This window comes from Pan troglodytes, chromosome 13 (assembly GCF_028858775.2).
Source record: "Pan troglodytes isolate AG18354 chromosome 13, NHGRI_mPanTro3-v2.0_pri, whole genome shotgun sequence".
Classification (NCBI taxonomy): Eukaryota; Metazoa; Chordata; class Mammalia; order Primates; family Hominidae; genus Pan; species Pan troglodytes.
In genome coordinates, this window is record NC_072411.2 from 130,695,333 (window position 1) to 130,839,511 (window position 144,179).

Below are 144,179 nucleotides of genomic sequence, written 5' to 3' on the forward strand. Positions count from 1 at the left end.
TTTTGATGTGTTGCTGGATTCAGTTTACCAGTATTTTGTTAAGGATTTTTTTCATCTAAGTTCATCAAGGATATTGGTCTGAAGTTTTCTTTTTTTGTTGTGTTTCTGCCAGGTTTTGGTAGCAGGATGATGCTGGGATCATAGAATGAGTTAGTGAGGAGTCCCTCCTCCTCATTTTTTTTTTTTTTTTTTTTTGGAATCATTTCAGTAGGAGTAGTACCAGCTCTTCCATACATCTGATAGAATTCAGTTGTGAAATCATCTGGTCCTGGGCTTTTTCTGATTAGTAGACCTTTTATTACTGATTCAATTTTGGAATTCATTACTGGTGTGTTCAGAAATTTAATTTTTTCCTGGTTCAGTCTGAGGTAACTGTATGTTTCCAGGAATTTATCAATTTCTTCTAGGTTTTCTAGCTTGCATGCATAGAGTGTTCACAGTAGTCTCGGAGAGCTTTTTTTGTTTTGTTTTTCGGGGTCAGTTGTCACATCTCCTTTGTCTCTTTCTCTCTTTCTCTCTCTCTCTCTTTTAGTCTAGCTATTGGTCTATGTATCTTTTAATCTTTTTTATTTTTTCGAAAAACCAACCCCTAGATTCATTGATCTTTTGTATGGTTTTTTTTGCGTGTGTGTCTCAATTTCCTTCAGTTTATCTCTAATTTTTGTTATTTCCTGTCCTCTGTTTGTTTTGTTATTGGTTTGCTCTTGTCTCTCTAGTTCTTCTAGCTTTGATGTCAGGATGTTATTTTGAGACCTGTCTCATTTTTATACTTTTGGCATTTAGTGTTATGAACTTCTCTCTTAACACTGATTTAGCTGTGTCCCAGAGATTCTGGCATGTTATATCTTTGTTCTCATTAATTTCAAAGAATTTTTTGATTTCTCCCTTAATTTCATTATTTACCCAATTGTCATTCAGGAACAGATTAATTTATATGTAATTGTATAATTTTAAGCTATTTTCTATGTATTGATTTGTATTTTTATTGCACTGTGATCCAAGAGTGCAATACCAGTGATTTTGGTTTTTTGGAATTTGCTGAGGATTGTTTTATGTCTGAATGTGTGGTTGATTTTAGAGTATGTGCCATGTGCAGATGAGAATGTATATTCTGTTGTTTTGGGTGGAGAGTTCTGTAGATATCTATTACATTCATTTGCTCAAGTGTCAAGTTTGGGTCCTGAATATCTTTTGTTAGTTTTCTGCCTCAATACTCTGTCTAATACTGTCAGTGGGGTGTTGAAGTCTCCCAATATTATTGCATGGTTATACGAGGCACTTTGTAAGTGTCTAATAATTTGCTTTATGAGTCTGGGCACTCCTGTTTCTTCAGCATTTATATTTAGGATAGTTAGGCCTTATTGTTGAATGAAGCCTTTTACCATTATGTAATGCCCTTCTTTGTCTTTTTGACTTTTGTTGTTTTGAAGTCTGTTTTGTCTGAAATTAGAATAGCTGCTTCTACTTTTATTCTGTTTTCTACTTTCTTGGTAGATTTTCCTCCAACCCTTTACATTGAGTCTATGGGTGTCACTGCATGTGAAATGGGTCTCTTGTAGACAGCATAACATTGGGTCTTGCTTCTTTATCCATTTGTCAATATGTGCCTTTTAATTGGAGCATTTAACCCATTTACATTTAAGGTTAGTGTTAATATGTGTGGATATGATCCTGTCATTGTGTTGTTACCTTGTTATTATGCAAATTTGTGTGGTGGCTTTATAGTGTCACTGGTCTATGTACTTAAGTGTGTTTTTGTAGTGGCCAGTAATGGTCTTTCTTTTCCATATTTAGGACTCCTTTTAGGACCTTTTGTGAGGCAGGTCAGGTGCTAGCAAATTTGCTTAGCATTTGCTTGTCTTAAAAAGATCGTGTTTCTCCCTTGCTTATAAAGCTTAATGTTGCTGGATATAAAATTCTTGGTTGGAAATTCCTTTCTTTAAGAATGATGAATATGGGCCCCTGATCTCTTCTGGCTTGTAGTGTTTCTCCTGAATGGTTCACTGCTAGCCTGTTGAGGTTCCCTTTGTAGGTAACCTGATCTTTCTCTCTAGTTACCTTTAATATTTTTTTCTTGCAGAATCTAATGACTATGTGTCTTGGAGATGGTCTTCTCATGTAGCATTTCACAGGAGTTCTTTGCATCTCCTGAATTTAAACATTGGCCTTTCTATAGAGGTTGGGGTAATTTTCATAGACAATCTCCTGAGATATGTTTTCCAAGTTGCTTTTTTTTCACTCCTTCTCTTTCAGGGACACCAGTAAGTCATAGATTTGGTGTCTTTACATAATCCCAAATTTCTCAGAGGTTTTGCTATTTTAAACATTTGTTAGTTTAAACATTCTACTTTATTTGGTCTGACTGAGTTATTTCAGAGAACCAGTCTTGAGCTATGTGATTCTTTCCTCAGCTTGATCCATTCTGGTATTAATTCTTGCAGTTATATTCTGAAATTTCTGAAGTGAGTTTTTCAACTCTATCAGATGAGTTTAGTTCATTCTAAAAATGATCAGTTCATCTTTCATCTCCTGTATTATATTATTGTATTCCTTAAGATACATTAATTTGGTTTCAACTTTCTCCTGAATCTTGATGATCTTCATTCCTATTCATATTCTGAATTCTATTTCTGCTATTTCAGACTGGTTAAGGATCATGTCTGGGCAACTAGTGCAGTTGTTTACTGGTAAGAAGACACTCTGGCTTTTTGAGTTGCCAGAGTTCTTGCTTTGTTATTCCTCATCTTTGTGATCTCATGCTCCTTCACTCTTTGATGTTGCTATCCTCTGAATGAGATTTTTTGGCTTTAATCTTCAATGCCCTTGGAAGTTTCATTGTGGTATAAGGTGTGTTTAGTCAACTGGCTTCATTTATGGAGGATTTTAGGAGGCCAAGGCACAGGTTGGCACCCCTAAGTTGCATGCTGTAACTCTGGGGGACTGGTATTGGACGTCAAGCTTTGTTCTCTGGTCCCTCAAGGTTAGGAAACTGTGCATTGGATGGGCTGATGTGTTCCAGGACTGCTGGCCACAACACTGTAATGAGTAGGGCCAGCCAAAGCATTGCATCAGGCAGTGGCACTAGGATCTGTGCTTGTTTGTTTGTGCCAGTAGCAGCAGCATGGTGGGGTGCTTGCTCATAGGCTGGGGTGGGGCACTGGTGGGCACAGGGTTGCTGGCCTCTATGCAGGCATTCACAGCAGTGGCAGCACAGAGGGTGAGAAGGGCTGCTGACCTCTATATGCATGCATTCACATTGGCAATGGTGGTATGGCTAGGAGTGGGGTGTACTCACACTGGCAACAGAAGCATGTTGGCGTGCATGCACACACACATGCTGGCAGGTAAGGGGAGGTGAGGTCCACCTGCATGCTCATGCTTCAGCAAAGCAATGGGGTAGGTGGGCATGGGCAAGTGTGTGCTAGCAAAGTGTCATGGGTGAGGTTGCCATAGGATTAGGGTGTGGATGGGCTTGTGTGTGTCAGTGGGAACCACTCTGCTGGAGCTCTCAAATGGTCAGGTGCAGTCTGCTAGTGTAGGAGCTATGATGCAGGTCCCCAGGAGGCACCCTACTTGGGCACCTGAGGCTGTACCACAAACAGGCACAGTCAGGCTGGGGATCCAGGAGAAGCCAGCATACAGGGGAGTGCTCAGGTCAAACTGGCCCCATCTCGCATTCAAGATTTTCCTTCTCTGTTCAGGTATGACAGTTTCCCTAAGACTAGAGTCTTCTAAGGGAGCACGGGGAGCCTTGGAGGGTGAACATCCCTGACTGTGCTCCACTGCAAATATTCCAACACCAAACCCTGTGGGCTCTACACAGGCTGAAGTACTGCCGCTACCACCTCTCTAAGCAGCTTTCCCTGCCAGCTCAAGTGTCCGTGAGAGTCATGAGTTCCCCTGCTGCCAGGATTCTAGATGTCTGAGGCAAGAGCAGGTCACTCTTTGCCTGCTCAACTCACCCCTTTCCCCAGAATTGTTGGGGGTCAGGAATGAGTCTCGGTGCGTAGTCACCCCATGCAGGGTTCCCAGCTTCCTCCCCTTTCAGCCCAGTGTCTGTAACTTCCATCTGTCCACTCTCAATGCCTTCACTCTGAATATCTCCTGGGAGATGCACCAGTCTTCCTGAAGTCCTTGTCCCTTGGTGGCAGATGTTTTTCGTGGCTCTGTCTAGTAGGCCATTTTGCCTTGGCTCTCCCTTCACCACTTTTGAAATGTTTTTTTTTTTAAAAATCATTTGTAACTTTGGTCTTCAATCTCTTCTCCACCAGTAACTATTTAATAATCTGATATAGAAAATACTCTTTATAAGTATTACTTTTTATAGTGAAAATAACATAAAAATAATACACAGTTTGTGACCATTTGATAAAACATTAATAGTAGTACAGATAGAATCACAAAAGCTTGGCAACCAATAAGCTCAATGACTATTTTGTGCCTTCAGTTCCCACTTGCACCTCATGCCCTGTAGACAGTCAGCTAAGGTTTCCTACTGTCTCATGCTGATTGAGTAACGTACAGTATGATGTTGTCACCATTGAACAACTCAAAACAGTCTTGCTGGAATAGTTTTTTTTTTGTTGTTTTTTTTTTTTTTTTTTTTTTTTTTGAGACAGAGTCTGGCTCTGTCACCCAGGCTGGAGTGCAGTGGCATGATCTCGGCTCACTGCTACCTCTGCCTCCAGGGTTAAAGTGATTCTCCTGCCTCAGCCTCCTGAGTGGCTGGGATTACAGGCACATTCCACCACACCTGGCTAATTTTTGTATTTTTAGTAGAGACGGGGTTTCATCATGTTGATCAGGCTGGTCTTGAACTCATGTCCTCGTGATTCACCCACCTCAGCCTCCCAAAGTGCTGGGATTACAGGCGTGAGCCACCGCACCTGGCTGGAATAGTTTTTAATTAGTTGTTACATCTCTGTTTTTCCTACTTCATCACATGAGATTTGAATTACTGATATTTCAAAAGGTTGCATTATTTTCCTCAGGCAGATGTAATCGAATTATCCAAATAAATCTTCAATATCAAAATTTGTTGTTAATTATCTGGTTCTAGATTTTATTTTTGTTATTATGCTTATTATATATTTTTGCAAAGGGACTTTACAAACACAGTGCTGATTCCTTATATTGTGACCAGAGCATCTCAACATGTAGAAACAGCCAAAACAATGACAGAAGTTAACGTTATTATTACTATGATGATGATGATTATTACTTATACTCATATATCTCCTTTCTTCTCACACTCATTTCAAGTTCCTTTGACTCCCCTCATACTCATTATTCATGCTGATGTCATCTACAGTTGACTGGGGGTAGGGAGACAACGTCTCCTTTCTCCCTTGCTTCTGCTTGTTGCCTAGGACCCCATTGTATACCTTGCAGAAAGCTGATGAGTGAAGGACACAGAGTAGATTCCCAAATATTAGAGCACCCTAAGAACAATAGTGTAAAACAGGTATCCCCATATTCTAATGAGACATTTTAGACCACAGTGTCCACCTGAGACATCCTATAAGACTATCAGATCTCGAGAACAGGTGCTTGTTTGACTGTGGATAACTGCCATCTCTTGTTCTCAGTTCAGAGCCTCATATAAAAAGAGAAGAGGCAAAGAATCACTAAACTTGCTGTCATTAATGTAAACCAAATACTCATCCAAACAACATATATGGTAAGGGTATAAAAACCTAAATTGTAATCTTACATAGTAAAGAGTTGAGTCAATATTTAAATCTAAAATAATAGTAACTCTAAAGGCAGATTATTTAAAAACAGAGAGTTACATTCCATAGCAAACAGCTGGAATTTAAGTTTGAAGTTATTGACTGTTGCAGAGTATATCTCTGGGGCTATGAAGAGTAAGGCAGATAATGATTTTTTCATTAAAAGCCTTATTCAACTACTTGAATTTTTAAGCTATGTTCATGTTTAATTTGCTAAAAATAAAAATTAAGAATGAAGTCAAGTGGCCAGGTGTGGTGGCTCACAGTTGTAATTCCAGCACTTTGGGAGGCTGAGGTGGGTGGGTCACCTGAGGTTCAGCCTGGCCAACATGGTGAGACCCCATCTCTACTGAAAAAAAAAATTAGCCGGGCATAGTGGAGCATGCCTGCAGTCCCAGCTACTTCGGAGACTGAGGCATGAGTAAGCACCTCAGCAGGCAGTGTTTTTGTTTTTTGTTTTTGTCTGGTGGAGTAACTGGAACCTTTATTCCTGAAGGGTCTGGGCCATTTGTAGTCCACCTGGATTGGGCTGTTGTAGTTTCCCTTTGACCTTAATCACAGGACATGGTAATACTAAGAGATGTCCTAAGGGATCTCCTATATTCCACGCATACTCTTCCTTACCTCCATTGTGGATTAGTAGACCTACTTCATCTTGATAGTCCATGCCAGTCATTCCAGCCAACACTGTAACTCCCTTCTTAGCCTGTTCACTTGAAGGTAGGAGGAGCCCAAAGTGTCCAGGTGGCAATCTTAACTTCCAGTTTAATGGAATTGTTGTGTCTTCTCATCGCAGCATTCCTCCCTCTGGGAATAAGACCTCTAGGCCAGCAGAATGTAATGTTGCAGGAACAGGAAGCAAAAATGTCGCTAGTGGATCACGAGGGGTGATGGTGAGTGGTGCCACTTCCACTTCCACCCCTTGATTCCTGGGCCCTCATGTTGCATTGGCATCACAAGGATTCTAAATTGGCAACATCCAGAGGTAGTAGCCTTGGTACACACATAAGCCTTTTGAAACTGTGCAGTGGTTAGTTTGGCTTCTCCATGTGAGCTTTTGAGCAGGAGTTGGTAAGTGAGAAAGCTGGATGAAAGATAAGTGGGAATTAAGTTGGGGGGTGGGGAGCAGCAAATAGAAGCTGCCTCTGGTTCTGTGGTTTTTTTTTTTTTTAGGCCCAGTGAAAAAGATCTAGATGAAAATTTCAGGATGTTGAATTACTACTGTTAGGTAAGTTAGAGCAATCAAAATCATAAACATCTGGACTCCAATATTGGGACTGCCAAAGTTAGTCATGCATTCACAGTAGGTCCCTTTGATGTAATCCAAAATCCCTACATTCCACTGATGTCTGCCATCAGATGACTCTGATCCACAAGGTATTACCAGAGGCCCCAAATTTTGGAAATTCCAATGCTAGCTTTTCTTCCTAACTGGTCAATACTGTTCCAGGCCCGTAACCAACAAAAGTATTACTAACTACCAATTAATAACCATACTCTTACTCATCTTTCTAGTTTCCATCAGCCCCTTTAAAAATCATTTCTTACAATAGCAATGGTGTTCATCATACACACACACACACAAACAAAATCTCCTGTTCAAAAAATCTCTGGTTGGCTTTACTGTGTTGAACAATAAACAGTAGGCTTCTTACACTGCAATCCCAGGTCATACATGATAGAAGTCTGGTATACTCTCTCCCTTTCCTTCCTACTGTCCCCAGTTCCCCTTTCCCACTTGAAGACTTTCTAATGGGATTACAATTCTCCAGATAAAAGAGTATGTGTGTGTGTGTGTGTGTGTGTGTGCAGCGAGATAGAGAGAAAGAAAGAGTGACTGATTTACTTTAAGGAATTGGCTTATGTGATTGTCAAGGCTGACAAGTCAAAAATCTGCAAGGTAGAATGGCAGGTTGAAGACCCAGGGGAAGAATTGATGTTGAAGCTCTAAGTCTAAAAGAGTCTGTTCGCAGAATCGCTTCTTCCTCAGGGAAACTTCATTTTTTTTCTCCTAAGATTTTCAACTGGTTGGATGAGGCCCACCCACAATACTGGGGGTCATCAGCTTTCCTCCAAGTCTACTGATTTAAAGGTTCATCTGAACTAAAAAATTCCTTCATAGCAATATTTAAACTGGTGTCTGACCAAATATTTCAGTACTGTGGCCCAGCTAAGTTGATACGTAAAATTAACCCTCACACCAACTGACACACGTCATTTCCTAACACTAGATGTGCTTTTAACAGCTCTGAATGTTGGTTATCACTTATCTTAGGTTAGGAATGCCTTCTTTCTAGTCTTTTGAATCTTATGAGTCTGTCTATTTAAAAAAGGTTCAAACTTGCTGCCTCTTGCTTCATGAAATATTTTCTGGCCTTCCCAGATTTAAGTCATCAAAACTTCTTCATCCTCTTAGAGTGTTACACTTTACCTTAGCAATTCTCAGATCATGGCTTGGATTCCAGTCATTGGTGTGCATGTGTGTTTCCTCCAGTGGGGTTTATCCTGCTGGAGGGGAGCACATTTTGTTTTGTTTATCTTAGGGAACAAGTGCAGAGTCAGATGCTCACTAAATTGTGTAGAGTCAGGAGTCAATAAATACAAGATAAAGGCATAAGCCCAATATGAATTAGATTATCATGAAAAGTTATTTGTTATTGTCTTGCATTTTGAATGGCAGGCAAAGGTCTTGAGGTTGTGCCAAATTCCTTGCCTGAGCTTTGGGGTGGAAGGCTTTCTTTTGACTTGGTAAGCATGAGCTGGTAAATTCTTATCCTTAAGGTTTCACACAGGTGCTAAAAGAGGAAAATGGATATTAGAATATATCTCTTTCTTCTGCAAGTGAGTAAAGCTGGTGAGTATGCTCCACTCTCTGTGAGTGATGTGTGTTCAGATATTTCAGCACAAGAGCAGGCATTACAGAGAGACTCATTGGTCTCACATCTGTCATTCTACATCTGTCTCCGCTGCTGAAGGAGTGTTCAGCATTGGGAGGAAAAAAAAAAACCATCCCCACACACCAAACAACCAGCCTTTCCGTGTTGCTCTTGTTTTGCTTGTTTATCTCTTCCCAAAGAAGTTATGAGCTCATCTCAATGCACTCTAAGTAAAATCCCCATGGGATAACCTGCACGATGTTTGTATATGTTATATAACCTGCTTCCTTTTGTCCCCCAGATTTATTGAGGTATATTTACAAATAAAAATTGCATGAGTTTGCAGTGTACCATGCAACGTCTTGATCTATGTATACATTGTGAAATTAGTACCACAATGAAGTTAATTAGCATATTAGTCAGCTAAAATAGTTATCCTTTGTGTGTGTGTGTGTGGAAAGAATATTAAAGATCGACTCTCTTAGCAATTTTTGAGTATGCAATATGTTATTATTAACTGTAGTCATCCTGCACAATACAACTCCAGACTTTGTTCATTGTCTAACTGAAACTCTGTAACCTCTGAGCAACATTTCCCCCAATTCCCCAGTCCCCATTTCCTGGAAACCACCATTCTACTGTCTGCTTCTATGAGCTCCAGTTTCTTAGATTCCACATAAAGTGAGATCATAGAGTATTTGTCTTTTTTATGCCTGGCTATTTCTCACAGAGTAATTAGATTAGCTTGTTTTTATTGACTTGTATAAATAGCGAAGCAAAAGAAAAACAGAGAGAACTGGAAATAGACAAATCTTTGTGTGCATGTGTGTGTGTGTGTGTGTGAGAGAGAGAGAGAGAGAGAGAGATTTTATTTTAATCTGGGAAAACAAGATTTTCCCTGAGCTTAGATTGTGAATCAATAGTATATGAATGATTGCAAACCTTTATCATGGAGTGGGGGTAGGGAGAGAACTCCAGCTAATAATTACATATTCTACTGAATGCTAATGATGAAGAATAGCATACCTGTCTTCCACCCATTTAAAAATAAACCCATGTATTTAAGAAATGAAAATACAATAAGAACACATGCTGGTCCACCATTAACAAGTGTTAACATTATGTTTACCCCTGGAATTCTCTTGCCTCTTATAAAATCTGGATACTGCTAAAATTTCTAGAGGGATTGTTTGGCTTCTAAAGAAACATGGAAGGAGAGGCAGTGTTGATGTCAACATCCAGAAATGGGGCAGTTGTCGTTAGGTATTATTTCCGTTTTTCGGTGCAGACTCTCCCCTTAATTCTTTGGAATGATCTGAGGCTTTAATATAATTTCGCATTAGTACTTGGGATTTAATAGAGACGGGATAAATGTTTGCTCAAATGAGCTGACAGTTGCTTTTATCAGACTTTGGTACTTGTCTTCATTTCAAAAAGATTTTGAAGGACTGGGGTGAAGGGGTGTAGGAAAGTTCTTTGGGATTTCTAACTCTGTTGTCAACAGCCCATCATGTCAAAAGATGACTGCACAGTTAGAACTGACAAAACTGTGACACTCTGCCAACCTTTACATTTCAGAGAGTCAGCAAAGACACCCCAGACATTCACTGTTAAAGCAATATGCCTTCAGAACCTCAAGACGTTTCACCTCTTTGGAACCCACCCCTCCACTTTCCTCTCCTCTTTACTGTAAATTAAATTACGCCTAATATTTGCAGCATTAACAACACAAAACTACACAACCAATCTAAATCAGATTAATCAATCTGTTCTCATGACTTAATTGGGCCCCCTTCTGTATAACTGTTATTGGTAAGATGAGTGATTTTAAGGAACTTAACAAAATAAAATTCTTACAAAATAAATTATATAGACAAATCAACCTTACTGAGGCTGTAGGCAGTGAAGTAGGGTCTCCATTTGTTCTTAACCTGTTTGCCCTTTGAGATAGGATAATGGATTTACTCACACATTTTTCATTTACTTGTCAGCCTTGTGAGAGGCTTATGGTACTACTTGGATACAAAAGGATAACAGTTGAGGGTCAAATGGAGAATAGGATGAACTAAGAATAGCCACTTCAGGAAATGTGCTTTAATTCCAGACTCAAACCAGGGCCCTCACAACTGAGCAAGTCAGAACAAAATTTCTTTTTTTGCTTACTCCTCCCCAAGTAGCTCTTTGCTCTTTAAAATTTGCTTCTTTTAGATTTATCTGTAGTCCAAGTATGACCCCACAGACCAATAATTCCATTCTGAATCCACTAATCTTTATCTTTGAGACTCTTATATGTAATTGCTGTTTGCAGAATAAGCCTTCTAGGTGCCTGTTGGATATCTGAAGAGCCAAATTCCTTTGGAGTACATAGTATTTTCTAGTCTTAGTTATTCTGCAAATGAATAAACTCTATGTTGTAGACTTTAAGCGTAAAAAAAAGGAAGATTGTAGAGAGGGAGAATTTTGTTTCTGCTATTACTGATGAAATAATAGCAAAGAGAGATGAGAGGCAAGAATGGCCAACACATTGATTTCATCGTGTTCAGACTAATGATCTGAAAGTAACCTGGAATTTCTGATGCTTATTTAAATTTTCCCAATTTTTAGACTACCAGTCTCATTAAGACATCAAAATAACATCCATCAGCATGTATCTTTTTTTTTTCTTTTCTTTTCTTTTTTTTTTTTTCTTTTTTTTTAAGATAGAGTCTTGCTCTGTCACCCAGGCTGGAGTGCAGTGGCATGATCTCGGCTCCCTGCAAGCTCCACCTTCCAGGTTCATGCCATTCTCCTGCCTCAGCCTCCCAAGTGGCTGAGACTACAGGTGCCCGCCACCACACCCAGCTAATTTTTTTTTTGTATTTTTAGTAGAGACGGGGTTTCATCATGTTAGCCAGGATGGTCTCGATCTCCTGACCTCATGATCTACCCACCTCGGCCTCCCAAAGTGCTGGGATTACAGGCGTGAGCCACCGCACCCAGCCCATCAGCATGTATCTTTAGCATGTATGTGCCAAAAGAAGATCTGTTTAACTTGTTTCCTGCTGTATCTCTAGTGCTCAAAATATAATGAGCTCAATATGTACTTGTTAAATAAATAAATGAACATTATTATAGCAGCTGTACTAATTTGGGGTTGAGCTGTCAGCTACTGGGATTAAAACTCATCTGTGTAAGACTAATGAACTGGTGTGTCAGCTCAAAAAAAGATTCTTTAAGATTGAGGAACTGGGTAAGTAGCATTCTAAAGATTTCTCCCTGAGATTTACATCCTCTAGTTATGCAATTAAACATGAATCTAGTCCCCTTGAAAGGATTATGCAGATTATGCAGTAATTCAGGTTACTTTATAAGTAATTCAGGTTACTTTCTTAAAATAGGAAGAGTGGCTTGGATTATCCAGGTGCACCTAATCTAATCACATGCTACCTTAAAAGCAGAGAATGCACTCTAGCTGGTTGAAGATCAAGAAGTCAGCAGAGACAAGCAGAGGAAAGATAAAGCCAAAGGAGATATCAGAGATATCAGAACAGGAAAAGGCCTCATTATATTAGCAGCAGTGAATCTGTAATGGTCTGCAGCAACCTCAATTTTTGCCTCTTCAAAAAGAGACGAAAATTCAACCAAGGGCCATAACGCAGAAGGAGAGACCAAGGCAAGTTTTAGAGCAGAAGTGAAAGTTTATTTAAAAGTTTTAGAGCAGAAATGAAAGGAAGTAAGTTACACTTGAAAGAGGGCCGAGAGGGAGACTTGAGAGAGTCAAGTGCCCGGTTTGACCTTTGACTTGATGTCTCTCATATGTTGGCATGCTCCTGGGGGTCTGCCTCTCTTCTCCCCTGATTCTTCCCTTAGGGTGGGCTGTCTGCATGTGCGGTAGCCTGCCAGCACTTGGGAGAGGCCGCATGCACAGTGTGTTTACTGGAGTTGTGCTTATGCTCACTTGAGGTGTTTTTCCTTTCCTAGAGGAAGGTCATACACCAGTTAAACTCCACCATTTTTCCTCTTAGTGCGCATGCTCAAGCCCACTTGCCCAACTCCTGACATCTTATTGGGAGGTTACTGATCACCAGTTTCAGGTTTTGTCTGTCTATTGGGAGACTGCCTTTCCCTGATACCGGCTGTGACCAGTTATTATTTTAGAGGGACAGTTTACCAACCACTTGCCCATCACCTAATGGTTGCCTGACATTCCTGTTGGCAGGGGCCTTCTCCTGCCCTGCTCATGTCTGCCTGACTGCTTACTATAACAATTACTGGCTTTGAAGATGGAGAAAGGGAGCCACAAGCTGAGAAATGTGAACTACCTCTAGAAGCTGAGAATGCCTCTAAGCTGACAGCCAGCAAGGAGACTGACCTCAGTCCTACAACCCCATAGGGCTGAATTCTGCCAGCAACTTGAGTGATTCAAATTCTTGGAAACAAAGTCATCCCCAGAACTTCCATAAAGAATCACAGTCCTGCCCACATCTTGCTTTCTGCCCTGTGATCTCCAAGACAGAGATCAAGCTGAGCCAGGCTGTGGCTGGTGTAAAAACCAATGGGAAAGAAGTAAAAAAAAGATGGTAACACAAGTTTGATCCTGGCAGAAGCTCAGTGATCAGGAGGGGTGAAACTGAACTTGGCTTATATGTTGTAATCAAGATTTACAGATACAGTGAGACACATAAAAACACTGCTTTGGAACCTGATAATTAAAAGGTAAGAGCAAAAATGTAAAAATTTTCACTACCCACTAGGCAATGGAATATCCTGTCACCCTGGTACCTAGAGTGCCCAGGTGCCCAACAGAGTTAGCAATGTTCAGTGGGGCTATTAAGCCACAGCTGACACGGAACAGGAAATGCAGATGCACACTCCCCGATAGCTCCAGACTCTTTGCCACTGAATATTGCTGCTTGAATGCCCAATAGGACAGCCATGATTCTTCTCTTCTCCCAAATCTACTTTACAAGTCTATACCATCTTAATAGATGGCACCACTACCATCTTCCTAAGACCAGAAATTTTGAAATCATGCTTAATTCCATTCTTACCCTCATATTGCACATGATGCAGGATGCATCCCATTCCTTAATGACTTTTCTTTTATTCTAATTATATTGCAAACCTATTACTCTGCTCAGCACCTCTACTACCGCAACCCTAGTCCTAGCAAACTAAGCTATTGTTTGGAATCTCAAACCTGCTTCTTAACTTGTTTCTCTACCTCCACACTTTGCCCAATATGCTTCCACAATGATCGTCACCATTTTTAAATAGTTCATCTGCCACACAGAAGCCGAACGTCTTTCTAAATGATAAATTAGATTATGTTCTTTCACTGCTTGAAATACTTCCATGCAACCAGAATAAAATATAAACTCCATTCTCTAGCCTACAAAGTCTTAACAATCTTGCCCCAGTCTTCCTCTTCACCTCCATCTTTCTCTATTCTCCCCAGATTTTATTGTACCCCAGTCATTCCTGCCTATTTATGTCTGTTGAACAACTCAGTCGTGATCCTCTTTCGAGGCCTTGGTACTCACTCCTTTCTCTGCTTGGAATTTTCACATTGTCTTCTCACATCTCAAGTCAAACATCACTTTCTTAGACAGTGTACACTTCATGTTCTACCTAAAGTACTCCCTGAATGCATTAACTTATTTTATGTTCCTTATAGAACATTCTGTTTTGAGTTTTGTTATAAAATATGTTTATTTCTTTATTTATTCATTTCTTATCCACTTGTTGATGGTCTGTGTCCTTTTAAAGATAAGATACAAATTTAAGATAAAAGGCTTAGTTTGATTTCTTGAAAATGAGGAAAGATACTTCTCCTCTCTTTTCTTGAAGCATTTACTTTAAAACACTTGCAATTGGAAGCTCTTTCTCTGCCTCCTAAAATGTATATAAATCTCTTTAAAAGCTTAATAAGGACCTTGCCAATTATACCACGAGAATGTTTCCTAAGGCTCTGAGAGCCATCTCTTTGAAATATAATCATCAAGGAAGATGGTGTGTCTGTCTCCCAGTTTTCTGGGAAGATAGGATTCTAACTTCAGCTGGGGTTTGGCTCCAAGTTGCAAACCTACCACAGGTTGTAGAAACATGAGAAAATAATTATTTTATTTTAAAGACAATTGACAACCACAGGTGGCTACCCCAATTGCCAAGTAAATTTAGGTTAGACTATATACAACAAATGTTGCTGTCAAGTCCTCTTACTTGAGAAATAGTTATTGTTTACCTTGATATCACGCATGTAAGTGATTGTATCTGCTTAACTCCCTAAAAGAATGCGATTTCTTTCTGTCTTTGCAGTCTCTTAACAGATTGGCTGTGATGTGCATCACATTTTGATTTAATGCTTCTCCAATAATAAAGGTTTTGTTTCTCTTTTACTTTTGTAGAGAGATTTTCTAGGGGGAGGTAATGGGTTTTTTTATAATTATATTTCCCCATCGTTGTTTCACTAAAATGTAAGCTCCACTAGGGTGAGGGCATTTGCTATCATCTCCAATCTGTACACCAGTCCTGGACACTCGGTAGATACTCCATAAAAATAGTTGCAAACTAACAGATCAGCAAAAGTGGCAATACTTCAAGCAGAGGTAAGGCTGCTGAATGACTGGGAAGCTCCTGAAGGCCACAGTGGTACTCTACAGAGATAATCAAGCTGGAAAACATGGAGGAAGGCCAGAGGAACAAGGAATGGGGAGCACAGAGCTTACTGGTCTCACTTCAGAGCACACATGAGAGACTTCCAGGATATTCCAGACGTTGTTTTGGAACATCTCTGCAGGTACTTTAGCAGGTGATTACAAGATACTGCAGAAGTTAAGTTAGAAACAAAGTTGACATTTTTTTCTGACAAAATCTGACAAGAAAATATCTTGGATCAAACCGTTTCTGCCCAAGTGAAAGAAAGTTTAATTTGTTTCCCATTTAGTGACTAAATGTTATAGAAAATATAAAAGTAAACAAAACACCACTTTGGAGGCCGAGATTTGGGAGGCGGATCACCTGAGGTCAGGAGTTCGAGACCAGCCTGACCAATATGATGACACCATCTCTACTAAAAATACAAAAATTAGCTGGGTGTGGTGGTGTGCACCTGTAGTCCCAGCTACTCAGGAGGCTGAGTCAGGAGAATTGCTTGATCCTGGGCCATGGTGGTTGCAGTGAGCTGAGATCGCACCACTACACTCCAGTCTGGATGAAAGAGCGAGGCTCTGTCAAAAAAAAAAAAAAAGTAAACAAAACAGAAGCAGTAAAAAATATTGTAAAGTGCTCCTTGGTCTTCATAACTGAAGAAAAGAAATACAGGGGCATTGAAACGTCAAGATTATTGTGTTTGACATGTGCTTTGGAAGTTTAAATACGGAATTAACTAAACTATAAAAATTACTGATTCTCTCTTTGTTTTGAAGCTGCATCTTTGTCTGGGGTAGATACTCGAGGTTTGTCATCTCGCGCCAAGAAAATGAAGTACATGGACACACAAGAAGTGGGTTTAGGAGCAGAGGTTTAATAGGCAAAAGAGGCAGGGTGCAATGGCTCATGCCTGTAATCCCAACACTTTGGGAGGCCGAGGTGGGTGGATCATGAGTCAAGAGATCGAGACCATCCTGGCCAACATGGTGGGACCCCGTCTCTACCAAAAAAAACCCAAAAAACAAAAAACAAAAACAAAAATTAGCTGAGCATGGTGGCGTGTGCCTGTAGTTCCAGCTAGTCAGGAGGCTGAGGCAGGAGACTCGCTTGAACCTGGGAGGCAGAGGTTGCAGTGAGCGGAGATTGCACTGCTGCTCTCTAACCTGGTGACAGAGCGAGACTCAGTCTAAAAAAAAAAAAAAAGCAAAAGAAAGAGAAAGAAGAATAGCTCTCTATCCTGTGAGAGAGGGGGGTGCCTGAGTTGGACTCCTGGCCCACAGTAAAGTGCACTGGATTTTATAGGCTGCTTTGAGGAGGCAGTGTCTGATTTACACAGGGCCCAAGGATTGGTTGGATTAGGTGTGATGTTTGCATAATGCATGAGGAAGCTGGCTGCCCCATCCTAATCTTCTATTATGCAAATATAGTCTTTACTTGGCCAGTGCAATGTTGTCTTCTCCTTACTGTACATGTGGTTTGGTAAAGAGAAGGGAAGATGGAGCCACCATGTTGAACATGCCTAGCTTCCAGGTAGCCCCTTTCCTACTTGGCACAGCTGTCAGCATTCACCTGTGCAAGCTTCCTGTTCACTTATCTATGTCTGCAGCTCGATTTTACAGGCTGCTCTTCGTTAGAAAAGAAGATGATTTGTGTGCTGCTCTTCATTAAAAGGAAAACCTTACTGAGGACTTCCTGACCCTCACTATCTGCCTAAATAATTTCTTTTTAACTCCCATATCAGTTACATACAATTACAAGCACTTGCATTTGTTTATAATATTAGCTTATTTATGCATAGAAAAAATCTTTACGTCTCCTACATTAAAAATAGATAAGATGGACAATGAATAAGCAACCTTCAGCTGTAGACTTAGTACTGAGACATCCGGACTACATTAAAGTGAACAATAAAACCGAGCTTTGAAATACTTCTGGCATATGACTTCTGCAGTTTAAAGAACATTCTTACAGCCTCTAGAATCCTGCTAGAGTCTAGGACACTATGCTGAAGATGTGGTTGGAGTGCAGGGAGGTGAATAAAAGTGGGAAGGTAAAGTATTCTAAATTCTCACAGAAGATAAATGGCTCATCAAGATGAAAGCCAAGAGTGGCCCACAATCAATTTTAGACACATGTCGAACTCCATGAAGTTCAGTGTTTGCTTTTATAGTAGAAAATAACAATTATTTCTCTTTCCCTGAACTATCCTTTTATGGTTTTTCCACTAGTACTTAAAATTTTCCTTCAGGCACTTTTCTAGAATTTTTTGGAAGCTTTTGGCAGTGTAAGGTGCCCTTGGGTATGAATTAAGCCAATGCTGAATGCCCCTACACAGGTACTTATTCAGTAGAGTCTTATCAGCAGAGAACAGAGAATGCTAGGACTAATTGAAAATAGGCTTTCTCTCCTCTAGGTTTCATGGAAGAGGAGATTTTGAAGAGATGAGTCATGTAGCTTCTGGGAGGGAATTTAAAAGGATAATATCAAGAAGGTCCTGGAGATACAGGATTGAAAATATTTTAATTATTTCTGTCAACAACAAAAAATGTTAATAGTAAAGCAAGCACTGAATTGTTGAGAGGTCAAGGAAGGTCTGTGTATTGTTTGCTAAGGATAATTAGTTGGATCATTGTAAGATTTTAAAATAATGTTTAAGACAATGGGTTTAAATGAGTCATGAAAATCTGGTTGTAATTTAACTTTACCACTTGCAAAATGTATGACTTTGGGAAAGTTACTTATAGTTCCCAAGCCTTAGTTTGTCATTGAAAAACTGAAGATAATAATACCCACATCCCATCCAATTGATGAGTACTCAATATGATTTTATATGTAGAGGATAAAACAAAGTAGCTAGTAGATAATAAGCATTCAGAAATAATTGCTGTTAGTAATGATCATAATAATAGCTATGAATGTCCCAAGCCACATACTCAGGGGTGCAAAAAAAAAAAAAAAAAGAAAACTTCTTACAGTTTTTCACATCGTACATGATGACAGACTGATCTTCTCATTTCCAAATAAACCCAGACACTTCTGAATTTCTTATTTATTTCCAGTTTAAAGTCAAAGCATGATTTCTATTCTTTTTTCCTCCCTGTAGTGGTATTCGAGGTTTTGGGTGTCAGAAAGTAGAGAAAAGGCATTTCCCATGCTCTTGTCCAATTATACTCATATTACCTCAAACTTTAGGTATTTTTATATAATAATGGGTTGAAAGTTACCTTTCCCTATACTTTCCAAATTACCCATTCTTTTAAGGCATTTTGGTGCTTTCTAGTGAGAAGTGTGAACTCATTCTTCTGTGGGTGACAGCACTTTTTCCTCTTTGGAAACTTTTTAAAATTTTCATTCATGAAGCTGTGAAAATTCATCATATTTTGGTGTGCGTCATGATCTTTGTTGATCATCCTTTTCAGCATTCCTTTCAATTTGACCATTTGAGATTACTTTCAGCTTTTGAAAATTCTCTTGTATTATTTCTTTAATAACTTCTTCCCATCCATTTTTCTCTATGCGTTAACAAACCTGTACATAAAACTTAGTTAAAAAGTCTGATTATTTTCTCAGGATTATCCCTGGAAGTGAAAATACTTGGGTAAAGGTAATGCCTATTTTATGACATTTTATAAGTAATATTTAATTATTCTCTTGAATGGCTGGACCAATTTACATTTCCTACTTAAGAATGAGTATGAAAAGACTTAGGTATTAAATAAGTCTTTAAACATAAATGGTATTTGAAGGGTATATTTCAAGAAATATACATAACCTTAATATCAAATGACTCATTTGCCCTTTTCTTAGTTCAATAACACATTAAATTAATTGTATACATTTTTTAAAATATTACACTGTTAATTTTATGTCAAATTTTATACATATAAGATGAAGGTCATGTTAAGTATGTTTAAGTTCAGTTCTCGAGTAAGTTTTGGCTTAGATTATGAATAAATTAGATAAAATGGAGTGATCTTAGCAAGATCTGGCTGCAGCTGTGTTTACTATTACTAAATATTTCTCCCAAGGTCAAATAAGTAAAATTAATACTTAATTCCTAGCTTACCAAAATATGATGAGTTGTAAATAAGCTAAAGGCAATAACATGGTCTGGTTTTAGTTATAATAGCTTTGGGAGAGAAGGGCCACTTGAATCTTGCTTTCCATTCTCTGACAGGGTTACTTCCTTCTGTGCCTTGTGTGCACTTTACCAAATAAGTAGGATTTTTTTTTTAAAGTGGCCATTGTTAAGAGTGTTTGCTTAATCAGACAGTCTTTATGTTTTTTTTTAGATCATTTGGTAAATATATTTCAAAAAGAACATTTTTAGAAGTATAGTGAGGCCTCATTGCTGATCTATCTATCCTCAAAATGTCATTGACAAATAAAAAGATATGAAAGGATTTTTAGGGACAAAAATTCTTGTAATTTAAAAATATTTATGCAATATATATTTTTGAACTCTCAGATACATACTTGAATTTTGGCCACCTGCTGACTTTTATAGTCTGTATCAACAGGCTCTCTTTTAACTTTTTAGTATGTTCAGCTAATCAGAGGTATTGGTGGGAGTTTGCAGGATATGAGAAGAGAAAGGCTGAGGTATCGATTTCCAGTGCTCTCTTCCTGTGGGTTGGCTGTGTTTCTCTAAAGAAGGACATACCTCCTGTTGGGTGGTAATCTCAACATCTCCTACAACTGCAACTGGTACCTACTCTCCCCTCTTGCCCATTCAGGCGTGGTATTATCACCTTTTGGATTCACCATCCCTTGTTGGTTCTCTTGGCTCTATATCCATTTCAGTAAATACTGTGGTTTGTTAATTAAGTTCGTGTCATTGAACCCATTTAAATGTGACATTTTTCTCTTGCTGGGATCCTGACCATTATACTCTAATGTGATGTCTAGTAGGCATGTTTTTCTTTTTTGTCATTCTATAGGGATAGCAACAAAACCTGAAAATGAAAATCAGTACTCACTAAAAAGAAGTTTTCGTTATAAAAATGATCCACCTTGAAACCTATTGTGACAGTTGTGTCCTATTAAAAAAAAGAAAGAAAATATATTATTAGGTAGATTCACCTTGAAGGAGTTTCTTTTGCATAGGCTCCAAAACCAGATACATTGATGAGTTTGAGGCTTCCTGGTAGAACTCCCCAGTACATGTATTACTATGTATACAAAATCCATCAGTATATCTTCCAGGTTTGCTGAATCCAGTTACATAAAAAGGAAAATAGCTTTTGGAACTAAGAGGTAGTGGTAGATTTTGATTGGTTCCATTTTAATCAAGAATTAATGGGCTATCTTGGAACAGAAGATAGCATTAGCAGAAGATTTTATATCTAGGAAAAAGGGAAACTACCATTGTTTATTTTTGAGTATTATTATATTTGGTTTAGTTGTTGAGCTTTAATTCAAGTTTCATCTGCTTTAATAACACATGTGTTCTTCATGGATTTTAATAACTTGTAATTATCTTTATCTTGCATTCTTCATATTCACTAGATCATTTTTAGCATCATAAATTTGTCAGACCTACAGATGATTAAAATCTCTTAACAAAAGGCAAGATAAAGTGAAATGATTCAAGTTAAAGCTTACTTTTTCATAAAAGAGTGTTTCGGTAGAGTTATGTCTCAAAGGGATTCATGACTTATTTTATTGAAAAGGCCACAAAATAATCACAAAATATTACATCCATTAAGAAACCAACATGATTCTAATAAGCAGAGCAACAATATAATGCATTAAACAACACTAGTCTTTTCTCTGATACACTTATCGCATCTTCAGTGAATGGTATTTGGTCATATATTTCTATTTTTATCTCTGGTTTGTTTTGAGGAATCATTTTCTATAGAGTAAGACCCTGGCACTAATGTTGCCTTTCCCCATACTTATAAAAAGTATCCTAGGTATATTTAGAAGCAATTCTTAGGGAGCAAGTTAATTACATTTTTTTTGAGACAGATTTTCACTCTTGTTGTCCAGACTGGAGTGCGATGCCACGATCTCGGCTCACCACAACCTCTGCCTCCCGGGTTCAAGCGATTCTCCTGCCTCAGCCTCCCGAGTAGCTGAGATTATGGACATGTGCCAACCATGCCCAGTTAATTTTTTTTTTTTTTAGATGGAGTCTTGCCTTGTAGCCCAGGCTAGAGTGCAGTGGTGCAATCTCTGCTCACTGCAAGCTCTGCCTCCCGGGTTCACACCATTCTCCTGCCTCAGCCTCCCGAGTAGCTGGGACTACAGGCACCTGCCACCACATCCAGCTAATTTTTTGTATTTTTAGTAGAGATAGGGTTTCACCCTGTTAGCCAGGATGGTCTTGATCTCCTGACCTCGTGATCCACCTGCCTCAGCCTCCCAAAGTGCTGGGATTCTAGGCATAAGCCACCATGCCAGGCCAATTACATTTTTAAAAATACAAAAGTCAATTTAAAAACTACACTCAGGAACACCATATATATTATTTTAAAAAATGTTAAAATGGTTTTGACTTGTCTTGATGCATCTTCAATAAAATTTCAGAGCACTTGGTCTCTTGTGATTCAAGTTAAATTTGAAACTATAACTTTCTACATGAGAAGGAAACATTATGAGAAGAAACTGCTACCGCTATTAGTGGTTCCAGCTCTTCAATGCATAATGAGCACAAAAGGGATGTAATGCATAAGGCAAAGTAAAATAATTTCCATTGGCTTGAGATAGGAGAGAAAATCTGTTTGTATAAGGACTATATTAAGAAGAGGATGATCTATCACTTGACTAGGGCACTAAACCATAAAGAATGCTAATAGAAAGCAGAGGAATAACTGAGCAATGAGGTGTGGGTCCATTCATGCTTCCACATATGCCTCCTTTCCATCAGCAGCACCATCTCCTTTCCATCACCATCACCATCTCCTTTCCATCACCAGCACCATCTCCTTTCCATCATCATCAGCACCATCTCCTTTCCATCACCAGCATCATCTCCTTTCCATCATCACCAGCATCATCTTTCCATAATCACCAACATCAACTCCTTTCCATCATCACCAGCATCATCTGCTTTCCATCATCACCAGTGTCATCTCCTTTCCATCATCACCAGCACCATCTCCTTTCCATCATCTCCAGCACCATCTCCTTTCCATCAGCAGCACCATCTTCTTTTGATCAGCAGCACCATCTCCTTTCCATCACCAGCATCATTTCCTTTCCATTTCCAGCATCATTTACTTCAAGTCCTTCAGCAGTGTATGTGACAAATTGCCTTATTTTTAATGTGCATATGTGACAAAAATAATTTTCATTACCTATAACCAATCCCATCCTGTTTTTTGACTGAACAATCTTTTATTTATAAGACAAACACATTTTTTCCTCAGTTTATCACTTTTGATTTATCAGTTGTGGTAAATGGTGGCTAGGTGAGTAGACTTGGTAACAAGAGACAAGGAAGGAGCACAGTTGATCTCTATAAGTAGGACAGGGAAATTGAGAGGCAAGATCTAAGGAGAATGCTTTCACTGGAGGACAATTAGATAAAGAGGAGAGCCGACTGTGAGGGTGAGAAGAGAGAGTGAGGACAATAAATGGATCTCATTTTCAGTGAAATGCTGTACTGTGTGCAGGGGTAATTCCCGTGTTCAATCTTTCCCATAAAACTCTCTCGGCAAGTTTTAAATACCTCATTGATGTTTTTATTTTGTTTGGCTGTTTTTGCTTTTCTAAAAAAGCCAGAAGTTTATGGAAATTATAATTATCAGGCTGTTTTATAAAAAATTAAATAATAAACTCACCTGAAGTTAAAACGATTCTGAACATTATGCATATTTCATCTGCTAATGTTATTCGCACTTTAAAGTAGCTCACTGACAAACACAGGCCTTTACATGTATTCTTTCTCTTTCTTATTTATTTATATATTATTAATGATATGCAAGAAAGGCAAAAATACACACTTCAGACAAAGGATTAAAACAACCATATTCCAGGCACTGGGCCTATTTCTACTTATTGCTGATGGGTCTGGGAGGAGAAATACAATCAAGCTTACATATATATATATGTGTGTGTATATATATATTTTTTGTGATATATATAAATAAATATATATATATATTTGGTTACTGTAGCCTTGTATATATATATCTATAAATCACAAAAATATATATATATATACACACACATATATATATGTAAGCTTGTGTTTCTCCTCCCAGCATTATATATATATATATATGCCAGGGTCTGGCTCTACACCCAGGATAGAGTGTAGTGGCATGATCACAGCTCACTGCAGCCTTGACCTCCCTGGCTTAGGCGAACCTCCTGCCTCAGCCTCCTGAGTAGGTGTGACCACAGGAGCACACCACCGTACCTAGCTAATTTAAAATATACATATATATATATATACACACATACATATATATATTTGTGTATATATGTGTATATGTATGTATATATATTTAGAAATGGGAGTCTTTCCATGTTATCCATGCTGATCTTGAATTCCTGGGCTCAAGCAATCCTCCCACCTCAGCCTCCCAAAATACTGGGATTACAGGTGTGAGCCATCACCCCCAGCCTCAAGCTTATATTTGAGATTTTCATTCCTTTGGAAGAGAATTCAACAACCTGACAAGAAAGAATGAAAATGTATTCATTTATTTTATCATCATCCTCACTTAGAGTTGCAAGATCTGAAACACCAAGCAAATTGAGGATTTATTTTTTGTTATAAAAAAGTTGCTTTTTGAGGTGTGTAGCATTAACACTGTAACCCTAATCACCACTCCACCCCCATCAGTACATTTCAATCAGTAAATAGGGCAAAATGGAACAGAGCTTAGAACAGTGGTTCCCAAAGTGTGGTCCACCATTGGGGCTCCCTGAAACACTTCCAGGATCTATGAAGTCAAAACCATTTTAATAATAATATCACTTTGTTGAAATTTAAATCTTAGTCAAGGCGATGTTTAGTGGCAACTGTACTAGTTGCGATTAGTTCTTCAACATGAAACTTCAGGCACTTTTTTATTTTATTTTTTTATTTTATTTTATTTTATTATTATTATACTTTAAGTTTTAGGGTACATGTGCATACTGTGCAGGTTAGTTACATATGTATACATGTGCCATGCTGGTATGCTGCACCCATTAACTCGTCATTTAGCATTAGGTATATCCTCTAATGCTATCCCTCCCCCCTCCCCCCACCCCACAACAGTCCCCAGAGTGTGATGTTCCCCTTCCTGTGTCCATGTGTTCTCATTGTTCAATTCCCATCTATGAGTGAGAACATGCAGTGTTTGGTTTTTTGTCCTTGCGATAGTTTACTGAGAATGATGATTTCCAATTTCATCCATGTCCCTACAAAGCACATGAACTCATCATTTTTTATGGCTGCATAGTATTCCATGGTGTATATGTGCCACACTCTCTTAATCCAGTCTATCATTGTTGGACATTTGGGTTGGTTCCAAGTCTTTGCTATAGTGAATAGTGCTGCAATAAACATACGTGTGCATGTGTCTTTATAGCAGCATGATTTATAATCCTTTAGGTATATACCCAGTAATGGGATGACTGGGTCAAATGGTATTTCTAGTTCTAGATCCCTGAGGAATCACCACACTGACTTCCACAATGGTTGAACTAGTTTACAGTCCCACCAACAGTGTAAAAGTGTTCCTATTTCTCCACATCCCCTCCAGCACCTGTTGTTTCCTGACTTTTTAATAATTGCCATTCTAACTGGTGTGAGATGGTCTCATTGTAGTTTTGATTTGCATTTCTCTGATGGCCTGTGATGGTGAGCATTTTTTCATGTGTTTTTTGGCTGCATAAATGTCTTCTTTTGAGAAGTGTCTGTTCATGTCTTTTGCCCACTTTTTGATGGGGTTGTTTGTTTTTTTCTTGTAAATTTGTTTGAGTTCATTGTAGATTCTGGATATTAGCCCTTTGTCAGATGAGTAGGTTGTGAAAATTTTCTCCCATTTTGTGGGTTGCCTGTTCACTCTGATGGTAGTTTCTTTTGCTGTGCAGAAGCTCTTTAGTTTAATTAGATCCCATTTGTCAATTTTGGCTTTTGTTGCCATTGCTTTTGGTGTTTTAGACATGAAGTCCTTGCCCATGCCTATGTCCTGAATGGTAATGCCTAGGTTTTCTTCTAGGGTTTTTATGGTTTTAGGTCTAACATTTAAGTCTTTAATCCATCTTGAATTAATTTTTGTATAAGGTGTAAGGAAGGGATGCAGTTTCAGCTTTCTACATATGGCCAGCCAGTTTTCCCAGCACCATTTATTAAATAGGGAATCCTTGCCCCATTGCTTGTTTTTCTCAGGTTTGTCAAAGATCAGATAGTTGTAGATATGCGGCGTTATTTCTGAGGGCTCTGTTCTGTTCCATTGATCTATATCTCTGTTTTGGTACCAGTACCATGCTGTTTTGGTTACTGTAGCCTTGTAGTATAGTTTGAAGTCAGGTAGTGTGATGCCTCCAGCTCTGTTCTTTTGGCTTAGGAGTGAGTTGGCAATGCGGGCTCTTTTTTGGTTCCATATGAACTTTAAAGTAGTTTTTTCCAATTCTGTGAAGAAAGTCAGTGGTAGCTTGATGGGGATGGCATTGAATCTATAAATTACCTTGGGCAGTATGGCCATTTTCACGATATTGATTCTTCCTACCCATGAGCATGGAATGTTCTTCCATTTGTTTGTATCCTCTTTTATTTCATTGAGCAGTGGTTTGTAGTTCTCCTTGAAGAGGTCCTTCACATCCCTTGTAAGTTGGATTCCTAGGTATTTTATTCTCTTGGAAGCAATTGTGAATGGGAGTTCACTCATAATTTGGCTCTCTGTCTGTTGTTGGTGTATAAGAATGCTTGTGATTTTTGTACATTGATTTTATATCCTGAGACTTTGCTGAAGTTGCTTATCAGCTTAAGGAGATTTTGGGCTGAGACAATGGGGTTTTCTAGATATACAATCATGTCATCTGCAAACGGACAATTTGACTTCCTCTTTTCCTAATTGAATACCCTTTATTTCTTTCTCCTGTCTAATTGCCCTGGCCAGAACTTCCAACACTATGTTGAGTAGGAGTGGTGAGAGAGGGCTTTTTTAAAAATGCCAATTTTATTTAAGAATTACCTTACTGAAACATTAAAACACAGTGTTAAGTTTCAAGCCTTAAACATACATATTTTTAATATGCCAAGGATGAAATGAGAAGTTTGCCTAAAGCATTTTTATTACAATCCAAGTATGATGGTCATTCCATGGAAGAATATCTGTACTTGTTTGAGTTGCAGGCTGAACTAACCCTTCTTTCATGGAACATGATATTCACCTGAAAAAAATAAGACAGAGACAAACTAGGTTTTCTCAGGCTTGCATATCCAGCAGAAATTTTCTAGAAAACAAACAAAAGGTAGCTGTCAAGGGTAAAAATGATAGTATTTATTGCCAATGGAAAATTTGAACTTTCCAGTAAAACTTAGAACCTTGTAAAATGTTTATTGGCAACTATGAAACCGATGGCTTCTCATACATGAACAGTTTTCTGAAGAGACTGATGGAGATGTTAACAATAGTGATTTTTTCTTGATGTTCTATGATGAAATATGCCAACTTTTAGGAGATCTGAATATCTCACTGAATATTTCCAAATGACTGATGCATCATTATTTTAGGGACTCACAGATCTCAAAGGCAGACCGTAGCTTATAATAGCAATCGGGAACGACAAAAAAAAAAAAAACATCAGGTGGAGTTTGGAGTAATCCAAAGACAGGCTTCAGAAGTTCTCATTCTTCTAGGAGAGTTCACAGAGAAATCACTTCTTTCTCTGGCACTGAAATGCAGCAAAATATGTGCAGTGTTTCTGCCCTGGGAAGCCTAGTTGAGACTCAGAGTTCAGAGTTTTCACTGGAAGCTGGACACGTAGGCACAATGACCAGCTACTGCTACTAAAATTCCAGACTCCCTAAAGGAAAGCAGTTGTTCAGTGCCCCAGGTGGGCAAAACAGTTTTATTAATTAATGTCGGGAACATTCCAAAAGCCGAGTTCCCAGATGCAAACCACGGCCAACCCCGAAAGTAAGCCTTTTTAATCGGAGCAAATCAGGTCTGCTGTATTAACTCCTTACCGCATAATAGTGCTACACAAGCAGCGCACGGTGGCGCACGCCTGTAATCCCAGCACTTCGGGAGGCGAGGCAGGTGGATCACGAGGTCAGGAAATCGAGACCATCCTGGCCAAAACGGTGAAACCCCGTCTTTACTAAAAATACAAAAAAAATTAGCTGGGCGTGGTGGTGGGAGCCTGTAGTCCCAGCTACGTGGGAGGCTGAGGCAGGAGAATAGTGTGAACCCGGGAGGCAGAGCTTGCAATAAGCCAAGATCGCGCCATTACACTCCAGCCTGGGCAACAAGGCAAGATTCTGTCTCAAAAAAAAAAAAAAAAAAAAAAAAAAAAATGCTACACAGTAATAAATAGGTGAAAAATACATTCTGAGCACAAGATAAGAATAGATTTTAATGTAACACACGATGTACAATTTATGATAGAGATTCGGACTCCATTTTGAAGTTAACCTTTAAGAAACCATGCTTGTTGAGTTTTGACGTACTTTCAAAGAAGAATATCTACAATTATTTGCAAAAACTATTAAAAGACTTCATCTTTTTCCAATTAGACATCTTTGTGAGGGCAGATTTCCTTCATACACTTCAATGAAAACAACATAGCATAGCGAATTGAATTCAGAAGCAGATATGAGAATGTAACTCTCTTCCATTAAGACAGACATTAAAGACATTTGCAAAGGAGAAAACCAGGCTTCTCATTAAATCTTGTTTTGGAAAACATAATTATTTTATCTATAAAAGTATATTACTCATGTTAGCATATAATTGATTTATCTTTCCTATTTAAGAATGAATTGATACATACATATTTTTTAAAATTTCTGCTTTAATTTCCAATATCATAATACAATACAGATATCAAAGAAAGAAACTACATAAATAAAAACTATTTGGGGTCTTCAGTAAATTTTAGAGTGTAAACATGTCTTCAGGCCAACAGATTCGAGAAATGCTGGCTTAGACTACTAAGGTATAAATTCAGGGAATTTATAATCAGTATTGTTAATTCATCTTTAATAAAATGTCAGTTCAGTAAGAATTTTGAGAGATGTGGAAGCTGGAATTGGGCTTGAGTCTATGACAGTCAACAAATACTCAGAATGTAAGTAAGTCTAAAAGAGAAATTTGCCAAAATTCAAATGAACAGTGAAGGGTGGTAGATACAATATTCTGGAATATACAATTTAAACGGAAGTGACCTTCCATTTAAGGATAAATATACAGGGGAAAATATAGAGTTTTCAAATATTTCTGCTTGCTATACTCAATAAGACAGATGACCACTTCAGAGAGAAATCTGACAAAATTTAACAAAAGTGTAGATACATATGCCATGAAATCCAGCAATTCTATTTCTCGGAATGTATTCATGATAAAATTTATACACAAGTGCAAAAGGTATTTGTATGAAGATATTCATTGAAGTACAATTTGTAACAGCAAAATAAATTCTGTCCCTCAGCAAGGTCAGAAATAAATAGAGTTTGTTAATATAATGGAATTTTATTTGCAATTTAAAATAAATGAACCAGTCTTATGTGTATTAAGTTAATAAGCCTGAAGACTTTTCATAAGTATAAAAGAAGTTTGCACGACTTCTTGCTATAAAACTATAGCAAGATATCGTTTATGCAGTTGTTCAAAATATATGATATAAAGCATAAGCAAAGTTTTAAAATACTTGCAAAAATAGGACTCAATGTGAACATTATGATTTACGAAATATTATTTTTCTTTTATTTTTTCTGTTTATTCCTTTTTTCTATGATTAACATAAATTACTCTTCTTACTCTTATTTTTATTTCTACTGTTATACTTTCTCCTGTCATTACTAATTTCACGTGTATATAACATTTCAACATTGGTATTTACTTTCTAAGAAAATTGCATTTGATTTTCAAGACAATCAGATAAGTGAACCCCATTTTTCAGTGGAGAAGCCAGACTTAGTGTCTTAATCACCCCAGGAGACATGAAGTGACATTCCCAAGGTCACATACCCAATAGGTGATAGAGTCAGAATAAAACACAGGTTGTCAGAATAAAACACAGGTTTAATGATGATAAATTGATGGTTTTTTACTTGCTATGTCTGCATGTTAGAATGGCATACACATGATAATTCAGTATTTTTATTGGCAGATAAAAATAATAATACCAAGACACGAATAATCAATGCTTACAAAACATTATCTTCTAGGCATGGCTTAGGTGCATTATATTAATCACTTGATCCTCACAACTTTGCAAGGAATCTACTATTATTATCTGACTAGGACAGATGAGGAAACAGGTGCAGAACATTTGAGAAATTGTCCAAAGCTCTGTAGAGAGAAGTGGCTGTGCTGGAATTTGAACCCAGGGAGTATGACTCTAGAGGCCACACTCCTAGCTACTATAATACATCATCCTGCCTCATAAGAAAGCTTTTTTGTTTCAAATCCTCCCAGAAGAACTGATAAAGTGCAGAATTCTCTGAAGATGCTTTTACACTCTGACGCAATTTTAATGAAAGGCATTCTGTGAGGGCTTCTTTTTTATTATTATACTTTTAAGTAAGTTTTAGGGTACATGTGCACAACGTGCAGGTTTATTATGTATGTATACATGTGCCATGTTGGTGTGTTGCACCCATTAACTCGTCATTTCGCATTAGGTATATCACCTAATGCTATCCTTCCCTCCTCCCCCTACCCCACAACAGTCCCCGGTGTGTGATGTTCCCCTTCCTGTGTCCATGTGTTCTCATTGTTCAATAATGTGGCACATATACACCAGGGAATACTATGCAGCCATAAAAAAGGATGAGTTCATGTCCTTTGTAGGGACATGGATGAGGCTGGAAACCATCATTCTCAACAAACTATCGCAAGGACAAAAAACCAAATACCGCATGTTCTCACTCATAGGTGGGAATTGAACAATGAGGGCTTCTTAACACTGCTAATTTAGTTCAATTTTGCAGAGTTTGTCAGCAAACTAAAGAACTCTTTTGGCAGTACAAGCAAATGCCCTCAAATTTAGCCATCTTAAAAATTATCTGAAAACTTTCTCTCAAATTTTGTTTCTATCATCTATGGGCATTTTCTTGCTGTTTTACTTTTCTTTTTTCCTAAAGAAGATAGTGTAACTATTCCAGACACCACAATTAAATTCCTAATTTTAAAGGAGGCTTAAACAGGAGAGAAGGACAAGGAGAAGAAGAAGAGGAAGAAGAAGGAAAAGAGAAAGAAGATTATACAAGCACAAAGAGCCTATTTGCTAATATTTCTTTTGGTGAATATTTATTTTGATATATTTCTAAGAAAATATAATAAATATTCAGTGCTCAAAATAACTTCATAGATAAATGGTACTGCAATTTTGGTAACATCTTTTGACATGAATGTTGGATTCATTCATGAGCATGAATCCCATCAGGAAATGGGCCTTTTGTATGAGTAAAAATTCGAAATTAACAAAAACAGTCAAACACCATGTACTCTGACCTTAACTCCTCCTGAGAAGTGACCATTGTTACTAATTTTTAGAGGTGTCTTTTTAAATAAAGTAAATGCCTATATTTGTTAATCTTCATTTTCTCTGCAAAGTTCTATACTTTTTTTTCTCTCCTTAAAAAATCTTTAAATTTATCTTGGGGGTGTGTGTATACAATTTTTTATATATACATATATTTATATATTATATATTATATATAATTTTTTATATATATAATATATATTTTTATATATATAATATATATTTTTATATATATAATATATATTTATATATAATATATATTTATATTTTTTATATTATATATATTTTATATAAAAATATATTTATATTTATTATTTATATATATATTTTATATATATAGTTTATATATATATGTGAAGCTTTTTTTAGTAGTTACATGACATTCTATTTATGGTGTATTCTAATTTCACTAGTCAACTTTTAGTGGATTATATAGCTTATTAAAAGTGTTTGACTAAGTTACTATTATCAACAAAGTTTCAATGAATTTTACACTTAAAATTTGCATGCAAGCATGTAAGCAAGCTTATTTGTGGGATGAATTTATAGTGCAATCTGGGTTAACTCCTGGGGAGATAACATTTATTTAAATAATCTATTTCTTGTTCATGGCTGTCAACCTATGTGATAGTGATGCTGAAGCTCCTTCTGGTGACTTTGTAAGTGGGTGTGGATTATTAGCTCTGTGACAACCCATTGCCTCCCCATTGTCTTCTTTGCCTCTTAATTCTGCAAAGTGTGGAGTCTCCTTAACTGGTAGTGGGATGGGAAACCAATTATTCTTTTTAATTGGCTTGCCTCCTAGGCTGCAATGGAGTTCTCCAGCGATCCAGATCATTACTAGTGCAGATCACTAATCTTGATATTTATTTGATCCAATAATCTAGCATTTGCCATCTCACAATGTTCTCCATGCCACTAAAGAACAATTTGAGTGGTTCTTGAGAGACCTCTGGCTAGGCAAGAGAGGTAGAAGATGGATTTAAAATGCTTTGCCAAGCACAACTTGATTGCATTTTTTTTTTGGTCCAGAAATCTAGAGTCAAAGAATGCTATATCTACAGTTGGCATTGAGTACTGAGACTTCAAAAATACAAACCCAAAAATATTAATTTTTCTGCAATTCCCAACACTGTATTTTGTTGTCTTTTAAAATCATATTCTACCTTATAAGTTGTAAATATACAAAAATACCTCAGTTAAGGCATTTTCTATAGCAGATTACAACATAAAAATATAAATGTGGCATGAAAGTATTTAAAGTGAGAGTAATGAGTGTTTAAAAAAAGAAATGTTGGCATTAATAACACCACCCACTTTATTAGATACTATATTCAAGATAAACTAAAATTTCAAAGTTTACTGACCGGCAAAGGTTAAATATAATGTTCCTCTTGTTGCTACCTGTCTATGGAGTGAACTGGATAAGTGCTTGTGATCCATTTAAAGGGATAAAACTTATAAAAAGAGGTCAATGAAGGAAAACAGGGTGACTGTCAATTTCAGATAGGAAACCACATGCCATCTTTGACTTTGAAATGTGTAGTAAGAGCTGTTGAACATCAAGCAGGGGGTACATTCATAGTTTTTATTCTCTTTGCAAAATATTTCTTCGATAATTTTGTCATTTTTGGACTTTTATAAATACATGTTTTCCTGTAGCAGTTTGTCCTAAAAGCAAGGTGCAATTACATGCAAATAATGAAATAGTTCTCTCTATCTACCTACCTATGTATCCATCCATATATATCTTTGACAAGAATGCCACCTATTTCAATGTATTTTCCTTAATAATTCCACAATGGATCAGTATGTATATTGTTAAGTAGTTCTGGGGAAAATAAAGAAAGAAAACATGTATTAGTTTCTCCTATTAACCTAATTGTTACTAGGTGGGCTGCACTTTTAATCTCATTTAACCCTCACCCAGCACTGTAAGAGGCGATCATTAGCCCATCATTTATTAATAAGAAAACGTAGACTGAGAGAAATTAACTAATTTTTACAAGAGCACAAAAATTATAGGAGGCACAGAAGAATTTGAACCCAGTTGTGTCTATTTCTCACCCCCTTGGTCTTGTCTCTTCTCCACGTATGTATAAAAATGATGGCAATTAATTATGGTGACCACCAATTTTTTATCACTGGCAAAGTACCAGGTCTTATGCTAAGTGCTGCATTGACACCGTCTCTAACAATCCTCACTAAGAAACTATTATCGTTATCACTTTATAAAGGGAGGGGTGATGTCCGGGAAAATAAGACTGATTTCCCAAATCCACACAGAGAAGGAAAGAAGAAGGAATTAAACTCTTTGTTAGGTAGTTTTTCTGTTGGGTTGATGGAGGTTACAATTTATGGAAAGCAGAAACAGAATTAGAAGCAACTGCTCACTTTTAACATAAAGGGTTATGTCTCCATTACATTAATTTTACACTAACTTTGTATTTTTGCTGACTATAATTTATAGTATGTTTTAAAATATTCTTGTTTTGGACCAAACATTTATTTCTCTAATCCTTTTGAATCCTAGTAGAGATTACTTGATATTCTACTATTATGAAAATAGTCCTGTGAAAAAAAGACTTATGGTTGCATTTACAGTATCAGTGATCTTACCATTCTCATCATTGTTATGCTTTGAAAACCACCTTTTCTATAGTTTGAGATTCTCTTTTCACTTGAAAGTCATAAGTATCTGAAATAATCCACATAAACACTACATAGTGTTCCCTTAAGATAGTGATTGAATTTCTGCACAAGAATTGAAAGATATATATGTGAAAAAGTTAAACTATTGGAGATATTTAATTTCCTTTTATTAAATTGTGTAATGCATTAGCATAAAAAGGTATATTTTATACATTCTTGAAGAATTTTTCCACCAATGCAATGAGATAAGATATTTTATAAAATGTCCTGTTAGATAAGGCACTTTCAAGTTTGATCCGTGTGACACAATATACTTTAATTACTGTTGTTAGCAAAGAGTAACACATTTGTTTGTGAAATTGTGGGACTGATCTGTAAATGAAAATACAGTACTTCAGAAAGTTGTATAAATAAGTGTTTAAATGTCGTGGTTCATAAAAATGTTTCATCATCATTCTATCCTTTACCAAGTTTTATACAGATTATAGATAAAATTAATAGAAGTTTATTTTAAAATCAGTTAGAAGAAATTTGCATTCAGTATTCCCTTCTGCCATCCAGTTTCCTTGACTTGTCTTTTCAGCTGTCTCCAGGGCCCCAAGCACCTAGTCTTCTTTTTGGCAATGCTTTCATGATAGATCTTAGAACCCCTGCTCTCAGTTAGGATGTTTAATTAGCACATGTATGGAGGTAAGTTCCAGGAGATAAATAAGGTGAAAAGAAACTCACCGCATCCATTAGTCCACCGTACAATTTAATGTATTTGTATTTATTTTATGCTCTGCTATGAAGAAATGACATCAGAATGATGAGTTAGAAAAATTCATTCTTTCATTCAGTATCGTTATCTCCATCCTCACTTATATCACTGGCTTGGCTGGCATTTTGTAGTTACTGAGCGCCATATATTTTAAAATTGTAACTAAGCTCCATACAGCTTCTGGGTACTGTGAAGTTGGCAACCTCTAGACCGGGTTCTAAATGAAGCTCACTATCTCCTGGATATTACGGGTCAATTGTCCTCAGTAGAAATCACTGTAAGAGGGGATGGAGCCACTGGATAACACCCTGCAAGTAATTTTACTACTCTGGGTATTAGTTTAATCATTGGAATATATGTACAGGAAGGATTGTATCTTTATATATCTAAGATTTTATGATTCTTTATATATCTAAGATTTTATGATTCTAAATGATGAATGTAGGGACTAAGGATTTTAACAGGTAATAGACACACTGCATAACAGGAGAGAAGGCTTCAATTTGGAAAACTCCAATTTGTGGATCAGAACTAATAGACATGCCATACTTACATATTGTGTAATTTAATATTGTGAGCAGCAGTGCTTACATAGAAATATACAGCATTGAATGCATATGCTAGAAAAGAAGAAAAACCTAAAATCAATAGTCTAGTGCCCACCTTAGAAAACTAGAGAATGAAGAGCAATATAAGCCTAAAGCAAGCTGAAGAAAAGAAATAGTAAGAATTAGGACAGAAATCAATGAAACTAAAAACATTAAATCAGCGACAATTTTTTTTAAGTTGGTTCTTTGATAATGTCAATAAAATTGATGCATGTTTAGCCAGAATAATGAAGAAAAAAAGAGAAAACACAAATTGATAATTGATTTCTTGTGTTTGATTGAAAAACATTTACAAATAAAAAACTAAAAATTTTATTTGCTGCTGCTTTGATGAAAGATATGCAATAATATGAATGGAGGCACAGTTTTATTTACTAGTATTTGAAATTCATGAAGACAAACACCCACTTAACTACTTTTAAGAATTCCATGTCTTCCTGAGTGTAATTTGTGTCTTTCATTGGAGGGATAAAATGACACTAAAATGTTTTGCTTTTCTTACTTAAATGCCACATCATCAGAAATATATCTTGTGTTATAAAAAGTCGCAGTTAATAAAAATGTATTTCATATTGACATTCTAAATTATAATTGCAGCCTATAAAGTTTATTTTTTATTATTAAAAGTTTCTACTTTATAGTCATTTTCACTATAACGTATACTATGGAAAAGACAAATTCTCAGTGACAGTGTTCTGGAAGCCTCTTTCTTTTTTATCTAGAAGCTACCTGTAATTCACACACACACACACACACACAGAGAGAGAGAGAGAGTTAATTCCATCTTACAATACTTCAGAAAAGTGAATTATATTGTCACCTTCTAGGCAATATTCTCACACTCTGCCTCTTACTGTAGGGTGAGTCAACAGCTGAATTGCTTCAAAAAGAAGCTCAAGTCTTGTCTCCTTTCACTACATTCGGACAGTTTGCTCTTACATTCTAGTATATTAGGTTCTAAGGAAGAGTATTGGGATCGAAGAATAAAGTGATTCAAAGAAGGAAGAATAGTCAGTGAGATGTTACAGCAAACATCAGCTCACATCAGTAAGACTAAGATAAACAGAACAAGATGACCATTTAAGAAAATGAAGTGACCATTAACTTGGATGTAAAATAAACTTAAAATGTTGGTTGGAATTGGCCTCTTCGAATTCAGTGCAATAAACTAATTTTATTCTATGACTGTGAAACGAGTTTTGATACCATACCAGCTTGATGAAGAAAAATAACTAAAGATAGATATAAACTCCATCATTCTTATTGCCAGTCTCATCATATTTAGTTTGCTTCTTTGCTTTTCATATAATTCATCAATGTACAAAGGACAGATGAGTGGTGCCTTTTATAAAATTAGAAAAACTATTAGATATATATTTCAAAATTGGTAAAAGTAAATTTTAAGTGTTCTCAACACAAAGAAATGATGTGAGGTGGCCTGATTCAATCACCGTACAATGTAAAGCATATTGTATCTAACATTGTATATAATTATTAATTACTTGGATTCAATCACCGTACAATGTAAAGCATATTGTATCTAACATTGTATATAATTATTAATTACTTGTTAATTAAAAATAAAATATTTTTAAAAGCACTGTTAAAAAGATTTATTATAGCACTTTATATTGAGATTCAAATAAATAACTATAATGGGTAGTATTATGTTTGATAACATAACCTATCTAGTTCTTTTATGTAGGGAACCTGCATTTTTATGAAGCAGATTTAGTCCATGGGGAGAAAGCATGAGGCAGCAAGAACATTGTCAGAATCTGGATGAGATAGCCACTGAAAATAACTCATTCAATAAGAGTATTATCTCAATAGAAACTGAATTGTTAATATTTTAAGTATTTTAGCAATTCAGAATGTCATAATACAAGGCCTCCTCATTTTATATGTATGAGATCTTCAGAATACAATTCTGAAAATAAGATATCAATGGCTGTAAAAAAAAAAAAAAAAAAGATAAAAGCCGGGTATGGTGGGTCATGCCTGTAATCCTAGCACTTTGGGAGGCTGAGCCCGACAGATCACCTGAGGTCAGGAGTCTGGGACCAGCCTGGCCAACATGGTGAAACCTCATCTCATCTCTACTAAAAATACAGAAATTAGCCGGGCCTGGTGGCAGGCTCCTCTAATCCCAGCTACTCACTCAGGAGGCTGAGGCAGGAGAATTTCTTGAGCCCAGAAGGTGAGGTTTGCAGTGAGCCGAGATGGCACTACCGCACTCCAGCCTGGGCAACAGAGCAAGACTCCCTTTCAAAAAAAAAGACATCTAGTAAGAAAATATAAAAACACATGCACCTTCTAGGTAGACGATGTAAATATGTAAATACAAGCACAACTATAAAAATTTTCCTGGGGCAAATAGAGGAAACAAACTTAAGACTTGTAGTTAAGCTAACTCCACTATTCACTACAGGTATGAGAAAGATCAGACCATAACCAACATATCACATTCAGGGAAAAATATATAACTCAATTTGGGCCAATGAAACCCAATAGACATTAGCTGAGGACTTTAGAAGTGAAGGTTCATTTCTTTTCCTCAAAAGCTACCTTAAAAAAGATTCATTTTCTTGATGATAATGCATTGGAAAAAAGTGTAATAATGATAAAAACAAATGTTCGCCAGACCATTCTCTGTGTGCCTGGTGCTATCATATGTGCTGTTGATGCAGGAACTCAGTCTTCACAGTCAGGTTGTGTATGAAGTGGGTGCTATTATTCTGTACATCTTACACTTGGGGAAACTTAGAATTCGTTAACTATAGTAAGACCTCACTTCATGTCGTTGATAGGCTCTCAGAAACTGCAACTTTAGGTGAAATGAGGTATAATGCAACCAATGATTTTTCTCATCTATGTCATAACAAAAAGCATGAAAGGAAACAATGTTATTTGAGGATGGGGTGTACATTGTTTGGTTAAAGTGGCAATTTCCAAGAACCTATCAGTGATGTGAAGGAAGGACTTACTATGATCCAAAATTGAGTGGCAAGGAAGTAGAGATGGGATTTGATTCCTTAAGCCTTATTCCAGAGTCCGCATCCTTTACAGTTGTGCTGTAGTAATTCTCATCAAGTACTAGTACAACCATATATATCACGTGATGTTTCTCTACACTGGAAATCAAAAATATTCGAATACAGAATGCTACATTCCTAGACAGAATAACTCAATATTATTAGAATGCCATTTTATATTATTATATGCTTAATATAATATGGATAAGATAATCAAGAGTTTTCCTGCCCACCCCCGCAAAAAAGTAGACTATGAAACTAACTAATACACATAATCTTAAAAAGAAGAAATATGGCCTACTGGTGATTTAAAACTATCTTAAAACCACAATCACTGAGCAATATGATATCAGTGCAAGCATAAAGATAGATGAGTATATAAATTCCAGAAAGATGTGTGCTTCTTCTAGGTAAGTAAAGACCAATAGCAATTTTTGTACCATGGGGCAGTGGTCCAATATTGGTATAAAACCAGTTGCCATAGTTAGAGAGACTTTTCTAAGACTAGAAATTATATATGTATATGTATATGTATATGTATAGTCAAACTTTTAAGGACTGTGTGGGTGAAAACATCCCATAAGCAAAGTTAATTCTACCAACTAGAGTAAGTGGCTGCTAGTGATGAGGCCAGAAAGCAGAAAGACATCTTGTATTTTCATGGAGCATGGGATGAAGAACTCTTTGGGAGGAAGGATCCTGACCTCACAGGCATGATAGCTCAAATCAGAGGAAAAGAGAAAATATTAAAGCTATGTCCCAGTTCCCACCCAGCTCAATTCCAGCTAAGATTCAAAAGAAAAGTTCCTCAATACAGGTGCCTATGGGAGTAAAAAGGTATTTATTTCTGTCTCCACCGGTTTTTAAAATGTGTCATGTCTGCCATAAAATAAAATGTTTATCAGGCAGGTGAACAAGCAAGGAAATGTAACCTATAGTCATAAAAAGAAACCACCCATATAGGGAGATGTATAGAAGGCTCAGCTATTGAAATTACCAGAAAAGAACTTTAAAATAACCCATCTAAAAGTTAGATAACAAATGTTAACAGAGGACTTTCAGCAGAGAGAAGTAACATAAAAATGAACCAAGTGGAAATTTTAAAAATCATAAAGTAGAGAGCAACAATTCAGCCTGTGGGCTTAAAAACAGAATGCATCAGCAGAGGAAAGAGTCAGTAAATTTAAGTAAAGCATAGCACAAATTATCCAATATGAAACACAATGGGAAAAAAAAAGAAAAGGGAAAAACAGAAACAGTCTGAAGTTTGTTAAACAATATCAAGTGTTTTAATATTTGCTCTATGGGAGTTCCAAAATGAGAGGAAAAAAAGAATAGCCCAGAGGCAATATTTAGGAAATAATAGCTGAAGATTTCACAAAATTAACAAAATACATCAGGACACAGAGACAGGAGAACAAATAAACATTTTAAAACCCTACAATTTACTACATTGTAGTCAAGCTGCTGAAAACCAAAGATAAAGACAACATATTTAAACTGGCCAGATACAATAGGGTAATTCCATTCAATGAAACAAAAATAAGAATATTTATCATCAGAAATTACAAAACCTAGGAGACAATAGCATAAAGTTTTTAAAGTGCTGAAAAGGAAGCATATAACTAGAATTCTATAACCAGTGAAATTATCTTTTAAAACTAAAAGGAAAAAATATATTTCAGAAAAAGGTGAAATAATTCATCATCATGAAATGTGCACGATAATAAATACTAAACGAAGTTAGGTCTGAAGAGAAATGATTCCAGAAGACTAATTTTGAAAGAAGAAATGAAGAGTCAAAGTAATAATAAATACATGTAAAAATGCTTTCTAAGAATTGCATTAAGAGATGATTGATTCTTTTAAGAAAATATAGCATGCCTGTAATCCCAGCACTTTGGGAGGCCAAGGTGGGTGGATTAACTAAAATCAGGAGTTCAAGACCAGCCTGACCGAAATGGTGAAACCCTCTCTCTATTAAATACAAAAAATTAGCCAGACGTGGTGGTGCATGCATGTAATCCCAGCTACCTGGGAGGCTGAGGCAGGAGAATCGCTTGAACCCTGGAGGCGGAGGTTGTAGTGAGCCAAGATTGCGCCACTGCACTCCAGCCTGGGCAACAAGAGGGAAACTCCATCTCAAAAAAAAAAAAAGGAAAGAAAGAAAGAAAGAAAGAAAGAAAGAAAGAAAGAAAGAAAGAAAGAAAGAAAAGAAAAGAAAAGAAAAGAAAAGAGAGAAAGAAAGAAAATATAGTAGGAAAATATTGTATGGCTTATAATATAACTAGAAGAAAAATATATGCCAACCTTCACAGAAAGAGTGAGAGGGGTTAAATGGAGGATGGTTTTTGTGCAATTCTTACATTATTTGTAAAATGGTAAACTATCAATTCAAGGTATACTGTGATGAACTCAGGATTCAATATATATAATATATATTTATAACATATATATTGATGGATAGATTGTAAAATAATCTACTAAAGGTACTGTCGGGAAACATCAAACTAAGAATTTGTGGCCAATAAAGCACAACATTGTAAACAAACAAAATTTAAAGAGATACAGGGCTAATAAGCAAATAATACAGTTTTTTAAAGTGATCTATTCACAAGATCGTACCCTTTCCAGCCATTCCAGGGACAAACTGGGATGCCATTGCTCCCAACAGTTACCTGAGAAGGGAGTTTGGAGATCATAATTGGTTTGAGATCACCACTGCCAAAGATCTTACAAAGCTCCAAAATTCTTTGATCATAGGGGTCAATTCTAAAATTCCTGGGTTTAGAAATCAAGATACTTGCTTTATACTTCCCACTGAAACACACCAAAAAGTTATGGATTCCAACCCAAAGGAGCTAGCTGGACTGCCCAAGCCCTATATTATGTCCAGGCATGAACTGGTGAGCCCTGCTGCTAGCAACAGAGAATACATATTTTAATATCTAGCATAAATAATCTCTGAAAATAGAATTCAAGGAAATAGAGCTAACAATGCAATAGAGAACATAAAATGAAATATGAAAAGTTTCCAATAAATTCTAAAAAGATAGAAAAAGAGAAAGAAAAGAAGAAAGAACATATGAAGAGAAAACGAGTTGTGAGGTGGTTGCTGTAAACAAGTCACTACAGTAACTGCATTAACGTGATAGTAGATTCTCTGATGACCTCTATGTTGCCTGCTTTCTGGTGTTCATGCCCTGGTATGATCCTCCCACCCCTTTCTTGAGTGTGGGAGACCTATAAATTGCTTCTAATGAATATGCAAAGATGATGAGGTTCCACTCCCATGATTATGTTATGTTACACAAAAACCCACCTTGTTATTGTTAGCACACTTGCTCTATAGACTCTCTCTCCCTAGCTAGGTTTGAAGACTAAGTGACCATACTGGGAGGCTCACTTGTTAAGGAGCCAATAGAAACCTCCAGGAGCTAGAGCAACCTTCAATCAACAACCAGCAAAAAGCCACAACCCTCATTCCTGTAACTACAAGTAAACAAATTCTGCAAACACCTTGAGAAAGCTCAGAAGTGGATTCTTTCCCAATTGGGCCTCCAGATGAGAACACAACATTGCTGACACCTTAACTGCAACCTTGTAAAGCCCTCAGCAGAAGACCAGACTAAGCCATGCACAGACTCCTCATACACAGATAACAAATGTGTGTTGTCTTAAGCTACTAGTTTGTGGTAATTTGTTAGGCAGCAATATATTACTAATATGTGTATGTGGATAAACATTTCAGTTAGAAGGTAGAGATTGTCAGGTTGCATTTAAAAGAAAAAGGTCCGTTGTAGGGACATGGAAGAAGCTGGAAACCATCATTCTCAGCAAACTATCGCAAGGACAAAAAACCAAACACCGCATGTTCTCAGTCATAGGTGGGAATTGAACAATGAGAACACATGGACGCAGGAAGGGGAACATCACACGCCAGGGCCTGTTGTGGGGTGGGAGGAGGAGGTAGGGATAGCATTAGGAGATATACCTAATGTTAAATGACGAGTTAATGGGTGCAGCGCACCAACATGGCACATGTACACATATATAACTAACCTGCACGTTGTGCACCTGTACCCTAGAACTTAAAGTATAATAATAAAAAAAAGGCTGTTTATAAGACATGCACTTTAACTAGAAAGAGGGAGATATGTTGAAAGTAAAAAGATGAAAAAAAAAGGCAAAAACTAATCGTAGGGGAAATCTAATAACAAGAAAGCCAGTGTGACTATGTTAGTATCAGATAAAGTAGACTTCAAGATAAAGACAGACTATTACTCAAAATAATAATTTTATAATGTCAAAAAGGTCAATCTATAAAGGAGACATGATAATAAAAGTTTTTATACATTTAGTGACATAGCCTAAAAATACTGAAACAAAAAATTAATTGAGAAAACAGAAAAGCATATAAATACATCATCTCTAATAATAATTGAAGAAAAAAGTTGATTCTGTTTGAGTAATTGCTACGAGTAGACAAAGAATATATACATATGTAAAAGATTGGGACATCTCTATTAACGAGTTTGGGCTAACTGATGCTTATAGAACCCTATTCTCAAAGATAACAGAATAAACATTAATTTCAGGCACACATAGAGTATTAAAAAAATGAGCTAAGACTTAATAAATTTTAAATATTTAAGTTTTATATAATCTGATCTCTGATCACAATGAAATTAAACTAGAAATCAATAGTTAAAAGATAATCAAAAAATATCCCAGATGCTTGTAAATTAGGCAACACACTTCTAAAACCCTATGGGCCAACACACACACAAAAACCTGTGTATGAATGTTCATAGCAGCATTATTTATGGTAGTCAAGAAATTCCCAAATGTCTGCCAGATGAAGAATAAAGAAAATATGAGCTATCTATATACAATGCAATATTATTTGGCAATAAAAATGAAGTACTGATAGATGCTACAACATGAATGAACCTCAAAAACGTTGTGCTAAGTGAAAGAAGCCAGTCACAAAACAGTGCATATTGTACGATTACATTAATATAAAATGTCCAGAATAGACAAATCCACAGAAACAGAAAGAGATTAGCAGTTGCCAGCGTTTGCAGGAAAGAAGGAATAGGAAATGACTGCTAATTGGGACAAGATTTCTTTTGGGGGTGATGAAAATATTCTGAAATTAGATTTAATGATGGTTGTACTTCTGGGCATTTTATACCAAAAAGGATTAATTTTATTATGAGTAAAATATATCTTAATAAAGCTATTGTTGTTTTATTCACAATGAAAATTATTAAATATTTTGAATTGAAAAATAACCACTTTAGAATGTATGGGATGAAGTTAAGTCAGTGCTTAAAAACAAATATATAGATTTAAATGCACATATTTAAGAAAGGAAATGTTTAAAATAATTTATCTAAGCTTCCACCTCAAGAAGAAACAAAACAGATTCAATCAAAGACAGGAAATAAAAAAATAAGAACAAATAAAATTAAACAGAAAACAGACAAATAATAGCAACATGAACAAAACTAAATGTAGGTTCTTACATAAATTGATAAACTTGATAAATTTCTAGCCGAACATCAATAAAAAGACAAAAAGCACAGATTAACAATACTAAAGAAAGAGGGATGTAACTACATGCATTATAAAAGGTTAATAAAGTAATATTATAAAACAAATGTATGCCAACAAATTCAACAATGCAGATGAAAGAAATAAACTCCCTGAAAAACACAACTTACCAAAATGGACACAAAAATTTAGGATGCAAGTGTAGTTAATATGAAAACATCTTTGTGTAATGGAATCTATTTAAAAACTAAAAATAAAAATAGAAGAAATAATAAGGGAAAGACTGATCAATTTGCCTACCTGAATAGTAACGATGCCTATAACAATTTATGCCAGATATTGATCATTTCTGATACTTTTCATTACTTCTTGAAGATCTGAGTTTTCATTTGGCAATATTTCCCTTCACCCTAAAGAACTTAGTTTGGCACTTCTTGTAGTGCATATTTCAGGAAAAGTTTCCTTAGTGTTATTTTATCTGAAAATATTATATTTTACCTTGTATTATATAAAAATAAAAATAAAAATAGTTTTGTTTTTCCTGGGTATAGAATGCTGGGTTAACAGTTATAATCAATCCATTTGTCGTGTGTGTGTGTGTGTGTGTGTGTGTGTGTGTGTACATATACATGTATATCATGTATATCATTGGAATTTAATAAACAGTATGCTTAATTGTATTCATTTGATCTTATTTCATGGCTTAATTTGTAGTTTCCCTTTTTCATTAAAAAAAAGTGTATTGAGTCTCCTCTATGTGCCAAGATTTTCCAGAATCTTAAGATATATCAGAGAACAAACAAGGCAAAAATATCTGCCCTTATAGAACTTACATTCTAGTGGTTGCCAATCACTCTATTTTCCCCTTTTAAATTAGTATGTTCTGTTCTATTATTTCATTCCTTTAGTAGTGAAATTACTTTCCCCATCATTTGTAATTATACACACACGTTCTCTGTTATTATGTGAAAACACAATGCTGCCTATTTGTGTAATGGAGAACCACCAAGATGCTCCTTATAAACCACAATTTAACCCCATACAATAAGATGATGTCTTACAATATTCTTTCTTACTCCACCTCATCTTCTCTACTGTTAATGAGATCTGTGAAATACTTTTACATCTTCTCCTCCACCTTAACCCAACTCCTAAGTCTCCCCAAGATAGTTCAATTTGTTCTAGACTATCATAATAAATTACAATCCATTTTCTTCAATTACTGATAGTCTGAATTCTCAGCTGTGAATTACCTGTCTTTTCACTGATGTGTTTCTCAAGTATTTTTCTCAAGTGGTTTAGCTGAAATCAACATCTAACCACACATACCTATCTTTCTTTTACTAGATATACTTTTTTTGATATTATCCTTTTCTCTCAGCAATCTGCAAGTGGAATTTACTGTCATTTACTTTTCAATAGTTCAAAAACATGTCTGATTCCATTTGAATTATTTTTAGGAGCTCACATTTTCCATCTGGAAGTTTCCATATATTTTTCTCTTTATCCTTAAGAGGTCAAGAATATTGTTAGCATATATCTTTCTCATTACTACTTCAAGAAGCTTAATGCAGTTTTTCATTCTGTACAAGCCAATCTTTCTCCGGTTAATGGAAGCATCCTTCAGTCATTAAGACAGTTATTGTGTATCTCCCATCACACAGTTTCCTTTGTATAAAACGTTTCCTTTTCACCGTCTAAAACTCTTGTGACTTAGATGCTAAGTTTCTGAAATGGATCCTCCAGATTTCATAGGTTTCCCTTCAAATTTTCTCTTTTTTCATGTTTTGGTCTGTACTTTGAGATAATATTCTTTCGTTCACCTTTTCAGGCCACTAGTTTTAGTCTTAACAATAATCATTCCATATTTCAACTCACCTACTGAATTTTCCACCTATTGGGTATAATAGATATGGTTCTGGTGATGGGTACACTAAAAGCCCACACTTCACCACTATGCAATATATCCATGTAACACAACTGTACTTGTACCCCTAAATGAATAAAAGTAGATTTTTAAAAATTAAATTAAATTTTTATTCTAGAAAGTCTTATTTTGTGCTGAGCTGCAATAATTGCAGTTTTTTTTTTTTTACCATATTGTTGTCCTATATTATTGTTTGAAACCTCAGCTGTCTCCATCAGAGATTATTTGTTGGTTGGTGAGTTGGTTGATTATTTGTTGGTTGGTGAATTTGTTGATTGGTTTTTGCCTGGTGATGGCCCTATTTAACCTCCCCTTGCTAGCTGCTTGGATTCCAAGTATGTGTGATTATGATGTTTTCCTGTGATCTCTTTAGGAATCACCTTTGGTTGCTGAAGCATCCAAAGTGGAAGAACTCTCAGAGGAAATGGAAGTTAAATCACCATCTTCTTCTGTGGCTAAACCTATAACAGTAAGAAGGCAGGAGGAAAATTCCTGACTATGACCTGGATTTCTCCTACTCTCTTAGCCTCTGGAGTAGGGATAACTCAATTCAACTTTTCTGCTCTGACTTGTATTTTGAAGGCCAAGGAAACAAGGCCCATGCACGCATGTGCGTGCACACCTCCCCCCCCCCCCCCCCCCCCGCCACACTCAGGTTCAATGTTTTCCCAATTCCCCAGCAGTTCACATATTTCTGTAGACCAAGTCCTTTCCAGTATCCCCACAATCTTTTTTCAGAGGCTATCTTACCATGATCTCACCAAGCCCATGGCAGGATAGCCCTTCACAAGTTTCTTCCTAAGGATTCCTCAACCTGCAGAGCTAAAGACTTCTGTCCGATCTGGGAATCTACTGCCTTTCTCAGCCATTTGGACAGGTGAGCCAGAGGTATTCTTGTTTAGAATGAAGAGAAAGTATGATGCTTTCTCCAAACATTTCCAGAATCTCTGTCTTTTATTTAAGTTCTTTCCTTATAATTTGCATTAAGATTTGTCAATATATAGGTTAAAATGATATAAAATTTATCTTAATAATTCTTCATTACTGGGGAAGTCATCAATTCAATATATACAATTTTTTTCTGTGTTCCTTTTATAAATTGCCTTCTCATGTCTATAGTTCAATTTTCTGCTATCTATGAAATCAAAGAAAAATGCAACAAAATATGTAACTAAATGCTAAGTGCTTTCAATGCTGTAGAAAATTATCTTAAGATGTCTCAATCTTCCTTGGAGGAAGCAGACAGATGCCTGCATAATTGAGACTATGTGTGGCTTCTCAATTCTTTCTAGAAATGACAAAAAAGCAAGACAGTGTTATAGACTTTGAATGGGTCAATGTCAACACTAATTTTTTAAAGTATTTGTAAGAAGATCAGAACCACTGATACAAGTAACCAGAGAAAGGGATATTTTTGCCTGAGTTTTTACAAGTACAGCTGTAAAACAAACAACAGGTATGGTCAAACAAATGACCATAAACAAGCAAAATTCCACTAAATAAAAGGAGAAATAAGCAAGGATATAGAAAAAAATTGGAAAAATGGTGTTAATAAGCTACGTTGCTGTGTTCTGTTCCATGACAATAATCTGAGTATTTATGTCTGTCAAGAATAGTTATTAGCACTTTCTTGGACACAAGCATTGTGATCTAAATTAATAAGCACACATAATTTAGTCCCATATTTTCATTAATTTGTAGTTTACTGATTTGAGAACAGAGACATTTTATATATAGGACCAAGAAATATGTTGCATATCCTTCTCGTTTTTTGTAGGCAAAGCAATACTATAAAATATCATATTTCCCTATCATTTTTTGCCATCATTACACCGCAGAAAACAGGTTGATGCAGTGAAACTTGCAAATTCCCCATACCATGTATAATTAATCCTCTAAGAAAGAGCTGAAGGAAAATAGTATAATAAATGTAAAGGAGAAGTCAATGCTATAAACATCTAATTTCATGAAATGAAATATTCCTACTTTTTAAAATAAAAGCTCTTTTATTACTAGTACACTTTGGAAGTGATGTTGTCTCCAATTTCAAAGGAAAAGAGCGAAAAACAAAACAGAGAAAAGAAATGTAATAGCAAATTAATGGAAAAGCCATATATATAACTAACTGCAATATGTATCATAAGTGAAAGGATTGTGGATAAGAAAGCTCAGCCTCCTCAGACTTGTGTGTGATTTGACAGGATGAATTCTGAGCTTGTGAGGTCTTGGGATTTAATTTCATGGCATGCATAAAAGTAATGCAAACCCATTCATCCTAGAAACAAAACACTTGCCATCACAGAGGCTGCCTGAGCCATGTAGACTTATTACAGTCATGTCTTTGGAGAGATGCCTCAGCACAGCTATGTACACTTAAAGTGTGAAACTAGGGCCATTTCTAAGCTGACAAAATTTTATACAACCAGATATATCATTTTTCCTAGGCATATGTAATCCTCCCTCTGCTATTTCCAGGAGCTGAACTCTCAGTCTGAAGCCAACCATGTGGTCTTACCTTACAAAATTCAAAAGTGGGATTTTATTTTATTTTATTTATTTTTTGAGACAAAGTCTCACTCTCTTGCCCAGACTGGAGTGCAGTGGCGTGATCTCAGCTCACTGCAACCTCTGCCTCCTGGGTTCAAGGGATTCTTCTGCCTCAGCCTCCCAAGTAGCTAGGATTACAGGCATGTGCCACCACACCCAGCTAATTTTTGTATTTTTAGTAGAGACGGAATTTCACTATGTTGTCCAGGCTGCTCTTGAACTCCTGACTTCAGGTGATCCACCCATCTCAGCCTCCCTAAGTGCTGGGATTACAGGGGTGAGCCACTGTGCCCGGCCAAGAGTAGAGTTTTAATAATTGCAGTTTCCATTTATCCATTCATTCACTTAACACATATTTAGTAAATTTCTTCCTTGTGTATGACGTAAGGCTAAGTAAAAGTTTGTCAAAAATAAATGAGATGGACATAATCTTTGTCTCTTGGAGCTTTTGTCTAAGGACAGTAGGTGGGGTCGATGTTATGCAAATGATTAAAACTGTGGCAAGTAATAAAGGGAGAAGTACGAGGTATTGTAAAAATATATAGCCTGAGTACTATAGGAAGAACTAGGTAGGCTTATCAGATGTGATATTTAAGTGTCTTTCTTTAGGATATATAGGATGTGGCCAGGTGAAGGTTAGGATGAAGAGTTTTGTTTGTCTGTTTGTTTGTTTCAGCAAATAGAAGAGCATGGCAAAGTCCCTAAAGTGAAGAGCAGCAGGTGATCTGCAAGGTTTCATCCTCTGGAGCATTGAGGGCCACAATGGCACAAGTTGAGGCAGGCACTGAGTCTGTATTACGCAAGGAGTTACAGCCTGGACTATGGTTTCAGACCATTACTGAAAGTAACAAGATACTGCTAAATTAGGTTAGGTTCTAAATTGAGAAGTGTTGGAGATTAGCATTTGAAAAGGATGTACCTGACTTGTAAGTAAAGATTGGGTTGGAGGAATAAAATCTCAGGGGTGTGATGCTGGTTAGAGGCTATTGCCATAGGCAAAGTGAAAATGATGGTGGCACTGTCTAAGGTGGCGATGGTGAATACAGAAACGGTATAATCTTGTTGAGAGTTATTTGGAAGTCAGAGTCACCATGATTTAGTGATAGATTAGAAGTGAGGGTTGAAGGAGTGGGAAGAGTTAAGAGTCACTTTTATATTTCTGGCATGAGCCATGAAGTGAATTGTGGCATTATTTACTGAAATAAGTGATTCTGCAGGGAAAAGAGGAACAGATATTTGGGGAAAGACGTTAGTTTTAGACGCTGAGTTTCAGGTTTCTGAGACTTCTCAGTGGATGCATCTATAAAGTTACCTATGAGCCTGGAATGTAGAAGATACGTTTGTTCTGAAAAGAAATATTTGGGCCAGGCGCAGTGGCTCATGCCTGTAATCCCAGAACTTTGGGAGGCGGAGGCAGGCAGAACACCTGAGGTCAGGAGTTCAAGACCAGGCTGGCCAACATGGTGAAACCCTGCTCTACTAAAAATACAAAAATTAGCCGGGCATGGTGGTGGGCATCTGTAATCCCAGATACTCGGGGGGAGATATCAAGATACTGAGGCAGGAGAATGAGGAATTGCTTGAACCTGGGAGGCAGAGGTTGAATTGAGCTGAGATCATGCCACTGTATTCCAGTTTGGGTGATGGGGCGAGACTCTGTCTCAAAAAAAAAAAAAAAAGAAAGAAAAGAAGGTAAATAAAATCATAGGAGCATATGTGCTAAAGTTACTCAGAAAAAATAAAATAAGAAGAGAATAATGCTTAGGGCTGAGCCCTGAAAAATTCCAAACGTTTTAGTGTAAAGGAGGCAGAATTAGAAAAAGGGGCTCAGACACTGGCCAGAGTAAAGTAAGGAAAAAAAAAAAAGAAGAAAGTATGTCAAGAAGTGGAGTCTGCTAGTCAATGTCAAAATGTGCCCAAAAATCAGGTTAAATGGAAACTGGAAAGTGTCCATCATATTGACTGGCACGGAGGCCACCTTAGTGAAGCCATACTATGGAAGTTGGGGCAAAGTCAGTGGTGGAGGTTAAAATGAACCTGGTCAGTGCGAAGGCAGAAAGCGGACAAAGTGGGTGGAAATATATCTTTAGAGTGCTTAATTGTAAAAGACAGAGTGGCCTTAGGACCATATATTATGAGGTGAGTGAGGTGAGGGTATGGTTGCCACCATGAGTACTTGGTTTTTAAAATGAAAAGCTCGAAATATTTAATTACCTATATGAAGGCTCCAGGGAGGAAGCACGCACTCATACCGAAGAGACATTAGATGAAGTCTTCATTGGATTGGGAGGATGAAGTTGAAGGTAGATCTGTGTGTTTGGTGACAGGAAGATCTGCCTGTTAGCTTATCTTTTCCCTGGGTTTGGTGTGGGGGTGGTGGGGAAACACAATCTTCTGCTGAAAATGAAGGAGAGGAAGCCATGGTGGAGGAGTGGGTGACACAAGGAAGTTACAGGACATTTGCAATAGATGTTCAGAGAAGAGGAATGATCTAACTGAAAAGACTTAATTAAATTGCTAGGGAAGCATTGCGAGCTCAGTTCTTCCTTCCTGTCCTTCTTTCCTCTGCTCCTTATAGCACTGCAATCATTACAAAATTTAGATTACAGAAAACATCTGATAAACTTACACTGGAGTGCAAGAGACTGCTGTGGTGTGTAACTTAGCCTGCTCTTTTGCTCTGATAATTTGTATTTTACTAGGAGTTCATATTATGGACCCTCTAAAGACTTCCAGTTGTGAAAATATCAGTCAGTCAATCTCTGAGAGAGAAATTTGGGGTGGGTGTGTCGACTAGAGTGTCTGTGGCCCAGGAATTGACACATCACACGGGCAGAAATAGAAGGGGATGCAGCCAGTTATTTGTGTGTCTCTTTCAAGGCCAGGTTTGTCTCCAACTATTAACACTTGAATTTTAACTAGTCTATCAGTTTACCTTCTCAGTTACTCAGTAACTCTCAGACTTTCAGTAGCAGTTGGAGAATATTTTGATGTACCAGTGTTGTAACCGAGCGAGTTATAGAGAAACGCCACACTTTGAGACTAATTCAGGGGCCCTTTATTTGCTGGCGACCGAGAGACGGCTAGTGCTCAAAATTCTCTCGGCCCCAAAGAAGGGGCTAGATTTTCTTTTATACTTTGTTTTAGAAAGGGGAGAGGGAGCCTAGCTGAAGCAATCTTACAGAAGCAAAACAGGCAAAAAAGTTAACACGATAAATAGTTACAGAAAAACAAACAGTTCCAGGTGCAAGGGCTTTATATCCATCACAAGGTGATAGATGCGGGGGCTTTGGGTGCTATCAACTGTACACAAACGTGGGGGCTTTGGGTGCTATCAACTGTACACAAACGTGGGCGCTGTGGGTACTATCAACAGGGCGAATTCCTGGGAACTGTGGATATAGCTTGCCACAGTATCTTATCAGTAATTGCATTCTTGGATGTGCTGGGAGTCAGCTTGCACAAGTTAAGTCCTTGTGGAAGGGGAGTGGGTAAGGGGCTGTAAGTGAAGGAGCAAAAATGGAGTCTCTCTGGCTCTCTCAGCTAAGGGAGAGTCAATTCAGGTTAAAACAAGGTAGGATATCACACCAGTGACAGGGAGCTAGCAGAAACCTGGAATGTGGGGTACTCTCCAAAATGGACAAATCCTGGTGAAGTTTTGTGGAAGGAGGCCCTAGGAAAGAAGAGAGCATTTTTATGCTAGCGGGGAGAGAGACTTAGAGACCGGAGGGTGCCACAATTTCTGAAGGTCACTCTGAGTTTTATGTGCAGGATGATGTTATTTATTATCTGACTGTTACCATTTCACGTATGACCTCAGGTGTCTGATGAGAGCAATTGTGCTCTCAATTCACATTGGAGTTGGGGTTGCTAATGTAATTCCTTCAAGTGCAATGCAATTGTCATTCTGCCCAATTTATTCCTGCCAGCTCTCTAAAGGGGAATGCTTATGGTCCTGGGAAGAGCTGACAGGAGGGAGAGGAAGCCTTTTGTCTTGCTGATTTTGTGGAGTAGGCCAAAGTCTGCATTAATCTGAGCAGGCATTTCTCAATCCAGTATCCTCATATCTGTTTTGAAGGCTGAGTCAGGAGACTGCATGACGGTCAAGGCCAGCCACATAATTTGCAAGGCCCAGGGCAAAACAAAATATCGGGTCTCTTACTCAAAAATTACTGTGTTAGGAATTTCAAGGCAGCAACAGTTGAGTTTTAAGCCAAGTGCAGGCCCCATCTGACTGTGGGGCTCTGTACAACTACACAAGCTACAGAAGCATGAAATTAGCTCTGATGATAGTGTCTGTTATAACTTTGCCCTGGCTTCTAAATGTAGCTTTACTTATCATTAACTTTGACCTTAGGAAGGTCACTTAGCTCATTTAACCTGCAATTCCTCAACTGTAAATTATTAAGCACAAAGATTTATTAAGCATCTATTTTATTCCACTACTGTACTAGTCACTGTTGTATTGCTATGAGCACACACACACACACACACACACACACACACAATCATTACCCTGTTGGAACTTATATAGTATCTGAAACAACTGAGAGTAATTTTAAAATTAGTAATTTAACTAAAACTAGGATGAGAGCTACAATAAAGCTACAATAAAGAAGTACTCTGAATTGTGTTATGCATTTATAGATGACCTTTAGGGAATTATAACATGACTTCAGCATAATCAATAGTCAATAGTATTGATAGAGCATAGTTAATAGTTAATAGTAAATCTTCCATTAATAGCATCACTTTACAAATATAATACTTATTTTGTGTTAGGAATATAAAAATTATGCTATACTAACTAAGTGAATACAACTGCCAAATGAGGTAATTGTTATTAATACACTTATTTTGCAAGTGAGGAAAATGAGGAATGGGGTTATTAAATAACTTTTAAAAGACATTACCATGAATGAATGGTAGAGCTGGCTTTGATTTCAAGCCGAGTCTTGCATCCAGACATGAGAGCCTTAAATTAAGCTCCGATATTCCACCTCTTGGGACATAAAAAATGATTGCATGGTGAAAAATAAAACCAGGCAACTCTCATTAACCCTGGAGAGGAATCTGAAGACCTGGATCTTCTTTGTGTTATTCCATGGACTGCTTTGTGAGAGAGTCTCCTAAAATTTTGATTCTTGTATTTCATCATTTCTCAGGCAAGGGTCCAGCTTCCCAACATCAGGCTTGATAAAAAAATGTTCCATATCTTATAACATTTGCAAGGGGAGGTAAGTTGTAAGAAATATAACCACACATTTACTATTATACTTACCTATCTATGATCTATCTACCTATCAATTATCTAGCTACTCACCTACTATCTATGGTTACATAAGTGATAATTTTAGTACTAACTAAATCAGTAGTTTTCTTCAAAATATAATTAGTAATTAACTAATTAGCATTTCTTAGTAGATGTTGAAACCTGTCATTTCTCCTTAGGGTTGATTTAGCAGCTCTCTTGGCTTAGATCTTTACTCTAGATTGAATGCTCGATCAGTCCTTGGAAAACTAATACACAGTATCTTGGTAGAGATGTGATTTATAAACATAAATTTTAATTTATTTTCTTTATAATGGAGACCACACTTGCTGTAGATTTTATAGTGTGGTGGGTGACAATCTCTTGAGGTCTCAAAATTGAGTCTGTAAATCTTTGCTCATCTTTAACAATCAGGACATCTCATAGGACCAGGAAAATCTGGATGTAGAATGAATTTTTACATTCTAGAGCCTGGCTTTATGAAAGAAGGGAGGTTAAGTAACCTTAACATTATCTATGCATGGACAGTACTCATAGCCTTCTAGGTTGTCACCACAAAAGAATATGGAGGATGCTGCCTACTTCATGCCAGGATATACTAAGACTTTTAAAACTCTGTTGAGTTCATTGGATGCCTAAAGTGCTACAGATAGCTCCTTAAAGCTGTACAATTTCTTTAATTTATAAAAACTCTGCTGAGTACATTGGATCCCTAAAATGCTACACATAGCTCCTTAAAGCTGTATGATTACTTTAATTTAAATAAGTTCCATGAGACCTATTTGATCAGGTAACATAATTGGACTGAAATCTAAGATTTATACTGTATATTCTTAACAGTTATAGTCCAAGGCAGCTGACTCAAAATCTGCAAAAATTCCAATGAAACATTTCTGTAAAAAAAGAAGTTTGACTTAATAAGAGAAATAAAAATAATTTTAATGTAAATAGAAACTATTGACATTTTGTATTGTAGCTTCTGAATACTGTCAGAATTTGAACCTGAAAATTTCCAAATGAGAGACAATGAAGAGCTTGCTATTGGCCTTTAATTGAGTTGCTCCTATAACTGAAGGACATGAACTAATCTTGAAACTTGAAATACATATAATGTCTTGGTTGATGTCAGAGAAGCATTCTAATGGATAAGACAATGCCAAGAAGAATTCTATGACAAATAGAAATGGTTTGTACAGGAACATGCTACCAGGGGAATGCAAGCAGGTACTCATGAGCATGCAGCTTCCTTTGTCCTGGGGATGACTTTGGAACCAACTGCAGAGCTGCCAGAGCTTATTGCTATTTGTTCAGTGCTCCATGATCAGTTCTCAACTTACCAACAAAAAGCCACATGGTATATGGATGAGTAGCTGCAAAGTGAATGGACAGGATCCTGTTTGAAAGGCCACTGCTCTGGTAGAAGAAGCTAAAAGCAAATCAGATCAGGGGGCGGAATTGCATGCTATTTATCCCTGTGTTTGTTTTTTAACAAGTCATGGGTAGTATGGTAAGACAAGGGGAAGTTGGCCTATTAAATAGAAGCTTGCATGGAGCTTGGCCCTATGGAAATCACTGTAGGAATTTAGAGGGTGCATTAGACATGTCAATGCCCATCAGAAGAACTTCCTTCCAAGACTGGAAGATGATTAGGACCAGTTAGTAGATATTCTGATGTGCTCCCTGGAAGTGGACATCTTGGTCCACTAAATGAGTGGACATTGGGGGTCCATAGAATGCTGAAATGAGCTGAATCTAGACATAATTCTCTTCCACACTCTGACAAATAGAATGCCTATAAAATTGTACTATTTGCCATTTGGAGAGACAAAGACTGCAAATGGCTATGGGGGGAGTTCCCTGTGTGGGAAGGCATCACACATAGCTGGCAACTGGGACTGATATTGGTAGCCCTAGGGGCCTACAGATGTGTCCTGGCAGGAGCTTAGTGTAGACTGGGCTTGTCATAGCCAGTGGTAGAGAGAAATTGTCAAAGTACTATAAAAGCACCAGAGCAGGAAATATTGCACCACTTTGGACCCTTGAGTCACATTTTTTCAGACTAAGAAGTACACTTTTCAGCCCATAATGTCCAACAGCGCATAGAGAGATAACCTCCTTAGGGTAAGAGTTTGACATAGACTTGAAAAAGACAAGTGGAACATTTGTTGTCTAAAAGAAAGGGAGATGAGGCAAGGAGGGGTGGCTAACCTGCTTTCGTGAGCCTATGCTTACACTTAACATGAGAGTGGCCAAAGGAAAATTTCCGAAAGATAGATTCCTCTACTTAACTGGAGGATTTAGGAAGGAGTGGGTAGAAAAGAGTGCTGGTATGACTATTCTTTTTCCTCTTTTCCCCACATCACCTCAACTTTCCCTTTTCTTTCCTGATTTAGTGGTCTCAAGGCCAGGACTGCAACTATAGGTCCAAGAATCAGGAATATCTCTAAGAAAGAGAGTATAACTATATTGTTAAACCTTTAAGTCAGAATTTGTAAAGGCCTGATGGGGTGAATTGTGTCTTCACCCCATTTGGAAATATTGGAGTTGACAGTAAATGCAGTCAATTGCCCAGTGGTTAAGAAAGCTCACTGGTTCTGTATGTCTATAGCCCTCCCCTATTTAAATGGAAATGGACTAAACTGGCAGGGGGCACTTGGTAGACTAATAATGCTGTTGGAAATATGGATTAGCACAGTAGTCAAACTTAACATTCCTTCTAAAGGGTGAAAAAGTTTGGATAAAATGATTAAGTGGAGAAAAGGAGGAACACTAGTTGAGGGTAAAGGAATTAATAAAAGAATTATGCACCAAGGGAAATCCAATATTACATTGCCACTCAGAGCAAGAGATAATGTTATCTCTTAGCTCAATGATACCAGATGCCTGAAAGGAGGAAGCCATGTGTTGCCAAGATCATATCTGTTCTCACAATCTGACAAGTTCAAAAGAAAGCTAACGAAACTAAGTGAAATCTCTCTGGGACGTTTTGGTTCTGTGTGATGATGGACTGGACTAATTATTGATGACTGAGTGGGACTCTGGTAATGCACCACTATCTCATTTTTCAAGTCACGTCAACCACACTGTGCCATGATATAACACTGGTGGTGTTGGTAAGATGATAATACCAGTACTGATGGTCAAATGTATTGGAAAAATGAGGTAAAATCCTCCTACCCCCAGAACATACTAGTTTTTGTAAATGTTGGACATATGCTGCTTGACTGTAAGAGAGCATTGGCTGGTTTAGCTAAAAGTTTGGCCTTGGAGCCCAGCACAGTGGCTTGTGCCTGTAATCCCAGCTACTTGGGAGGCTAATGTGGGAGGATTATCTGAATCCAGTAGTTCGAGACCAGCCTGGGCAATGTAGTGAGATTCTGTCTCTAAAATAATAATTTTAAAATTAGGTGGGTGAGGTAATGTGCACCTGTGGTTCCAGCTGCTCAGGAGGCTGAGGTGGGAGGTTGTCTTGAGCCCAGGAGTTTGAGGCTGTAGTGACTATGATTCGCACCATTGTATACTCCAGCCTGGGCAACAAAGTGAGATGCTATCTCTTATTAAAAAAAAAAAAAAGTTTGGTCTTGTCAGTGTGCCAAAGAGGAGGTCAGGCTTTTGCCCTTGGCTTCTGGAAAGTAATGTATATTATATCTGATATGTATATCTTTGTATCAGATAGGATGGGGGCTTGTCACACTGGGTCTGAGGATATGGTTGGCCATACCCAACAGTCTCAGGGTAGAGCTGGCCATGTCAGAAAGATTAGCCATGTGATTAGAGTGCAGGGGCTTTGGGTCAAGCAATATCAGTAACCTAGTTGCTGAGTTGACCATGGGAGTAATCAATCAATCAATTATGCCAATACAATAAATCCCTAACAAAAAACTCTGGCCACCAGAACTTTGCATTTGGAGCTCTCCTATACCTTGTCCCCTGTGTCTCTCTCTTCCCTTGGCTGGTTTTAACGTACCCTATCTCTGTGATATATGATAGCCATGAATAGAATAGCTTTCAATGAGATCTGTGAAAACTTCTAGTGAATTACCAGAACTGAGGGTGGTTTGGGGCACCACTAAACTTGTGGTTGATGTCGGAAGTGAGAGAGGTCTTGTGTGGGGGCGGTGACCTCAGATTTTACAGCTGTGCTGACTGCGAGTGTAAGAAAAAGATGAAAATAGGAATCTCATAGACAAGAGGCATAGTAAATAAGGTCCCAAATGTGATCTGAAAACAAAAGCAGTATATGCCGAAAATGTTGATGCAAAGTTACAAGTATCTTTTAATGAGATAAACACATCTTAATTAAATAAGAAGTAACAAAACACACAAAAATGAATAGTTAAACTCTAATAAACACTAATGCCAATAGATGATCTGAATATATTTTTTCTAATTTTTAGCATCTATATTTTCTTTCTTTAGCTTTAAATTTTATTTCATAGCTTATTTATATACAAAATCAAATTTTCAATGGTTTTAATCTTTAAAATAGTTTTTCTAATTTAAATTGTATCTTTGATTTTTTAAAAAGCTTTTCACTTTTGTTTTAAAAATATATTTGATCTTTGAATTATATGTTATATATATATTTCAACATTTTACACAATATTACATAATAAAAATTGCTCATTCTTTTAAAAAATTCTTTTGTCTGTTCCCTTTTAGGATTGTCTGTCTAAAGCTTCAAAAAAAGAAAAAAAATGTATTTCTCGTTGATGTATACAGAAAGGACATCTTGTGATCAGAGAGCCACAGTACTTTGGAACTTGAGTGTTCTTTTTTTTTTTTCCATATATTTACTATTTGCTTTTGACATTTCCTTGTGCCAAAGAAAGCCTTTTCCACCTTTAATCACCATGATAATTTGGTTTCCTTTCCCATCTCTGTCCACTGGTGTATGCTACACTTAGGCTAAAAAACATATTGCACACCCTTGACTACACTGTAATACTGCACTCAGTACGGACGTGAAGCTCAGCAGGGACATTAAAAGTATCATATGCCGAAATGGTCGTTTCCTTTTTTCTGATGTTCAGCATCTTTTATAAGGCAGAATTAAGAAAACAGAAACATAAATCATGAAACTTGAATCTCTTGTAATAAAGAAGGCAAGACTACCTTTGGTCTCAAAAGGTAGAAAAAGTATTTTTTACATTCCTAACCTGCTACCAATGTCTTTCATGAAGCAATTTTCAATGTGAAATGAGACAGGGAAATAGAACCATGAGCTTCCTTGTTTGTGTTTTCTGAGCCCCTGGTGTTAGATTGGGTTTTTCTGAATAGTTTTATAGCCAATTTAGCAGTTTCTCATCTAGGCAGCATGTTTTCTTTTTGTTTTGTTTTATGGTTAATAAATCCTCAGGATTCGTAGAGTTCGTCTGTAAGAAAATAGCCAACATGCTTGTTCCAGGGGAGTGGTGTTAATAGACAGTTAGAGAAAATATAAACACACAGAAAAGTGGACAGATATAAACTGAGGCTTTTAAATATTTTTAGCAATATGATTTTTCTTTTGTACTTTTTTTTCTGCAAACAGAGCATCAACTAATCTCCAGAGCAGTTGTGTTCACAACTGCAAATCAGCATATTTTAAAATAACAAATATACTCATTTACTACATAATATACTCCAAGCAGGAGGCAAAAAAAGATTATTGAAAAGAACTGAAACAGTGTGTACTGAAACAGCTAGTCACAATACGAACAATGTGAGAATCTGTGACAAATATCACAGGGATCTTTAGAAACATCACACAATTTTTAATCATTGCTACATGCCTCAAGGAATTAAGGACTTTGAGAATATCTGAGATCATGCACATGATCTGCCTGGCTACAGAGAGACACCGTAGGCTAGCACCACAATTCCCCAAATCACACATAATATTGAGTTATTGCCATGTAACTTCTGGGGCTTCTCTCTCTCTCTCTCTCTGTGTGTGTGTGTGTGTGTGTGTGTCTGTCTGTGTGTGCACATGCTCCAATACTCTACAAAATCTCTAAACACAAGCTCATTTGGTTTGCCATGTAAAAAATATTAGGGGCTGGGCACAGTAGCTCACTGTGTAATCTTAGCACTTTGGGAGGCAGAAGTGGGTGGATTACTTGAGCCCAGGAGTTCCAGATCAGCCTGGGAAACATGGCAAAACCCTGTCTCTCCAGAAAACAACAACAACAACAACAAAAACCACCCAAAAAGACCCGACCAAAACCAATATACACCAATTCACCTGCCATTACTCAGTGCAGCAAATTCCAATATAAACTGACATGTATTCAGGCAAGAAAGTGTTCAGGAAAGTGCAGATTATTAGAAGGGATCATCTTTTAAGAATGCAAGAGCATTTTACAGCAATACAGCATCTATAAGTGTGTGAGAACCAGATAATTTTTGAAAAAAAACACAGAAATATAAATGCTAAAAAAGAGTCAGCTCTTTAAGACAATCTTCCAAGCATGCCCAGAATATGAATTTTTCTTCTCAGAAAAAAAAATGTGAGGATCCATGGTTTTCTCCAGTGTGAGTGAAGAAGAAAAGTAAGTAGGAGGAAAAACAAGCTAGAGGGATGGGAAGCAGCTAAATGGGAAGCCCTCCTGGTTGAACATGTGCTCTGTGTTTTTGCCAGTAGAGTCTAGGGGGTAAAGGAGTGAGAGGACTCTGTGTGGCAGCATAGCCAATTTAGTGCAGACATCTCACACAGCAGGAGGTCCTAAACCTCATATCACCAACAGTCCAGGTGGGAGGGTAGCCTTGGAGCTGCAGAGGTTTGTGTGATTTCAACATGGGCTGTACAGGGCTAATGCAGGAAGAAACATTAATTTAAAAATACGTGCTTTTTGCCATTGAGGATTAAACAAATATCTTCTTAGGATGACAGATTGCAAGTAAGAAATTGCAAAGGCAATGCCTGAAAATAAAATAACAATAGTTTCAATTATCAATGGAGAGGAATTGAAACTATAAAGAAGAATTAGGTTTTTCTAAAATAACCAGAAAAGTCTTGCAGTCAGCTAGATGAGAACAAATACTAATACCATTATTACTATTACTCTTTTTGTTGATAATGTATTAGTCTGTTCTCACATTGCTATAAAGAAATATCTGAGACTGAGTAATTTATAAAGAAAAGAGGTTTAATTGGCTCACAGATTTATAGGCTATACAACAAACATGGCAGCATCTGCTCAGCTTCTTGGGCAGCCTCAGGAAACTTATAACCACGGCAGAAGGCTAAGTGGGAGCAGGCACTTTTACATGGCCAGAGCAGGAGGAGAGAAAGGGAGGTGCCCCATACTTTTAAACAATCAGATCTTCTGAGAACTCACTCACTATCACAAGAACAGCATCAAAAGGATGGTGCTAAACCATTTATGAAAAGCCCGCCCCCATGAACCAATGACCTCCCACCAGGTCCCTCCTCCAACACTGGGGATTACATTTCAACATGAGATTTGAGTGGGGACACAGATCCAAACCATACAAATATACATCTAGAAGGCAACCAATACCATTGAAAACGGAGTCTAGAGTTTGACACAGAAAAGTAGCAATACCAGGCCTCAAGTTAAACAAGGTTAGAAAAGCGAGCTATTTCCTGTGTGATCAGGAGACAGGAGTTTGGGGATGATTACATTAGATCTTAACTTGACAGTAAATTCTGAGAAAGAGAGACCAGCCTCTGACATCCAGGAAAAATAAGTCTTGGTGTTGTTAAGAGCTGGCCCAGTGCTAACAGCTATATCATGTTGTTCTCCTTTTGGAGATAAATTATTTAACAAAACACCAACATCAGACGAGGTCACTCTGCAACTATGATGAAGTAAGACGCAAAACAAGACCCCACCATAATTTTTTTCTGAGTACAAACAAAAATCAAACAAAAATTTCAGAGTACAAACAAAAAGGTCTCCTAATGGTACAAATCACCAAAATACCAAGTATCAATCTCTCCCAGCTGATATGAGGAACTGCTGTCTCTTTATGATTATGCTATAGCCTTGTTGTAGTCTGTCCTCTTCTAGGTAATATTTACTGAGATGCTCTTTCATAGAATTTTCCGTTTTCTGACAGCATCTAATCTACAACCAATTCTTGGCTTCTTGAACTGTCTCCAAGATGACCTAATGCACTCCAATCTGAATCCCAAGGGCCAATCTGTAACTCCTTATTTAGAAAGGCTCACTCTCTCACTGAGATGCCCCAAGTTATTCCATGATGTGGAGTCTCTCTCACTGCAAGAAATAAGAAACCCATCTTGTTGACTCCAGGTGTGTTCCAGGTGGTCTTTGTCTAGAGGTGCATAGTTGACTGTCCTGCACTAAACCTTGTGTGTAGCCCTTAGAGTGAGGAAGATGGTACCATCCAGTATGGAGGCATCACTTGTGAAAGGGAATTTTTTTCCTGTGCTGCTGTTAAGACAGCCTAGCATATAGCAAGTCTTCAATATATCTTTGTAAAAAGAATGAAGTAGCTTTCAGTCAACTGGCTTTCCCAGAATGTAAATAATTTGAAAGTGCTCAGCAAGGAGCCAGACACATACAGTGCATACAACTAACAATAACTCTTATCTCAATTGGGCTTAATTCAACTATAGTTGTACAGATATGTAGGTTAACTGTACTCTATACTTAAGTAGAGTTGACACAATCATTTGCTTTTAATCTCTGCAATCAACTACTTTATATCCAAAATTTCAAGTCCTTCAACTCCTCAACTCTTTCAACACATTGCAAAATTGTGCTTCAGTGCTGGGAGTTTCAGCTCTTTTTATACAGCTCCAATCATATCATCCTACTCAGTATTTCCTTATTTATTTATTTATTTATTTATTTATTTATTTATTTTTAGAGACAAAGTTTCACCATGTTAGCTAGGCTGGTCTTGAACTCCTGACCTCAGGTGATCTACCCGCCTCAGCCTCTTAGAGTGCTGGGATTACAGGCATGAGTCACTGTGCCCAGCATCATCTTACTGAGTATTTTCTAACCATTTAGGATTCTGTGTCATTAAACTCACTTTTCTTTGCACTTGAAATTGCCTTTATCCTCTTCTTGGTTAGGCTAAAGTAATCCTATTTATAATTGCCTTGTCTGCTTAAAGTAGAATAAATGCTTTCCTTTCCTTAAAGTAGAATAAAGCATTCCTACTTCTCTGCACTGAGAACAATATATTTATATTTTTTTCCGTATCACTAAACATGCTGTGTTATAGCTGTTTTGTGACAATTTATCACTCTCTGCCATGCCAAGTTCATATAGAAGGTAGTGAATCTACTCACTTTTCTATCTCTAGAAGTTTGGTGTCATGTTTATGTTAAATACATGATAAATAAATAAATTTGAGGCCTCCCTTATTTTTAACTTCAACTCTATATACTACCTGCTTCCTCAAACATTTAATAATTCCCCTGTTGCAGAATGAAATCTATACCTCTTTACCTAAAATCCAAGTTTATGTAAAATGTTACCTTTAATCGTTTTTAATTGATGTATTCCCTTACTTCTCTAGATGGACAATTTAATTCTATGCAATTGGGTTCAGCATATTGACTTAGTCTTTATTCCCTTTTTTCACTCAGAATGTTTTCTCCTCCTTCTACCTAGCTAAGACCTACTCACTCTAAACTCCTGAATAAATTACTAATTGTAACATTAATTGGTATAATGAATGGTGACTTTCCTATTGGTATATTACCAGTTAGTGTCTCTTGAATCCCAAGGGCGTTACACATTGTAGATACTTAATACATGGCTGATGGAAATGATATTGATGGCAGTGCATAGGAGGGAGCCCTGTAGATGAAGAGAAGAAGCTTCTACACAATCTCTTTAAGCCAGGATCTACCCTCCCAAGAATGAAACGGAACAGAGTAGGAGATTGGCAGGAAATGCAAATAGTCCTCGTCAGACATCAACTAGTGATGATGAGGCTGTCGTCTCAAGAAGCTCCGTGGATTTTCTAACAATGTATCATTATCTTCCCAGACACTGAAGTTTGAGTTTTGATTAGAAAAATTTCATAGGTAGATTTAGACATATGTTATTCTGGGTAGATATTCTTTTTTAACATCTTGTGTCTGCAATCTCATAACAACTACTCCTTCTCCCTAGCTGAAAACTAGTCTTTTAAAATATTGCTGGCATGATTATCTTGGATTACTTGTCACTAGACCTTCACAAAATATGTCTATTTTTAGGCAGTACTGATCATGATGGCCTTTGTTCTCCACCTCTACCCCACCACCACAGAGGAGTCTGCAGATTAGTAGGAGATGATTCTTCAGAGAGATAGCATCCCATCTCAGGAACACAAAATTTCTCTGAAATGTCTTTGCACACCATTTGACTTATTTGAAAACTTCTTTCTCTCTAATTTTCTCTAGTCCTGAAGATTTGGAAAATTTAAAGAAATCATATATTCATTGTTCTGAATCCGTTTAGGATTTTAACATTTAAAGGGAGGGAATTCAATGAAAACAATTTTATTTAAGCATTATGATTATCCCTAGAGAATTCCTACAAAGGATGACAACAAAGACAAAAAAAGCATTCAGTACACACTACCAAAAATGGCAATAGTTGAATAAGTGCAAAAACAAACACAATTGGAAAAAGAAAGAAGAGATTTATCCTGATGGGGATGGGTAAAGCTTCATGGAGAAGATTTTCAACAGGGTCTGGATTGATTAGTTCTTGATAAATAGTGACTTAAGGGAGAGAGAGACTCCAAGTAAAAGTTCTGAAAATCAAATTCAAGAAAGCAAAAAGAGTGTTTTGAGAAAAAAAGTCAGCATGGTATATGTAAAGTTTAATCTTTCAACTAGTAACTAATAAGACTTCTGTATGATCTATCATATTTCCTTTGTTAGCATGTTTGATAAAAAACTGAGTTACGTTTTGGATTCTATTACATTATCTATCCTCAGCCCTGATTTCTTTATCATAGATTTTTCTTCATTTCTTTTATTTCTTTGATTTTTCATTTCATCCTGCATTAATTTAGTTGCACTATATTTGTGCTTTTTTTCTATTATCAGCTTTATAAAATGATGTTCTATAAATAGGAATGTTGAAAAAATAATAAATTTATTTAAAATAAGTTATAGAGATTTGTGCAAGAAAGAAAACTGCAGAAATGGAAGATGGTTCCAAAATATGACTAGCTTTGAATGTCATGTGAGAGAAAAAAAAAAATGTTTTATGGGTAAAGAAGAACAATTACATTTTTAGTTGTAGTAAAATATCATAAGCATAGTTATGCATTGTGAAGGCAGTAGTAAAAGAGATGAGAGGTTGGAGGAAGATTAAAAACAGTCAGGTAAGCAGCAATGAAGTGTTTGAAATAGTTTCTTTACTTTTAAACAAGGAATTCACACAACTCAATAGGAAAATAAAACAAAACAGAAAACTAATAATCTGGCCACAAAATGGGTAAAGGACCTGAAAAGACATTTTTTTCCCAAAAGAAGACATACATATGACTAACAAATGTATGCAAAGGTGCTCTGCTTCACTAATGATCCGGGAAATGCAATTGAAACCACTATGAGATATCACCTCATACTTGTCAGTATGTCTATTACCAAAAAGATGAAAAATCACAGTTGTTGGTGAGGATGTGGAGAAGGGGGGATCCTTGCACATGCTGTTGGTGATAATGTAAATTGTTATAGACATTATGAAAACCAGTATAGAAGTTTCTCAAAAAATTAAAAATAGAACTATCATATGATTCAGCAATCCCACTTCTGGGTATATATTTTAAAACATTGATATCAGGATTTCAAAACCAAAGTAACTAGGACCAACAGGGAGTAAGAGAAAAACAGAAAGTAGAGACCCAGTTAAAGAAAACCAGAAACTTTGTGCATATACTCTACCCTAGTCCTTGAACTACATGTGTATCAGGTAGATTGGAAGCTATTTTAAATAATATTTGAGCTCTTACCACCACAGACAAGAGGCAATGAGCACTTTGAGTCTAACCAAACTTATTGTGCACTAAAGTAAAATAGCATCATCACTTTTTGGATAACTCTGTGAATCTAGAGTCCCCACAACATAGTATTTCGATGTTTATAATACAAACCAAATTTATGCAACATGAGAGACAAATGTATGGATGATTATCAAGAGAAAAGACAATAAACTGGGCCTGACCCTAAGATTACCCTGAATTTTGAATTCTCTGAAATGGACTATTTATGAGTTATTATGAGTAAAGGTAAAAATGACTGTAATTAATTTAAAAATAGGAAACCTCAACAAATAGAAAAAAATTTTAAAGAATCCAATTGTAATTTGCTAACTAAAAAAAGTCTGAAATAAAATAGTTTAGTACATGAGATTAAGAGCTGAATGATTATGACAGAGGAGAGCTGGTGAACTAGAAGATGGATTGTAAAAATCAATTCTGAAGAATACAGAAGTTAAATTTTACAAAATGAACAGAGCCACAAGGACCTGTGGGAAAATATAAAAACTGTAACAATTAAAGTTTAGTGAGACAGAATATATTCTAAGGAAAATACAGCTAGACATATAAGCAAACTGCAGAAAAGTAAAGATAAAGATAAAATTAAGAAAGTAGCTAATGAGAAAGTCATGAAAGCAAGCAGAGAAAAACAAAACATTTCATACAAAGAAAGAACAATTCCAAATTCAAATGACAATGGAGTCTTTATCAGAAGTCAAGAACGACAGAAGAGAATGGAACAGCATTTTGGAGGTACATAAAGAAAAAGTATAAAGGTCAAACAAGGAGAGCTTTCAGATCACTATATACAGTATTTAAACCTGTAAAATGAAAGAGATATGAAGAGTGATGATGCTTCATTAGTACAGCTCAGAGAAATTATCCACCAGGCAAATGAAGAGTCTTAGAGTGATGAATGCCCATTAGAGGAGTCATATATTGGATAGGAATGCTTTGGCTCCATTAAACACATTGTGCTCAGTCATCGGCTGAGAGTAACTCAGACAGAGCTGCAATAAATGTATGGTGTATCCTGAACTTGCAGCAGCTGGAAATTGAAAGCTCTCTCTCTTTCATTGCAGTAAATTCTTTCTTAAAAGACATCTAGGCAGCACATTCTCATTACTGCCACAATATGAATCAGAGAATTATATCTCATAATAGCATGTTAATTATTAAAGGCTTGTATCCATTCAAAAATGAAGTTTCCCTTGACAAGTATTTACCTTAAAGAGTGTATTCATGGCCAGGTGCAGTGGCTCATGCCTGTAATCCCAGCACTTTTGGAGGTTGAGGCAGGTGGATCACAAGGTCAGGAGATCAAGACCATCCTGGCTAACACGGGAAACCCCATCTCTACTAAAAATACACAAAATTAGCCGGGCATGGTGGCAAGCACCTGTAGTCCCAGCTACTCGGGAGGCTGAGGCAGGAGAATGGTGTGACCCTGGGAAGTGGAGCTTGCAGTGAGCCGAGATCGTGCCACTGCACTCCAGCCTGGGTGACAGAGCCAGACTCCGTCTCAAAAAAAAAAGAGTGTTTTCAATATATAAATTCATATAACAAATTACCCCAAAATGTATTAGTTTAATGACAACCATGTTATTTACTTTCAATACTGTGGCTTAGTAAATTTGACTGGGCTCAGCTGGGTGGCTTTCTGTTGATCTTACTTGGGACAACCATATGGCTGCAGTTACTTGATGGCTCAAGTGGAGCTCTATGGTCTATGGTGCCTCACACTACTATCTGGGTCATCTTTCTCTTGTAATACCTGGCTTCTCTAAAAGGCCTTTTAAGTAATCAAGCTGTAATCAGCAAATGCTCTTCAAGTTTCTTCTTGTTTTACATTTGCTGATGTTTCACTAACCAAAGTAAGACACATGGACAAAGCCCAGAGTCAATAAAGGCAAACTATACTTGTGCAGGAATACAGAAAAGCAAGATCCACTGGGGGCCACTACTGTGACAATCCACCACAGTTACTGTATCTTAGAATTAAAAAAAGGAAAAGCAAACATGTTTAATTTTTGCATTGTAGTAATTAAAAATATGCTTTTATTGGCCAGAAAGGTTTATTTTTAACATAAGAATTTAGAAATATTGGCAATATCTTATCCTGTAATTCCAGGTATTAACCTATTGCTGATATTATATTATTTGCCCTTAAATAAACAAAGTTCCTATGTTTCTAAGCATATCACTATAAAAATGTGTCAAAACAAGGACAAAAGATTGAGTAGAAGGAGCAAAAGAAAAAATCAACAGAGTAGACAGACAACCTGCAGGATGGGGGGAAATATTTGAAACCTATGCATCTGACAGAGGACGGATATTTAGAATTCACAAGGAACTAAAACAACTCAAAAACCAACAAATAGCCCCATTAAAATGTGGGGAAAAGACATAAATAGATTTTTTCAAAAGAAGACATACAAATGGCCAACAAGCATCCTAAAAAATTGCTCAACATTACTAATCACTAGAGAAATGCAAATTAAAACCACAATGAGATACTGTCTTACATCAGTCAGAATGATTATTTTAAAAAGTCAAAATATGACAGATGTTGGAGGGGACATGGAGAAAAGGGAACACTTACACACTGCTCGTGGGAATGTAAATTAGTACAGCCTCCATGGAAAACAATATGGAGATTTCTCAAAGAACTAAAAATAGAACTACCCTTCAATCCAGCAATGCCACTACTAGGTATCTACCTAAAAAAAAAATTATATTAAAAAGATACCTGCACTTGTATGTTTATTGCAGCACTATTCACAATAGCAAAGAGATGGAATTAAGTATCCATCAACAAACAACTGAATAAAGAAACTGTAGTATAAATGTATATACCATGGAATACTATTGAGCCATAAAAAATATAAAATCATCTATTTTGCAGCAACATGGATGGAACTGATGACCATTATCTTAAGTGAAACAAATCGGAACCAGAAAGTCAAATACCACATGTTCTCACATACAAGTGGGAGCTACATAACATGTACACATGAACATAGAGTCTGGACTGATAGTCACTGGATACTGGGAAGGATGGGAGGGTGGAAGGGGGTAGGGGAAGACAAATGACTTAATGAGTCCAATGTACGCTATTCAGGTGACGGCTACACTCCAAGTCCAGACTTCACCACTTTGCAACATGCCCACATAACAAGATTGCACTTGTACCCCATATATTTATACAAATTTAAAACAAAAAGATTGAGTGAAAGAGACTCAGTTAAGCTTCCTCAGAGAAGCTTCCCCATATTCATTAACACTTTTAAACAGAAGGTATCTATTTTTAAATGTTAATTTCTGGATGTGAGTCTAACCTGCTGACCTTAGCTTATATTTTGAACCCCTATCCATCATTCAAATATCCATTGAAATTACTAAAGGATTACATTGCGGGAGAAATCACATCTCTAAGAAACTAGGGAAAGATATATCTTTATGCCTGAAAAATCATTGAATTTAACAAAGACACAATGTAGGTGAACCCATGATACACTGCTTAGAAAGGAAGAGTCATCCTTAGGAACCATGGAAGGAACATCATGGACTCACCAAAGCCCCCTCCTGTAGAATTCTAGACACTGGATAGTGGATAGACACATGGACGTTACCAGGAAGTAAATCTTGACCTTTTCATAATTTCTAAGATACATGCAATGGATGGAGACCACATAGCTGATCGTTTTAATGCAGAACAAAAACGATGAACTGGAAGTGATAGTTTGCTACCTAAGGAAAGTGCACTGAAAACAAATTGACTCCAAATGAGTACATGTAAGTTAGATAAAGGGCTTAAGAATGAGAGGGAGGAGGGAGGTGTTGGTGTATCTTTTGACTCTGATTCCTTTCGAGGGAAATTGTGAGTCTCTTGTATACAAGAACTTTATGAAAGTCTCTTCTAATTTTAACATGCCTGCTGGTAATATTGGGTACATGTTATTACATCTCTCACTTAAATGTTTGCCGAAGTAGTGAGGTAACTCAGAGAGAAAACATTTCATTCTCTTGTTTAGTTTTTCTAGCTTGCTTCTCACTTCTTCTTAATAAATTTGAACAATCCTGGTTTTTAGTATATACATATCATATTTTAGAAAGAAAGGTGATCTTCAAAATTATCCTCACAATAGCCAAGAGGGATATAATATTTATGAATTTTGCTTTGTAAAATTGAAGTATCACAAAGCATAAAATACAATTTTTTAAAGTTATTTTCAAATATTTATTATTAAATATTTAATATTACTTTTAATAATAATATTAAAAATACTGCCTATTAGAAATGGCTCTATAGAACAAGAATAATTGCCAATGTTGTATGAACAAATCTAATTCACACTTTCACGTAATACCTAGAAAATAACCTGTTTTACTCTCTTTCCTTGCCTTGCCCACTTGCTGTTGTTGTTGGTGGTAGTTTGTTTGCTTGTTTTTAACATCCCTTTCTTATTTCTCATGCTTTCAGAAACAAATAATTTTTAAAATATTCAAATCACCATTTGAATATTCATTTGACTATTTTTAAGCAACATATGGCCTGAGCTCAGAGACTATTTCTCTACCAAATCATTCTGTTCTAAATGATTTGCATGTAGTATCTCATGTATCTCAACAATACTCCAAAATAAAAGTATTATCCCTATTGTGTAGATGAAAGCATTTCTGGACATGTTCACAATGCCAGTGAAAAAAAGAGTAAGGATTTGAGGCCAAAATTCTCTAACCACATTATTCTATAAACCACAAAATCAGACACAGAGTCAATTAGTTACAGATCTTCCCAATTTAAAGCTATCGTCACAATTTTAGATGTTGACACAACAGATTCCACTATTTCCTCTACGTAAAGCTGCCACAAAAATCCCAACTCAGGATGAGAAAATGAGATTTGAGGAAGAAACACATTATATTTCTATAATCCATATAGTTCCTGTGGGTTAAATTTCTCCCTGCCCCCCATTTTCCCCTTCTGGATAGACCACAACCACAGAGTTATATAGTATTTAATATAGAGCTCAGGCACTATGGAGAAGCCTAAGGTGATTCTAAGCATTCTAAAGTCGGTTGGCATCACTGTGAAAAATTGACTTGGGGAGGGTGGATAAAAGCCCTAAACACTGTGCTGGAATGACTGAGAAATAACCAACTGTTTCACAAACTCCTCCAGCCAAACTGTGAGCTGCTGGGCCACCATCATCTGCACCTGTGGACTAGGAGTGATTGGTTCCCAGACAGCAACAAAAATGCCAACTTTGTAATTTCTAGGTTCAAAACATGCCACCGGATATACAACAGAACATACCAGCAAAGGAATGCAAAGGCAGAGAGAGCAACCTGCCGTGTCCACCTGAGGTTACTGTGGTGTGGAGCCAGGGGGCTTTGCAGCAGGGACTGCAGGTGGACAAGCAGGGAATGAGAAAAGAATGTTGGAGAGACTTCTGCCTGAGCCCACAGCAAGGAAATTGGATTGACTTGTACGAATTGCCCTTTGCCTACCTGGGCTTGTTACTATGAACATGTATCATATGACAAGCCATATGATAAAATTTAAGAAAAAATCTATCCAATGTAACAAATATTGTGGGAAAAAATGAAAACACAAGCCAGCAACATTTGAGCACCTTCCCAGCCCATTGCTGAATTACCAATGGATCCCCTTGTGCCTATGTCCTCATTTGTAGAAGAGACACTTCTAACCTTATCCTACTCCCAGACACAATGTGGCAATTCAATTATGCAGACTGAACCACACAGAAGTCAAGTTTCTCTTCCTTCTGGCAGTTTTTCTTCTATTTTCTCAGAACCTTAAAGCTGAGAGTGAAAAAAAAAATGAGATACGGGTCATGCATAATCATTTTATCTTCCTAGGGGTTGTCCTAAGTATGTACTCATCATAAGTCATAATATAATGAAATCACCTCTGGAACTTTCTATCTAAGGATGATGAAAAATGTAACAAAGTCACAGGCTTATTAAAATAATTATTAATTCTATCTGGGGCAAATTATGTACCTTTGGGGTATAAACTAGGGAATTTATCAAAAGTACTCATAGTCTATTTTCCTTAGAAGGATATAGAAATAGACACTTCTCTCTCTTTAAGAATATCAACTACCCAAGAGCCATTTGCATAACTTCATTGTTTACACAGTTAGCACACACTTCCTGAGCAGCCACGTATCTCAGAGGCTGCTCCAGGCATAGCAGAAAAAAAATCAGGAATCAAAACGCAAAGTCCTGTCATCATGATAGAAAATAAACAAAATAAATAGGTAAAATATAGAGTATTTTAGAATATAAGTGACATGAAGAAAAATTAAGTACAAAAAAAGTGGGAGGATTGGGTCACAATTTTAAATAAGTATCCTCAGAAGGTTCCACCTGGGTGAAACAGGAAGGCAGGAACAAGGATGTCTGGGGAGAAGGCTGTTCCACACAGAGGGAACTGCAAATGCAAAGGCTCAGAGGCAGTGGCTTTCCATGTGTTGTCTGCAGCAGTCCCTTGCAGTCCTGCTCCGGCAGTGGGGCACGCCTGGCTTCCCACCTCATCATGTCCACCCTCTCATGCTCCATGCTCTTCTCTGATCCACCATCTTCTCTGTCTAGACCCTTCTTTTTTCCCAAATACTTGCCACTATTAGCTCACACAGGCTGGGAAAGTCTCCCTCCAGTCCCTGCCCCAGCCACCAAGATGCCCTCCCTGGGAGAAACCAGTGTTATAAAGGTGATGGGAGTGTCCTTCAACAGATATTTTGTCCACACTTGAGGTTATGCGTATAAATATTTCCTCCTATTTTACACAAATAGAATCATTTTGTACAAACTGTTCTGTTTGTTGCTTTTGTTAAGAAGCTATGTTTTAGAGTTTTAATTTTACTAAAACTTATTTAACAGAAAGTTGCAGGTTCTTTTATACAGAAACTGCGTTTTTTAAACGTAATCATTCTTGGTCCCATTTCTGTCACTTTTACTGTATGCCTATATAATGTGTATAAGCTTAAACCATAATACTGAAGTTAAAATAAAGTCACATCACATTGTTGTTGTTGCTGCTGTTTTAAATAAAATTAAAACCTCACTAGGGTTAGAAAATTGTTCAATCCTAATCATGTTTGGCAAGAGGAGGTTCCTTCCTTTCCCTGGCATTGCCTGAGAACCCTAGAGGATTACAGATGTGAAGGTGGTGGGAGGCTTTGCCTTGTGTCCACGGTGATGGGCATTGTGCTGCATACATAGTTGTTAGCAGCACCTGGCATCCTACCTTCCTTGGTCCTGGGCACTCAGCCTTTCAACTGCAGATCCCTTCCCCAGTGATGAGAATTTAGAGAATTTACAGCCGTAGGCATCCCCAAACTCATTCAACCCCTTAAGCAAGAGTGCTGTAGGCAAGAGGGACATGGTTTATTTTTTTAAACCATTATTGTTTTTACCACTCTTTCAACAAAAACACCAAAAGCCAGGTTTGTTTATCTTGTCACTTCACGTTCTACAGCCCTGGAGCCTTCACCTTTCTTGGATCATCCTTGCTAATGTCCCTCAGTGGGTATAAAACACAAAGTGTTCCCTAACTTGCCTCCCACACTGCACAGTCCTCCCCACATGTGTCAGAAGTCTCCAGAAGTAATTCAATAACACGGAAGTTTAGGCTGTTCTGTTATTTCCAATATCACAAAGGAAACCAGCAAGAAGCCATTTTTCTATACGTCCTATTAAGTAGAAGCTTTAGGTGGTAGAATAATCATAATCTAGGCTAAGCCTTGGACCTCAGTCATGCTTCACACTGTGTCTGCCTTCTGCTGACTCTATTGTGTTATGTTTCAAAGGTTCTGAATAGATTGTTCCAGAGTCTCTGGAGTTAAAAAAAATTAAATCATGGACTCCTGAGGTCTCAGGTTTTGATTTTCTTTGAGCACAGCATGCATCTGCCCCGCAGTATTCAAGATTCCTGCCCTATCACAACACCCTCAAGAAGCAGCCAGAACAGCAAAGTTGTTCGGCAATTTCCTTAAACTTTAGAAGGATTTGTCTGAAATGGGAAAACATATCACCTATGAAAAAAGTTATTTCTATTTTTGACAAGAAGTTTTCCAATTTATTTTAAATGTATAACAGTATTTCTGTATTGTTTTAAATTAACTTTAGCGGAACATAATTGTAGTAGTTTGGATAATGACCCCCGGGCTAAAAGTTCTGAATGCCTGGGTCCTGTCAACATTGGCTTATATGTCAAAGACTTTGCAAATATGTCGGTGATCTTGACATCGGAAGATGATCCTGGATTATCCAGTTGAGGCTTAAATGTAGTCACAGGTATCCTTACCTGTCAGACGGAGATTTGATCACACATAAAAAGAAATGTAAAAATAGAACAGAGAGAGATTTTTAAATGCTGGCCTCGAAGACTGGAGTGATATGACTGCAAGTCAAAGAATGCCATGGCCACCAGAAGCTAGAAGGAGCTAGAAACAGACTGTTTCCCAAAGCAGGGGTCCCCAAACCCTGGGCCAGGAAACAGTACCAATCCCTGACCTTTTAGGAACCAGGCTGCACAGCAGGAGGTGAGTGGTGGGCGAGTGAGTGAAGCTTCATCTGTATTTACAGCAGCTCCCCGTTGCTCGCATAGCTGCCTGAGCTCCACCTCCTATCAGATCAGCAGCAGCATTAGATTCTCATAGCACGAACCTGATTGTGAACTGTGCATGCAAGGGATCTAGGTTTCAAGCTCCTTATGAGAATCTAATGCCTGATGATCTGTCACCGTCTCCCATCGCCCCCAGATGGGACTGTCTACTTGCAGGAAAACAAGCTCAGGGCTCCCACTGATTCTACATTATAATGAGTTATAATTATTTCATTATATATTACACTGCAAAAATAACAGAAATAAAGTGCACAGTAAATGTAATGTGCTTGAATCACCCTGAAACCACTCCCCACCCCCAACCGCTGGTCCCTGGAAAAACTGTCTGTCTCAAAACCAGTCCCTGGTGCCAAAAATGGTTGGGGACTGCTGCCCTAAAGCCTCTACAGGGAGTATGGCCCTTCTGATACTTTGATTTTGGCTCAGTGATGCTGATTTTGTACTTCCATTCTCCACATATATGAGAAAATAAAATTCTCTTTGTTTTGGCCACCAAGTTTGTGATAATTTGTTATAACAACCAAAGGAAACTAATAAAATAATTAAGTACCATTTTAAAAAAAGGAATGCTTCAAAATGTAGTCTTTTGGCTGGGCACAGTAACTCACACCTGTAATCCCAGCACTTTGGGAGGCCAAGACAGGTGAATCACCTGAGGTCAGGAGTTCAAGACCAGCCTGGCCAACATGATAAAACCCCATCTCTATGAAAAATAGAAAAATTAGCTGGGTGTGGTGGCGGGGGCCTGTAATCCCAGCTACTTGTGGGGCTGAAGCAGGAGAATCACTTTAACCTGGGAGGCAGAGGTTGCAGTGAGCCAAGATTGTGCCATTGCACTCCAGCCTGGGCAACAAGAGCCAAACTCTATCTCAAAAACAAACAAATAAAATGTAGTCTTTTGAAGGTGCAAAGTTAAAGACAAGGAGAAAAAATTACAGCTAAAGAAAAATTATGCTTTTCAACATTCTAGTTCTTTTTTGCCCTAATTATGTCCCAGAGAAGCTTTCCTGTATTAGGAACTAACACTTGTTGAGTGCTTACTCTGTGCTAAGTCCCATACAAGTTGCTTAGCATACATTACTTTACTTAATTTACAACAACACTATCCGGCACACAATTATGTTCATTTTGCTTGGAAGGAAACAAGCTTTGATTGAGGGTAAATGCATTGCTCTGGTGACACAGCTGTTGGTGGCATTTCCTGAAGACCATTGTAGGGAACTGGTATCAAAGCATATATTACTATGCTGTGAAAGGAAAATATCTTGGGCCCCCAAAATCACTAAGCTAAAGGGAGAATTCAAGCTGGGAACTGTTTAGGACAAACCTGCCTCCCATTCTATTCAAAGTTGTCCCTCTGCTCATTGAGATAAATGTATACCTGATTGCCTCCCATGGAAAAGCTAATCAGAAATTCAAAAGAATGCAAACATTTGCCCCTCAGCTCCCTGTGAACTGGAAGCACCCTCCCTGCTTTGAGTTGTCCCACCTTTCCAGACTGAACCAATGTTCATTTTACGTATGTTGATTGATGTTTCATGTCTCCCTAAAATGTATGAAACCACGCTGTGCTCTGACCACCTTGGGCACATGTCATCAGGACCTCCTGAGGCTGTGTGTCATGGGCATGTGTCCTCAGCCTTGGCAAAATAAACTTTCTAAATTAACTGAGACCTGTCTCAGATCTTGGGGGTTTACATTTTGGTAACTATGAAGGGATTCTGAGTAGAGATGCTGTTGACCTTTGAAAAATCACCTACTGGTACCTGGTACCAGGATGAGCTAACTTTATGGCTCAAACCAATAGGACAATTTGTTGAATTCTGGGAGCACCCCTTCCAGAGAATCCCTAATCTCCCCAAATTTAGTCAAGATCTAAAGGATCTTGCTGTACAACTCCTCTTTCTTTTGAAGTTTTACTTGCTTCCAACAAGGAAGACACGATTTCCTGTTTCCATGATGATGGAAGGCAGGTAACTCCTATATGAAGTTTGAGCTTGCTCCCAGCAGGGAAGAGCAGTTTGACTCTTTTCCTCCTTTCAGGATGATAGAAAGCAGTCTTCAGCCTGAGACCCATTCCTAGGTAAGTAGCTGAATTGGTGTTTTGTCTTGGCTAACACTTAACAACCAGATGGTCCTAATTTCTCTTTACCACTGGAGCGCTCAGTGATCATGTTGTTGGGGTTTTTGTCGTTCTTGTGTGTTTTGTCTTTCTCCCATCAGATTTGACCAACTCCACCTGACTTAGTCAAATCTGAGTGAGAATTCTAAATGAAGGCACCAAAGCCTCTCTAAACTGGCCAAAATTCCTCAGAGCTGCAAAAGAAGAAACCAAAAGAAAAATATCAAAAAACCATGTGCTTGGTTTCTGTGTTTGCTTCCTGTATTAAAAACAAAAAGTTCTTTAATTTACTTTTCTTCCACCCTATATCTCCTTCTCCCTTTGCCATCTGCAGTACCAAAAAAATATCTAGAGAAGGTGTCTAATGACTTGAACCCCTTTAAAGAATTCAGAAGGGCACCACTCACCTATTTTGGATGTTTCTTTGTGGAGTTCCAAGAGCCATGGACAGAATCTTCTTAGGTATAAAGCTCTGTTTTCTTGTGTTGCATGACCTAATCTTTTTGGCTTTGGGGGTACCAGAGATGTCCTTGCGCTGTGAGAGGATTTGACCTTGGTGTGTATAATGGCGGATGAGAGCTACAAAGTTATGAGTGGCCTAATGCAATTTACAGGAAGTGGTCTAGGCTATTTTTTTTTCTTTTTTTCTCTTTTAGGAACTTGTTGTTTAAGGATCCAAATTTTAGTTCAGAGACACATTCTAAAGAGTCTTCTGTATTGCTTTTTTTCCCAAAATTGATCTCAATTCAGTTTGTCTGTGCACATTTGCGTGAGGAACTGAACTGTTGTTTTCATTGGTAAATGAGAGACTGAGTTTTCTCATCTCTGAAGGGAAAGGACATTTGCTCCTACCAGCTGAAAGGTGCCCCTGGGTGAACAGGGGCCTTGTGGGAGTGTTTGGGGCATTGACCCCCAACAACATGCAGTGGCCCTGCAGGGAAATCATCAACAAAAATTAATTTAAAAAATGGCTCATCCAGAAAACGCATGCAAGGGCTGATCACCCAGTGTTTTGAGCCCTCTCAGAGGTCATAGGCCTCTGGAGAGAGAAACTGACACACATAAGAGGGTGGGAACAACTCAGTGGTGACAGACTGTGGAGTCCTGCCCACGAGCAGCACACATCAATCCACCACACAAAAACCCTAGGCCACAGCTCAGTTCCTCCTTTATGAACAAAACAAAACAAAACAAAACAAAAGCAGGAAACAAATAAACTAAGAATGTGGAGAAAACAAGGAGAATGACCCCTTTTTGAGCCACTCCAAAGGTTTTAAGGCACCTCTACTTGCCAGAGTAAAATGGGAGTCATATGGTCTTCATGCACATTTACATTAAGGAAAAAGAGCCCTAAGATCGACCTGCAAACTCTAGAGTTCCCAGAGTCCCTGTTTTTCTATTTCCTTTTTTGCCTGCTTTATATCTGCTGTTAGTTTTCTACTGAGATAAAAACCACTGTTTGGATGTAACCATTTTTTGTTTGTTTGCAAGCCAGCAAATTTGTATTTATATCATGGCTAAAGTACTGAAGTAAAAGCTATAGAACCTTGGTGTGTGTATGTGTGTATGTATATGCATGTGTGTATATATTTGAAGGCCTTTATAATAAACTTCTAAACTTTTATGTTCAATTGAAAATTTAGCTGACAACTGCCTAGGGTAAGACTTAAAAAGAAGAAGGCTGGGCATGGTGGCTCATGTCTGTAATGACAGCACTTTGGGAGGCCGAGGTGGGTGGATTGCTTGAGGTCAGGAGTTTTGAGACCAGCCCGGCCAACATGGTGAAACCCCAACTCTATTAAAAATACAAAAATTACCCAGGTGTAGTGGCACATGCCTGTAATCCCAGCTACTCAGGAGGCTGAGATGAGAGAATTGTTTGAACCCAGGAGGTGGAGGTTGCCATGAGCCAAGATTGCAAGCATTGTACTGCAGCCTGGGTGAGAAAGTGAGACTCCATCTCAAAAAAAAAAGAAAAAAAAAAGAAGGAAAAAAAGAAGGTCTTTATTAATCTATAAGATATACTTTTATTGGCAGGCCTACATCTACATATTTATGTGTTGTGTACACAATGTTTCACTATTAAAAAGTACATAAAAGAGCTCTAACTAGTTGGCTTAAAAAATAAATAAAAGTGCTTAAATCAGATACTACTAAAGAGAAAAAACTAGTCAAATGCTTTTTCAAGCTCATGTGACTTAAAATCTTTAATAAATAAGCTGGCTTTAAAATTATTACTAAAATAACATTAGAAATGTCTTAAGAATTTGCCAGCATACATTTTTGTTTGCATTCATTAATCAAGAAATTTTACACTTATCCCTTCCAAATGCTATAAAGTGTCAAAACTGGGCACAGGGTTTACAAAACTATAAATCTAGCCCAAAGCAGAATGATCTTTGCTTGTGTAATCTTTAACAAATAGGACATGGATATTAGTTTAATAAAAATAGCTGCATCTTAAATTTAGTAAGATTATCATAACTTCTAATCTTGTGACTTTAGGTGATCTAGCCCACAGGCGGTAAGATTTGTTAATGTCTTTGTTTCACAGCTAAACTATCAACTAAGTTGTTCTCAAAGTTAGTTCAGCCTATGCCCAGGAATGAACAAGGGCAGCTTGGCGCTTAAAAGCAAGATTGAAGTCAGTTAAGTCAAATCTTTTTCATTGTCTCAGTTATAATTTTGCAATGGTGGTTTCATAACTTTAAAAGATGACTATCTCAGTTTTCATAAATAATCTAAGTAAATGATTAAAACAAAATAATTAGGTAAGTGTATAGGATGAATACTTGTAGACAAACTCTTCATAATTTAGAATCTAAAGTTATATTAAATTAAATAATAGATATTTCATTATTTGGGTATATTTCCAATAAAAATACATTTGTAAGAAAACATTTTTTTTTTAAAAAGTGTGTCCTTTTAAAAAAGGTGAAAGATTTTTTTCTATTTCAAGGTTTATTTAAAGGTCATGTATAAAACAAGGTAAAAGGAACAAGGAAATAAAAGAAATGTTGTGGGGGCCATGACTGGGAGGCCTCCCCAGCTACGTGGGATGGTGGGTCCATTAAAACTCTTTTTCTCTATAAATCACCTAGTCTCAAGTACATCTTGATCAATAGTATGAAAACATACTAATACAGATATAAAGAATGTTATAACAATAAAGGCTTAAAGAGAAATAATTTCATATGAGAAAAAAATCTTATTTGGTAAATTTAGTCCTAGAATAAAATGACTGGTTGTTTAAGAAAGGAGGATTTCAGGAAAAAACAGAAAGTCCAAGCATGTCATGAATGGTCTGTGTAAGCCACAATAAGAGGATTCATTAAAAAAACAAAAACTGTTTTATGATAAAGTTTTCATATTATTATTAAGCTTTGGTTTGCTTAGAAAAAAACTGAGATTAAAATTTTGCTTTTTAAATTAAAGTTATTACATCCATGTATCTCTCTGTATGCACTTTAAAAGTACTTATTACATTGAGTTACAGGGTTTTGACTCCTGGGTCTAAAAAGAACACCAAGTCCTGCTAAATGTTAAACAATGACAGCAATTAAAACCCCATCTTTAGGCCAAGTAGAAGATGCCTATCAAAATAAACTGCATTCCTGAAACACAGGGCCAGAAATTAAAGCTATTCAACTCCCCAAGGCCCAGGGACTAGCATGGAAGAGGTGGGTGTGTGAGATTATAAGGGCTGATTTTGAGAGATAAAATAAGTTCAGTTTCTCTATAAATTAATCATTAATGTCAAAGGCACATTCATGCAAGACCAGCTTAGGGACCTGTGTCAGATTAACAAGGTTTTCTTGAAGCATTAACTGACCCTTAAAAAAAGGCTATAAGGGTTATGAAAAGCTTATGAAAGTTATATTTTATGGTCTAGATAAAAATTTATAGAATATATACAAAATTTTGAAAAACAAATTTAATTGTCTTTATACTGTTTTTATTAGAGCTTATTGATTGGAAAATTAAGTCTTCTCTCTCAAAAAATGAAGGTTTTTCACCTTTTCTTCTAAAATCCTTGAGCTATCACTTTGGTCAAATGAATGACTTATTTTACAATGACCTGTGATATCAAGTGTTTTAAAACTTTGATATTTGACAAAGTTTCCAAAATCAAATTACAAACTATGTCTTTTTCTTATCTAATTAATCCTTTAAGATATTAGGTTCCCTAAAGTCCAAAAATGACATAATTTGGCTTACTTGGTATAAAAATTATACAGGAAACATTGTCACATATGAAATGGTGTTTGGTTTTCTTTAGGCTGTATTTGTGTAAATACATTATTGGTACATGTTCCAAAATCATGGGGAACTCCTATAATTCTGATATGACTTAGTGTACATTATCAGTAATAATTATAATTGTTTAATTATTGTGTATCACAGAGGTAACCAATTTTCTTGTTAACTGGGTATTTGACTATGGCTGTCCTCAAACATTTTGTCATCCACAGACAATCATTGTCTTGTTTTAGTCCTCCATAGAAGGTGGTTTTGTAATCTAATATGGAACTCTAACAGGTGTTCTTAAATGCAGGTTTCTGATAACTTTGGAGATTGTGATATTAGAGTAGAGAAAAAAACATTCACGACTCTCACGGAGAGCTAAAATGTTCATGAATGTCAAGCAAAACAGGAGTTAACTGCATGAACTGAACTAATAGAAGACTAAAGTAATCTTTTTAACTTTTAGCTTAAAAAATTGTGATCCTTTGTTTTGTTTTTCAGAGTCAAGAAGACTTTTCTTTTAAGCTATTTACACCTTTTAATAATTGAGTAAAGTATACTCCTATAAACAAATTTTAGAGCATATGTATTTCTCTCTACCTGATTTCTCCAGAATTTGGAAACTATTTGTGAGTATTCTTAACTTATGACAATACAGTTATTTACATACGTGCATAAGAATCTCTTTTCATTTATTACAGGACACAACTGGAGAAGCTGGCTATTTTGCCAAGGCTTTGACTGGAATGGTGTGCTTTCCTTTAAGGAATCAAACTTGACTTAAGAAGTCAATAAAAGCCCCTTAAAAAACTAGCCTCCTACCTTTTTCTACACAGCCCCTGTACGGGGCTCCTGACCTCTGGTAGGTAAAGAATGTCACTTTCTGAGAGGCCCAGGAGCCTCAAGTTTATCTTGGAACCTCAAGAGGAGAGGATCACCCAACTCATAGGTATTTGATGGCACAAATCCATGGCTGGGTTAGGCTTTAAAAAAGTCTTATCTGAGATTCGTTCTATGGAACAAAATTTCATCAAAGCCAATTTAAAAGCCTATGTAGATATATAACTATTCTTGCTTTACTGTATACAAATAATTAGGCCAAGTGTAATAAAACAAACCAGTCCTACCATGATTTTTCTTTAGTAAAAATGGGAATCTGGAGAGAGAAAAAATGTTTCCAAAACTATATAGTACACTTGTTGTTAGATTCCAGTCTTGCCTAATGCTTTTTAATTTTTATTATGTTCTACTGTTTGGACCTAATTCTAATTTTTCTTGGCTACAAGCCTTAAAAATAATGTTTTCAATTCTTTTCCTTCTTTTTTCTCATTTTTTTTCTTATTTAGAGTCGCTGAAAACTATGCTGTGCCTTCATAAAGCCCTGTGAGCTGAAGCAAGACAACTTAAACTTCAGAATATAACAGCAACCTATTTACATAAATAAGCCACTTTCATACCTGCCTACTAATGTATGGACTTCAGAGTAATGGGGCCTATATCAATTTTCCAGGATTGTTCTTTTGTTTATTGTGTTTTTCTTTCTTCCTCCCCCTATTTTCTCTTCACTGGATGTGAGACTTCACAACCTTTTTAAAAATAAGATTTCCTAATAACTTGGGACCTACCTGTCTAGGAATAAACCATCCTAGCCATGAGAGAGCATACAAAACCTGGGACCAGAGATTTGTTTTCTTCTAAAATGCTTTCTCTGAAATATTTTTAAAAAGAAAAGGGGAGAAATGTGAAAGGAAAATATCTTGGTCCCCCAGAATCACTAAGCTAAAGAGAAAATTCAAGCTGGGAACTGTTAGGGCAAACCTGTCTCCCATTCTATTCAAAGTCATCCCTCTTTTGAGATAAATGCATATCTGATTGCCTCCTTTGGAAAGGCTAATCAGAAACTCAAAAGAATGCAACCATTTGTCTCCTACCTACCTGTGACCTGGAAGCCCCTGTCTGCTTCAAGTTGTCCTGCTTTTGCTTCAAGTTGTTCTAGCTTTCTGGACAGAACCAATGTTCATTTTACCTATGTTAATTGATGTCTCATATCTCCCTAAAATGTATAAAACCAAGCTGTGTTCTGACCACTTTGGGCACATGTCATCAGGACCTCCTGAGGCTGTGTCATGGGTATGCGTCCACAACCTTGGCACAATAAACTTTCTAAATTAACTGAGACAAGTGTCAGATTTTCAGTGTTCACAATGCACAGAGTGGCTTTTTTATGGTAATGTTTTATAACAACACAAACGTACTTTGTCTTAGAGCCACTTCACATGCTAAGACTTTATAAAATGCCATACTGAAGAGATCTCTTTAGTTTGTCTCTTTTGATATCCAAGAGTGGTTTTTGTATAAAGCTGTTTTATTACATAATATTAACCTCAAAAAGCTGGGAATGAGAAAAAAATAATGAATACAAATTAAGTGTGGAGGACCTATGTGTACTGGACTAAGTATTTTGGAGGGACATTTAAAAAGACTTGAAGAAGAAACAAACCAGATTTCTTATGGAAAGAAAAACATTGCAAATATGTGGCTTTTTCAGAGGTAACTTACACTGATAAAGCAACACTATTTAAAAATATGATGAAGTACTTTTTGACAAACTACAAGATGATTTGAAAATTTAACTTGAAAAATAAATTAAGATGAATAACTGAGAAAATTTTGTAAAATATCAATAAGAATTTTCACAGATAATAAAAATATTAAAATTTTACCACAAGTGAAAGATAATTATTGGTGTTTGAATAGACAGAAAATTGAAACAGAAAAGAAAGTCCAAAAGTGCACCCAAGCACATATAACAATTTAGCTGATAATAAAGTTGTCAAATGAGTTTAAAAAAAGATGAATTATATAGTAAATAATCCTAGAATAATTAGTACATATTGTTTCACAACCAGTCACACACATTAGTCTTCTTATTACTCAAATTTGCCAAGCATTTTATGCATAAATTTGCTTTTCTCTTTTCCCAGAATGCCATGCCAATGCACATGGCTGCCTCATTCTTTTCCTTTTTTCTTTTTTGAGACAGGGTCTAACTCTGTTGCAAGAGCAGTGTCACAATCACGGCTCACTGCAGTCTCCACCTCCCCGGCTGAAGCAGCAATCTTCCTACCTCAGCCTCCCGAGTAGCTGGGACTACAGGCATGTGCCACCATGCCTGGGTAATTTTTAATTTTTTGCAGAGATGGGGTCTTGCTATGTTGCCCAGACTGGGCTCAAAGTCCTGGATACAAGCTGTCCACCCACTTCACCCTCCCAAAGTGCTGGGATTACAGGTGTGAGCCACCACACCTGGCCATGGCTGCCTCATTCTTATCTTTAATTCAAATGTCAACTCTTCAGCACTTCTGCTTACTACCCAATTCCCCCACACCACTATGACCAAGTCAGCCTCTTTTCCTTTTATCTGTTTTTCATTACAGCTATCATTACTATTAGAATTTTTATTTCTTGCTTCACTAACTAAAATGCCTGACATACAAAAGCTGGTCAATAGATATTTGGTTAAGGAATAAACTAATACTGTGGAGAAAAGACAATTTTTAAAAATTTTCTAAAAATCTCAAAATTTTATGCCAAATATCATAACAATTAAGAAAAGATAAGAGTGAAAAAACATTTACAAACATAGGAAACTAGCTATAGGTTTAAACTTATAATTAAAAATTATTAGCTTCCCGATAGAAGAATTGTGAAAGGGAAAAGTGGGTAATTCACAAAGGAGTAAAAACAAATATCTATAAAAATACAGACAAAATTAGACAACTAATAAAAGAAATGAATATTAGAACAAGAAAATATTTCTACTTGCCTTTGCCAAATTGACAATGACTCTGTAAATTATTTTTATCAATTGTAGCCAAACAAATGGACAAATATTTCACATATATGTTATGTGTGCTTGATTAATTTCCTGTTGCTTATCAAGAAAATAATTCCATTCATTCTTCCACCACATGTTTATTAAACACTTAAGTCTCAGAAGCACCATTTAAATGGTGGAAATTTAATAATGAAACTGAAAATGTCCCTGCACTAAACTATAGCATATATTATATGCTATATACATTATATAGTGAGACTGACACTAAATAGATGAACATCAATCAGTGAGAAAATATGTGTACAGAGTAGTAAAATATTGAGAAGTGATAGAAAATGATGAGAGCAGCTACCTTAGATTGGATAGTGAAGAACAGCCTCTCTGAAGTGGCATTTAGGCTAAAGCTGAATGAAGAAATTGGCTGAAAGTGCAGCCTTGGAAAGATCAAAGTGAGGACCTTCCACTCAGAGACTGCTAATGCAGGGTACATGCATTATGGAAAAGCTTAGTGTATTAAGAACAAGAGAGCAAATGTGCATGATAGGTTGATTGATACTTAATGAAGTCAGAGAGATTATGCAGGATCCAGGTCACGTAAGGTTGTCTACACCAGGGAAAGAATATTAGATACTAGATGAAATGAGATGAAATCAGGAGATTTTTAAGCAGGAGAATAATGTACTTAATTTATGCTTTTTAAAAGATTACTGAGACTGCACAGTGGTGAACTGGAAAGTTACACAAGGATAATGAAATCAGCACAGCCAAGCGGGAGGATGCTGTAGAAATTCAAGGAGGTGATAATGACTTGTATTATTAGGGTGGTGCGCGGGGAAGTGTATAAAAGTAGATGCATTTGCAGTATTGCTTTGAAGGCAGTTGAGTGGGTGTAGTGATAGATTTATAGGGAAAGGAAGAAGCATTAAGAAAACACCTAGATTCTTGGCTCAAGAATTCCTCAGAGCAGAAAAGGATGGACCATCTGACTGGAGAATGGACAGGTGGGCAGAGAGCCCAGCAGATGCTAGTGTGAAGAAATATCTGTGCATGTGGACGAGGCCAGAATCAGATTCATTTCAGATCCTGCCGGTGTGGACAGGTTAGGGGCTTCTTCCCCACTGCTGTGATGCTACTACCTAAGCCTATCAAATTAAGCCATCACTCCAGGGAGAAAGTGGATAGGGAAATCCATTGCTCCCAAAATTGAGGTTTACCCTGAGTTGATAAAAGCTACATTTTCTGCCATGAGGCATATGGAACCTTGAAGCAGAAACTGTATTATATAGACAATTCGGTTGGTGTTTTTAAAATGTCATGCTGTGTATGTACCAAGAGGAATATGTTCCTGCTAAGCTCCATTTATCACGTTTCCTCTGTGTGCTGAACTACAGTAACATATTTACATGTGTTAGTCACTTAGTCCTTACAAAAACAATCCAAGATTATCCCCATTTTTCAGATGAGAATCTTGAGTCTCAGAGGGGTTATGAGATTTATTACTCAGTTTGAAGTGAGAGGGCCAAGATTAAAATTCTGTCAGGACTGAATCAAAAGTCCACAGATTTTTGCATCTGCGGCCCACCTCCATGAACGATCTCTCATCACACCATCTCTTACTGAGGAAGTGACTCAACCTGAATCAGTGGAATGTGGTTATTTTCTTCTTATGTCCCTGGGGCTAAGGAGCATTTCATTCCTAAAGCTAGGCGCTTTCTAGGAAGCAGGTATGCTCTTTTCCTGTAGAAGAGGAACGAGAAATTATTGTGCTCATAGTGATTTTAAAAGTTAGAGCAATGTAAGTTCTAGTGCTGTTCTTCCTCACCTTTCTCTTCTCCTTTCCCATTTTTGTTCTCAGATGACAGCCTTGCCTTTTAGTTGATTGAATACAGTGAAGACATCAGACAGAAAACTCCACAAGTAGCTGCCACCATGTCAACTTGCCCACATGCCCTTGGACCCAGAAATCACCTTTTTCTGTTTGAGATGAAATGTTTAGCTAAGGAAAGTTAGAGAAGGTATTGAATAGCCTCGATTTGGACTGATTGGTGCGAGTGTATCTCTGTGTGGTGTGGTGTATGTGTTTGCATGTGTGTGCGTGGTAGATAGTATGTTCATGTGTGGTGTGTGGTAAATATGTGTGTTTGTGTGGTGTGGCACGTGGTGCTGTGTGGGGAGAGAAAGGGAATGGTTGACTACATGAAGAGCTCACTCGAGGTGAGTTAGCATGAAATTCAAGTGATCCCAGCCTCTATGGTGGAGCACACTGTTCTAGTAGAGTTTGGCTGCACAACTGCATGCAGTGTAGACAAAGAGTTGTATCTAACCAGGGCTATGGGTGAGTCGACCAGGATGGGAAGAAAGGGAGCTGAGTATGAATTCAAAGCGTTCATTTTAAAACTTGACTCTGCATCACTTCCAGCCCTACCCCTACCTCATGTCCAGTATGACCCAATTTCCAGCTGTTCCCTTCTCCCTCTTGCCCAGTTCACTGCAGACACACTGGCCTCCAGGACTGCTCCCAGCTCAGAGTCTTTGCACTCACTCTTCCCTTTGCCTGGATCTCTCTAGCCTCCTCCTTGTCCTCTTTCTTCAAGTTGTCACACAAATGTTACATGCTGCTGCGGCCTTTCCTGGCCACTTTATAGAAAATCCACTCCATCTGACATCCCATGTCTGCTTTATTCTTTCCATTAGCCTCACCACCTGAGCATCAGTTTAATTTACTTGTCTTATTTATCTTGTTAATTGTTTATGTTGAATGTAAGCTCAGAGTAGAAGTATTTGTCTTTCTTTGACATAGTTCTTTACACTAGTTTCCCTTCAACATTCTGTCTTTGCTCTACATGGCTACTTAATAAAGCAATGATATTTGTTGAAGAAATGAGCAAATGAATGAATGGATAGATGGATAGAATTTTAGCTGAGTAAAGAGTAAGATATGATAGGGATGAGGGATGGTGAAACAGTGAAAGGCTTAAAGACTTGTAGGGCCCACTGGGGAGCTAGGAATTGTTGACATTGAGGTATCAGAGGGATAGAATGGGGAAAAATGGAGGGGATGATCATAGTATGGGATAAAGCTATAGGCAATACAAGGTTTCCAGGGTATAATTATGGAAATAAGATATTGAGAAGTGAAAAGTATTAGCTCCTTAAAGGAGAGGAGGCCAAGGAGGACATATTTCCTAACTATTGAAATCACCAAGAACAGGCTTGGATTTGGAAGAATGACAGTGAGACAGGAACTAAATCTTCAGAGAATCAGGGGAGTGATCTTGAGTTAAGAGAGATTGTGATAAGGAGAGAAGGTGCCTGGTAAGCCTCATAACATGAGGTTATAAGTTTTAAGAAAGGGAGAGGATATGGTTTGGAAGTGGCCCTGTGAAGCAAAGAGAAAAGGTATAGGAAAGAAGCACATGGCCTAGAGGGCTGTGGAGAAAGTTGAACCTGCAGTGTTGACTGAGGACTTCTCTCCAGCTGGGCAGTTTTTTCTGTTTGTTTTTTGTCCCCATCGTATAGAGAAATTTATATCAGAGGTAAGGTACAGATGGAGACGAACTAAGGAAAAAAGGGTTCAACATAAAACCCCAAACCTTAATAGTGCTTCAGGTCTTAGTTATGATTTAATTTTTAAATTAAACAAAATAAATATGTTTTGTGTATTTTCCACATTTCCAATAATAAACATATATTACTCTTTAATCAGAAGATGACCCAAAAAAACATGATGTTTAAATTACCATTGAAGGCACGACCGTATATATTTTAAAAAAAGTTACCATTGAGGCTTTATATCAAAGCATCCTTGTTGATCTTCAGCAAATGCAAATCATCCAGGGGTTTGTGACTCCACTTTGCTGCCCTGTGCAAGCTCTGCTGTGGCATTTCCAGATACCCACTTCCCTGGTATTCCTTTCACCACTATTTTCATGTGTACCTGCCTCAATGCAATTAAATGTTGAGAACCTGATTAGGCTTTCTGGAGAGCTGTCACCAGGCCACAGCGCTGTCCTATGCTAGCATGCTGACCTGTGATACCATGCTGACCAGCGACATTTTCAGACTGAAATCCAAGGCCATTATCAACTTTTATCTAAAGCTGCTAACTCTAGTGACACCTTCTAATCCACTTTGATTACAGACATTTTGGTGTATCACCCTCTTTCACCTTGATTCCATTATTACCACCAGATTAAATATATTAGGAGTTTAATTGAGCTCTAATATTAATTAACAAACTTCAAGGTCTGGTCCCTGCATTTCAAACTAAGGGTCATACAAATTCAGCAATTAAGCCTGCATTTAAATAAAGAAACTGAGTTAATAAGTATAATATATATTTAGTGTTTTATAATTAAAATACTTTTTAAAATACATTTGTTCATTCCACCATCAAACTAATTGAAACTATTTGCCTTCATTAGGAGATAAACTTAATATTGGTTATGGACTCTTGTTCTCCTGACCATTAACTTCAGCAATAACAAAACTATTTAGCATGCACAGCACATAATGTAGGAGATCAAGGTAATCAAAATTATCATTAACTGGTGGGATAAATTTGTCCTTTCTCCTTTTAGCCTCCAGCAGCCCTAAAAATATTGTGCAATTTGAAGTCTGTAAAAGGGACAAACATGTTGACTAGACTGTGCCTGGTGGAAAGAATTTAAAAGCAAATTTTTTCACTTGCTTTCTATCCAAAATAGTGTCTTCAAATTTTAATTCAAAAATGTTGTGCTTGAGCTTTTTATCTGCTTTAAATTTGTTTTTCTGCTTAAAAATATGGTGGGGATGTTTTCATAAAAAAATGACAGTGTTGTGATTCAACCAGAAGGGAATGTAATCTGTAAAAATCTGTCTTCAGAAAAACAATTGCTTCCCTTCGGATGGTATGTGGCTTATTGGTTCCAATGCAGGCATTTTTTTTTGTATAGCTCCATGACAGCCAGGTTACTCATCCCTCTTCTCCCTCCACCTTCTTGATAATGCAATGGTCTGATTGCTTTTAAAGCTTTATTGATGTATAATTCATATACAAAAAGTTGCACATACTCTATGTATACATTTTAATGATATAAGCATGGACCTATGAAACCATCACCATAACCATGTTGCTGAACATATTTGTCACCTCCAAAAATTTCCTTGTGTTCTTTTGAGTGTGTTTCTTGTTTTTTTGACTTGGCAGGGGTTGCTGTTGCTGTCTATTTATGGTAAGAACATGAACATGAATTAATGTGAATTGAGATTTGTTATTAAATGTAAACTAAGGAAGCTTTAAAAGTCTAAGACCAGAAAGGAGGCTGAACACCCAGCGGATCAAGTGCATGGCCTTCCTGAACAGAAGAGCAAATAACCCAGCAGTGACAATGCAAGATAGCAACTCCCAGGGAAGGGGTTACATTTTATCCACAGCAGCACTAGAAACAGTTCCTGGGCACATCTTGCTTTTTAAGGCTGCTCTTCAGAGGAACAGCCAGCATCTGTCACCCAGCAGATTAATTCCTGGGAGTCTGGAAATGAAGTGACCACAATCTGCCTAAATCAGGAAAGTGTGTGGCTCACTGTGGGGGGAGCACAGGGAAATGTGACTTGGAGGGAGAAACCAGGACAGGCTAAGAATTCCTGCTGCTTCTCAGAAATGCATTCTTTAGAGAGTCTGGTGAACTCTAGGGAGATTGTAAGTACAAGCACTTGCCTTCCAGGCTTTCACAAATACATTAAGTTCTGTAACAAGAGAACCTTTGAGGAATTCATTGGTGATACCCTTTATGTGCTACTGTACATTTATCAGCCAATAAATGAAAGATTAATTCTCTATCCTACTTCACAGGGTCAGATGAGCTGTTGAGTCCCTGGGTGACTCAAAATTCTGGTAGGATCTGGCATGAGCTTAGAGGATGATTGTCAGGGAAACAGGCCTCTGAACCTCTCAGATGTCCAGGAAGTCAGACTTTCTCAGAAAGGGCAGGGTGCTGGGAAAAGAAAGTAGTCTATTTTTGTTGTTGTATCAAAATACCTTAGACTGTTATATCAAAATACCCAAGGCTGCTCTTGAGAGAAGCAAGAGAAATAAACTGTGAGAAATGTATTGCTCACAGTTCTGGAGACTGGGAAGTCCAACATCAAAGCACTAGCAGATTCAGTGTCTTGTGAGAGTCCATTCCTCCTAGATGGCACCTTCTATGCATGCTCACATGGTGGAAGGGGCTGGGGAGCTGCTTCAGACTTCTTTTATAAGGGCACTAATCTCATTCACAAGGGCTCCACCCTCATGACCTGGTCACTTCCAAAAGATCCTGCCTCTTAATATCAACACATTGTGTATTCAATTTCAACATATACACTTTGGGGAACACAAATATTTAGACCATAGCAGAGAGGGAGGGCCCAATTTTTTCCAGCAGCAGAAAAGACTGCTGAAAAAATAGCAGAGGGGCAAGCACACAGAGAATAGTTCCTTATGGCTACTGATCAAGATAACCTTCATGTTCTCAGCTTGACTACACCCCAGAGGGGCTTCTCCCTACTTCCAGGAACTGTCTTCCCTCTCACCCTGCACTTACATAATCCAGTTGCCCTAGCTCCAGCGGTCTCTCCCTGACTTTTCTTAGAGCATTTACTTTAGGCATTTGCCATTGTAAATTCATTTTCTGCCCCTTTGAGATGTACATTTTTAGAAGCCTTTTGCCAGTTTTGCAACCCAGGACTGTCTTTCTTAAGCACCTTGGAGTCATCCTTTTTCAATGTAATCATCAAGATTGATGATGCCCTTCTCTCCCAGTCTCTGTGAGAAGGTGATATAGTTTGTATATTTGTCCCTGCCCATATCTCACATTTAATTGCAATCCCCAATTTTGGGAGAGGGAGGTGACTGGATCATGGGGTGGATTTCTCATGAATGGCTTAGCATCATACCCTTGGTGGTGTCCTCACTACAGTGAATGAGTTCGCATGAGATCTGGCTGTTTCAAAGTGTGTGGTACCTCCCTTTCTCTCTTTCTCCAGTTTTCTCCATGTGAGATGCTTGCTCACCCTTTGCCTTCTGCCATGATTAGAAGCTTCCCGAGGCCTCCCCAGAAGCCAAGCAGATGCCAGCGCCATGCTTCCTGTACAGCTTGCATAACTAAGTATAAACCAATTAAACCTCTTTTCTTTATGAATTACTCAGTCTCAGGTGTTTCTTTATAGCCATGCTAGAATGACCTAATACATAAGGTGGGAGCCTAGCTTTAGCGAGAGCCCCACTGCAAGTTGTAAGACTACCGCTTGTCACAAAGATAGGAGAAAATTCGCCTTTTTAAGATAAAACCAATTAACAAACACAGATGATCTAAGACCCCACCCCCGCTCTAGCTGCTAAAATCTCTCCTGTCCTTTATTTCAGGGCAACTTAGCATCTAGACTTGGTTTGTGCTTTCTCCCCTATTTCCAGCAATAGTAAGGGAATAACATCAAGTTTTGTTTTCTCATCCTGTCCAGTGAGGTTTTCCTTTAACAATAAACACATGAGCCATAAGCCCTCTTATGTGACTTATGTGGAGAAAAGAAAGGGAATCCCTAAAGAACAAAGGATAGTAGCATTCTCTTTAACCTTTGCAATTAGTGATTTCTGTTTACTTAGAAGAATAAAGGAAGGTGGCCATTCTTGCAATTATCATGGAGCCAATTGTAATCTCTACATATATGTTGTGTCTTTACCTATACATATAGTGAAGACATCAAAAAGCAAAAACTAAGAAAGAATTCAACAAAGCAGATGGACAAATGTAAGGTTTTTTAAAAAAAATGTTGCTTTATGTTTTTAAAATTCATTTCCAGTGGTTAATATTCTTTTGAACTTTGGCAAAAGTTGGTATTATAAATATGAATAGATTAGCACAGAGCTTACTACAAATGAAAGCAGACTGAACATGCAATTGAGGTCTTCCATAATACTGTATCAGTATCTACTTTTTCTGTAGTATGTACATTTATGGGAAATGCATTCTAAAAGCTGACATATTGGAGTCTGCAGGATGAGGTGTTTAATAGCCGTACTGAAGAAGCATCATGCTGAGTCACTGTGAGGAATTCCATTTTCAGAAACTGAGTCCAAAAGGAGCATAAATGGTCCCTATATTGTTGACAGGCAGAAGAAAGCTCTGAGAAACAACTGCAGAGATAAAAAAAAAAAAAAGACAGAGTCAAAGACAGAACATAAGCAAAGGAGAGAACACTCAGATTAGAAAAAGTACCCTTTGGTGTAATAAAGGAATGAGAAATTGGAATTAGAAAAACATAGAAAAGAAACAAATGTTTATTAACCTCGGGGAATAAAGATTTGAACTGAAATTTAAACTATTGCCTTAACAAGATCTGTGACAGGTGATGATGACACCTGGATACAAATGCATCAAAGATTCTAAAGCAGACTCATGCCAAGAACTGTGTGTGAAGTCCAAAAGAGAACCAGTAGGACCAGAGATAAGAGGAATCCAGAAAAGAAGAACAGAGAACTGGTTCTTTTTGCCTCAGTAGGTATTGCCAGGAAGGCACTGGGAAGGAACTAATAAGTTAAGATGAGTATCCTATGTACATATTCATAAGGTTGCATGTAAAAATATCCTATGGCTGCTCTACAATAAAATTAACCTTCAATCTCTTTTTATGTAGTTAATTTCAACTTATTATTCAGTTGTTCTCATAAAGACTCTATCAAAATAAAAAAGAAATAGAAATCTTCATACTCTACAGATAGGAATATTCATTTGTGTAGCCATTTTAAAAGTTAATATAATAGTATTTAGTGAATTAATTATGTCTATAGCCTGGATGTTTACCATAGAAACACTTTCACACAGATGCATTAAGACATATGTATCAGGAAGGTGATCATAGGCAAGCGAGATCAATACCTACCTACGAATAAAGGATTGTTGACGGCTGATGTGAGACCTCAGTTTTTGTCTTTTTAGTTAGAATTTCAACAAGAGATGCACAACAAAGGAAATGTAGCTGTTTGTTTTTAGCGTAATTAATTGCAAAATAAAAAGTATTTTATTACAAAAAAGAGTAATTTGTTGCAAAAGAAAAAGAATATTTTAGAAGTTACGTGCAGAATAAACAGTATACCCAGAGAGAGAGAGGATTCAGGGCTGGCTGCTCTTAAGGATGAGACAGCACAGACTGGCACAAGGGAGACTCCCGTTATGGGAGTCTTACATGGTTATTCATAAGGAGGTGGGAAGATGTTACTAGAAAGCTAGGTGCACGTGTGCAGTAGTTGTACGTGCTTGTTCATATGTCGCATGTCTCATTAGCGTCTTAAATCTCTACCCAGGGGTGTCTTCTTTACTATTAAAATGAGCAAAAGGTCAATCTGAGGACAAGTTAAATCAAATTGCGCACGCTCTCTAAAGGGGAAAGTCCCTAATGAAGATAGCTTTGCTTGGATGTGCTCAATTACAATGCGAATGCTGTGGTTTATTGTGTTGACTGTACAGTCACCACAGTTGCTGTGTCCCAAGAACAGGGTCACTTCATTGATTACCTATCCTGCCTTAAATTGGTAAAATATGATGTATGATGGAATAATGTATGGGGTGAGAAGACATTAATTTGAGCTTCACAAAACAATGTGGATAAATCTCTCAAACATGGTCAGTGTTTAAATGTATAAACACATACATAATAATAAAATGATATTTACAGATTGACATATATGTAAAGGATGTATTGGTAGGATGCACCTTAAATAAATATATTAAGAAAGATTTGTGGGATAGGAAAGGAGAGGTGAAATAAAAAATAAAATAAAATAAAACCAGAGATAATTCTTTTGCAGACAAATACTAACATAAACTATAAAGTGGTTTACCTTAAATTGAGTAAGAATTTTGAAAACTATTCTGAAAAATCTTGAGCTGCCCTGAGGGCAGCTGATAGTTTCCCTTTGTGGATGAAAGAATTAATACCCCCCACTCCATACACTGTCCTCAAAAATAATATATATCCATGTTGATAGAGTTTGGATATGCATCCCTACCAAAATCTCATGTTGAAATGTAATCCCCAATGCTAGAGGAGGTGCCTGGTGGGCAGTGATTGAATCACAGGCAAATTTCCCTCTTGGTACTGTGTCCTGATGGTAAGTGAGTTCTCATGAGATCTGCTTGTTTGAAAGTGTGTATCTCCTCCCCCACTCTCTTGCTGTTGCTCGTGCTGTACCCATTAAGAAGAGCCTGCTTCCTCTTTGCCTTCCACCATGACTGTAAGTTTCCTGAGCCCTGCCCCGAAGCCAAGCAGGTGGCCTGCATCATGCTTTTTGTACAGTCTATGGAACCATGAGCCAATTCAATCTCTTTTCTTTTTCTTTTCTTTTCTTTCTTTTCTTTCTTTCTTTCTTTTTCTTTCTTTCTTTCTTCTTCCTTTTTCTTTTTTTTTTTTTTTTTCTGATGGAGTCTTGCTCTGTCGCCAGGCTGGAGTGTAATAGTGTGATCTACACCTCCTGGGTTCAAGCAATTCTCCTGCCTCAGCCTCCTGAGTAGCTGGGACTACAGGCGCATGCCACCACGCCCGGCTAATTTTTGTATTTTTAGTAGAGATGGGGTTTCACCATGTTGTTCAGGATGGTCTTGATCTCTTGACCTCATGATCTGCCTGCCTCAGCCTTCCAAAGTGCTGGGATTGCAGGGGTGAGCCACGGCACCCTGCCTCAATCTCTTTTCTTTATAAATTATCCAGTCTCAGGTATTTCTTCATAGCAATGAGAGAACAGACTGATACATTCTATTTCCTCAACCCTGTCCATATGTCATGTTACATGGCAAAGGGAAATTAAGCTTACAGGTGGAACTAAGGCTGAATAATCAGCTGAATTTTAGAGTAAAGAGATTATCCTGGATTATCCCTTAGGTCCAATGTAATCACAAGTGTCTTTAAAAGATAGAAGAGAGGGGTAGAAAAGCCAGTGTCAGAGTGAAGCAATTTGAGAAAGGCTTGACTGGCCATTGCCAGCTTTGAGATGAAGGAGGGCCATAAACCAAGGAGTGCTGCAGACTCTAGGAGCAGAAAAAAAGGTGAGAAAATATATTCTACCTGAGAGCCTCCATTAGAATTATACAGTTCTGCCGACACTTTGAGTTTAGCACAGTAAGACTCAATTAAGACTTCTGACCTCCATAGTTATACATTTGTGTTTTTTAAGCCACTAAATTTATGATGATTTGATACAGCAGCAAAAGGAAACTAGTACATCTGTTTTTGTAAATGTGTGTGTGTGTGTGTGTGCACACCTCAACAATACTTGCAAAATTGAAATCTTCAATGCAATTATTGGAGTTTATCTTAAAAGACGAATACACACATTTCCAAGCTGACATGCTATAATTTGCATTGTTCCCAATCCCCAGTAAACTGAAAAATACTCTTGGTACATCCAAAGTGATATGAAAATGTCCATCTGTAAAGACAACTCTATAAGTTATATTTTATCTTATTTTATTTTTTGAGACAGGGTCTCACTACCTCTCCCAGGTTGGATCATGCCTGGCTAATTTTTATTATTATTTTTTGTAGAGATGAGGGTCTCACTATGTTGCTCAGGCTGGTCTTGAACTCCTGGGCTCAAGTGATCCTCCTACCTTGGCTTCCCAAAGTGCTGGGATGGCAGTCATAAGCCACCATGCCAAGGCCAATAAGTAGTATATTAAACAGACCATATGATATTCCATACCACATACTTACCATAAACTAAATGTAAATTTCTATAAAAATGTGAAAAGTACCCAATGCATAATTTCAAAATGAAACCATTTAAACTAACTGAATTTATTAAGGAGAAATTAATTATAGTAAGAAGAAAGGTGTGTGACATTTTGAAGACCTCTAAAACGCCCTTTGTTGGCCTATCATAACATAGATTTTTACATTTGTTGATGAGAATGAGTGAATAGAAATGACTTTAAATGACAGTCTAGTTATTTCTAAGGAAGCAGATGAAAAATTTATTCTCCACTGGTATGCATCTGATTAAGATATAGCCCTTTGAAATAGTAATAGACTAAAAAGCCAAGCATGCTATGTTTTCATATCTTTTCATGCCATACCTACTGAGAACCCTTAGGCCAGCCATTAAATATCTAAAACTAAACATCAAAACTATTCTGAGCAGCAGGATGCATCAGACTCTTCTTCATTACTGAAGAGAGCACAGTTGAAATAATTCTGGAATGGCAGCAAACACCAATGTCAAACTTGAGATCTGGTTAAAATCCTTTGCCTATCTTTAAATGAATCTTTTAGCATCTTTCTTTTTTATTGTCTTCAACATTAACAGAGAAGAAAGGAGATGATACTGCCCGAGCCCAGGGACTAGGACTACCTGCTGGAAATCTACTGGACGGAATCCAGAGCTGTAAGGAAATTCCATAGAAAACAGAAAAAGGAGGAAAATTCAGGCTTCCCTTCTTTGACCCTCATATCTTCTTAAAATGCATCTCATTGGCTGGATATACCTAGAAATCAGAGGACAAAGAAGCCTGGGAAATACGTGTCTTTAAGACACAGATGAGAGCAGGGGAATGGTAGAGAATGAATTTGAGAGGAAACAGAAAGGTGACTGGCATGCCAAGCTGTGTCACAAAATACATGAGAAGGGATCCTGCTACTTCTCCCTCCATGTAGGTATGGCAGCATGTGACATAGGTAAAGCAATGTTTACACCTCATTTTATTTCCACTGACTATGAACACATCCACAAAGACTCACTGATGTAGATGGGGTAGTAATTGCACAATTAATCATTTGGATTTGCTTGTGTAGATACAATATTTTACCTAAACAGTACGACTAGATTTGAGTCATATCTTTTAGTCACTTTTCACACACAGTGATGAAAACCCCCACTGTATGCTAACTCATCTTGTGTATTGGGCGAAGAACACTGCTGTTTATTATTAGATTTTTGCCTTGTTTTCATAAATTATTAATAATTCATAGACATATATTTTCAGTCCATTTTAAAGGGCAAATCTGTAAGTCACAGAGGGTGGGATGGAGGGAGCTTATTGCTTATAATCCAATCACACCTTTTCACATAGTGATACAAAGAATTCAATTTTGGGCAATTCCGAATTATTTCTAAAACCAAGACTCTAAAATAACAAAATACCAGAGTCACTACTTAAATTGGTGAAATTATTGTTTATACATAAATTGTTTCCGTGTTCATTATGAAGCTAACAAGGATGGATTTTAGACATAGCATAAATAAGAGAATTTTAGGAATAAAAAATAAGACAGAAAACATTTTTATTTTTTTAGTTGGAAGATTCAAATGGAAAGTGATAAATAATGTTGAGTGTCTCTGCCCAGGGCACTTGTTAACTTTCTTCCTGATAATTGGCATCTCAGTCTCTTATTGCCACTGTGAACCATCATGGTCTCTGTGAACATCTCATACTTTTGGTCGTGTCTATAGTAGTGAGAGTATTGGTTCTGCAAATAAATGCTTAATCTCTAAACATTGTGACTATGTTATGTTACATAACGAAGGAGATTTTGAAGGTGTAATTAATGTTACAGACCTTAAAATAAGGAGATCAGTCCAGGCGTGGTGGTTCACACCTGTAATCCCAGCACTTTGGGAGGCCAAGGCGGGTGGATCACTTGAGTTCAGGAGTTTGAGACCAGCCTGGTCAACATGGTGAAACCCCGTCTCTATTAAAAATACAAAAATTACCCAGGTGTGGTGGCAGGTGCCTGTAATCCTAGCTGCTCAGGAGACTGAGTTAGGAGAATCGCTGGAGCCCGGGAGGTGGAGGTTGCAGTGAGCCAAGATCGTGCCATTGCACTCCAGTCCCAGTGACAAGAGCGAAACTCCATCTCAAAATGCAACACAACAAAAAAAAAAAAAAACCAAAAAACAAAAATAAGGAGATCATTCTGGATTATACAGATGGAACCACTAAATCCCATGTGCCCTTAAAAGCAGAGAACTTCCTCTGGCTGGGGTCAGAGAGATACAGGGAAAAATTAGAGGTTGGATGCATCAGAAGGATTGGATGTGATACGATGTTATGGCTCTTAGATGTAGGGATCCACATATAAAGGTTAGGTAGAGGCCTGGAGCTCATGGCACACTTGAGAAGGAAAGTGACAGCCTATAAGAGCAAAACTGTACTCTGGTTGACAACTATCGAGAAAACAAACACCTTAGCCCTACAACTACAAGAATAGAATTTGATCAACAACTTGAATGAGCTTGGAAGTACATTCCCCAGAGCTTCCAATAAGGAACACATTCCACATTCCAGCTGCATCTCTGCCATGTCTGTGTTTTGTTCTTTTTCCCAAGCACTCCAGGCCCTATCATCTTCTCACATCATTACACACAAAGCACTTGCTAAAATGCCCCACTTCCCACCCTGAGGAAGGCCCTCTCATCTTTAAGACATCCTCATGGATTTTACTTCCACTCTCTTTGTTTTAAGGTTCTCTCATATTGCTTTAATTATATTCCTGTTTAGTTGTCCAATCAATACTAGCACCTATGTTGTATCCAATGGTCAACTAAGTGTATATTAGTGAATAGCACAGATACTGTGCCGATTTTCTACGAAGAAGTTGGAGGATAAAGAATAAGGAGATGAAGAAATAGAGCGACTCCAATAGGCTTATGGCATTTTCTAGTCAAATATAATGTATTTCTTTACATGTGTATCTCTCCAACAAGCCATTGAGCTCATGGAATGCAAACGATATGTTATGTGTCATTTGATGAAGGAAATTATCCTCAACATATCCTCAACATCCTCACATATCCTGTGTTGGCTGTGGCTGACACAGGAATTATGGATGGCTTCATGGTCCAGACCAATTCAGACAAGAGTTAGAAAACTAAGGAATCAGAAGCCCAGGAAAAAAAAAATCCACCTTTCCTGAGAAACAAGTTATACAGCTGAGTGCATAGTCAAGTGTATTAACTGACAAGCTATCCATTTTAACAAGGAAGTCATATCTCAAAGCAATGCTTGCTGACATTAGGATAGAGCACCAATGGGAGAAACAGAAAGGATTAAAGGAAAATTAAAAGTTCAAAAAGGGAAAATGAATATACATTTATTTCATTTAGTACTCTTGGAGAAAACTCACAGTTGTGTATATTTAGGTTTGCCCCCAAATATGCTTGCAACAGTGGCAAACAATAACGGGCTTAGATCAATACATTTAGCAGGATTCGCTTGTAGTAAGCCTGTTGCTTGATGATATTTTGCCTGTAAACCTGTTTGTATGAACACTTTGTGTTTGGCAGAAACTATTTAATGTAAGTTTTTTGTTACAGTTTCCTTTTACTTTTCCTCTATCATTCCTCTCTAGTTGTGTGTAAAAAGATTAAATGGGCTGGGCACAGTGGCTCACACCCATAATCCCAGCACTTTGGGAGGCCGAGGCAGGTGGATTACCTGAGGTCAGGAGTTAGAGACCAGCCTGACCAACATGGAGAAACCCCGTCTTTACTAAAAATACAAAATTAGCTGGGCGTGGTGGCTCATGCCTGTAATCTCAGCTACTCGGGAGGCTGAGGCAGGAGAATCGCTTGAACCGGGGAGGCTGAGGTTGCAGTGAGCCGAGATCACGCCATTGCAGTCCAGCGTGGGCAACAAAAGCAAAACTCCATCTGAAGCAAAAAAACAAAACAAAACATAACAAAACAAAACGAAACAAAAAAAGATTAATGATTATTCTCTTTGGATATACTTATATTTTCTGCATTTTCAATGCCACTATAAATGTTCAAAAATGAGGAGATATAAAATCTCTTGAAAATTTTATTTGAAACGGTTAAATTCTCACTAGAGTTCAAATATACTCTCTCCACTTCTTCAATGATTCATTTCTCAACTTAGTTTAATGTTTAATCTTAGCTTTTTAAAGCCTTTCCCTAACATTGCCAATTATTTCCATGTTTTAGCTCCAGTTGGAATTTGTCAGTCCTCATTTTCGTTTTCCTCTTCATACTGTCCAACAGTTCCTTCCATTGGCTTCTAAGATATTAATCTCTCCCCATTTCATTTCAACACCTTTAACTGTTAGTTTTCTTGTTGAAGCTTCCTCTCATATCTTATTTTCAAATGTATGTTTTTTCTTGGGCTCAGTTCTAGCTGCATCTCTCAATTCCTCCCACATTCTATCTTGAGAATTGAGACCCTCTTTGGTGATAGTATTTAAATAAAACAGTAGATTACCTGTGTCAAGAAGACTTCGTTGTTTGCCCAGAAAAAAAAGAGATGCTTTATAAAATGTCCACAAGTCAATTTATTGGAGACTGTACTGTTCACCTGTACAAACAACTTGCTTATCAACCACAGTATACTTATTGAGAATCACTTCAAAGTCCTTACTTCTCTGTGCCCAGCAATCTTAAACTATTATATCACAAAGTTGACTCATTCCTGATCAGTTCCTCTGCTTTAAAGGATCTGCCTTAAGCCACTGGAGCTCAGCCCAGAAACTGCTATAAAAAATATTGCGGCAATTCTGGCTTCCCTTTCTGAGACAGTGTCAAGCATCCATCAAGGTGGTGTTGTCTCTTCCCGCAATAAATTGTAGCTTTGCTTCATTAACAGGCTACCTGTTATCTTTTAAGCAATTCACCACTCACTAGATGAATCTCCAGGCTCATGATTTAGGCTTCTGTCAATTCATTGGTTTTCATGTATTATATATGTTTGTGTCTCTATGTCCAAGATATATCTCTAGTCTGCCCTCTTCTTTCCATTTCCACCAAGACCACCTTCAAACAAACCACCATCAGCTCTCACCTAAATCACTACACAATCTATTGTCCCTAATAAATCCATTCAGTCTTTTAAACTTTGAAAAAAATCGTATTTTTATTTTTATTTGAGACAGGGTCTTGCTTTGTCACTCAGCCTGGCATGCAGTGGCACAATCATGGCTCACTGCAGACTTGACTTTCTGGGGTCCAGCCAATCCTCCCACCTCAGCCTCTTGAAGAGCTGGGACTACAGGCGCATGCCACCACACTCGGCTATTTTTTTTTTTCTTTTAGTTACTTATAGAGACAGAGTCTTCCTATGTTGCCCAGGCTCATCTCAAATATCTGAGCTTAAGCGATCCTCCTGCCTCGGCCTCCCAAAGTGCTAGGATGAAGATCTTAATCTTGATTGATGATTAAGTTAATAATGATTTCTAAGAGTAAGAAATATTTATCTCTAGTTCAGCAACTTGGTTTCTAGTGCAGTATTTTTTTAATTAATTAAATGTAAGTAAGAACACATTTTTAAAATTTAGCTTGTATAATCACACTTTAAATAGAAGTATTTTATCTACACACATAAATATATCTATTCTATCATGTATCGATCTATGCATAGAGGTTTAATGAATATTCACTGAAGGTTAATGATGGGTTTTTTGTCCAGTGTGGGAAGTTTTTAGGATTATTTAGTATTTTCTGTATGTCTGATTCTTTATCATAATCTTATATATTTTTTGAGGTAAAGTTTGTTACTCTGAAAATTAGTATACACTCACATAAAACAATTTTTAAAGTATGGTTTTATTATGACTGAATTATAATCCGTGAAGAAGACAGGTTATTCCCATCAAGAAGACTGAGAAAAGTTAATCAAATTAAGAGTCTATGAGCAGTGCAGTGTAAAGTTATTTCTGACTTTAATAAGCCCGTGATGACAAAAAGCACGACTCTATTGCAGACATAAATCTTCCAAACCCTAAAATACTTACTTTTGTATTCAGTTCATATTTTTAAGTAGCCTTTGTTTTTGGCATTCCACAAATTGTCTCTATCGTATTTTAAAATTGATTCTCCTTTGCTCCTGGAGAACCCTTTCTCAAAACCATTTCTCCTCCCCTTTCAGCCTGGATTGCTCCTCTCTGTAGTCTGTGCACTTAACTTTCACCATCTCACCATCCTGAGAGTCTTCCTCACTGATCCCCAGGGCTGAATGCATGGTTTGTCTGATCTCATTTCTTCTTTTTACCCGGTATATCATATTTTTCAGCAAGCACCTTCCTTGTAAAATGGAAAAACATTTTTCTATGCCCTTGTGGATCAGACAATGTGTCATTATAGATGCTTATTTTAGCTGGATATTAACTTTTGATTAGAAATTATTTTTTTAAGAATTTTAAAAGGAACTGCTGAATAGTTTTCTAGCATCCAATGTTGTAGGCAAAAAGTGTGAAGACAGTTGTTTTTCTCATTTATGTGTAAATGACATGTGTCCCTACCCCAAATCCCAGAAACTTTTAGTATCACTGACTTTACCCTTTGGTATGATAGCAAGTTAAAATTATATATCTAGTTAATATCCCATTGTAAGTATTATGATTCCAAAATATTTTTTAAACATCAAGAACAAGATAACTCTACAGAAGATTTATTTTCTTGAATAGATAAGCTACTAAATAATGAATCAAACAAGAAACACTGTATCTCCTTCCTCTGGCAGATGAAAGTGCATTGAAGATGAAGAGCTGTCAGTTTAAGCACTGGATACCAACATGGTTTGAGCCAGTACTGGCCTTAACCCCGCTAATGCTGATGCATTTCATCGTGTTCCTGGCATTTGGAAGAGTGAGGAATGACTTTGGACTGAGATAGATAACGATGACTAAAGATCTAAGCTCAAACTATCCAAAAAGTATAACCTGAGCCACATAGGTAATTTTAAATGTTCTAGTGGAGACATTAAATAAGGTAAAAATAGACAGGTAAAATTAATTTTAATTAATTTTTATGTAAACAAATATATCCAAAATATTATTACTTCAACATTTATGAAAACAAAATTATAGGTGAGATGTTAACATTGTTTTGGTTTTTATACTAAGTATGCAAAATTCAGAGTGTATTTTGTACCTACAGCTCATCTTGATTTGCCCTAGACACATTTCAAGTGCTTGATAGACATATGTGTTGGTCAGTGCAGATCTAAATAAAGAAATCAATTGTAAATTTCTTGACTATAATCTCTCTGCATTATTTATGGAATATATAGATAGAAAGATATTGTTTCCTCTGAAGTTTTACTTTGTAGTAAAAATAATAAGGAAGAAGAGAAAAGGGAGGAGGAGGAAGAGTAAGGTTGGAGGGAGGAGGAGGGGGAGAAGATTTGCTGTCATTCTCTGCACATCCTGGCTTATGTCTGGTTCCCATCCTTAGTGTTTTTTCTTACAAATTTTCCCACTGAGAGCCTTTGCTAGGACACAGAACCTGGTCGATAACCAATTAACAATTTTATTGAATTCACTTATTTATGTATGACTTAATTTATCTATTGCTAAGAAGCTGGAGATGCAGTCCATGAGTGTTTGACTGTATTTTGGCTTTGGGTAAGAGAATATCAGGTTAGGATTGGCTCTAGTGTGCTCTTTCATCAAGTTCAGTTTTTATTTAAAAGGCACCTAAAGTGAACCTAGATACTAAAGCTTATTTTAAAAAGTAAATATCTTGGAACCTCCATAGAGCAATGGTTCTCAAGCTGTGGTCCCGATCAGCATCTCAGGGGATCTTGTTGGAAATGTACATTCTCAGCTGGGTGTGGTGGCTCACAGCTGTAATCTCAGCACTTTGGGAGGCCGAGGCGGGAGGATCACCTGAGGTCAGGAGTTTGAGACCAGCCTGACCAACATGGAGAAACCCCTGTCTCTACTAAAAATATAAAAAATTAGCCGGGCATGGTGGCACATGCTTGCAATCCCAGCTATTCAGGAGGCTGAGGCAGGAGAATCACCTGAATCCTGGAGGCAGAGGTTGTGGTGAGCCAACATCGCGCTATTGCACTCCAGCCTGGGCAACAAGAGCAAAACTCCATCTAAAAAAAAAAAAAAAAAAAGAAAGAAAGAAAGAAAAAAATACAACAACAACAAAAGAAATGTACATTCTCAGGTTCCACTCCAGACCTTCTGAACCAGGAACTCAGAGGCGATGGGCAGCATTTGTGGTTGAAGCAGCTCTTCAGGTACACTGATGTTTGAGGGCCACAGTTGCAGAGCTCAGGGCAAATGCACTTTATTATTGTTTTATTTTATTTCATAGCTTATGTTTGAAAACAGTAGTTATTAATTGTGGTTGCTTGAAGGATTTCAATGCACAATATGTGACAAATTTCCTTTGGTCTCAGAATTAGTGAAAGCTTTGCTCTTGACAAAAACTAGTACTTTTTTTTCTATAATGAGAAATTTTCATAGTGACTTGCAGTTTCACTTTGGCTACTGATAATTTCAGAACTAAATGTGAGGCTTATTTAAAAACAGCCCCTCACCGAATAGAAGGATAAATAAATTAATCTCAACATTAGGTAAATAGTTCCTCTACGCAGGTAATAAAAGTTGAAGAAAATGTACAACCTATCCAAAAAATATTCCCCATTATACCCAAACTCATCAAATTCTGTAGTTTAATCGCTTCATTAAGGTTTAAATATTGGTCCCACGAAGAGCACAGAACAATGATCTTTTGAATTAACTTGATTTGAAATACTAGGAACCAAAAGATGCCCCATGTTTCTTTCCCATGCCCCTGACCTTGTTTAGTCACATGGCAATGGAGGTTATAATTTATAGCGTGCTTATCAAAATGCAGCATTTTAATGGGTGAAACAGAATTGGTGTCTGTTATTTCAAAAAACATAACTATAAGGGAGTCAAGCATAACAGGGAACACATTAGCCAAAGCTCTACAAGCTTCATGTAGTTTCATTCAAGGCCATCAAAAAGGCTAGATAAAGATGAAAGTACAGAAATAGGGAAGAGATTAAAGAAACGTTCCCTTGAATGATGTATTTATCCAAGTTTTCTAAGGCAAAATTCCATATTAATATTTGGGTGCCAGGGAAATACATTTAATTGCAGGGGATGGGGTGGGGGATAGTTAAATGGCTGTCTTCTTATTGTGAATATTATTTTGAAACAGTGGCATAGTCAAACATGACTGAAATTCACAGCAAATGTGGCTCAGAGAGTTTCTTTTACTCAGCTAATGAAAGACCTCCAGAATAGGGAATGTTTTTCATTATAAGGGCTACTTAAATGGTACAGTGGTCTCTAGGTGGCTGCTAATCTTGGGCTCATTCTCCACACCACTACAGCAGGATTAAGAGTTGAGGCATTCTATGGAAAACGTAGGGTAAAGGGAATATGGAAGACAGGAATGAATCAGTGGAAGTTGATAAACATTTTACATTTTCTCCAACAGGCAACAAAGAACAACATAAATAAACAACAACATCTGTAAATGCCATTCTACACATTGTCCTTTAGAATCAAATGTTAATGCTGTGTGTTATCACTTATTTCCTGAATTTTTCAAAGTCTTCCCTCAGTGCAGTTTCGATTTCGATAAGGTGCTTATACCTGTGTTTTCCTCTGCTGCTGATCAAAGACCTGCCAAGATAAATTTTGTTCTACCTCTGGCCCTTCTTCCAGGTACTGATTATCCATTTAGTTCTGTGACTGAGAGGTTATATTCTTGCACCCAGGATTATACTCTGGTCCCACGGATATGATTACCTGAGCTTCAGGAAATGGTAAAATGCTTGGAAACATTGTGGAAAATGCTTGGAAATATTCTATGTAATATTTCCTATGGCTATGCCAAGTACGGTGCTCTGATAATGCATATAATTAAACAATAGCTAATTTAATTATGAGTGGAATTGGGAGATAAATTAGTACCAAGTATCTCTTTCATCTTAACCACAAAAGAAAGATTGAAAAAAATCTGCTAAATCCAGTCCACAGAATCAGCCATTTTTTTCTGGAAGTGTATTAGTTCATTCTCACACTGCTGTGAAGAAATACCCGAGACTGGGTAATTTATAAAGAAAAAGGTTTAACTGACTCCCAGTTCAGCAGGGGTGAGGAGGCCTCAGAAACTTACAATCATGGTGGAAGGTACCTCTTCTTAGGGAGGCAGGAGAGAGAATGAGTGCCAGCAGTGGAAATGCCAAATGATTATAAAACCGTCAGATTTCATGAGAATTCACTCACTGTCATGAGAACAGCATGGGGGAAACCACCCCCATGATTCAATTACCCCTCATCGTGTACTTCCCATGACATGTGGGGATTATGTGGATTACAATTCAAGATGACATTTGGGTGGGGACACAGCCAAACCATATCAGGAGGATTGGGAATGCTAAACCTATGCATTTGATGAGTAGTTTTCAAAACATTGGCATGAAATAGGAATTACTTTTCCTAAAGAAAAGTATTTCATTCCCTTCCTTTTCAGAGTGAAATGTGTCTTTATTCATGAGTACAATAAACTACCTGGAGTCATGACATGTACTTATGGGATTTATATAGAGCAATATATTTGAGCATCTGAAATAGAGCTCCAAACTACATCTTCTTAGGAAAAATTGTTTTGCTTACATATTCCTGTGATCTTTTATTTCTACATTGCTTTTCTGTCTGCTATCACCCCTCTCTCCCTTATCCCAATCCCCTCACATATCACAAAGCTGCCAACTATCAAGATTGTGTTGCCTCCTTTTTTTTTTTTTTAAATAAGATTTCCATCTTCAGTATCTTTATGTCTTCAGTCCACTTTATTTAATCTTTTATTCATTTTTCCAGTTCAAGCTCATAAGCAGCTACATTACAAGTCTTAGATATCATCAACGTACTATGTCATTATTTATAAGGAACTGCTATGTCTCAAAAACCTCATCTGTTTCATTCAAAACAGTTAATATCTGCCATTTCTGTCCTATTTCCTCAATCTGCCTAGTTCTCTGGCTCACCTCCTGGGTATGACCTCTCATTCCAAAACTCCCTCCCATCTCTGATTTTCCTGACTTGTAATGAAAGCATATGCTCAAACACTCAAACACCTGTTGGTTATAAGAAGCCAGTCATTGGGAGGCTGAGGTGGGTGGATCACGAGGTCAGGAGATCAAGACCTTCCTGACTAACACAGTGAAACCCCATCTCTACTAAAAATACAAAAAATTAGCAGGGCGTGGTGGCGGGTGCCTGTAGTCCTGGCTACTCAGAAGGCTGAGGCAGGAGAATGGTGTGAATCCGGGAGGCAGAGCTTGCAGTGAGCCAAGATCATGCCACTGCACTCCAGCCTGGGCAACAGAGAAAGACTCCGTCTCAAAAAAAAAAAAAAAAAAAAAGAAAGAAAAAGCCAGTCAATTTACCAGACAATCAACATGCATTTAAAAATAGAAAATTTACTTTTGTCAGTGTAAAATAGAAGAAAAACATATTTCTTCAATGATATTACCTATAAATTTAAGGAGTTTGGTAAAAATATGTACTTCAGTCTTAGTATATCTCAGGGTTTTGTAAAACAAGGTTAAAAATCTCAACACCTCTAAAAGTGAAGATAGATTTTTCATAAATAATACTAGTTGCTTAAATTTCTGCCATTTTTATAGCCTTTGTGGTACCTCTACATACTTTATTGCACGTAGTTTCCACAAGAAGCCTATGAGATAAATGTTATTTTGACTGTACAAAAGTAGAACATGAGATTCCCAGAGTCAATTGGCTCACCCAGTTTTCTCACAGCTAGTCTTTCCCCACCTAATATAGTGGCTAAAAAAAAATAGGAAAGAGGGCAAGCATTTTGTTCTTATGGGGTCCCACTTAATTGGTACACAAATGGTCATATTGCTGATAAGCACCTCGATGTCTGGAATGACAACTTATTCACCTTCCTGCACATAGCAGTACCAAGGTGTTTGGTGGAATTATGCTTAATTTAGTAATATATTAGAATTTCAAAAATAACTCAGAACATAAAGTAAAATGAGAAAGACTCTTCCAAAAATCATCCTTTGGGTTTTACTTTTCTTCAAACACACAATAATTATTCTCAAGATTTAAGAAAGGTGTTCTGATAATATGTAATATACTTTTTAAAATAACCCTACTGTGGTTGCTAATCTTTTTGATAAAAGATTTCACTCTTGTAAACATGAAAACTTTACTGAAAGCCAAGTCTTATTAGGATTTTTGACAAAGGTGGATAATAACATTTAGGGTTAAAAACTAAGAAAGTTTATACAGTAGTAAAATGGTTCTTCTTGCATGACTTATTCATATGTTCTAAGGCAATTTTCCAAGAAAATTATTAAAATGTTCTGAGCCATAGCTGTATGGCCATTTAGTTAAGTTTCTAAAATCTTATTATTTAAATGAAGTCTCTCGACATTATTACTTGAATGCAATCTGAAAATAATAAAATGTATTCATGATCTTTGAATTGGAACTTTTGTCCTCAACTGGAATTTCTCGTAAGAAAATAAAAATAATGCACACAAAGTTTAATGTACAAGAATGTCAATCGCAGCACAGTTTGCAAAGTCTAAAATCAATGATACAACTTAAATGTCTCTGTGGAATATAATGAAGTAAGTTGTAAGGAATAAGAAATAAAGTTACAAGGTGAACTAATCATATTATACTTCTTAATATAATCATTTTATTAAAATTGAAATTATTTATAATATAGCATTAAATAAAATCAGAATGTAAATGTATTTATTTAGCTCTTAATATCATAATTACTGGATGAGTGATAATACATCAAAATAATATCAACTGAGTTTTAATATCATGGATAATTTAAACTTTGTGATTTTGAAAACTACAATCACCTGCATCAACACAACATAGCCATTAACACTAAGAGCCAGGACCACCTAGATCAACATGACTTTGTTATTTATTCCAAGAAACCGTTACTAAGGAAATTGATGACTGTACACCAAAAATGACTTCAGTGTTTCCTTCAGAAAAAAAATCTCTGGGAAGTTGTTTCTCTGAGACAATAGTTTGCTTACCTGGGCAAATACGTCATTTACCAAAGCACAGTTTAGTTTTTAAGATTCTCTTCAGGACCCTCTCCTCACTAAGTCTATCAATCCTAATATATTACATTTCAAACTTTAACCAAGCTAGTTTCCCTTCTTGAAAGTACATGTTCTAATGCTCAGAAGCTCAGATATCAAAGTCCTTTAAGTACCCTTCTGACTTTCCCCTTCTGTGACACAGCTAAGCATTCAGTCCATTCTAAGAAATAGCTTTGCTTTATTAACAGATTGTTTGTTAAGACTTTAGAAAATAAACAACTGGCATTATTCATCACATTTTATCTTAAAGATATATTATTTTTATTAGGCAAGGTTTTAGTTTTCTGGGCCAGATATAGCCAGTGAAGAATAATAATCCGAATTATAAAAATAATGAGTCAAGCTATGTGAACCTTATAATACCCAGTGAAAGTATTCATCATTCTCAGCATTTTCATATATTAAGTCATTTAATTCTCACTACTGCCCCGTGAGATTAGCAGTGTTGTTACCATTTTGTACCTAGTGTCACAGGACTGCCCCTTAGCAGAGCAGGGATCAGAGCCCGGGCTGTCAGGCCCGTTAACTGGCCATGGTCACCAATATGTCGTGCTACTTCTCATACAGAGACATTAATGTTTTTCTGCAAAGAATCAAGGCAAAGAAGATTGAGAAGAGTTCAAAGGATTGAGAGCGTTGGATTCAAGGACTCTACTTATGTTTAAAATATCCATAAAGAGGTCCGATGTGGTGGCTCACGCCTGTAATCCCAGCACTTTGGGAGGCCAAGGCCGGCAGATCACGAAGTCAGGAGATCAAGACCATCCTGGCTAACACAGTGAAACCCCATCTCTACTAAAAATAGAAAAAAATTAGCCAAACATGGTGCCCTGTGCCTGTAGTTCCAGCTACTCGGGAGGCTGAGGCAGGAGAATCGCTTGAACCTAGGAGGTGGTGGTCGCAGTGAGCCAAGATCATGCCACTGCACTCCAGCCTGGTGACAAAGCAAGATTCTGTCAAAAAAAAAAAAAAAAAAAAAAGAAAGAAAGAAAGAAAGAAAAGAAAAAATATCTGTAAAGAATCTAGTGAGGAAAAGTTTCTCTTAGACTTTCTTTTCCTCTTTCCTAGTAATAGAACCTGGAATCTGATAAATTACTTCATTTAGTCTTCAGATTTATTTATCCTAAACACTGCCTCTGGTTTTATTTTAATCTAAATATTAATATTTCAATTCCAAGTGGAAAATCTCCACAATGTGATAAGATGGGAATCCTAGGAACAATATCACCTCTTGTGTAGGATGCTGTTCTGTGGCTGTTATATAACACTTTGGTAAATATCACAGGCATATTATACAGTTCAACTCTTACTGTTTCACTCTGAGACAAGATGGAGTTTACACACATACACACACACACACACACACACACACGAGAGAGAGAGAGAGGGAGAGACACCTTTTGTCAAGCTTGAGTGTATAAACCCTCTTCTACCCAGTATTTCTTGTGTCTGTATCAATACTGCAGAGCAAACATTGATGGTCCATCAGCATTTTCTCTGGAAAGCCTATGCATACTCTGAACACCTTACTTGAAATAGCAGCTATTCATAGAAATTACCATCATTTACACATGGAGCCTCACCAGAAGCAAGTTGTTTCTAGGATTCTACCCTGGAAAGTTTAGTTAATTCCCAATTCCCAGCATGAAGGATTCAATGTGGTGATTTAAAATTGGGATCTGGCTACATAGCTACTTCCATGTTGCCCAGTTAATATTCTTTCTTATTTACTTCCTACCTTCCCACCAAGAAAATATCCATGGATATGACCAAAGCAGATGTACCAAAAAGCACTTGTATATTTACGTTCAGACTTTTAAACCCAAGAGTCCAGCTGAAGCATGTGTGTGATCGAGATGTTGAGATTAGAAAATTTAACAAAATATTTCTATCAAAGCAGTGCTTATTTTCACAACAACTCCTAGATGAACAGAAAATTCCTTGTAAAAGATTTATTTTTGAGCTCAGATTTTAAAAGCCACTTTCTACCAAAGAGACAGCACAGCGCTGACCTTGAAGTAGGTGTGATAAACACAGCTCTTTCAAATCCGGCTATTATTACAAAATGACTGAGCACAAGGGAGATCTGAAGGCAATAATATCCATTGGACAATAAACTCAGTGGAAGACAGGATGCTTGGGATAAATGGCGTGGGAGCTGAAAAGGATGTTTGATTTTCTAAATGGTTACATACTTGGGTAGAGTATATCTTCTTGATCTAATTCTTTCAAAAACATGTTATTTCCCCATTAGTATGGCTCTTTATAAAAATAAAGCACAAAGAGCATATTTCTTTCTTAAAGAACGTTTAACAGGGTGGGGCACAGTGGCTCACGCCTGTAATCCCAGCACTTTGGGAGGCCAAGGCAGGCAGATTGCCTGAGCTCAGGAGCTCCAGACCAGCCTGGGCAACATGGTGAAACCCTGTCTCTCCTAAAATAGAAAATAAAAATTAGCCAAGCATGGCGGCTGCACCTGTAGTTGCAGCTATTCAGGAGGCTGAGGCAGGAGAATTGCTTGAATCCAGGAGGCAGAGGTTGCAGTGAGCTGAGACTGCACCACTGCACTCCAGCCTGGGCGACAGAGCGAGACTCCATCTCAAAACAAAAACAAACAAACAAGAACATTTATCAAAATGATCACAAGATTCTTGAATTGCTGTTCTTATTTTAAGCCATTAGGTACTTCTCTTATACTGTGAAAACATAGTCTGAATCTTAACTATTAGTATATGTAGCAGTAGAGATGTCATAGAAAAAATCCAAATTTATACTGTAAAAATATTTATATTACTGGTAAAGTAACATTCAAAACACCAAAAAACTATAAGAACTTATTGTAAGTAAAATACCCACACATTTTTCTTTTTAGATGTAGTGAGTTGTCACAGGTGTGTAAAGTGTTTGAAAATAACCCAGAATTATCTGTCTATCCACTTCATAAAATCATATACTCGTACATGTATCTCCCAGTTTCACAAGTAGTAGACAAATTTAAAGTGTGATACTCAGTAAATACCAACTATGAGATTCACCAAAAGCAATCGTATTTATGATGTGTGGGGTTGAATTATTTTCGATTATTGGGACATCATAAAGTACAATACTCTGTACTTGTAGTGTACATAAATAGTTTTAGTTCACTTGCTCAGAGGAAAAGAAAATTTTCATCCATATTTTTGAGGCTACAGTGACTTTTAAACCCTCTTTTGTTTTTGGACTTTTAGGTTTTTATCTCTCTCTTCAAGCAAGCTATCTTTTGATCAAATAAATGTGCTAATTTGTTAATAATTTATTCTAAAATATGTATGTTAAACTTTAAAATACCTTGGAGGGAGAAGCCAAGATGGCCAAATAGGAACAGCTCCGGTCTGCAGCTCCAAGCGTGAGCGACGCAGAAGACGGGTGATTTCTGCATTTCCATCTGAGGTACCGGGTTCATCTCACTAGGGAGTGCCAGACAGTGGGCGCAGGTCAGTGGGTGCGCGCACCATGCACGAGCAGAAGCAGGGCGAGGCATTGCCTCACTTGGGAAGCGCAAGGGGTCAGGGAGTTCCCTTTCTGAGTCAAAGAAAGGGGTGACAGACAGCACCTGGAAAATCGGGTCACTCCCACCCGAATACTGCGCTTTTCCGACGGGCTTAAAAAACGGCGCACCACGAGATTATACCCCACACCTGGCTCGGAGGGTCCTACGCCCACGAAGTCTCGCTGATTGCTAGCACAGCAGTCTGAGATCAAACTGCAAGGCGGCAGCGAAGCTGGGGGAGGGGCGCCCGCCATTGCCCAGGCTTGATTAGGTAAACAAAGCAGCCTGGAAGCTCGAACTGGGTGGAGCCCACCACAGCTCAAGGAGGCCTGCCTGCCTCTGTAGGCTCCACCTCTGGGGGCAGGGCACAGACAAACAAAAAGACAGCAAAACCTCTGCAGACTTAAATGTCCCTGTCTGACAGCTTTGAAGAGAGCAGTGGTTCTCCCAGCACGCAGCTAGAGATCTGAGAACGGGCAGACTGCCTCCTCAAGTGGGTCCCTGACCCCTGACCCCCGAGCAGCCTAACTGGGAGGCACCCCCCAGCAGGGGCACACTGACACCTCACGCAGCAGGGTATTCCAACAGACCTGCAGCTGAGGGTCCTCTCTGTTAGAAGGAAAACTGACAAACAGAAAGGACATCCACACCAAAAACCCATCTGTACATCACCATCATCAAAGATCAAAAGTAGATAAAACCACAAAGATGGGGAAAAAACAGAACAGAAAAACTGGAAACTCTAAAAAGCTGAGCGCCTCTCCTCCTCCAAAGGAACGCAGTTCCTCACCAGCAACAGAACAAAGCTGGATGGAGAATGACTTTGACGAGCTGAGAGAAGAAGGCTTCAGACGATCAAATTACTCTGAGCTACAGGAGGACATTCAAACCAAAGGCAAAGAAGTTGAAAACTTTGAAAAAAATTTAGAAGAATGTATAACTAGAATAACCAATATAGAGAAGTGCTTAAAGGAGCTGATGGAGCTGAAAACCAAGGCTCCAGATCTACGTGAAGAATGCAGAAGCCTCAGGAGCCGATGCGATCAACTGGAAGAAAGGGTATCAGCAATGGAAGATGAAATGAATGAAATGAAGCGAGAAGGGAAGTTTAGAGAAAAAAGAATAAAAAGAAATGAGCAAAGCCTCCAAGAAATATGGGACTATGTGAAAAGACCAAATCTACGTCTGATTGGTGTACCTGAAAGTGATGGGGAGAATGGAACCAAGTTGGAAAACACTCTACAGGATATTATCCAGGAGAACTTCCCCAATCTAGCAAGGCAGGCCAACATTCAGATTCAGGAAATACAGAGAACACCACAAAGATACTCCTCGAGAAGAGCAACTCCAAGACACATAATTGTCAGATTCGCCAAAGTTGAAATGAAGGAAAAAACGTTAAGGGCAGCCAGAGAGAAAGGTCGGGTTACCCTCAAAGGGAAGCCCATCAGACTAACAGCGGATCTCTTGGCAGAAACCCTACAAGCCAGAAGAGAGTGGGGGCCAATATTCAACATTCTTAAAGAAAAGAATTTTCAACCCAGAATTTCATATCCAGCCAAACAAAGCTTCATAAGTGAAGGAGAAATAAAATACCTTACAGACAAGCAAATGCTGAGAGATTTTGTCACCACCAGGCCTGCCCTAAAAGAGCTCCTGAAGGAAGCACTAAACATGGAAAGGAACAACTGGTACCAGCCGCTGCAAAATCATGCCAAAATGTAAAGACCATCGAGACTAGGAAGAAACTGCATCAACTAACGAGCAAAATAACCAGCTAACATCATAATGACAGGATCAAATTCACACATAACCATATTAACTTTAAAGGTCAATGGAATAAATGCTCCAATTAAAAGACACAGACTGGCAAATTGGATAAAGAGTCAAGACCCATCAGTGTGCTGTATTCAGGAAACCCATCTCACATGCAGAGACACACATAGGCTCAAAATAAAAGGATGGAGGAAGATCTACCAAGCAAATGGAAAACAACAAAAGGCAGGGGTTGCAATCCTAGTCTCTGATAAAACAGACTTTAAACCAACAAAGATCAAAAGAGACAAAGAAGGCCATTATATAATGGTAAAGGGATCAATTCAACAAGAAGAGCTAACTATCCTAAATATATATGCACCCAATACAGGAGCACCCAGATTCATAAAGCAAGTCCTGAGTGACCTACAAAGAGACTTAGACTCCCACACATTAATAATGGGAGACTTTAACACCCCACTGTCAACATTAGACAGATCAACGAGACAGAAAGTCAACAAGGATACCCAGGAATTGAACTCAGCTCTGCACCAAGCGGACCTGATAGACATCTACAGAACTCTCCACCCCAAATCCACAGAATATACATTTTTTTCAGCACCGCACCACACCTATTCCAAAATTGACCACATACTTGGAAGTAAAGCTCTCCTCAGCAAATGTAAAGGAATAGAAATTATAACAAACTATCTCTCAGACCACAGTGCAATCAAACTAGAACTCAGGATTAAGAATCTCACTCAAAACCGCTCAACTACATGGAAACCGAACAACCTGCTCCTGAATGACTACTGGGTACGTAACGAAATGAAGGCAGAAATGAAGATGTTCTTTGAAGCCAAAAAGAACAAAGACACAACATACCAGAATCTCTGGGACGCATTCAAAGCAGTGTGTAGAGGGAAATTTATAGCACTAAATGCCCACAAGAGAAAGCAGGAAAGATCCAAAATTGACACCCTAACATCACAATTAAAAGAACTAGAAAAGCAAGAGCAAACACATTCAAAAGCTAGCAGAAGGCAAGAAATAACTAAAATCAGAGCAGAACTGAAAGAAATAGAGACACAAAAAACCCTTCAAAAAATTAATGAATCCAGGAGCTGGTTTTTTGAAAGGATCAACAAAATTGATAGACCGCTAGCAAGACTAATAAAGAAAAAAAGAGAGAAGAATCAAATAGACGCAATAAAAAATGATAAAGGGGATACCACCGATCCCACAGAAATACAAACTACCATCAGAGAACACTACAAACACCTCTACGCAAATAACCTAGAAAATCTAGAAGAAATGGATAAATTCCTCGACACATACACTCTCCCAAGACTAAACCAGGAAGAAGTTGAATCTCTCAATAGAACAATAACAGGAGCTGAAATTGTGGCAGTAATCAATAGCTTACCAACCAAAAAGAGTCCAGGACCAGATGGATTCACAGCCGAATTCTACCAGAGGTGCAAGGAGGAACTGGAACCATTCCTTCTGAAACTATTCCAATCAATAGAAAAAGAGGGAATCCTCCCTAACTCATTTTATGAGGCCAGCATCATTCTGATACCAAAGCCAGGCAGAGACACAACAAAAAAAGAGAATTTTAGACCAATATCCTTGATGAACATTGATGCAAAAATCCTCAATAAAATACTGGCAAAAGGAATCCAGGAGCACATCCAAAAGCTTATCCACCATGATCAAGTGGGCTTCATCCCTGGGATGCAAGGCTGGTTCAATATACGTAAATCAATAAATGTAATCCAGCATATAAACAGAGTCAAAGACAAAAACCACATGGTTATCTCAATAGATGCAGAAAAACCTTTGACAAAATTCAACAACTGTTCATGCTAAAAACCCTCAATAAATTAGGTATTGATGGGACGTATCTCAAAATAATAAGAGCTATCTATGACAAACCCACAGCCAATATCATACTGAATGGGCAAAAACTGGAAGCATTCCCTTTGAAAACTGGCACAAGACAGGGATGCCCTCTCTCACCACTCCTATTCAACATAGTGTTGGAAGTTCTGGCCAGGGCAATTAGGCAGGAGAAGGAAATAAAGCATATTCAATTAGGAAAAGAGGAAGTCAAATTGTCCCTGTTTGCACACGACATGACTGTATATCTAGAAAACCCCATTGTCTCAGCCCAAAATCTCCTTAAGCTGATAAGCAACTTCAGCAAAGTCTCAGGATACAAAATCAATGTACAAAAATCACAAGCATTCTTATACACCAACAACAGACAAACAGAGAGCCAAATCATGAGTGAACTCCCATTCACAATTGCTTCAAAGAGAATAAAATACCTAGGAATCCAACTTACAAGGGATGTGAAGGACCTCTTCAAGGAGAACTACAAACCACTGCTCAAGGAAATAAAAGAGGATACAAACAAATGGAAGAACATTCCATGCTCATAGGTAGGAAGAATCAATATTGTGAAAATGGCCATACTACCCAAGGTAATTTACAGATTCAATGCCATCCCTATCAAGCTACCAATGACTTTCTTCACAGAATTGGAAAAAACTACTTTAAAGTTCATATGGAACCAAAAAAGAGCCCGCATCGCCAAGGCAATCCTAAGCCAAAAGAACAAAGCTGGAGGCATCACACTACCTGACTTCAAGCTATACTACAAGGCTACAGTAACCAAAACAGCATGGTACTGGTACCAAAACAGAGATATAGATCAATGGAACAGAACAGAGCCCTCAGAAATAATGCCGCATATCTACAACTATCTGATCTTTGACAAACCTGAGAAAAACAAGCAATGGGGAAAGGATTCCCTATTTAATAAATGGTGCTGGGAAAACTGGCTGGCCATATGGAGAAAGCTGAAACTGGATCCATTCCTTACACCTTATACAAAAATCAATTCAAGATGGATTAAAGACTTAAATGTTAGACCTAAAACCATAAAAACCCTAGAAGAAAACCTAGGCATTACCATTCAGGACATAGGCATGGGCAAGGACTTCATGTCTAAAACACCAAAAGCAATGGCAACAAAAGACAAAATTGACAAATGGGATCTAATTAAACTAAAGAGCTTCTGCACAGCAAAAGAAACTACCATCAGAGTGAACAGGCAACCTACAAAATGGGAGAAAATTTTCACAACCTACTCATCTGACAAAGGGCTAATATCCAGAATCTACAATGAACTCAAACAAATTTACAAGAAAAAAACAAACAACCCCATCAAAAAGTGGGCAAAGGACATGAACAGACACTTCTCAAAAGAAGACATTTATGCAGCCAAAAAACACAAGAAAAAATGCTCATCATCACTGGCCATCAGAGAAATGCAAATCAAAAACACAATGAGATACCATCTCACACCAGTTAGAATGGCAATCATTAAAAAGTCAGGAAACAACAGGTGCTGGAGAGGATGTGGAGAAATAGGAACACTTTTACAGGGTTGGTGGGACTGTAAACTAGTTCAACCATTGTGGAAGTCAGTGTGGTGATTCCTCAGGGATCTAGAACAAGAAATACCATTTGACCCAGCCATCCCATTACCGGGTATCTACCCAAAGGACTATAAATCATGCTGCTATAAAGACACATGCACACGTATGTTTATTGCGGCATTATTCACAATAGCAAAGACTTGGAACCAACCCAAATGTCCAACAATGATAGACTGGATTAAGAAAATGTGGCACATATACACCATGGAATACTATGCAGCCATAAAAAATGATGAGTTCATGTCCTTTGTAGGGACATGGATGAAATTGGAAATCATCATTCTCAGTAAACTATCGCAAGAACAAAAAACCAAACACTGCATATTCTCACTCATAGGTGGGAATCGAACAATGAGATCACATGGACACAGGAAGGGGAATATCACACTCTGGGGACTGTGGTGGGGTGGGGGGAGTGGGGAGGGATAGCATTGGGAGATATACCTAATGCTAGATGACGAGTTAGTGGATGCAGCGCACCAGCATGGCACATGTATACATATGTAACTAACCTGCACAATGTGCACATGTACCCTAAATCTTAAAGTATAATAAATAAAAAAAAAAAAGTCACTATGATCTGCACAGGGTTTCTCAAGCAGCCCCATCAACTACTTGTGCAAACAATGGTGCCAATGCCACCGAAAATGCCACCTCAGTGGTCAAGACAAAGTTTGTCTACTTCAGTTCCCTCACAGGAAATGTGATATCAATAGAGTACCACTAAAGCTTTGATGTGTCGGTAGGCTTTCATAGTGTTATGTTACTCGTTTCTATGAAACATATGCTCATTTTGGTTACTGCCTATAACAACCAGAAAAGTATGCAAACGCGTTTATGAACTCTTTTTATAACCAAATCCACTTTTGGTATACTAAAGATGCCTCATGCTTTTCCAGAGAATTACAGCTGTAAGGGTGCTCAGGTACCATGATGTGTGCAGGAACTCAACAAAGACTGAGAGATGCTTCAATGTATTTTGAGCATAAAACAGACTCTTGTAGTGTCAGAGGCACTTATTTTAGAGGGCTTGGATTTTTTAGGATCATTTCTCTCCCCTCCATTGACCAGGCGGAGTCTTGTAGAAATCTAATTAACCTGCATATAGAGAGGGATTTGGTTAGCTCCCAGGAATAAGACAATGAAGAGTTATTACATCATTACATTTTTCTAAATTCTTTGCAAATAATATTATTTTGGTGGGCTGGAGGAAGAAGAATTAAGCCAAACTTAAGGCCTCTGGATACAATGGAGGTTTTTCTTATCTGTTTTGCAAGAAAAAGAATAAACGTGAATTCAGTAGTGATAATGGACTGAATTTTCTGAGCTGGCAAAATGTATATTTTAAACTGATTTTCTGTTGTGTGAGATCCAATTACTTCTGTTAAACTATTTTAAAATTCAATATAGCTTCCTCCTATCCATGACTATTAGAAAGAGGGAAAGCACAGAATATGTATTTTCTAAGAATTCTTTTCCTAGTTATGTGAATCATAATAAAGAATTCGTCACATTACATTGATAATTATTACTGATAGTAAAATTTAAGAGAAAACAAGAATCCTCCTGTTTTCCATACTGGTGAATACAGCTTATACAATATACATACATGAGAAACTTGAAAAATAAATTACATGATCATACTATCCACAGAAAAATAATGAGCTGAAAATAAATAATTCTTATTAAATAGCTACACATATTTCAAAACAAATATGTAAACACATCATGTCAATTATTTAAGAAAACTACTTTTTCTTCCTCAGTTGAATATCTTAGGGGAATAAAAATTATCCATAATATAATAATATAATAAAAAGTCAGAGGATTGATAATACCAGTTAACATACTTTTAAAAATCATTTTATACAGAAAAATCTTCCAAATATACTGCTTGTTCATAAGCCTCTTTGCAATTATCATTCAATACACGCACTTCTATTAAATTCAAGCTAAACATGAAAAAATAAAAATAAAAAAATAAATAAAATACCTTGGAAATGTTTTTCTTTATGGAGAATATTTGTTTCATTAAATAAATGTGCTAATTTATTAATAATTTATTCTAAAATATGTACGTTAAACTTTAAAATACCTTGGAAATGTTTTTCTTTATGGAGAATATTTGTTTCATTTCTCCTATCACTCTTGAGTTGGTAATAGGGTTATCAGAAAATGTGTAAATGGTATAAGTTGAGAAATAAACATAACATAAAAGGCAAAAGCTAAGATGTACAAATAAACAGCTTAGTTCATTCCGGTTTTATACACATGGTGCCAAAATGGCTATCAAATTCAGGGTTGATTAGCTGTCAGTCAAGGACTGCAGAGAGTTAAGCTAGTAACCACACAGTCAGGAACATTTAGGCCATTTGGAAGACATCCAGACATGCTGAACTAGTTTAATGACTTGTGTTAGAAATAGTAGGTGACATTTTTCTCCCTTCAGTCTCTTGATCTCTACCACTAGTTACAATAGAATTGTATGAGAATGTTGAGGTTCTGGTGATTTAATGAGGTGTCACTGCACAATTTTTATTCTGCTACAATGACAGTTTTGGAACTTTTTTTGCTTCTCTCAGTCTCTAGCCATGCTGGCTTTTGTCATTAAGTGGCCATTGTGATCTTTGATGTATAATGATGGGGAGTGCTGTCAAGAAGCAAAATCATGGTTGTTACATGGTTTGGGTCAGCCACAGCAGTCAGTTTTTTTGTGTGTGTACAGCAATATTGGCTATTGTTGCCATAAGAATGGTGGAAATGATTGGGGTAGGAGAGTGAATTGCAGCCCAACTGAAGAATAATAAGCCACCTCTTCAATTTTAACCTGAAAATGACATTTTTTTTTTTTTAAAAAAGTAGGTTCATGCACTAAGATTAGAAAAAACTGAATACCAAATTCATACAATTTGACTTTTGCTTTAACTATCAAATATCAAAATTCAAGTTAATACGGATTCAATTTGTGCTAAATATTTCACTTTAAACCCTCTTTTTCAAGAACACTTGGCATCAACAAAGAGTGAATTTGGTCTTAGTTTCCCTTTCTTTTTCCTTCCCCCCACCAAGTCTAAGAACTAGTAAAATTCTTAATCTCATGTCAATGGAACAGTTTTAAAATTCCTATTTAATGTGTCTTTCTTTGCCTTGTAAACCAGAGACTCTTCATTTTGTGTTCAAAAATTTAAAAAGACCAAACACAGTAAGCTGCTTTATAATTCTTTTTTTATTCATTGATGTTTGTGAAATACACACTATCCGTAACTATTGGGAAATGTGACGTTTACATAGCAGAAAACCCATCTACACTGACGGACATAGAATTTAGAGGAATCCAAATTTTTGTTTGCCAAAATAACAGATTAACTGTTTATCATTCCAATTCATCAGAGTCTAAAGGGAAGCATTTAATGGGAACGATCTAATTTCTCTCCAGAGCTTTTAAGTCCCTGCACTCCCAGAAATACAATCTTTTCTCTCCCTACCACTGAGGCATTGCATGGACAGTGCATATTTCACATGAGAACATTAATATCAAACACTTCATATCAAGTATAGCACATAGTAGGCAATGGATAAACATCAGCTATAATTATTTAGTGAAAGTTTAAATCATGCCTTTCCTTCAAAGAAACTATGTTTCATAAAATATTTTAGGTGAAGATTAATATACACAAATCCTTCTCTGTTTTTTGAAATTGCTGAAAATTCATGCAAAGTCATAAAGCAAACCAAGGCAAGCCTCACGCTGCCTCTAAAATATCTTATTTAATAAAAATCATCAGGCTGGGCACGGTGGCTCACGCCTGTAATCCCAGCACTTTGGGAGGCCGAGGTGGGTGGATCACGAGGTCAGGAGATCGAGACCACGGTGAAACCCCATCTCTACTAAAAATACAAAAAATTAGCCGGGCGCGGTGGCGGACGCCTGTAGTCCCAGCTACTCAGGAGGCTGAGTCAGGAGAATGGCGTGAACCCGGGAGGCGGAGCTTGCAGTGAGCCGAGATCGTGCCACTGCACTCCAGCCTGGGTGACAGAGCGAGACTCCATCTCAAAAAAAAAAAAAAAAAATCATCACCAGCATGAAACTTGGCAGAAGTGAGACTTGATTCCAGTGCTTGTTTTTGCTACAATGTTTTGCAATTTGGGTAGCCTATTAGCTGCGAAGCCCTGTCATATCTCCCAGCAAAGCAGATATAGATATTTTATCAAATACTTTGTTGACTGATTTTTAAATTGTTTTATTGTAACACATATAATAGATGGTGAATTCATAATGAAAACAGGTATTTTTTTCTTTCTTTCCAAATGATTACAGGGCTTGGTACCAGCTGACACACGTGGCTGACAGCAGCTGATAATGAAGCCTTTTCTCCCTGGTAAAGGTTTGAGGTTGAAGCCTTTGTTTCTGTGAACTTTAAATTTCAAAACCTCCTTAATACTGAAACCTTTTTTTTTCCAAAATAAACATTTTCCCTTTGAAAAAATATATTGATTTAGGATTAAACTTTTCCAAAATATTGTAAATATCTTCAATATCTGTTAAGACATGTATTTTCCTGGGATGTGGTGTGTGTGTGTGTGTGTGTGTGTGTGTGTGTGTGTGTATTTAACCAGCTTACTTGGAATGAGAGTTTATTTGCCTTAAACATACATGTATTTCAAAATCTTTTTTTCAATGTGCTACAAAGGTACAAAATATTTTATATATGATTTTGAAGAATGAAGTGTAGATTCACTTCCATTATTTTATATCATCACCAACAAATGATTATGTGTGCAGCCAAACATTCTGCATTCCAGTTTTGGTGAAAAAAAAGGATATTTACTTTTATTACTATAAAATATAGTCTCAAATGTATAATTATTATTCTAATTTTTTTTTGAGACAGAGTCTCACTCTGTCACCCAGGCTGAAGTACAGTGGCGCAATCTCGGCTTACCGCAACCTCAGCCTCCCAGGTTCAAGCGATTCTCCTGCCTCAGCCTCCCAAGTAACTGGGATTACAGGTATGCACCACCACACCTGGCTAATTTTTGTATTTTTCGTAGAGATGGGGTTTCACCATGTTGGCCAGGTTGGTCTCAAACTCCTGACCTCAGGTGATCTACCTGCCTTGGCCTCCCATAGTGCTGGGATTACAGGCGTGAGTCACCATGCTCGGCCGTCATCCTAATTCTTTATCAGATTAACTCACATATATATTTTAAAACCCAAATTGTGCCACAAGGTTTATGACTAAAAACACAAGTAACTCTCCAGCCACTTCAAATTTTTGATTCCCACTTTCTGTTTGTGTGTCTTTATTATTTCACCTTTTCCCCCAACTTTTTGGAGGTACGGTTGACAATTCAAATGTATACACTTAAGGTGTCAAAGTTGATCATTTACTATATGTATACCTTGTGAAATATTCACCAATGAAGCTACTTAACATACCCATAATCTCAGGTAGTTACTTTGTGTGTGTTTGTGTGTATATGTGTGTGTGTGTACATGTGTGCCAAGAACACTTAAAGTCGGCCCACCTAGCAAAATTGAAATATACAATACAATATGGTTTACTATCACCACATTGTTCTATGTTAGAGTTCCAGAATTTATTTATCTTGTATAACTGAAATTTTGTACCCCTCGACTAACATCCAAAGACAAACACTTTATTTCAGCTGAACACATTCATTTACATTTCTATGTAACATTTCTTGATTTTTTTCTTGATAGTCCTTATCTTATCATCAAACATATATATGGTGAACATGGTGTCTCTCCTCTGATCTTCTGACTGTTGTGATGTAATAGTCATCATTTACATTATTAGACTATTATGGTGACTTATGTAAATCATAAATCATGTTATTTATTGTTCATGTTATTTATTGATCATTTCTGTTTCTCTAATGTTTCTGTTCCCTCTTTCTGAAATTTCTTTAGTTAGTTGCTAGACATACTGGATCCTATAATTATGTCATTATTATTCTGCAATAGCTAGTTGAAATAGCTTTGGCTTTTTGTTTTACTTTCTGATAATTTTTTATCCTATTTTGCTCTCTTACTCTTCTTCATATGTTATATCTGCTGGACTTTTTAATTGTGTTCTTCTTAATTTGTTTCAGGCTCACCATTCTATTCAATCAGTAAATACTGACTGAGCTACTTCTATATTTAAACACTCTTATAGGTCCTGAACTACTTCAGTGAAGAAAATGAACTGTGTCCACTACTCAATAGAGGTCTCATTCTAGAAGGAGAAATAGAACAAAAAATAAAAAGAGGAAATTATATATGAAATCTCCAGAGTGGAGAAAGTTAGACATTTTAGTCAAGGTCATGAGGAAACACCTCAGTGAGAAGGGATGGAATGTGGCTGTCCAGGCAAGGAGCTTCTTAGGCAATAGAAAATCAGTCCTCTCCTGAACTGCATCTTACTGATAATCTCATATATTGACTTAAAAATGTAAGTATTAAATATGTTTTTAAATGTAAATATGAAATATATTTTTACTCTTCTAGAAGTTGCATTTTATTCTTAACATTTGTTTGCCATTTCGTAGTCTTTTGTGCCTTACTCATATTTTTATCACATTTTTAATGTTATAAATATATTAAACATATTTATTTTATATGTTTATGTTGCTTTATATCATTGAATGTTCTATTACTTTTTACTTTTTAAATTTCCCCATTCTCCCCGTTTTTAATTTCTCCATTCTCTCCATTGTCTCGCTCTCTCTCTCTCATTGAAATTCATATTTATTGGAAATCAATCCACGAGAATTCTTTTAATTCAGCTTTGAAGCTGAGCTTTTTATTCTTCAGGCACTTTGGGGCACTACCAGTTCAGGACTACTTTAAACTAAAGGCTTGGCTAAAGTCACTTAGGAGCACCTCAGTACTATCAATTCAAAATTCAAATCATCTGAGAAAAACTTTGGTTACAAATTATAAAGGAAAAAAAATCCCTTCAGTCATTCACTAATTGCCGAAGCTCTTAAGAGGTAACCTATGAGGATTTTTGCGTGGGATTTTGTTTGTTTGTTTGTTTTGTTTCTTGCAAGCCTCTGATAGGTATTTGCAAGACAGAATGATAAGTGTACGGGTAGGTAGAATGGGGAAGGAGAGGGTTATTTCTAGTTCATTCTTTACCCTGAGGATGTAGCCTAGAAGATGCCTCATATGGACATTTTCTGTCATGCTCATAACTCATGAAACTGTGATAATTGAGATTCAAATCCATCCGTGTAGCAAATATCCCCAAGATAAAAACTGGTTTCAGTTTTTACTCCCTTCTTTAATTTACTGTGTTCACTTAGCTTTTGGCCTTGCTAATTTGCAAACTCATCAATGCACTTAAAAATATACATTTGAAAATATTTATTCAGCATGTTAATTGTTTCATTTGGGAGTTTCTTCCATACTACTGGAAATAAAAGCTCCTCCTTTTTTAATGCATAAACTGAGTTCACATTGCATCTTTAGATTTTCATAGTATCACATGTACTATGATATTTTGTCAATGTTCTTATTCACCTTTTAATATATTTACCATCTTTGCTTGATTGAAAATGCCTTTATTTTGCCCTTAGTGTTGGATGAAAGTCAACTGGATACAATAAAATTGTGTAACTGTTTTTGTGCTCAACATTTTGAGATTATTCTTTTATTCCCTTATAGCATCTAACATGCTGTTGAGAAATAGGCTGGCAGTTAAACTGACATTGCCTAAGTCAGTTTTCTTATTTGACACTTTTTAAGATGGCTTCTTTAGGTTTCATATTTTCAGTCTAGTCATCATGTATCTAATTGTAAATTAGAGTTTGCTTTTAACTTGAAGATTTATGTCTACTACTCTAGAAAATTCTCTACAATGATCTTTCCTTCTATTACCTTTCTGCCATTCTCTTCCACTCTTTTCTTCCAATGCTTGTAATACATAAATGTTGCTTTCTCTTTATCTAGCCTCCTGGTTCTTAACTGTGTTTTCACATTTTTAAAAATGTTGCTTTGCTCTACATTATATGTGAGTAATCTAGTGTTAATTTCCAATTCATTAAATTAATTCATTAATTCACTGAGTCCATTGTAAAACTTTTCTCCTCCTTTTTTTTTTTTTATAATGACTGTATTCTTTTTCTTCTCCCAAGATCCCCTGATTAAGTCTCACTCTTCTTGTTTGTAGTAACAGGAATTGTTGCTTCACTTTAATCCCATAAAGTAAACTCTTGTGATTGCAGCTGAGAGCTTTCCCTGGCCAAAGGACCATGTTCAGTCCCTATCAGGACAAGCAAAAACTTCTTGGGGTTAACATTCTTGTGAGCAATGCTTATCAATTAGAGATGAAATCTGATGGACAATTACCTCAAACTTCTTGCCCCTCAGGGGGACAACTTTGAGGCATGTTTGCCCACCTCCCAGGAGTCCTCAGTGGTATTGGGCGCCAGGTGAGTGCAGTGATACCTGATCCTTAATGCAGTATCTTTTGGCTTCTAGTCCTCCTGCCTCGCTTCCCCAGTCCTGAATGATAATTTCAAGAATACTCCCATCTTCCAAGTAAGCTGCTTTTACTCAGATTCTGACGTTAAAATCAGTTTTGGGGAAAATCAAACTTCAAATGTCTTCTTTGTTTATTAGTTTTCATTGTCACACTTCCACTTATCTACTTGGCTAGGTGCAAAAATATTGTATTTAAAGTCTTTAATTCATAAATTTATAAGATTTATGAATTTTGTTCACAGGAAACTGCTGTCCCAGTTATAGAAGGCTCATTTTAGTAGGAGAGCTTGTTGTGTCCTTGTGTTGCCTTTTTATCCCCTCTCTGCTCAGGTGTACATTCCTTTCTTTTCATCAGTCTGACATCTTTATAGCTGGGACTCATTAGAAAAAGGTTTGATATTTCTATTTCTGGCCCAATATGTTTTACATTTTGTTATATATATATATATCTTCATGACACCTTCTGAGAGAGTTTCTCAGTGAAGATTTTCAGCTTACCAATTTGTCTTTGTGTCCACTTAAATCTCTATTCCTTGATTGCTTTATCTCAACAATTATTTTATTCAAGTTAAATATTTTCAGTTAGTTCTTCATAACCACCCATTGCTGTTACTCTTATCTTTTTAAAAGTCTTTGTTGTGCTTGTTTTAAATTATTGTCCTGGCTACTAGGTTCACTTCCTCTGGTGTAGGGTCTTATTTCTTTTACTGTGCATATAATATCTGTATTACTCCATTCTCACGCTGCTATAAGGACATATCCGAGACTGGGTAATTTATAAAGGAAAGAGGTTTAATTGACTCACAGATCTGCAAGGCTGGGGAGGCCTCAAGAAACTTACAACTATGGCAGAAGAAGAAGGAAACACGTCCTTCTTCACATGGTGGCAGGAAGGAGAATGAGTGCCCAGTGAAGGGGCACTCTGCTCTGCTCTAGGGATGAGTACCCTCCTGTACCATTGTCTAAGGGGTCTGTAGGGAATCCTCAGGGTGTTACAGAACTATTATCACCTATTCCTCACCTCAGTTCTGACACAAACTCATGTTCTTCTCCTTTTGAACAGCACTGCTGCATTCCAGCTAATAGCACAGCTGCAGCAAAACCTGGGGATCAGAGCCTTAAGATAATGGCTTATTGGGACCAAGAATCTGTTGTGCCCTACTTGCATGCCTGGCCCAGCCCAGCAGCACTTGATAAATTCCCCACACATAGTGGTAGAGATGACAGTTTAGGTGCAGTTCTGCCCCATCCCGTTCAGGTGGAAACTTCTGGCCACAGCTCTCCAGGGGCAATGAGACTTAGCCACATCACCCTGATTCTGTCCTCAGTGTATCTCCTCTATTCCCCCAACCTCTCCTCTAGTCCTCCCCCCGACCTCTCTAGGCCACCAAGTTTCCTGTATGTCAGGCTCTATGTGCCTTCAATCTCCCTGGGGTTTTTCACAGTTGGGCTCCAGTTATTGACTTGAACTTCACATTGAGTCCACCTTGCTTGGTAGAAGGAGCTGAAACCCAAGCTGGATTCATCTTGGGAACTGGAAGCCAAATCCCCTCTGGGATAAAAGTATTTAATTAAAAAACCCTGTTGTTTCTTCTCTTGAAAATGATTGGGAATCAAGAATATAAAAGACAATCCAAGCATGAGATTTTATTTAATATATTTTTTAAAGTTACCAAAAATTTATTTCTTAGAATACTTTGTTGAATGACAGTTGGTTAATTTCTTTGTATTTTTTAAAAATTGTCTCATCAGTTAATTAATGATTTTGGAATAAAATGATGGATCATCTTTCACATGTAACTCTATGAAAAAATGACAGATAATTACCAAAAGCTAAATTTAGTATCAATTATCAAAAATTCATATGCAAAACCTAGAATATAGTAATAAAATACTGGCACTAAATATAATTTTAAAATCATATTATAAGAAGTTATAATTTAGAGAAAAGAACAAAAATGACTAAATGGCTTTGTTGCCAAAACCTTCTAAATTAAATACAATTTAGAATTTGAGCTTTTGCAAAGCTATAAATGCTACAATGTATGCAATTTTAACCAAACATAGAGATAAGTGAAAGATGAGAATCATGCTCACAAAATATGGTTATGACTTTCTTTGGTGTGACCATTCCCAGCTCTTCTAATGGTTAGAACTTTAAAGAGTATGATTGTCTTGGGAGAGGACAATAAATTTGGGGACCTGAAGTGGTAAATAAGGAAAAGGAAAACAATTACTCTGTAGAAGAAGATTGTGTAAATTACAGATTACAAACAACAAGATAGGAAGAGAGAGGAATTAACACTTTATCCCTTGTCTCTCCCCAACGGCTGGCTCTTCATGTAGGAAGAAGGCATAGAATCTTCCAAATGCCTAAAGTCTAAATTGACCGCCTAAGTATTTACATGTCATTACAATTCTGTTCATGCATCAAATCACTTTGATTGATTTTGAATGGTTCTGATATAATCAGCATTTTTTATTTTTATTTTATTTTTTTATTATACTTTAAGTTTTGCTGGATTAAGAAAATGTGGCACATATACACCATGGAATACTATGCAGCCATAATCAGCATTTTTTAAATGACATCAGTTTACTGGGAAGAACCATCCTTGGGCATGACCAAGTCAGCCCTAGCATGTCCCTCAGTTTGACTACACTCTAGATAGGCTTCCTCCTGCCTCTAGGCCCCTAACCACTTTCCCATCCTGCCCTCGAAGCATCCAGTTGGTCTGAACACAGAGGAGCCTTCCCTCCTTTTTCTTAGGGTATTTACTTTAGAAAACTTATTATGAACTCTTCCTCTGACTTTTTGAAATGAAAATATTTTTAGAAGCTTCTTTCCAGTTTTACAACCCAGGACTGTCTCTCTCAAGGACCTGGGAGCCATCCCTTTGAAATGTAATCATCAAAGAGGCTAGCATCCCTACTGCCCAGTTGCTGTGGAAAGATAGGAGCCTGACCTAGTGGGTGCCTTGCTCCAAGTGCAAAAATTACCCCATCATGAAGATAGGAGAAAGTTTACTTTTCCATTGAGTGAGGGCAAACAGATGGCTTGTGATTCCCCAACCTCAACTCTTCAAAACTCTTGGCCGGGCGTGGTGGCTCACGCCTTGTAATCCCAGCACTTTGGGAGGCCAAGGCAGGCGCATCATCTGAGGTCAGGAGATCGAGACCAGCCTGGCCAGCATGGTGAAACTCCGTCTCTGCTAAAAATACAAAAAATAGCTGGGCGTGGTGGCGGGTGCCTGTAATCCCAGCTACTTGGGAGGCTGAGACAGGAGAATTGCTTGAACCCGGGAGGCGGAGGTTGCAGTGAGCCGAGACTGCACCACTGCACTCCAGCCTGGACAACAGGAGTGAAAGTCCTCCTCAAAACAACCAACCAACCAACCAACAAACAAAAAAACTCTCTCATCATTTGTTTCAGGGAGCTGAACTCGGACTTTAGTGTTGTGGCATCTCTCCTCTATTGCAGTAGTCTTAAACATTTTTTTCCCCTGTTTAACTTTGACCATTTGGCAAACAAATGTTAAGAATAAAATGCAGCTTCTAGGAGAGTAAAAATATATTTAATCTTTACATTTTTAAGTCAGTATGTGAGATTATCAGTAGTTAGATGCAGTTCAAGAAAGGATTGGTTTTCTGTTGCCTAAGAAACTCCTTGCATGGAGAGCCACATTGCTATTTTTCTTTGACAAAGCAGTATTGTGGGAAAATCAAGTTTTCTTCTTTTTCTTTTCTTTTTTTTTTTTTTTTGAGATGGAGTTTCACTCTTGTTGCCCAGGCTGGAGTGCAGTGGTGCAATCTCGGCTCACTGCAACCTCCGCCTCCAAATGTTGCTTTTTGCTATACTTAAAAGTTGGAAATTTGATTGTCAAATGTTTAAAACCTTGTTTTATTTGAATTCAGAATTAGGGCAAATAATTATAGTGGTTTATTATTTTTTGTACAGTAAATACGAGACAGACAAGGAATTAGGACATTTGGAATCCTAGATCCTCCCACATTAAATGATCAGGGGTAAGTTATTTAACCTGTTTGGGCCTCAAATTTCTCATTTATAAAATGAGAAGTTTGGACAAACTCACTTCAACTCTAATACTATAAGATTATTTGATTATCTTTTTGTCTTCAAGACTTTTTTGATCGTAATTAAGAAGCAGGCTCTTTCTCAAATCCTGATACAATCATTAGACCACATGGTATATTTAGTTGGTAACAGACTCATCATAATGTGAAAATGTGTGCATTGCAATGAGCCCATACACCATGAGTAGCTAATGAACACCCCTTAAAACAACATTCCTAAATGAATAACAAAATCGGTGCCAAGAAACACAGATACCTCACCAACACTCCAGCTGTTGATTTTAATCTTAGTTCTATTGCCGCCTAATATTCCAATGATTTCCCTTTCTTACTTGAAATTAATCAACATTTATGAAGAAAAGAATATCAAATTATAATTATAGAAAAAATGGTCTGGCTTCTTAATCTTCCTTCTCCATATTTCATCTCCATTTTCATATAAATCTTTCCAAAATGCTTTTCAATGTCCTTTCATCATCCGTCATTTAGTCAAGTAACTATTATTGACAGAACAAAAGGGTTTTTCCCCTTAAATTGTTACATCATGGTTAAATTATTTATATTTGAAAACATGATGTGTATCAGATGTGTGGAAACATGAAGTTGATTTTTCATATTTACTGGTATTTTCATATGTTAGTGCATGTTGTTGGTCCATGGAGACCACCTGGCATGACTCTTCTGTGATTCTTCCATTCACAGAGGTCAACACCTTTTTAATAAGGGAATAGCATTCTAGAAGAGATTTATTTAGATATCTCAGATTTATTGAAATACAGAGTGTGGATTTTATAAATTATTTGATTAATAATTTTTTTTATTGATGAGGATATTGAGAGATTTAATTCACTTGTGCTATTCAATTTGTACTTTGACCATTTAAACTACTTGTTAAAGTTGCTTTGAAGTTACTTTTTTGGTTACTGTTCTAAATACGTTATTAGTGCCTTGATCATGAGTGATTGATCCAACATTAGTGGAAACCTTAAGTGGAAAATAAAATCTTCTAAGCAGAAATCCTGCTTAGTAGGTCTTCCTTCCTGCTATCCTTTCTCTCAAATAAGAATTTTTATTTTTTGACTCTCGGGTCAAAAGAATTGGATTAATCACAATCCTTGGTTTGCGATCCAATATTGTAATTGTTCATTGAAAAGAGTCATCTTTTAAAAAATATTTCTGCATGTTTAATAATTTAATAAACACCTTAATCCAAAGCAGAAATTGGTATTATCTCACCACGTGGTCTTCCTTCTCATCCCCTGCTTGTTCCTAACAAGCTAAACATACTGAATACTTTCTTCTTCTTCTTTTTTTTTTTTCTTGAGACGGAGTCTCGCTCTGTCGCCCAGGCTGGAGTGCAGTGGCGCGATCTCGGCTCACTGCAAGCTCCGCCTCCTGGGTTCACGCCATTCTCCTGCCTCAGCCTCCTGATTAGCTGGGACTACAGGCGCCCGCCACTACGCCCGGCTAATTTTTTGTATTTTTAATAGAGACGGGGTTTCACCGTGGTCTCGATCTCCTGACCTCGTGATCCGCCTGCCTCGGCCTCCCAAAGTGCTGGGATTACAGGAGTGAGTCACCGCGCCCGGCCTCTTCTTTCCTTCCTTTTTTCTTTGTTCTTCCTGTGCTGTCTTCACTTGCTAATTTTCTATTTTTTTTAGCAGTTTGATTAAGGTATAATTTATATGCCACAAAAGTCACCCACTTAATGTGAACAATTCAATAGTTTTTGCATATTTACAAAGTTGTGCGTCTATAAACGCTATCATTTTTAGAACATTTCATTACCCTAAAAACAAGCCTGGACTCCTTAGCTGTCATTTCTTAATCTCTCCACCTCCTCCTCACTCCCATGCCTCCTAAATCCTAGGAAAATATTATCCTGCTTTCTGTCGCCAGATTTGCCTCTTCTGGACATTTCATTCAATGGAATAATACACCGTGTGGTCCTTTGTGTCTAGCTTCTTTCACTTAGCATGATGTTTTCATGGTTTTTCCACACTGTAGCATACGTCAGTACTTCATTCATTTTATGACTAAAGTATATTTTTTGTATAGATATGCCACATTTTATTTATCCTTCCATCAATTCATGGATATTTGGGTTGTTTGTACTTTCTGGCTCTTCAGAATAATGTGGCTATGAATATTTGTGTACAAGATTTTGTGTGGACTTATGTCTCCAGTTATCTTTGGTACGTGTCCAGAAGCAGAATTGTTGGATAGTCTGATAACTCTATATTTAGCAGTTTGAAAAGTTACCAGACTGTTTTTCTAAGCAACTGCATTATTTCATATTTCAACCAAAAGTGTATGATGGTTCCAGTTTCTCTACATTCTCACCAACACTTATTATAGGTATTTTTTATGAAAATCATCCAGTTGACATATATGTTATCTCATTGTGGTTTTGATTTACATTTGTTTGATGACTAATAATGTTGAGTATCTTTTCATTTACTAATTTTTTTGACTTAATTTATGCTAGTCTGGTATTTACCTTTACTCACCAATAAAATTTCTCCGGATAAGCACTCCATTGACCTTCATAACTGCTTTTGCCAAATCTAGTGGTAGTTCCTTTTGACTCATCTTATGCAATATCCAAGTAGAATTCCACCACTTTAAATACTTTATATTTCTCAAAACCCTTTCTTCTCTATGCTGCTGGTGTCCGTGCTACTTTCTACTGGTGTACATACTACATTTCTACTTTCATAGTGTTTCTCCTGCCTTATTGTCCATTTCTACTGAGTCTCCCCATTGACTCTGTGGTCTTTATTGACCTGACTTTGTTCTTGCAAATCTCTATGAAATTTACCCTCTAGATGATATTAGATACTAACAGTTCAGTGAACTAAAATACTATCTATATACAGGTAACACCACAAATTATATATCCAGCTTGATATAGAAAATATTACAGTTTATAGCCATTTCTAAGGCAGCATAATCCCCTAATTCTATACTTCCTCAATCGGTCTATCTTCCCACCTCAATTTCCCAATATCTCTAAATTACAACATAACTAATTATCTGCCTGGTAAAGCCCCAAGTTTAGAAATTCTTTTTGATTCCTCTCTCAATCCTTACATCCAATTAATTACCAAGACCTGAATACTTACACTCCCCAAATACTTAAGTACCCCCAATCTTCTCCATCTTAGCTCCCACCACCCCAGTCCAGTCAACTCTCACCTAGTCTATCACAACAGAATCCTAATTGATCTTCACATTTACACTCTCTCTCCTCCCACCCAACCCTTCCAATTCATTCTCCAAGTAGTAGTAAAAGTTGTCTTTAAAATAAGAATTCACTCATGTCACTTCCCTCTCCAGGTCTTTTAATGACTTCATAATACATCAGAAAAAACAATTTGAACTCCTTGCCATTGCCTAAAAGATTTTGCATGTTTTGTCCCTTCTCCACCTCTCCAAAGTCATATTGCTCATCTAGTCAAAGCTCACATTGAGCCAACACTATTTATTTCAATTGCTTGAAGTAGTCAGCTAGGTATTTCTTAAGGCTTTTGAGTGTGCTGTTGTCTACTTCTGTGTCTTTATCTACTAAGCTGTTTTCTTTTTACTCTTCAGGCTCAACGTAAATACCATCTTTTCAGAAAGACCTGACCACCCCTATATAAATCAGGACTCTGTTTTTATCTTTGTCTGCACTCTGATTTTTTTCATAGAATTTACTATAATTTACAGATGATATAATTTATTTTTAATTTATTTATTTCCCCTCCCTTGGCATCTTCTCCTGGTGAGAATGTAAGTTGTATTATGGTAGGGATTATGTGTTTCCTATTTCTGTTGTCAACACAGAGCTTGGCATTTAGAAGTTTTATTGCATTTATAAGATTTATTTAGAGGTAAGAAGAGAGAGAATTAGGAAGGGAGAGGGAAGGAACGAGGGAAGGTGGGAGGGAGGAAGGAATAGCTGCTACATTTTATCTATTAGGTTAGAATTTTCTTTGTATTCTTTTGTAATGGAGAAGTTTTTCACTTCCCTTTTGTTAGAAAGAAATCCTTCATGCTTAGAGTCCAAAATGAAACTGTAACATCCCATTAAGCAGAAATATGAACCACTCTTTGTGCCACATCATTAACCATCCCTATGGCAACAGTATGTAGTATGTTTCAATTTTACCAATCCATACCCAATACAATGTAGGTTAAGACAGCTAAAACAAAAGTAGTATATCTGCATCTGGAATTGAAAGCACTAAGTTCCAGCCCCAGTTCTGCCATTCATTAGATCTATAACCTAGGACAAATCGTCTAACCTCTTTCTATCCAAACAGCTTATCTGAAAATGAAAATAACATGTCTTTCCTATTCACTTTCAAGATTGTGGTAAAAATGAAATGAAGTAATATACAAAAGGCTTTTATAAACTTGAAGTACTATTTTGAATGTTATATAATTTTTGCTGAAATTAGGGTTAATGTCTTTTTTGTTTTACATTTTACTCTCAGTCCAGTTCTATACATATAAGACATGCTTAATGCTATATCAACTCACATATTTTGTGTTCTTTATTTCAAGTAGCAGTTTCTATCTCTGTTTATCACTGTAATGATAATATCGGCATATAATCGTAATGGAATTCTGTGCTTTCTTCATATAGTACCTGTTAATGTGGGCATATGTCATATTAAAAGTATTCTATAAATTATAAAATATAATTATCAACCTATCAACCATAGAAATTTACGTTGTTAAAATTAAAACAGAAAATGTTTAAATAATAACTAAGAGATCTAAGCAATGAGTTCCCTGTCTAATTAAATACAATTTGGAATTCAAATAAAAAGATACAAGCAAATAGCATATTTCTTTTTAACTTTTACGACAATGATGAGAACTTTGCACTTATTAAACAGACCATTAGGAACCTATACTTATATCAGGGATCCAAGACAACACCATAGTGTTCCCCAAGGTTAACTGAGATTTATGTAATGATCCAATTAATTTCTTTGACATAACTATCTCAAACCAAACTTTCATGTTGACATCTGAGCCTTCTAAATGACCTTCTAACTGTATGAAAAATCCAGTCAGGCTACACCCATGTCCCTACTGCCCTTCTTCGTAAACAGGCTGTTTTGGTAAAGTAAAAAGCTACATTCTTTTTAGGCATGATGGTATGGCTTAGACTTCTCAAAACTTGCTTTAAAAACATGTTAATTAATATTCAACATATATATTCAGAAGAGGGTTTTTTGCTACCACACATCGAGTTAAATTATACCCAAATTGCCCATTTGGATATAAATGTTGTTGTCATTTTCATCAAGGGTATCTCAGGTAGTTCTCTTTTTCACATACAATTGTAATAATCCAATTACTAGGATAATGACTTTGCAGGACTGATTGATTGCAAACTGGAACACAGTTTTTCTCTTTGTAAATATAATTGTTTTACTGTAACAGGCTTGAAAGTCTTTTGCATCATGAAAGGATCTCAATTCTCCATTCCATGTGCAAGCAGCACACAGAAGCCTAAAGCAGGCTGAGTCAAAGATTCAGCAGCTACATGGAGTAAAACATAAATTTACTGTGATGTTGTATTAAAGGTGGTTAATATGAAATACTCTTCTATCCTAGGTGCAGTATATAGATTAAGAAATGTAAGAGTTTATAGTCTTCGAATCAGTGTACCTAGAATTTCCTTGCTCCACCACTCATGTTGGGAAAATTAGTAAGTTCTCTATGCTTTCCTTTCCTCTTTTGTAGAAGATGAGTAATGATAAAAATTACCTCACAAGATGCATGAGCATTAAACATGAGATAATACATGCAAAGTGCCTAGTACAGAAGTGAGCAAGCACTTAATTTCACCATTGAATCAAATTCTAATTTGTGAATTTCATTCAGTTGCTTCTATGCCACCTTTGAAAAAGCCTGAAAACCAGTCAGTTTTGGTAACCTAATATGCCCCAATTTCTTTACGGGTAGAAGGGATCCAAGATAGATCATAGGCAAAATTGTGGGCTATGACACAATTTTCTTTTGCAATTTTCTCTCTCTTTTTTTGGTTCTATGAACTTCCATCCTGTCAGGTGTCTGCTGAAAGTCATTTCTCCAAAAATAATTTTTGTTGTTTGCCAACATTGGGCAAAACATTGTACCAGAGTTTTAAAAAGAGAATAAAATATGTCCTCTTTTCTCAAGAAATTGACAACGTAATAGGAAATAAATGATATTGGTTAAGTTTATGAAACATAAATAGGAATAAATAAATTATAGTGGAAGACAGTAGAGAAGATATCACCATATAAGCATGATTGATATGCAAAGTCCCTTTTCATTTGATCCTTCTGTTAATTTAGATCAAAAGGAATTTGTCTATACTACGTAATCTGAGTTTCCACAAAAATGCCTATTATGACATTTTTTAATCAAAGTGATCTCGTAGACACTTCTTTGGAGTCCCTAAAACTCATGGAGCATTGACTGGAAACCAGTATGGAGAGGAAGCATGGTGTTTCCTCTTATAAGCACTGTCTTACTCAATTCTAGAATGAATGCTTTGCGACCCATTAGGAGACAAAGCTAGATCCCCTCAAGACTAGTGCATGTTTATTAAATAAAAGACAGTGCCTAGACATAGTTGGGTGCTCAAAAAGTGTATATTTAATTAAACACCAGACAAACCTTCTGATAGTTAATTTTATGTGTCAACTTAAATGGGTCACAGGATGCCCAGATGGGTGGTTAAATATTTCTGTGTATAGACGTGAGGGTGGTTCTAGAAGACCCTCGCGTTGGACTTGATGGATGAGTAAAGCAGATGCTTCTCCCCAAAGTGGATGGTCATCATCCAATCTGTTGAGGGCCTGAAGAGAGCAAGAAGGCACAGGAAGGTTGCATTAACTCTGCCTGATTTATTCAGAGCATCAACCTTCTCCTGCCTTCAGCATTTCTGGTTCCTGGGCCTTCAGACCCAGACAGAAGTCTATAGTACTGACGGGCTGGCTCTCAGAGATTTGAACTATACCACTGGCTTTCCAGGGTCTCCAGCTTACAGACTGTGGGACTCTCTGCCTCTATTATCCCCAGAGTCAGTACTTTATAATTAAAACACACACACACACACACACACACACACGCGCACACACACACACACACAATCTCCCGTTGGCTCTTTCTCTGGAGATCTCTGATGAATACAAACTCCCTTTGTTGTAATTCCCTGTACTAGCACAAAAGAGAAAGAAAATAGAAATACAATAACTTGATCAGTAAGGCACTTAATAAAATGTGAAATTTTTCTAATTGACTCTGGACAAATAAAGACTGGAGAGAAGTTGAGATAGGGGAATTTGTAGTTGGTGAAAAAATGTAGCTGAAGATTTTCAGTTAACAAGTTGGCAATCAACTTTAAGAAAGCCTCTAGTGAGCTCACAGCATTCTGCCCTTTGTCATTTTCTTTTAGTGATTTATGACCCTCTTACAAATAAAGGAGACACTTAGGAAATGTGTGGCTGATTTCAAACTTGAGATAGGACAATAATTCATGGCATAGCAGAATAAATATCCAAAACATTCTCAACAGGCTGGACTGGAAGTCAGCATTTGTCACATGAAATTGAATAAGAATAGATTTAAAATTATTCATTGCAGTTCTCACTTTGAACTCTATAAATATGGAACTGAAGGAAGACAGTGTCTGTCTTAAAGTAATTAGTGTAAAAAGAACCTAAGGGTTTTGACTGACAGTAAGATTAATATGAAAAGACTGTGATGTGGCTGGCAGAAATGTTAATGGTTTCTTAGATTATATAAATAGAAACTTAAAGTCTAGGTAATGTGTGGCACATCAGAATCACTTTGGATACTTGCTAAAATGCAGGTTCGTAGGTCCCATCCAACATCTACTGAATTATCCAAGGTCTGGGTGTTGTGCCCTGGAATCTGTCTTTAACAGTCTCCTGAGGTTACTTTGATGCTGAGATCCACCTCAGTGGATTAGTGTGGATAATAATGGAATAATAAAAATAAAAACACAATGTCTTCACAGAGTATAAATGCTCAATAAACCATAATTTTAAGTATTCTTTAGGGCCATTTTTATTAGTTACATTGACACTTTTGTAAAATTCTTTATCCGGATCTAACTTTCTGTTAATCTTACAAGGGTGGCCTTTCCTGCCTGCCTTCCAGTCTTGTAACTTTCCTAAATGTGTCCTTTCTGCTTTCAACATATGCTAATTAGGACCTATTCTGTGTAAGATATTATCCTTGGCCATGCAGAGATTTTTTAGATGCCCTCAGTCAATATATCCACCAAGTATGGGAGTTTTGACCTGTATATAATTAACTATAAGAGAACTGAAGTGCCCTAGGGCCTGAGCAAACTTTCTGGAATTGCCTGTACCCTAGCAGTGCCGTGAAAATACACGATGCAGTAAGATGCAGCACAGAAATAAGCATTCATCTTCTGCTTTCTCTTAACAGAGGGCACTTTCCTCAACTAGGGGACCTTTGCCAGAGCATGTGAAGACCTTCTTGGCAAACACCAGCCATGCTCACTTCTCACCATTCCCCAGTGCCACCTACTCTCTGCTCAACACTCTCCATGCCCCTCCCAGAGCCATTGATCCCGTTCCACCAGAAGATCACATCTTAGAAATGCCCCAGACATCGTTGGACATTTCTTCATGCTTCATGAGCTTCAAAATCTTTTAAAAATTTAATGCGCTTATGAATCTCTTACAAGCTCCTAAATAACTTGTATGCTATTGTTAAAAAACTCCAAATATTAATAAGTATTAGTAAAATGTTGCTGTTAATAGTAAATCAGCTAAGCGTCAAAATGCTGCCTGGAAAAGCAAGCAGAATAGACATTCCAATGTTAAAGGGCATCAAGAGCAAGACTCTTAAAGAGCCTATGAAATCATTTAAGTGTGAGATAAAAAGGTTGGGAATTTCATACATATTTAGCATTGCCTGAGAAATGTCTCTAAGTTTTTTTTTTTCACTCTAGAATATTACCAAAGCTGCAGTTAATTACATTTCTGCTGCTACAAAAACACTTTTTTCATGCCTCAGTGATTCATGAATCTTCCATTGTGTGTATTAGGCAGCAGCTCTTGCAGACAATGACAGAGAATAAAATGCTTCCAGAGGAAACACGATTCAGGTGTCTGTTTTTGGGTTATGCTGTGTCAGATTGGTCCCATTGTGCTTCAGAGAGCGTTTGTTATTTTGTGATATGGCTACAGACAGGTTTAAGATCCAGATCATCATCTTACTTCAAAGAGTGTGAATAAATGATTCAAAAAAGAAAAATAAGAATGGAGTATTTGGATAATAATATATTCTCAATTTAAAACGGTTTATGAAGGGAACAAACGTACCATGCAAATGAGAAGCAGTTTTAGAAGGGGAAGTGTTGTGCTTCATCACAACTAATTATTACTTGAATATTTATTAGTAGTATGAGAAGCTCAATGTCTATGGCCATACCACCCTGAACGTGCCGGATCTCATCTGAAAAGGAAAAAATAGCTTCTACTTTCAACAGTGAGGTATAAACAAAAGTTCTTTTTCATTACGCTTAACAAAAAATGTGCATCTTTAAATTTTTTTTTTTTTTTTTTGAGATGGAGTCATGCCCTGTCACCCAGGCTGGAGTGTAGTGGCCCGATCTCAGCTCACTGCAAGCTCTGCCTCCCAGGTTCATGTGATTCTCCTGCCTCAACCTCCCCAGTAGCTGGGACTACAAATGCACACCACCATGCCCTGTTAATTTTTTTTTCTTTGTATTTTTAGTAGAGACAGGGTTTCACCATGTTGGCCAGGCTGGTCTTGAACTCCTGACCTCAGGTAATCCACCCACCTCGGCCTCCCAATGTGTTGGGATTACAGATGTGAGCCACCATGCCCAGCCTGAAATATTTTGTTTCGATAAAAAATATAAATGTATTTTGAGTAAAAGACCACCATGACAAAAGGAAGTCATGGACTTGACTAAGAAAGACCAAATGAGCAAACTGTGTGCTCTAGATATCATCTATCCCTGAGAGTATCAGAAATAAAATCATAATAATGGCACCATGGCTTCAAATAATGGACTAGTAATGTTTCCAACTCAGGATAATAAATGCTCCATTCAGAATTATCTTTTAAAACTCAGCCAGTAGTAATCACTGCACATACTTTGTTACATACTACTTATAAAAAGATGGTGCCTTTTTATCTCTGAATCTCAGGAATATTGCCCAGTTCCCAGTACCTCGACAGTTTTTAATAAATATTTATCTCATAGTGCGTGATTGCAGAATGTCTGAAATTCTAAGAGTTACAGAAAAATACAAATGACATAGGGAAGAGGTTGGTAAACTTTTTCTGTAAAGAGATAGTAAATATTTCAGGCTTTGTAGGTCATATAACCTCTCATACACAATTATGTCATTGTAGAGAAATCAGCCATAAACAAGTAAATGAATGGGTGTGACTGTAGTCCAATAGAAATTTCTTTACAAAATCACGATGTAAATGGTAGGTTGTAGTTTACTGACCCTAAATAGAACAAACTTGGTCATTGTCCTCAGGAAGGTGTGGTAAGTGAAGGAAATAGGAAAACAAATATCAAAAACTCTGGAAAGGGTTTTTTTCTCCAACTAGGATGGAGTAGGTGGAATTCAGCTCATAGTCCTACTGAATGAAAGTCCATAGTTTACATTACGGTTTACTCTGTTGTACATTCTGTGGGTTTTGATAAATGCATAATGTCGTGTATCCATCATTGTGCTATCATATAGAATAGTTTAACCACCCTAAAAATTCCCTGTGTTTCATCCACCTAGTTTTTGTTTCCCATTTGCATGATAGATCTTTCTAGAACCCTTTACTTTTTGTGGGTGTCATTACATGTGAGATGGGACTCGAACACCACAGAAGGATGGCTTTTTTTTAAAAAATCCAATTGGCTATTTTACACCTTTTAAGTATAGGATTTAGGCCATTTATATTCAAGGCTAATGTTGAATTAGCCACCAATCACCATAAGCTAAGTGAGAGAGTTTCTCTCTGTTAGTCCATTCTCATATGGCTATAAAGAAGTACATGAGCCTGGGGCCGGGCGCAGCGGCTCACGCCTGTAATCCCAGCACTTTGGGAGGCCGAGACAGGTGGATCATGAGGTCAGGAGATCGAGACCATCCTGGCTAACACAGTGAAACCCCGTCTCTACTAAAAATACAAAAAAAATCTGGGCGTGGTGGCGGGTGCCTGTAGTCCCAGCTACTTGGGAGGCTGAGGCAGGAGAATGGCATGAGCCCGGGAGGTGGAGGTTGCAGTAAACTGAGATTGCGCCACTGCACTCCAGGCTGGGTGACAGAGCGAGACTCGTCTCAAAAAAAAAAAAAAAAACTACATGAGATACGGTAATTTGTGAAGAAAAGAGGTTTAATTAACTCACAGTTCTGTAGGCTATACAGGAAGCACGGCTGGGAGGTTTTTTCTCCAACTAGGATGAAAAGGGTTTTTTTCTCCAACTAGGATGGAGTAGGTGGTATTCAGCTCATAGTCCTACTGAAAGAAACTGAAAGCTGTATTGAGAAACAAGAACAAACCCCCCTGCTGTTTGAAAAGACTGGAAAGCAGCAAGCGCAGCCAGCACTTGGGGTACAAAACCCAGAGTGGGGGAAATTCATCCAGGTCAGCTGTAGGTTCCTATTAGTCTCTCCTTGTGGTGTTAGACAACTAAACAGTAGGCAATGTCCTAAGACAAGGCTACCAAAGTGTGGTGCAAAGGGCCTCTGTAAACTGTTTACACCAATATGTATTATTGAGATAATTATGGCATGTGACAAATTTAGAAATATTTATAATAATTTAACAGAGCAATTTTGGGTGCATTTTATCTAGTAATTTTAAAAGCAAGCATATTTTTATGTCCTTTATGTCTTTTATTTAGTAAATCTTTTCAGTAATTCATACTTGCTGTATTTTATGGAAGTGCTGTGTAAGGACAAACAAGGCTTTTTAAAAATTTATTTATTTATTTATTTATTTTGAGACGGAGTCTTGCTGTGCTGCCCAGGATGGAGTGCAGTGGCACAGTCTCGGCTCACTGCAACCTCTGCCTCCTGGGTTCACGCCATTCTCTTGCCTCAGCCTCCCCAGTAGCTGGGACTATAGGTGCCCACCACCACGCCCGGCTAATTTTTTGTATTTTTAGTAGAGACGGGATTTCACCATGTTAGCCAGGATGGTCTCGATTTCCTGATCTCGTGATCCGCCCGCCTCGGCCTCCCAAAGTGCTGGGATTACAGGCATGAGCCGCAGCGCCCGACCACAAGACATTTTTTACTAGTAAAATTTGAGATGAACCAGCCTAGACTGTACAGTGATCTTAATGGAGAAAGGAAACAAAGTGGAGCTCAGAGCCACAAGGAAACCAGGATGGGAGGGTCCAGGGTCCCAGAGAACTAAAAGAACTAAGTTCAGTATTCTGTATAAAATGTACCCTTAAATTTGTCAGACCCTCAACTGCAAAAACCCGGAGTGAGAGGCTGAGAAACCAAGCAGAAAACGACAGCTTAGAAACCAAAAATGCAAAAAAGGAAACTGGCATTTTCACATTGGAGATAAAAGTCAGAGCTCTAGACCTGACAAGGAGGAGAAGATCCTGGTAAGCACTGCAAACTTTCATTAGAGACCCAAAGAATAAAGGCAAACAGGAAACACAGAGAAACAGCCGACAAGAGAACAGGAAGTGAGCCAAATCTCCCGCACAATTCACTTTCAGAACCCTTCCTGCAAGGGAAGCTGGGAAGTGAGGACTTTATCTTGCTAACCTCTCCTACTAGAAGGAAGTAGTAGGACAATAAGAACAATAAAAAGCATCAATATAAAGAACAATAAAAAGCATCAATAAAAATAGTTTGCATTTTAAAAAGTTAAACAAAGTCAATAAAACTTCAGTGACAGAAACTGAGGAAAAAAAAGGAAATCCAAATAAGTAAAATCAGACATAAAAAAAGAGACATTACGACTGATACTGCCGATATTCAATAGCTCATTAGCAGCTACTATGAGCAACTACTTGCCAGTACACTGGAAAATCTCAAGGAAATTGTTATATTCTTAGACATGTACAACCTACACAGCTAGATCTTGTGAGAACTCACTCATGAGACAGCACTAGGGGAATGGTGCTAAACTATTAGAAGCCACCCCCATGATCCAATCACCTCCCACCAGGTCCCACCTCCAACACTTGGGCTCACAATTCAGCATGAGATTTAGGTGGGGACGCAGAGCTAAACCACATCACTCCCTTAGAAGTCTCAGAAGGAATCAACTCTGATGACACTTTGATCTTGAACTTCTAGCTCTCAGAACTGTGAGACAATACATTTCTCCTGTTTAAGTCACTCAGTTGTGGTACTTTGTTATGACAGCTCTAGCAAACTACTATAGTGGGAGCAAACAAAAACTACTATAGTGGGAGTGAATAAAGTCATTTTCCTTTCTAATATTTTGTTCCTGGAACTCTATACTATGGTTAAGGGAGGAACAACATCATATATTGGCTGCTGGTTTAGTACATTTACTGCAGCTTCTACAACCATACTTGACTCTCATGATACATTTTCTCCCATATGATGTTGATTACTTAGTAGATCATTCCTCCATATTATATGAGTAACTGCTTCTGGAGGATGGCATGCATATTAAGATCAGTGAGTCACCTAGACATGACTCTCTTGCCTCTTGAACTCCTTGGTCTGAGGTCATATTGCATGGAATATTGTGATGGTGAATAAGCATTTAATG

General features: G+C 37.2%; 1 long non-coding RNA gene across 1 annotated transcript; it reads right to left on the minus strand.

The window, feature by feature from the left end:
* Positions 1–25,991: 25,991 nt before the first annotated feature.
* Positions 25,992–113,045, minus strand: LOC134808017 (uncharacterized). Its single transcript, XR_010149910.1, has 3 exons — positions 112,590–113,045; positions 112,325–112,443; positions 25,992–26,578 (listed from the first exon to the last, which is right to left on the minus strand). It is a non-coding gene; the product is annotated as an uncharacterized LOC134808017 (long non-coding RNA).
* Between the last annotated feature and the right edge of the window lie 31,134 nt (positions 113,046–144,179).